Raw genomic sequence first — 118,555 nt, forward strand, 5'->3', positions numbered from 1 at the left:
CTCTCTAAAATCAATAAAAACATATCCTCCGGTGAGGATTTTAAAAAAAGGAAAAAGAAAAAGGAGTAAGTTTAAGAAAGTGGATAATAATTTAAGGATAATTATTAAGTGAAAAGATGCAGATTCAATTTTTAAAAATCTATTCTGTTTATAAGAATGTACCCTGTTTATAAGAATGTACCCTCTCACTGCTCTGTTAACCATCATTCTGGAAGTCCTAGTAAGTCAAGAAAATAAACTCTAAGTATACAGATTGGGAAGGAAGGAATAAAACTTTCTATGATTGCAGATGACATGATGACTGTGTAGCAAATCCCAAAGAATTAAGGACAACAAAAAACTAGAAGTAATAAGTGATTATAGCAAGGTTTCAAGGTACAACACTGGTATACAAAATTGAATTTCTTTCCTATATCCTAGCAATGAAAAATTGAAATTAAATCACAATACTGTTTACATTAGCACCAAAAAGTGAAGTACTTAGGAATAAATCTAACAAATATACATATTATCTATATGAGGAAAACTACAAAATCTGATGAAAGAAACCAAAGATCTAAATAAATGGAGAGATGCCCCACTTCATGGCTAAGAATCAGTACTGTTAAGATGTCTGGTCTCTCTAACCAAGTATCTTAACATCTTATTATCTTCCCAGCCAAACAGTCCCAACCTGGTCTATAGATTCAATACAATTCCAATAAAAATTCCAGCAAGTTATTTTGTGGATATCAACAAACTCAAGTTTACATGGAAAGTCAAAAGACCTAAAATAGTCAACAAAATGCTGAAGAGGAAAATAACATAAGACGACTGACACAACCTGACTTCAAGACTTACTATGAAGGCACAATCACCGAGACAGTGTAGTATTGGTAAAAGGATTACTCAGCAAAGCTATCACTTAGAATGGAAGGACAGATAAAGAGCTTCTCAGACAAGAAAAATTTAAAGGAGTTCATCACTACTGAACCAATATTATGTGAAATGTTAAAGAGTCTTCTTAAAAAGAAGGAAAAAAAAGATAAAATATATGAACAATGAAATGGCAATAAATACTGACCTATCAGCAGTTGAATCTAAAAGACAAAATAAACAGACAGCAGAACAGAAATAGACTCATAAATACAGAGAATATTTTAACAGTTACTAGATGTGGAGGGGGTTTGGGGGAAATAGGTTAAAAAGGTAAAGGGATTAAGAGATCCAAATTAGTTGTTACACAATAATCATGAGGATATAAAGTACAGCATAGGGAATATAGTCAATAATATTCTAATAACTATGTATGGTGTCAGATGAGTACAAGACTTACCGGGATGATCACTTAGTTATGTAATGTCTAATCACTGGAGTGTACACATGAAACTAATATAATGATGTACGTCAACTGTAATTAAAAAATAAAAAATAAAAAAATTCAAAAGATCAGCAATATTAGTGACAAATGGCTTTTCAGTGGAATCAAGGAAGTCAGAAAGCAGTAGATGAACATCTTTAAATTGTTGAAAGAAACTATTCATAAAGCTAGAATTCTATAACCAGGAAAAATGTCTTTCAAAAGTAAAGAAAAATAAAAAATTAAAGCAAAATAAGGACATTTTTAGACAATAAAAGCTGAGAGAATGTATTTCCAGCAGACTTTCACTAAAAGAAACAATAAAGGAAGTTGTTCAGAGAGTAGATGTACTTCCAGATGGAAGTACAGAAATGCAGTAAGGAATAAATATTTATATAGTTTCTTGCCACATTGAATACAGTTGGTCTCTGTTACCAGTAGGATATTGTGGAAATGAGGGAGTGTGACTTCTGAAACTATGTCATAAAAGACAATGGGCTTCCATCTTGTGTGCTTTTGGACTACTTGCTTTTGTGGAAGCCAGCTGCTGTGCCAGGAGGGCATTTAACCAGCCCTATGGGTAGGTCCACGTGACACTGCATTGAATTCACCTGCTAATAATTAGCTCTGTTTACTCACCAGGCATGTGAGGAAGACACCCTGGTGGTACTTTTTTTAACCCTTGTCAAGCCTTCGAATGACTGCAGTATCAGTAAGCATGTTGACTGCTATCTCATGAGACTGTATGGCAGAAACACACAGCTAAGCTGCTCCTAAATCCCTCACTCACACAAACCGTGTGAGATACTAAATATTTATTGATTTCACCTGCCACTCTTTGGGGTAATTTTTAATGCACCTATAAATAGCTAAGACATGAAAAATTTCCAAAACTCAAGTATTTTTATTAAAAAAACACACAAGCAGGGTACATACAAGAACATTATACTAAGCATATAAGAACCAAACTGCTAAAGTCAAGGACAAAAGAGAAAATTTTAAAGCAAAATTATCTTCTTACAAAACCTTTTTAAAGACATATTACCTTCAACTGAACAAAAATTGGATAGCTGTGACTTCTCAATAGAAACACTGGAAGCCAGAGATGACGTAAAGATATCTCCAACGTGGTTCAAGAAAATAACCACCAACCTAAAATGTCATACTAAACAAAAATATTCTTCAGTAATGAAGGTGAAACAAACATATCTCCAATCCAGCACAAATTGAAAAAAATTTATTACCAGCATATCCATACTAAAGGACATAATAAAGCGTATTTCTTTTAGGCAGAAGAAAAAGGATTCCAGATGGAAGCTTGAAGAACATTATGAAAGCGAGCAAATAGGAATCAGGTATGTCTGTATAGAACAGTGGTGACAGTGTCTTCTCGCACTTACAAGGTAAAGAGAATCAGAATGCACGAAGGACAGCAGCACAGGGGTCAGGAGTGATGGCACTGCACCGAGCTGGTCCTTTTTTCCCCTTGTCCAGGAGAAACATAAAACACTAATATATATTAGGCATTAAGTCAGAGGTGAGTAAGATAAACTCTAGGTAAAGCACTTACGAGTAAGGAATAAATAAACAAATACCAAGCTGATAAAAGATGGAAAGGAGTAGCAGAACACCCCATCAACTCAAAAGAAGACAAGAGGGAGAAAATGGAGCCCAGAAAAGGTGGGACGAACAAACCCAAGTGGCAGGGCGGGAGGTTTGTTCACAAGGGGCTGAGAGCTTGTGTGCACAGCAATTTGAAAGAATTAAGGAAAAGGTGGGAAGAATTTCTCATCATATGTCAAGACTTATATAAAATCACAGTACCTAAGACTTTTATTGATGCAAGTTTATAGAAATAGAACAACTGGCCAGAAGAGACAGTCTGGAAATACATTGCATTCATACAGACATTCGATTTATGAAAAAGATGGTTCTGTAGGACAGTAATGAAAGGACTGTCTTTCCAATAAATAATGCTGGGAAAACTGAGTATCTCCATGTCAAACGAATGAAGGAACTCCTACTTCTAAATTTAAAAAGTGAGCAACAGCATTTCTTCTGGAAGGTAACATATGAAAAGATCTTCCTTGGTGTGGGAACATAATTCTTAATGTAAAAAGACACTAACTCTAAAGGAAATATATCTATAAAGTTTTAGAATAAGGTTTTTTCCCCCCTTCTTTGTATTTAATTCTTTCCTCTCTAACAAGCTATGCTCTTCCCATTGGTGTATTATATTCTTTTTTTACTTGATAATTTTTTAATTGAAAATTTTAACGTTGACATTATTGCAGGTGTCCCCTTTTTCTCTCCCTTTGCCCATATCCATCCATCTTGCCTCCCCCTCCCTCTGCCTTCACCAAACTATTGCCCACGTCCATAGGGTATGCATACATGTTCTGTAGCTAATCCCTTCACCTTCTTTATCCAGTCACACCCACCCCTCCCCCTCAGGCACCCGCCAGTCTGTTCCCTGTTGCATCTTCCAGTTGCATTTTGTTCATCAGTTTATTTCTCTGAGGGCAAGGGAAACTCAGGAAAAGATAAACAAATGGGACTACATCAAGCTAAAAAGCTTCTGCACAGCAAAAGAAACCACCAACAAAATGAAAAGAGAACCCGCTGTAGGGGAGAACATATTCACCAATGATATATCCAATACGGGGTTAATATCCAAAATTTATAAAGAAATTATACAACTCTACACCAGGAAGACAATCCGATTTAAAAACGGGCTAAGGACCTGAAGAGACAATTTTCCAAAGAGGACATACAGATGGCTAATAGACATATGAAAAAATGCCCAAGGTCACTAATCATCAGAGAGATGCAAATAAAAACTACAATGAGGTATCACTTCACACCTGTCAGAATGGCACCATCAATAAACCAACAAGTGCTGGCGAGGGTGTGGAGAAAAGGAAACCCTTGTGCAGTGTTGGGGGGAATACAGACTGGTGCAGCCAGTGGAAAACAGGATGGAGTTTCCTCAAAAAATTAAAAATGGAACCGCCTTTTGAACCAGTAGATACCACTTCTGGGAATATATCCGAATAGTCCCAAAACACCGATCAGCAAGAATATATGCACCCCTATGTTTACAGCAGCATTGTTTACAATAGGCAAGATCTGGAAACTGCCCGAGTGCCCATCAGCAGGTGTATTATACACTTAAACCCTTTTCTATCGTAGATCTCCAGGGTTGCCTCACTGCCTTGAAGTTTCCCAATGTTAACAGGACCAAGGCATGTAAAACCAAATGAAATGTGTTATTGGTTCTTTTTCATTTCATAATTGTCATTTATTCTATCAGGCATTCTAAGATATCTGTCAAGTACCTAGCTTCTCCCATCCCTCACTTCCTCAACAAACAATATTAACAAAACAAAACATGAACATCAACATTAATACAACTTCAAGACTTCTGAGACATTATATATAGCAGTATTAAGGTATATGCTTATTTAAACTAAGAAAATAATCTGTTTTTTTAAAGGGAAGTGTTAGAGAAAATTGCAGGTGGATGTAACTTGGAAATTTTAGAGTAATAAGCCATAATAATCTTCTCTTACAAGTTCTTAAGTGTAATTTACTTAAATTAACATGGCCCAATGTCACTTACCCTTTTAAAAAACTTTCCACAGAAAAATCAAATTAATTTAGATAGTATTTAATCTTCACCACCACCACCACCAACAATGCACACAAAAAATAAAAACCCTATACTTTAAAATTTTTTTTAAACTTTAAATAATGAAATGCACTATATATAAAAAAGAATATACAAAGGAGTATATATAGCATATATATGTTCTTAAAATATATATAATTAACAAGCACTCAATTTCCTCTTTTAATTTTTCTAAGGACTTAAATTATCTGTGCCATCTGTTCTCTTGTCCTCAGGTTACAGAGATCTTAGCAAGAATCTGATGTAATTGGGGACAAGGAGAGGTACCCAAAACTATTTCAGTAAGGCCAATATAGTTTATATAGTGTAATGTTTTTCACAGTTGACTATAGTATCTGTTGACAGAGCTAAGAATAACTATATATTTAATAAAAGCTTAATAAATATAGCAGCATATCCAAAGGCTTGGTCATCTAGGAAGTATGAGCTGTGAGGAAACTGGCGAGGTTGCCTATCCTAAAAAGATCTTTCCTGTCACCTAATGTAGTGTCTGAAATCCCACCTTTGGAATTGCTCTGTTGAATTATTAAATCTTTTAGATGTTTAAAATTCTCCCATTGAACTGGTGACTCCTTTAGGGATCATGCCTTATTTCTTATGGCACAGTTTCTGGCACATGACGACATTCAAAAAAGTGTCTGCTGAATAGATATTAAATTAAAAAAAAACACACACTTTTGCATAGGACATTGGGAAGGATAATACTTGAAGGTTATGTTCAACTGATAGGTTGGAGAGAGTAATCAACCTATAATATTCTTAACCAAGCAGTGTGACCACTTTAAGCTACATCTCCCAGGCTCTTTGTATCTCTATTTTTCTAATTCTGGTTGCACTTGATTATATTCTTGGAGGTAGGGAGTCTGGACTTAAGTTGAGTGATCAGCAAAAAGGAGAGAGCCATGTTTAAAAGACTCTTGCTGTTCAAGTTAATATCATTTCATTCTTTAATTATGATTGTAACAGTTACCATTTATATAGTGTTTGTGATATACCAAGCTATCTATGACTAAAAACATGCTTACATTTTAAAAATGCATATGTTTGTTGTAACTTTATTATGGTATGGTGTTTTCTATAATTCAGAGGTATGAATCCCTAAAGTGAAATGCAATTTCCACCTATATATTATTTTTAGGAGAAAATTTCACTGTCTTGAAGTGATCTGCTTTACAACACAATGTCCAAGAATTATATATTGAAAAAGCAGATAAAGGTTTGTAATCAAGATGGAATGTTTGTGACCACCACCACCACTGTTACTTCTGCCATTTGCACTGTAGGTGCAATGGAGTTGATTACTCTCTCTAGTCTGTCAACTGTACTAGTTATGCATTGTATAACTCTGTGAAGCTCAGAGCTTAAATGCCTTCAGCTAGTAAATAGTATAATCAGGTCTTCTCTGGAGGGATCAACTATTTAAAGCATTAAGTTAGATGCCCTATCCCCATTAACTATCTTTCTCAAATACAAAATGTTCCAGAATCCTTTCTTAAGCTATGATTTTACTTTCCTTTGTATTTTCTCTCTTTTAATCATCTTTCCTTCCTTTCTGTTTTACTCTGTCTACTTGTGCTAACCTCAATGTTTAAAATCTAAAAGGAGGGGAAGAGAGTGGGTGGAGGTTGTATGATGCAGACAGAGGAAGAAAAGAGGGGAGAGATGTGGTTGGCACCGAATAACTTCACGTACTTAAAAAAACACACTCCAAATCTTCCATAACATATATGCAGGTTTGCAAGGTTTTGTAGGTGAATATATATAAGAATGAAGTTATAACATGAATACTGCAGAGAAGGGCACAATTTCTTAATCTGAAGAACAAAAATTACATCAAAACACAAAACAGAACACTGTCCACGTCCCCAGCAACCATCTTTTCTGTGATGTGCGTGTATCTTTGACTCGTATGGACATGAAGACCGGAGCCCGGGGTGGGGGTGGGGGGTGATGTTTAATGCAAAATAAACCCCATTCCATGTTTCCCACTGCATAAGGGCATTCCTTTCGGCACCAACTGTAGGTTTCTCCTGGTGTAAAGGCGTGCGCACACGAGATTCAGGAGCACATCGACTGTGGATAGCCTCTCACGTGCGTTTTCTAGGACGACAAAGTGAGGTCACTTCAGTCTACTTCTTATTAAAGTACAGAGCTTTTTGTTAAAGCTCCGGGTTTCTCTCTTGGAGCGCTTCTAAAATCCAATTTGTGTATAGCTACAGGTTGATATTTTGAAAAGCATACTCTAAGACGAAAAATGCTTATGATAAACAACTTTTTTCAATTATAAACTCCATGTATACTTACAAAAAAAAAAGACATTAAAAAATAGACAACTCTATCATAGTTTCACTTTTAACATTTTAGTATACTTCTCCACTCCAGCTATCAGCTATCTATCTATCATCTATCTATCTATCTATCTATCTGCCATTTTTTAAGTAAAACAATTTGTTTAAAAGTGAGGTGAATAAGTTGGATTTCAGAAATGCACCAAAAGAGAAACCGGGAGCCATACTGGTGTTTGGGGGGAACCCAGGCATAATATTAATTGACCTCCTTGTCTGGCCCCGTCCTGTGACGCGGAAGGCTTCCTTCGATGGGGATGAGAGCCTCCCTCGCTGTAATGATAGTTTTCTTATCAGTTATTAAACATGTACTTGTTTGGAGTTCACTGTCTTCTACAGCTGCTTGTGGCATCTTCCTTCATTGACATGGGCTGCAAAGGCCACAAAACCCAGCGTCTCAAAAGCAAGGGGAGGGGAGACGCCATTTGCAAAGCCGGAAATGATTAAAATCTCAGGATTGACACCATTCCCAGGCAGCAGGGGCTTGCCAATAGCACGGCTCCTGCTTCTGGTGTCTACTCTGGAGAGCACTGAGTGGATGCTTAGCTGCCATCCCACTGGGAGTAGGATCCCTCCAGCTACTGGTGAGCCAAAGGGGAAAGTCAGTCACTGCCGTGGCCGGCGCCGGGCAACAGCGCTAATTGGAGAGGTCAGCGGCCAGCCCAGCTAATGGCCTCGTCTCGCAGGGGGAGACGCGGGCCCTGCCGGCCTCCGTCCTCTTCCGCTTGCTCCAGGTGCAGCGCGGATCCATCCGCCGCAGCAGGCGCTTTGGGTAGCGCGGCGGGCGGCTTTCGGCAATACCCGGATGGAAGTGTAATGGCCGCCATCAGGGACTCGCAGGCAATGGGGACCACGACAGGTATTCCCTGTGAGCGGGGCCGCCCAGACCGGTTAGGATGCCGAGACTTCTAGAGGGCCAGCCCGGGGGCAAACGGCGAGTTTGCGGGGCGTCAGGGTCCCCCGAACCGGCTCAGGGATCCGCCTCAAGATAGGAAGCGCCTGTTAAAATAGTCCCGGCCATTCAGTGCTTTCGCCTAACTTGCCCCAAAGTTTTTGTAGGGAAGTTGGTTCTCTCGCCGGCTGCAGGAGTTAACCGTAGGCTGTGCTTGTTTTGCGTGCGGGCGTCTACAACTCTCCCCCGCCTCGCAGCGCAGCAGCCGGCGCGGGCGGGTGCCGTGTGCCTCCGCGCGCCCGAGGGGAGCGGAACCCGGAGGAAGGGGCGGGTCGCGCGGTGTTCGGGACGGAGCGGGGCGCGCGGCGCTCGAAGCACCCGCTCGGCGCGTTCCGGGGCTGGTGGAGACGGCACGGGCACCCTCAGGCCGCACCCCTCGAGCTTTAGGTTCGCGGTCCCGCGGCACCCCAACTCGACGGCGTCCCCATTGTGGGTCCAGCCTGTGGTTTCTGAGGTCTTGCCTTGCAGATAAGCTCAGGTCTCCGGCGCGTGTTCTTCCTCCGAGTTGACCAAGGGCGCCCTTCCCTGCAAGCCTCAGTCACACCGGCGGCAGATGCGTTTCTTTGTAACTGGCTTGCTCACGTGTAGGGTCCATTTTGAGTCTCTTCCGAACATGGTGTCTTCATTGTCAAGTAGATGGTCTCTTCCTAGATGCCTGTGGTAATTGAAAATATAGGCTGAATGCAGATGAAGTAGAATGTTGTAACTCTTAATTAGACTAACGGAACAGACATGGTAGCTTTGAAGTTAAAAATGCAAAAGTTAAGGTTCACTTTTCATTTCGGTATAAAGTTGGTGGCGTTTAGTGTTTGTGAGGTATTTATCAGAAGTTTAAAAATCCCTAGAGAAATAGAGTTAATAGTTAAGGAATTCTTAAGAATGTTGAACTTTGTACGATTGCCACAATGGTTAAACATGAAAACGCCAAGCTGTACATTAGGGTAGGAATTTCGTGAACTTGAGCAGCTGTGTGTTAGGCCTAGTTTACTGATATTGTTGAATTGGTTTTTATGCAGCCGGAAATCTGATTACTTTGACATTAATATTCTCAGGTTGAATAGATAGAAACCATTAAAATCGATTCAGTGAAATACCCTAACATTTTTCAGGGTTTAATTGCTAATCAAGAGAAGTGGATTCATTATCTTTCAGCAAAACTGTATTCTTCTGAAACTCATAAACACGTTGCATTGTGTTAACATTTTGGGGATGTTACTTTTCATAGGGAGGGTAAGCGTAGAAGACCGCGTTAATTTTTGTTAAAATTCTCGTAAATAATATGATCCCCTACTCTAGAAAATTGTTAAGAAAAGGGGAGCAAGGGATAAAATATAGATATCTAACAACCTGTTTTGCACAATCAAATTTTTCCTTATTGTTGCCATCAAAGTAAATACAAATATCAATTCAAAGCACTTTATATCTGCTTTTATGGAAGAATTGAAGGACAGCAACCACAAGGAATACCTGCTGTGCACATTGATAACATATGAGCTCTTTAAATGCTTGAGGTTTTTATCATTATTACACTTCAGATCCTATCCTATCCTCTCTGGTAACAATATACTGTGATCTCAAAAGTTTTTATATTTTAAAACATACCAGAGGGAATATATTTTAACATAAATGTACAGTTTTACTTTAAAACCTATTTTACACATGCCCTTTAAAATACTTTTACTGCTTACTTTTCTGTTTGGAACTGTTGTTACTGAAGCATTCTGTTCTTTAGATCACTTACTACAACTTTTTTTTTTTTAATGATAAGAGACTTGAATGTTGCTCATTTCCTTCAGGTATCCTGCTAAAAGTTTTTTGGCAGAGCACTATGCACAGACGAAAAAATTTATAATAAAGTTGAAATTTTTATTATCTGATCCCAGGTGTGTAGGCTGTGAATTTATCAGTTCTGTATGGGGTATTGGCTTCAAATGGTGAGCATTTTTCATGGGATGTTACATATCAGAAGTGTGTATTAAGAGGGAGCATTGTGGTAGGATGGCTGGGTTGGAATTAGGTCCAGATTTTAGTTCTAGCTTTGCTACTTTGTGCAAGACTCATTTTCCCTGTCTTGTAATAAATGAGGATATTGAATTAGTTTGAATCTAAGCTCCCTTCTAAACTTTGAGTTTTCTGACTTTGTAAATTCATGATGTTGTCAGTGGGCATCAATGATAGGTTGTTTATATAAGTGCAGAGAGGTTTGTTTTTCTGCTAAATTTGTACACATAAGTTGAATATGAAGCATAACTGAATTGAGAGCATAAAAATATTTTACTAATAGGTTTTGCAGTCAAAGTTTTAAAATCTTGGTCTTCATTTCCAGATATCATCTCTTCTTTTGATCACTGTTCCTGATTGTGGCTTTGTCCAGGCATTAAATTGTGTGCCTTTTGTTCCTTGAAGAAAGAGGTATGGTAAAGATTGAAGTACTATATTATATAGTCTATTAAGTAGTAAGTTAATATGTTTTAATCTTGGACAAAATAATATAGTTATGTATATATGAGTTTTCATAGGTTATTTTTGGCTTAAATAAAATAAAATATACATGGTTTTTCATTTTAATATGAGCAGGAAAAAGTAGTTTTTGTTGTTATTGTTTATTATTTAATATTTCATTAGCGATCTAAAGATGATTTTTAACTATATTATCCTTTTAAATATAAAGATGGCATTGAGGGCTTTTGGGTAATAAACGATGGAGATAAATTGGTAGGAAGATGTTTTGAAGCTATATAGATGGCCAGAAGAATGTTTGTGGTTTTCTGTAGTGAGCACAAAGTAATGTACCTGAAGAAAAATTGTCTAGTATGATTAATGGCATCTATGTTATGAGTCAGAAAGGGGACTTGGGAATCACTATAGAGTTGTGACTGCTTTCCTAGAGACAATCATCTGAATATCTTTGGGTGGACCAAGAAAAAAAAACAAACCAGAAAAGAATTTGCCAACAAATCCGTGTTATTTTAAGGAAAGCTTTTTAAACTCAGTGGAAAATATTGTACCCTTGTAAAAGAAATACAACAACAACACAAAAACCTGAAACACAAGTGTCTTTAAACATGAGTCTCTTGCTGTTTGTTCCTGTGATACCACAGTGTCATTAAAAAAAAAAAAAAAAATTACCCCTCACCAAATGCAGTAAGTATACATATAAGTATAACACTAAATTAGGATTAAAATATATGTATGGAACTACTGAAATAGCTGAAGTAGACAATACTCTCTAAAAATCTTTTAAAAATACTAAGATTATTAAAATGGCAAAATGTTGGTTCTGCCTATTCTTCCTTGCTTTATATTTTTCCATAGCACTTGTCACCTTTGAATATATTATATAATTTACTTTGTTTATTATCTAAATAACCAGTAAAATGTTAGCTCTGTGAGGAGAGGGATCTTTGTCTGTTTTGTTCACTGCTGTCTTCCCAATGCTTAGAACAAAGATTGGCACAGATTTGCTGCTAGCTGCAAGCCCAGCACTATGCTGGATGCTGGTGATAGAGCAAAGAACATGACAGATGTGGGCCTTATACCTACACAGCTTTTGTTCCAGTGGTAGAGCAGTTAGAAAATAAATGGGCAAATAAATAAAATATTGCCAGAGAAAAAAGTATTACAAAAAAGAAATACAAGGAGCTAAAATACAGAACATTTTTTTTCTGTTTGAGGAGGGGTTGGTTTATAGGTTGGAGAAGGCCTTTCTGAGGTGGTAACATTTGAGCTGAGACCTAAAAGATGAGAAGGATCTAGCCTTATGAAGAATGGGAAAAAGGCTATTTCAAGCGAGGAGCAGCAGGTGCAAAGGCCGGAGACAAGAAAGATAGGAAAGGAGCATTTGAGGAAGTGAAAGACTATCTTTGGTAGTTTTCTGGAATATGTTTACAGATGGGGAGAGTGGTGTGAGATGAAATTGAAGAGAAAGGTCCCAGACCAGATGTCACTGTTCCTTGCAGGCCTTGACAAAGAGATTACATTTTATTTGAAGTGCCTTGGGAAGCCACTAAGGAGTTTTAAGCAGGGGAAACTCCGATCTATTTATATTAAGATTACTTTTGCCCCTGTGTGGAGAGTGGAGCCCCAGAATGATGGTGAGCAAGGGGAAAGCATGGAATGCCACTTAGCAAGACTAGTACTTTAGTCGAAATTAGAGATGATAGTGGGCTAAAATAATGACAGTGGAGATGTAATTTGGAGATAGAATTGACAAGACTTGCTTGTGGATTTATGTGGGAAATAAGAGAAAGAGATATATCAAGAATACTTGCTTGATTTCTGGGTTTGGTAACTGGGTGGATTGTGGTGCCATATACTACGATGGTGAAGCCTGCAGAGTGGAATTTGTTTTATCCATAGAGACTGGGTAATTATAGAGCCAGAGAAAAATTAAACAGAAAACTGAGAGGAAATGCATTACATGTTCTTCCAATCAGGGAGCAATAAATCTTTTGACCCCCCTCCACTGAGCATGTGTTCAAAATCTTAAGTAAATCTGCCTGTCTCCTAAATCACTGCCACAGCAAAATGACAAACAGAAGAAGAAATGAGAGTTAATCTTTTCCCTTCCCATATTGAATTCAGTGGCCTTTATTTCACTTTGGACACATTATTTCTGATTTCTTTCCTAATGCCTACAAAATAAAAATTTGATTTCTAACTGTGTGTTTGTGTGTGTTTTAAATCAAACTTCATTACAGCAAGAAAAGTTTACATGATCAGTGGTATTTGCTGTAAGGTGACTTAATCTGAAATCACAGGAAGTGAGATATTTGAATTGAAAATAAAGGAATAAATGAATTAAGAATGTCTTAGGTTCCTATGTATCCATCTTGGTTTTTGTGAGGGATAAATGAAAAATATCACATAGAACTTGTCTTTAAGAAGCTTATAAAAGAAGCTTATAAATTATCTTGGGAGGCAACACTTAAAAAAATGAAATGATTTAACTATTAAACAGTGTAAGAAATTGGTGAGCGATGGCTATCCTTTAAATGAGTATTCAGAGAAGGGAGAGATTGGTGTGCTTTATAGAAGGTTTCATATCCCTAAAGGAGGTAGAGTTAGAAAGGAAGTTTGACTAGTATTGAATTAATATAGAGAGAAGGGACAAAAGGAAACAGTATGAACAAAGGTAAACAAAGGTATGTGAGTGGGGGGAGCAGAAAGCATCTTATGTTGGGGAATATACATATATACATATAGAGAGGGAGGGAGGGAGGGAGAGAGGGGGGAAGCGCAAAGTTACAGAGTGATAAGAAATAAGATTCACCTGAACCAGGAACTGCTTCTGTATTTTAATTTTTAATTTTCTGTATAATTCTCTTTATAATACTCTTTCATAATTGAACTCCTTCATAATTGTATACTAGTGCCACCTGCATACCTGAATGGTATGTGGCTCGTATGTACATTAGCATTTTGAACATTTCTAGATCTGTACTTATTATATTTGCATAATTAGCTCTTCCTTTCTCTTTCCTGTGTTTAAGTTGCTCATTAGGCTACAATGATTTGAATGGAGCTGGCTTCCACTGTATATATAAGTTCTATAAAATTTATTCGTTCACTTGTTTAAAATATGGTAGGCATTATGCCCTCAAGTCAACTTTGAAGAAACTTCAAACAGTTACATTAAAAAAAAAGCCCAAATGTTTGTACCAAATCATGAAAAGATAATGGTTATCTTGAAAGCACTAAAATAGGTTCTGCTTTGAAAATAAGAGTTTTAGGTTTTTTGTGCGTTTTAGATTCCTTTTAGGCAGAACCTTATATTTTTCATTAAGCTTTTCCTGCTGCATGCTGCTCTTGTTCTGTATCCATTTATATATTCATATGACCATTTTTCATTCAGTTATCTCTGCAGAAAAAATTGATGACTCAAGGAATGCAATAGTTATAAAAATAATGACTAATTATATTAGTTTTCCTATATATGTATTGTGACTAGTTAAATTACAGAGCTACTATGCTGAGTCACAAATAGGGCTAAGCTAAAATCAGAGTTTTTAGTTCTTTGTGTAGTGTTTAAGCAACTAAAATGTAGTGAATAGGCCATAGCTTCCTTTTAATACCATTTCACTAAAACTAAAGAATATGTTTGCTTTTTAATCTGTTGTAGGAAGCAAACAAAACTCTAGGAATTGTACTTTGTTATTTACTTATTCAAGGCTTCCTTATCCTTGCATTTTACTTTGAGAATTGTCTTTTTAAAATTATGGGTACTTACTGTGCACTCCCAATCTACGCTAACACTGCAGTTCTCTGGAGCCTCAGTCTTTATTTGGATTGTCACTTAGTCCTCCAGTTTTTTCGCTTTCATTTTTACTCTCTCCATTGTACCTTACTTGCTTTTATAACTTCTCTCTGCTTGAGAACTAACAGTGGTTCCTGGTTTTTTATTTCAAGTTCTGATCTGCCCTCTATAGTCTGTTCGCACTTAAGTCCTCATTATACATTCTCTCTTTAATCTAGATCCTGCACTGCCATAGGAGAAAACTGCTTTTCTTCCAGCTTTTTTTGGTTCTGTTTTTCTGGTCTAGGTAGCCTTTGCTCATTACATGTTTAAGTCCCACTGCTCTTTAAAGGATCATCTACTTTTATGTGAAGTAAACACAGTTAACATCGATCTATCAACTTAATGTCTTAAGTAAGAGCCTTTGGTTACAAGTAATAGAATTAGTTAAGCTAGTTTAAGATAGTGTAAGCTGAAAAGGGGGAATTATCTAAAGAATACAGGATTTCCTAGAATTCAGAGGCAGGAATACACAGGCAGGCCTCAGTAAAGACTTGTGGTAGTGCCATTACCCTCTTGGTTTCAGTTAGGGTAGCTAGAAGAGCTGATGATTCCCTGTTGCTGTTTTGGTTTGTTTGATTTTTGCTGTGCCATGGTGTCATTCCTTTAAAAAAATTAACGTGTTTTCAGTAGTTTGGAGAATATCTTTCTATAGATTTGTGTTTGTTTATATAAAAATACACTCATGGACCTTTCCTTCTGATATAAAAATGAGGAACTTTTCTCCTAATTTAAAAATGTGTTACTTGCCTTAAATTTTTTAAAAACAAAAAAATTCACAATAAATATCTTTCTAAGTAATTTCAATACATGTACTTCTTTATAATGTTTTCATGTGGATGTTCTATAATCATTTTCCTATTCATGGACATTTAAGTGATACTGATATATATCTATATATTATGCTTTATCTGTAGGTTATAATGTAAAACGTGATTATGGGAGTATACTTAGAAAATGTGAAGGAAATTGATTATTTTGAAGGAAAATATAAATTGCCAAAAGTGACTCAAGCAAACTCGAAGAGCCCAGAAACCATAGAAGAACTTGCAAAGTTGTAAGGCCTAAAATCCACAGAAGTACCAGGCCCATATGGTTTTGTTGGTATAGTCTATGCAGTTTTAAAGAGTGGGCAATTCTCATGTTTAGTGAACTATTCCAGGGCAGAAGAAATAGCAAAACTGTTAAAGCATCAAAAAAGAAAATTCTAAATAAAATTCTGTCAGAATACAACCAGAACTTTATTGAAAAATGATATGCTTTAGCCATGACCAGGTGGCTCAGTTGGAGCCTTGACCTGTACACTAAATAGGCTGCAGGATCAATTCCCTGTCAGGGCACATACCTAGATTGCAGGTTTGATCCCTGGTCGGGGTCTGTATGGGAGGCAACCTGTTGATGTTTCTCTTTCACATTGATGTTTTTCTCTCTCCCTCTCTCCCTCAAAAATCAATGAACATATCCTTGGGTAAAGATTAAAAAAAAAAAGAATGATACACTTAATGCAAAAATTGTTGAACATCATACTTGCTATTCGTTTGTGTAGTATATAGAAAAAATGGATTGATGTTATAATTTTTACTACTTATTCTTTTAACAATGTACCAAGATCATGAACATATTATTAATTGAATATCATTTATTTTCTATATAAAATACATATAACTTTTTATTTGTATAACAATACTGCATACATAGCTGCTATTCGGTGCCAGTTCACTTGTTTTTAGATAACATCGTGGCTCACAGATTAATTGTTAAATAAACAGAAAATCACTTCTTATAGCTTGAATTTATAAAGCATGAGTAACATCTAATAGCATAATTCTTCATTCTCTAAGTGTTATGTATGCTATTACCTTTGTTAAAAGCTTTTTTGTAGTGGTGTGATTGGGTACCTGTGTGTTGATATGAGGAGTATGACGTTGAGTATTATCTGTTTTATTTTGGTTTCTTCACCTTTAGTATCAACATTCATCAGTTTTGAAATTGGCTCAAGTTTACTCTTGAGTCTGTTCAGGAAAAGCTCAGTTTACCACAGAAGTCACTTGCTTTGTTTAAGAATTTCAAAATTTTCATGGCTTCATGCCATTTTTTATAAAGTTTCATAATAGTGTGGTCTAGTACAAGGAGATTGTCATTCTTGTTATATCCAAATGTAAGCTATTTGCTTATGCTCTGATAAGGAAGTACAGTATGACAATGTGGAGGCCATAGTGATCCAAGGACGTTTTAAGAAACACTGACCTAAAGATAACCAGTAATCACTGTAAACATTTTTATGTGTGTATGATTCACTTTTTACGTGAGTTTCTATTGGTCCGTGTGTCTGTCTGTTTATCCATCTCTTCTCTGCTTACAGCAGTAGTTGTAGCCTGATATATCTACTGTTTGTTTTCTGGTTTTTCACTTAATGGTTCTTGGAGATATCTTCCTGTTAATAAGTATATGTTTATAATATATTGTAAAAATTGAATAATAATCCTTGAATGAAAATACTATATTTTTTGATGGACATTTAGTTATTTTTAATTTTGTGATTTTTGTAAACAGTGCTGCAATGAACACCTCTGATTGTTACCCTTAGGAACCTACCTCTCAGCTGTGTCTGTTACCCCTATTTTAGAGATTTTGTTTTACCCTCTGCAGAGAATAAACCTCCAGACTTCTACTGTGGTGGGGGAACAGCAGTTACCTAGCATGGAATAGGGAGGGGAATCTTAGCATCTAACCAACTCAAGCAGCATTCTCCAAATTTCTCTTTATTTTAGCTTCCTACTCATTCCCATTTTAGAGTCACTTGGTGCTGCCCCTTCGTAATCCTTTTGAAGATTCAAAGTGTAGAATGGGTTGGTTCTTAGCTTTACCCATTGTCTGCCCGGGATTGTTTTCTTGGGTATACAAAGTCCTCTACTACTAATTTATCTTTTTTCCAGTGTCTAGAATTTTGTTGCTGTTGTTACCTCTTCTGTTTCCCTTTGTTAACTTTTCTTTAAGGACTTGTTATATTTGTTATGTTGCAAATGTTCTCCTTCTTCAGTCTTTTCTGCTTTTTTTTTTTTAATTTAGTCAAGCTGAGGAAATTTTTTTTTTTTAAATATATCTTCATTGATTTCAGAGAGAGGAAGGGAGAGGGAGAGAGAGAGATAGAAATGTCAATGATGAGAGTCATTGATCAGCTGCCTCCTGCACTCCCCCGACTGGGGATCAGGTCTGCAATCCGGGCATGTGCCCTGACCGGGAATCGAACCACAATCTCCTGGATCCCAGGTCGATGCTCAACCGCTGAGCCACATCCGGCTGGGCTTTTCTGCTTTCTTAATTATATTAACAAAATACATTTATTTCTATTTTCTAGGTTTTATTGCTGACAGATTTCTCTGAATTATTTTTTTTTAGGTTTTTCTAATTAAAATTCAATTTTGTTCAGTTACTTTTTTTCAGAAAGAGTATATATGTAGTTTATTCTCTGAATCCTTGCATATCTAAATTTGTATTTTTCCCTCACATATGAGAGTTTACCTGGGTATAGGGTTAATTTTGGTGTTAATTCTTTTCTCTGAGAACTCTGTAAATGTTATTTCATTGTTTCTAGCATATAGAATTGTGAGTAAAATGTCTGGTTAATGTCTGATTAAGGTTGGCATTGCGGATGAAACTTCGAATACCTTTTTAGGTAACTGTTCCTTTCCACCATTTTTAAAATATATAACATTTCATTTTTATCTTTTAAACTCAAAAATTTTACTAGCATAAGTTGTAGATACTGAGTTTTATATTCTCTTCCCATAATAACCCTGCCAGGCATTTGGGGAGCCTTTGGTTTTGAGAATTCAAGTTTTAAGAAAAACCTCAATATAATTTTTTCCTCTTTTTTCAAAATCATTATTTCTCCCCCATTTACTTTGCTCTCTCCTTCATGGCAGTATCTCCCCCCTCGTGTATTTTCTCAGGTTTTAATGAGATTCCCAATTATTACTTGATTTAAAAAGCAATTTTTTAAAATCTTTGTCCTTTTTCCTTTGTTAACTGCCTGTAGTTAACTGCTCACTGCCGGGTGGGAGGACGGAAGGTGGGCTTAGTGAGCGGTCAGGTTATTTGCACTTTGTTGAGCAACTGCATCCAGAGATGTTTCTGCCTACTTATCTTTTTTGATGGCGTTGGTAGTTGAGATGAATTCTTAGAGAATAAACCAAGATACTCCTTTTTTTTTTTTTTTTTTTTTTTAGTTGGATGGAGGGTGGAGGAAAGTTAATGTAATGATTTTCTAACAGTTTAGGGATAATTATTTACTTATGTAGAGAAAGGACAGAAGCCTTAAGCAGAAGGTGATAGCCAGGGATATAGGAAGATGTATCTTCGTTCAGAAATGATTTCTTCTTCACATCTCTCCTAACAGCTGGTGCTGGCAACCCCCAACTCCACTTGGCCTCTGGCCCCAGATCAGGGCTCTGGATTCACCCTCCTCCCCATACCTCAGCTGGAGACTTCCGTTGTTCCGGGGGCCTCCAAGCCCTTTCTTTCAAGCCCTTGCTTTCTCTCTCAAGGTATGTTTAGGGGAGGGAGTGGATGGAACTGTGTTAACTCATTTCCTTACGAAGGGTGTAATAGATAGATACTCATTAAATATTGGTTGAATGTCCCCTAATAGGCCTCTTCTTTAAAAGTGGTGCTTGACAGTTAGTCAACATTTGTTTTCACTCTACTTTCTCTGGACCGTTTCCTACCCAAAAACCTTGCAGTATGTGTATGGAATGTTCTCTAGTTTCTAGCCATTTTGTAGGATTTTCTTATTTGTTTTTGGTTTGTGTTTCAGTGGGTAATTGGGAAAGGAAGGAAATCAAATTGCTTAAGATTCCATCTTTGTGCAGGAAACTTCAGATTGCTTTAAAGGGCCAGTCATACTTTATACAAACTGTGTTGTTTCAAGGCTTGATGAGATAGATGTTGGTCAAATCTTATGAGGAAACAGTGCATATATAGAAGGCAATAGTTTTAAGTAGAAGATTTAAAATCAGTAATCCTTATTGGTGGAGTAGAGATTAGACTGTAGTGAAAGACCATTAGCTAATAAATTGGAAGATTAAAATTATAGTGAATTTCTCTTTCCTTTTATTATGTAATCTGAAATGTCCCTGACTTTCAGTACGTTTCCCCCCATAGGTGGCAACCCTAGTATAATTTGCTACCAGGGTATTATCTTTGATTTCTTCCATATACTACTATAGGATGAACATAGTTGAAGACAGAATAGATTCTCCAGATTTAAAATTTGAGGGCAAATAACAAATGCAGAACTACCTAAAATACACAAACTCCCCTAGTACTGTATTGTATATCCCATACATTAACTATAAAAAATAATGACATTCAACATTAATTATTTAGCAGTTATCAAATAAGTAAAAGCTAAGTAGATTTCTTAATAACTTGGTTCCTTTTATCAGCTTTGTTTTGCCTGTGAGACAAGAGCATGTGCTTTAATAGGTAACCTTTGTGGCATCTCATTTGGCTGCCATGTATCCTACTTAATTATTTTCTATTCTTTGTGTACTGAAAAGGTGAGGTTCCTGGATCATCAACTCTGAATAAGCAATGTATTAATGTATATATCCTGTCTCCACCCTTAGATTGTAAGCTGCAGTAGGGTAAGGACCAAGTTTTTGAATCTCTCCATGACACTAATCAAAATGCCTCACATTCATAGTAGGTTTTTGTTAGTAAGTGTTAGTTGCTTGAGTTATTTAAAATCATATTTTTACACTGGTTGTCAGACTTTGCGATATGTGTTTTTTTATAAGAAAAATTTTAAGTTGTGTAGATATTTTGAAATGGAATTAATGGTATTTAGAAATATCAAGATCTGTTCATTTTTAGCATTACACATAGTTTTGGACACATGAAATATTGCCGTAAAAACAATTTACCTTTTGTAATGAAACTCATGATATGGTCTCCTCTTAATAATACGTAATAGTAGAAAAGCTTGGGTATGGATAATCCAGAATGACCACAATATGATATTACGGCAAATGGAGAAGAACCATTACTAGGTGTGTTTAAATTTCATATGTTTAACCCCACCCTCAGATTCTGGTATGGTGAAAACTCCATATGTGATTATGATACTTGTCACTGTTGAGAATGTGATAATCTTTAGAGAATCTTCTCAGTTGGTGCGTAGTAACCACTAGATATCATTGAACTTTTTTCCTAGCCATTTATTATATTTCTTTTTAAATTTTCTTTTTATTATTTTTTAAATTCTCACCGAGGATATATTTTCATTGATTCTAGAGAGAGGAAGGGGTGGGAGGGAGAGAGAGAAAGAGAGACACATCAATCGGTTACTTCATGCAGGTGCCCCAACTTAGGGGGATTGAACCCACAACCTGGGTATGTTCCTTGACTGGGAATCGAACCTGGATTGAACCTGGGACCCTTCAGTGCATGGGGTGGTGCTCCAACCAACGGAGCCACACCAGCCAGGGTTCTTTTTCTTTTGAAGAAAAAGCTTTTCATTTCGTAGTTTTAAATAATATAGTAAAAAATTTACAGTAAAAATTTTAATATTTTACTGTATTAGGTATAGTATAAATTCAGTTAACTGGTACCTTTCTAATGAGTTTATTATCAGTTTAGCATATTTATATATATTTGAAGAATATTGAAGAATGTGTTTTTAGATCCAACCAAAAGTATTGTTTGAGAAATATTAAAAGTAACTTTTACTGTTTAAACCAAAGTGACTTCCAATTAGAAGGATTATAAAGGATTTCTAAAACAGTAAAGTTCCTACTTATTTAAATTAACTGAAATTTAAAGCTGAGACCTTTGGATAGACATAGATGAAGCTTAATGTGATTTTTACTTTATTTTCTTCAGCTTACCTAATTTTATCTATTATTTATATATACTTAAGACTACAAAAGTAAGAAAATGTAAATTTTCTAATACACAATTTGATATTTTACCTACTGAACCTTCAGTACTCAGATTCTGATCTCAGCAATAAATTATTGTCATATCTTTTATTACTTTTTTTTTTTTATTCTTCTGAAATTTGAATCATTTTCTCATACATGGTAATTACTTTCAGTAATGATGGTAACTGCAATTTATTTAGCACTTGGCAGGATACTGTTACACATGTTTTCTCATTTAATCTTACAATAATTTCATGAAAGAGGGGAAGTACTAATTTTTTCATTTTTTATTTTATAGATGAAGAAACTAAGACACAGAAATTGACACTTGTCTAGAATAACATAAACCAGTAAGTGTTTGAATTAATGGAGGCAGATAGTAATGGGTACATTCTGATCTGCCAAGGGCTTTCCTTGCTGCTGTCTGAGTTCTAGGGACAAAAAGCCAAATAGCCACAATGTTAGGCAACCTGAAAGGTAGTAGGTAGACTCTAGGAATACCTCAGGGGAATGTTCTATTCCTTTTCATTTCTTCTGTTTTGTTCTTTTTTTACATGTTAGTAATAATAACTTGAGAAAGCAGATAATGTCATTCTGTTGTAAGATGAATGAAACTTTTATTTTAAACATAAATTATCCCTGAGACACTTAAGAAAGTAGGAAATATGGAGAGAAGTTTGTTGAAATTTTTACATGCTATTAATAGCTATAGGGTCAACTAATAAGCAAGTGAGAAAATTAATGGTACATGTGTGTAATTGGAATGTAAAGTTTTAGGGCTCTCTTTTTAAGATTTAAAAAATCCTGTTTAAAAACTATAGCATCAACTTAATGTAAAAGTCTTAGAGCTTAAGGGTACTTTTCCAATTGTGGTTTTCTTTAGATGAGGAAACTGAAGTGCAGAGAAGTTGAAGCAAAGCTTGACCAGTGTGACAGAGCAAAGCTGGAAGTAAAGCTTGTATTCCCTGACTTCCGTGTTAGAGTTGTTTCTACTTCAAACTATTGCTTCTTGGTAAGCTGTTCTTAAAGTAATTAACAGAGCCTTTATTTTTTAATTTATGTATTTGAGCAACATTCCTACCTTGTGTCAGAATGAACTTAAAATATGAAGTTTACTGATAACTTTTGTGATGAAAATTTCAACTCTTTGTTTGGTTTTAGGTGAGTTAATGTGGGAAAAATCCTGGTATTTTGAAGATGTCTCAGCATAATATTGTTTCCTGTTTAAATTACAAGTAATTTCAAGAGTTTTCAGGAAAAAAAAATTGGGATTTTGTTGTTAAATCATGCCATCTGAACAGAAACAGTTATTTTTTGATGAAAAACAAGCTACTTTAAAAAAAGATTATGATGTGAAAAATGACATAGTTGATACTGTCAGATCAGTAATTAAACCAAAAATTTTGGAAAGTAATTTTCATTATAAACTGAAAAATGTAAAAATTGATTTGCCGAAGATAAATATTCCAAATGAAGTCCTGTTGAAACATGAAGTTGACAAATACAGAAAATTATTTCAGCATAAACCACAGACTGCAAGGAAATCTATCAATATAAAGACTGTAAGCCGTGTAGAGGAGTGTATGTTGCTCCATAAGTCTGAGAGTGTTGAAGAAGCAGGTATAAAAATGTCTGCAAAAATACTCAGTTTCAACTGTTTAAAATGCCGAGATAGCACTCGATACAGCCCAAATGATTTGCAGAAACACTTTCAAATGTGGCACCATGGTGAATTACCTTCCTATCCTTGTGAAATGTGCAGTTTTTCAGCAAATGACTTCCAGATATTTAAACTACACAGACGAATCCATAGAGGCACTTTAGTAAAATGTGACATTTGTAATGATGAGAATATATATACTTTATTAGACTTGACAAAACATTTTGTATCCACTCATTGTGTAAATGGTAGTTTTCAATGTGAAAAGTGCACATTCTCCACTCTGGATGTTGGCACGTTTGTTCAGCACATTCATAGACACAATGAAATCCATTATAAAAGTGATAAATACCATCATATATATTTTACCAGAGGAGAGATTCAGAAACACCTTCATGTTACATTTCCCTTCACTTGTCAGTATTGTAGCTATGGTGCCACAAGGAGAGAGCACCTTGTAAGACACGTTTTAACTTTACACAAAGAACATTTATATGCGAAAGAAAAACTGGAAAAAGACAAATATGATAAAAGGATGGCACAGACTTCAGTAGGACTTAAGCTAATACTGAAAAGATACAAAATAGGTGCATCTAGGAAGATATTCTGGAAACGTAAGAAAATCAACAATGGAAGTGATCAAAGTATAGAACAAAACACTGAAGTACTTAAAAAAGTGAACAAAACACAGGCTAAATCTGAAGAGCAGAGCCATCTTATTCAAGAACATTTGCATGAAGAAAAGGAAAAACGACTACACTGTGAGAGTAATGATAAGCCTGCTAAGTCAGAGTCTGAAAAGCCAACTCTTCCGTCCACTAGACAGTATAACAGAGCTGAAGAGCTATCAAATTCTACTTCAGGTGTCTCAAAAAATGCTGTACAAGGACCTACAGTGTTAATGGTGAAAAATAATAGAATAACAGTTCCAGCTAACTATAGTGCTAAGTTTATGGGCTTCAAGATGGTGGATGGTAAACAACATATTGTAATCAAATTGTTGCCTACCATTAAGCAGAATTTATATTCACCATGCTCACAGTCAGCTGTTGCAAAGGACAGAACTGCTAATTTGCAGCTGCAGACTTTGGACACCACTGGGTTTTTAACAAGAGTAACAACTGAGTTAAGTGACACAGTTTACATGAAAGCAGCTACATTTTCATGTTCATCTCCTGTACTTGCAGGGAAAGTAACTTCAGAAAAAGAAATAGCTTTGCTGTCTCAAATGAGTAATACGCTTCAAACAGGGAATGATGAAAAAAGGGTATCTTCTTTGCCAACATCATCAGAATTAGTTACGTCATCGGTGAATTTGACCACAAAAGTTGGAACAAGAGATAATGTTGACTTATTGGGAAGTCGTATTACTCACAGTCTCTCTGAGGTACCAGGTACCATGAAAAGTTCAGATAAAGTCAACTCTACTGCCAAGCCAAATGCATACAACAGTGGAGATATGCATAACTATTGCATTAATTATGTCAACTCTGAAATACCTGTTGAATCTTCCAACCAAGGGTCATTACCTTTTCATAATTACTCAAAAGTGAATAATTCTAATAAGCGTCGTAGGTTTTCAGGAACGATGTGTGAAAGCCCTCAAAGGGAACCATCAAGCAAGACAGTTGTTCAACAACCAATAAGTGAGTCCGTTTTATCACTAGTGAAAAAGGAGAGCGCAAACCCAGATAGCATGTTAGCATCTGTTAGCCTTTTAAATACTAAAGATGAAACTTTAAAACCTCAAGCTGAAATCGAAGAACAGTGTGTCTTAGAAAAAGGGCAGAACACTGATGAACAGAACCTGTACATTAATGAGTATCAGGACTTGGAGAGCGTGACTGAAAAGCCTAATGACGACATTCCCAGTGTCGAGTCACCTTTGATGCCCAGAATCACATCTGTGTTCTCTCTCCAGAGTGAACAGGCATCAGAATTTTTGCCACCTGAAGTAAACCAGTTACTTCAAGATGTATTAAAAACAAAATCTGGTATAAAAAAAGACTCTAGTAACACTCCAGATAAAGCCCTGTCACTTCACTGTGACCAGTCATTTCAGAAACATGAGGGAGAAGGCAGAATTATTGAATCTTCAAAAGACTTCCAAGTACAAGGCTTCCCAGTTCCATCTGGTAGTATGGGGATTAATGTGCCTACAAGTGATCTGAATTTAAAATGTAATGGAAAAGAAACACAAATGCTGTCAGTGTCACAAGACATGCGAGATTCAGAGAAGACACCTAGAATTTCAAGTATTGGTACATTACTTAAGACTCAGTCAGATGCAATAATAACACAGCAGCTTGTAAAAGACAAACTACGAGCCACTACACAAAATTTAGGTTCTTTGTATGTGCAGAGTCCACTTGTAAATTCAGAACCAAAAAAAGCTATATTTGTTCAGACTGCAAATGGCTTTATTGTACCATTGCACATCGCTAACAAGCCTGGATTACATCTTGTTTCAGGAAAACCACAGGTTAATACACAAGGTGCACCTGCTACTCTTCTTTTAAACAAGAAACCTGGGATGATTTTAACACTTAATAATGGGAAATTTGAAGGTGTTAACACTGTCAAAAGTGAGAGTGCTCAAGCTTGTGGAACTACAACAAAAGAGCCTTGCAGAACACCTCTTTTAAAGGTAGAACCGAACAGTAATTGTCTGACACCTACACTTTGTTCCAGCATTGGCAGTTGTTTGAGCATGAAAAGTAGCTCAGAAAATCCTTTGCCCTTAAAAGGCCCTTACATTATTAAAACACCAGCAAGTTCTTCAGTGAAAGCTGTTCCTACTCCTAATATAATAATATCTGAGCATCAGGGCACTAAGTCAAATAGATTGGATTCAGTAAAACAGCAGAATGAGACTTTTCCAAAACCACCTCTTTTTACCCTTTTGCCTGATGGCAAACAGGCTGTTTTTTTAAAATGTGTGATGCCAAATAAAACTGAGCTGCTTAAGCCTAAATTCGTCCAAAATAATACTTACTATCAAAATATACAGCCAAAGAACCCTGAAGGAACACCACAAAAAATATTGCTGAAAATTTTTAACCCTGTTTTAAATGTGACTGCTGCTAATAATCTCTCAGTAAGCAACTCTGCATCCTCATTGCAGAAAGACAATGTATCATCTAATCAGACTGCAGGAAGAGAGCAGAAAGAGCCTGAATCTTCTAGAGATGCCTTACCCTACTTACTAGATGATATGATGCCAGCAAATGAAATTGTGATAACTTCTACTGCAACATGCCCAGAATCTTCTGAGGAACCAATACGTACCACTGACCGTTCAGAGGGCAGGACATTGAGGTATAAAACAAATTGTACAATTGAGAGGAGCTTTAATAGAAGAAAGACTTCCAAAAAAAATTTTTCAAGAATAAAAACGCGTTTAAGAAGTAAAGATTCTGAAACTGCCAGTGTATCTAGAAACAGAAATTGTAAACGAAAGTGTAGGGATAGTTACCAAGAACCTCCAAGAAAAAAAGCAACATTACATAGAAAGTGTAAAGAAAAGGTTAAGCCTGAAGATGTCCATGAATCATTTGCATTTAGCAGACCTAGGCTTTCAAAAGATTCAGTCAGAACTTTGCGACTTTTCCCCTTTAGTTCCAAACAGCTTGTGAAATGTCCCAGGAGAAACCAACCAGTTGTGGTGTTGAATCATCCGGATGCAGATGTACCAGAAGTAGTAAATGTAATGAAAACGATTTCCAAATTTAATGGACGTGTGCTCAAGGTTTCATTGTCAAAGAGAACTATCAATGCTTTACTGAAACCAGTTTGTTGTAACCCTTCTAAAACAACTTATGGTGATTTTTCCAAGAGGCACAAAACATTTAAACCTATTAGTTCTGTGAAAGAAAGATTTGTGCTAAAACTAACACTCAAAAAGACAAGCAAAAACAATTATCAGATTGTGAAAACTACCTCTGAAAATGTTCTGCAGGCTAAATTTAACTGTTGGTTTTGTGGTAGAGTATTTGACAATCAGGATGCTTGGGCTGGTCATGGGCAGAGACATTTAATGGAAGCTACTCGTGATTGGAATATGTTAGAATAATTTAGTGTAGTTACCAAGGGAAAAAAAAGTAAAATTATCTCAGAAGAAAACAGTAGGTTTAATCACCTTAATGCAGACATTTTCTATTTCAGTATTGTACCTGAAATTAAACATTTAAAAATTGGTTATATTCCATAGAGGAGAAAAAGTTTTGTGTGTGATGTTTGAAAAGGCTTTCACTGCACACATAAGTTTTGAAAGAAATTCATCATAGCACAGATATACCTTGATTTGACTTTTAAAAACTGTGTTCTTGGGAAGTTAAGGCTAAAGAAAATTTTGATAAAAATGTTTTCCCAATTTAGTTCTTCAGTGACTTGGTAATGGCTGACAGCCCCATCCATTCCTTCTCTTCTTCCACCAGCCTTATGAATCTGATAAGTGTAGTTCCTCTGAAGTTGGAGAGCTCTTTCACCATGGAACTGAAGGAGTTTCACATCATTTGTGAGGATATACTAAGAGCTTGGGTAAAGAACTTACTGTACAGCTGCTAAATATAGTTCTTTTGAAGGGTATAGGTTCTTTTGAGAGTACATTTACTTCACTACAGTTACAATTCATAATGCTCAAAAAGAGTTTTTGACAATTTTTTTTTCTCATAAGCTGTGTCCCATATCAGATTGTAATACCCTTGCAAGGTGATTTTCTAAATGGCTATCTCAAACATTGCAGTAGATGGGCGGTCTTGAAAGAAGAATTAAACTCTCTTACTCTAGGATGAAGTCCAGTTAAAGAACTTGAACACTTCTGTTGATTGATTATATTCTCCAGTGATCCCCTTCTATAGAACTATGCTTATTTCATTTAAACTGTCCCCCACGAACCAAATTTTCATTTTTTCTTTATTGCCATCCCTTTAAAAAGAGTGGTACATAGAAACACTTTCAAGGAAATAGCTTTTCTCAAAAACTAAAAAATTCTACAGAAACAATTATTTTGAAGCGAGATTAGCAAAACGAGTCATATTTTTGTCTCTGTTTAATTACAGTTAGTGTCTCAACATCTCCACATTGGGACAAACCATTTTTTGTTAGCAACTTTTCAGTATGACATACCCAAAGCATATTATTTACTGATTGTTGGCAGTTGAAAGTAAGCATTAATGATGGATCCAATGACGGTGCATAAAACTTCAGGACAGATTCCTATGGGACATGCCCAACAGAGGTAGAGTTTTAAAATGGATATTTTCATGGCAGCGACAGAATCATCAAACTTTTCACCTTGTAAGTTTGGGTCAAGTTTTGTTGGATCATTGGAAAATGGAGTTCTGTTATTGCAAAATTATAGACTATATAATTTTTTGTTACATTGTTACTAAAAGTATTATGACATTTTCATTGATTGAATGAAAACTTCAGGGCTTTTTTTCTGTATATAACAAAGAATTTAAACCTGTACATATTTTTGTAATTTTCAGTCTTGTAAATTTGCACAGAAAGTTTTTGACATAAAAAGTTTATTTTATTTTTTTCAATTTAGTTCTATGCATGCATTAATAAAACTGGTTGTTTAATTTAAAAGGAATATATAAGACTTTACCCATGTTATTTTCTTGGTTTTTATTTCAGATGTAGAATTTTTTGGGGGGGTAAATTCATTTTTCAGGGATTGAACACTATTGTGCCTAAAAGATGTGAAACAGTTTACATATATCAACTGTAACAGTAGGTCCCAAATGGGCCTGTTCCCCAAATAGTTTTATTTTAAAGAAAGCCATACATAGATGCTTCAAGCTAATCTTGCTATGCACATTATACATGTACTGTTTTTGTGCATTTTGTCTACTTTCTTAGTGAAGTATTTTTTGTATAAAACCTGTTAAAATTGTGTTTCTTAAATTGAGCCTAAGAATGGAGTTGATTGGAAATATACAGTATATATTAATAATGTATATGGTGTTTAAAGAATGGTAAGCATTGTTAATTTCTGTAATGAACGTTTTCAATTAAATTTAAGTTTGCGTTTACACAATTTTTCTGCTGTGCTAAAATTGAATGGGAATTTTATTCTATTGGGAAATAATTTAGATTTTAAAGTTTTTTTATCTTTATTCTAGTGGACTATGCAAAATAAAATGTGGGATTTTTTCCCCCCAAATCACAGGTGAAATTTGAAATTTTGTTTGAGAAGGGTAACACCATAATTTTACTATGGTTGTGCTGGTAAGGATACCAATAGGGAGGCTTATGCCATTCAGTAACCTAACAGCAATAAAATTGAAATGCTCTTTTGTGGATAGATCTATTAGGGTGCATCACTTTCTGTTAATAGAGAAGAGAAAGAATTATCTCACCAATGTTTGCAGCACTGTAAAAGTACATTTCAAATACCGTATGATTGCCCTGGCCGGTTTGGCTCAGTGGTTAGAGTGTTGGCCCGTGGACTGAAGGGTCCCGGGTTTTCTGGCCAGGGACACATACGTTGGTTGCAGGCTCTGGTCCCCAGGCCGAATGTGGGAGGCAACCAATCGATGTGTCTTTCTCACATCGGTGTTTCTCCTCCCTTCCACTCTCTGAAAAGCAATGGAAAAAAAGCAACCGCCATATGATCTCACTTACATGTGGAATCTAATGAGCAGCATAAATTGACAAAATAGAAACAGAGGCATGGTTACATAGAACAGACTGACAGCTGTCAGAGGAGAGGTTGTTGGGGGTCTGGATGAAAGAAGGTGAAGGATTAAGCAAAACCCCAAAAAACCCTCATAGACACAGATAACAGTGGTGACAGCCAGAGCTGGAAAAGGGGGTAGGTGGAGGTGGGCACAGGGGGAATAAATGGTGATGGACAGAGACTTTGATTTGGGCAGTGTGCACACAATGCAGTTGTGCAGATGTTTTGTTGAGTTTTACACTTGAAACTTGTGTGGTATTGTGAACCAGTGTCACCCCAATAAATTTAATTAAAAATACATTTCAGAACAGCCAAACCAGTATAAAAAAATTTAATGTTGAGATACATACTTTTTGCCTTAAAAGTTTTAGAAGCCGTTTAAAAACACTTCATGCCCCAGATACTCTAGTTACTATTTTTTTTGACTTTGTTAACTTAGGTTATTCTGAAGGAGACAAACCTACTTGGAGCTACTTTATTGCCACAGCAGAAAATTAAAAAACAAAACCCTTTATCCTTTCTTTTCTCTCTGCTGAAACAGCTAAAGATGCCTTTACAAAACATGATATTCAGTAGTTTGAAGTACTTATTACAACTAGAAGAGTACATTTTATTATTGCAATCTAACTTCTGAGTCAGGAATTTGTTTCATTTCCCCCCTATTTGTCCATTGAAATATGTGCCTCACTATTTGGCATTAACTTAAAAATAAGTTTAATTTTTAAAGAGTTTACCATTTTATCTTAACTAAGCATTCAGTATCACAGAATCAATGTAATAGTTTTTTTTTTGTTTTTTTAAAATATATCTTTATTGATTTCAGAGAGAGGAAAGGGGAGAGAGAGAGAGAGAGAGAGAGAGAGAGAGATAAAAACATCAATGATGAGAGAGTCATTGATCGAGCCCGCTACCCGGGCATGTGCCCTGACCGGAAATCGAACCCCGATCGCCTGGATCCTAGGTCGACACTCAACCGCTGAGCCACTCCCGGCCAGGCAATGTAATAGTTTTTTAATGAAAAATTTTGATTTTGTTAAGGGGTCAGTGAGGTTTTTCAGTAAAGGGTCAGATAGTAAGTAACTATAGGCTTTTGTAGGCTCTCTGGTCTCTGTCATAACTACTTAATTCTGTCATAATGCAGAAGCAGCCATAGACAATACATTAGTAAATTAATGTGCCTGTGTTTTAATATTTTTTAAAAAATAGGCAGTGGACCAGCTTTAGCCCACCAAGTAGTTTACCAACCTTTGCTGTCTGTCAAAATTTCGCTATTAAGGTGGGATTTTTATTAAAAACAGGCATTTGATACAGTTCTTGTGATGTACACCACTTGTATATAAAGTTACTAATGTCGATGTGTCTTTAAAAGTGAATGAAATGAGATGAATGAATTTAAATGTAATGAAAATGATGACTGGGTAAAGTGGCTGTGAAACTCAGAGGGTACTGGCCAGCTAGAGCTAGTCTGCTGTAAACAGCCTGCTGAGTATTAAACTCACTGGAAGCTGTGGGCAGCCTGGAGCCGGTGGGCAGAAAGTTGCCCCACTGAGTGCCAAAGAAACTCACTAGAGGTGTGACCAAGCCGGAGCCTACTGGGTGGCTGAAGGAAATTCAGCATTGGTGAGCGTTGGTGGGCTAGAGCCAGTGAGCAGAAATAGGCCTGAGAGATGGCAGGAAAGCTCAGTGGAGAATGCCCCAGGCCAGAAGACAAGTGACCTGCTAGGTGGCTGAGAAACTCACTAGTGATTGTCACCTGGCTTCCCTAATCCACTGATAGGATAAAAACACACTGGAACCAGGAAGGGATATATATATATATATATATATATATATTAAACAGCACCCTTATTGGCTGCTCATAGTCTGCCTCAGTGGTTAACCTCATCTACAAGTCTGTGAGTCAAGCCCCCTTGACCGACACCCAGATTTTGTCAGTTGTTATAATTGAGACTCCTGGCTTCTGATAATTGAAGTGCTGCTATCAGTGTGCCAGTGTTTATGAAAATTAGCCCTGGCCAGCAGAGCAGAACCCCCAGGGAACATTTTTTTCTATTGATTGTTTTCAGAAAGAGTAGGAGGGAGGTTGGGGGCGGGAGGGAGAGAGAGATGTGAGAGAGAGACATCGATTGGTTGCCTCCTGCATGCACCCTGAGGGAGCCAGAGATCGAAACTACATGCCCTTGACTGGGAATTGAACCCGTGACCCTTCAGTGAGCAGTCCGATGCTCTAACCACTGAGCAACTCTGGCCAGGGCCCACCAGTGGATTTCTCCGTGATGCTCATTCTCCTCTTACCAGTGCATTTTGGATGGCCTTGGTGAACACTCTTGTCCTTTGGAAAATAATTCTTTACATAACAAAAATCATAACCAAGACATCATTGTCAAGCACTGTCACTAGATGTCCTAGTTACGTTAGCGCACCAGTGAGCAGTGTAGTGGCCTAAATTTCCAGCTGCTTTGTTTTATCCAAGATTATGATTATTTTTAAAATAAAGTGTTATTTTCTTACATGACTGAAAATACTTTACACCTGTTTCTTTTAAATAAAAACATTTATTTGGAGAATATTAATAGCATGATTAACTCAGCCTCACCAGATATTAACAGTTCATCAGGTCAGGCAATAGAACAAGTCCATGTGAGTTTCTGGTAAGGAAACGGATGACCACCTCAATAGCTGCCTCCGTCTTGTATCTTAATACTGGATGATTCATAATCCAAAATATGAAGCTTCGGGACTTTGTCTTAAAAGTAGAAATAGAGCAAATGTCTGAAGTAATGATGTTGAGCTCCTTTTTAAAAATTTATGAAACTTTAACTGCATATTTCAGTCTTGTGGAATCCTTTGTGTTATTCTGACTGTCGATAAGAACCAGGGGACTATGTTGATGATTCTTGATAATTTCAGCAACACTTCCAAAGTACTAGAGCAAGAAAACATAAATGAATTATTCATTGGCATTTATGTTAACTGAGCTTCACTCCTTCCATCTTCTTCCATTTTCTCAAGTTAGTCAAAGTTATTAGGTCCCAGCTGACAGTCTACCAAAAAATAACTAATTTAACAAAGTCTAACCTTCAAGGTGGCAGACCTTGGCCTTCTCTGTATTCAGTAAGACTAAAAACACAGCTGACAGCTTTAATTAGTATACGTACTTAGAGAAATTGCTTCAATGAGTTATGATGTAATATATTAGTATTGTCTTTTTATTTAGTGTAAAACTGTCACACAGTGAATTTCTCTACATTATTGTTAGGTTGCACAGTCTTAAATACAAGGACTGATGTAATAAATTAACCTTGGAATTTAGTGTCAGGAAAGAGTTATTTCCCAGATTCATGTGTTTATTTTCTTTTTTGAATAAATAAGGAATTTTTTTATACACCCTTATATTTCCACTTTTGCTTCAGCACCCAGTAAGTTTAGAAGTAAATTAGTACCTAATGGATAATGGAATTTCATGCTGGACTCTTACCATACATATTTATTTTTCCATATATTAATTCCTATTCTCTAGATTTCAAGGTTATATTTTTTCTCCCCTGAAAAATCAGTGTTTTAAATGAAAGGTAAAATAAATGTAATACAGACCATGAAGTCAAGTGCATTAATTATACAAAAGTGCTATAAGCTCACAATCATCAAGTAAATGCAATTAGAATCACTTTTTAAAAAGTGATGATTGCTTTGCAACAGTGCCATGTATTTAACAATTATCACCAATTGATTTTATTGTCTTAATTTTTTAGACAAAGACAAACATCTGGAATAAAAGTTTTAAAAAGCCTTACTCTGTGGATAGCTTCCAAATATCTATATATTGAATAAAGTATTCAGAATACTGGTCAACTTTTTAAAATGAAATACCAGTTTTCTTTTAGATAATTGGGTGGAGAGGTAAGAAATAGGGACCTTTGAGTATCTTCAGTCTTTATTTCTTACTTTCCCTTTAATTGTTCAGTTCTCTTGCAATTGCCAATGATACTCATAAAGACATTCATTCTGTTTGTTTGGTATAGCATGTTAAACTGATGCAGTTGGAAGTTAAATTGATGGACTAAAGAACTGGAAACGAAATAGCACAACCTCTTTGAAGTGGATTCCAAGGGAAAAGGTGTGTTCTGAACCCAGGAAGCCTAAGAGAGAGTTGCTATACTTACACAAACAAACATCCTTTCCTAGTCCTTGAATATTTCTGCGTATTGCTTGGGGATTTAATGCTTGAAGAAAGGAGCTGAGTTGAAATGTTTGAAGAAGAGAGTGCTCTTGACATATTTTTTTATTTAATTGCATGAAGAATTGAGCATAACTTAGTTGCATTTTCCCTCAGTGCCCTTGTTTTTCCTGTCTAGACTAATCCAGTGTATTCAAGATAGTCGTATATGGACAAACATCTCATTCGATAACTGAAAATCATGATAAATAAAGCAAACAGATATCAGAGCTGTAAACTACTTAATACTGTATATACACAATGCCAAAACAGTTGCATAAAAACATTAAACAGCCTGGCCTGGTGTGGCTCAGTGGTTGAGCATCGGCCTAGGATCCAGGAGATCACAGTTCGAGTCCCGGTCAGGGCTCATGCCCAGTTTGTGGGCTTGATCCCCAGTGGGGGGGGCGGTGCAGGAGGCAGCCAATCAATGACAACATCACTGATGATTCTGTCTACCCCTCCCTTCCTCTCTCTCAAATCAATAAAGATATATGTTAAAAAAATTCTTAAAAAAAAAAAGTTAAACAGTTAATTGCTTACTTTTTCTACCTATATACACCCACAGACACAGACTTTTCAAAATATCCTCATGGTTGACATCATGTAACTAAAGTTCTCATTTTCCATTCAGATGTTCAGTACATGGAAGAAATAATATTTTTGTTACGGATAATTTAAGTAAGGATTTTAATGGATTCTGTCAGTACTTTCAGATGCCATTATAATAATATACTATTTATTTTGGTATCCATAGGCTGGATATATGGAGAGAGAGATAAAGCTCTGATCTATCCATTCTGAGGTAGGGATGAAGATTCTTTAGGCCAAGAGGAATCCTTGTTTACCAGAGTTTCCTAGCAGAACAAGGAAGTCCAGAGCCCCTTAGAGCTCAGTATTTATAGGAGAGAATTTCAGGACCTCTAACGAGGACAGCTCCCTCACCCACCCTTAAGCCTTACAGAAGTACTGGGGAGGCTTTAGAATGAAACCACCTGTCCAGAGTCACTCTGTCCTACCAGGATTATCACCATCTCCTACCACTGATTACTACTATTAGGAGCACTTATTTAAAAAGATTTGTAAGGTTGCAGTAAGAATGAAGGTTTTTGTGAGTAGGGAAAAGCAGACCTGCTAAAGTTTAACTGCTGTTAAATGATAATGCAATCTATATTTTAAAACTCAAGTTTAACCTTGATCAGTGTTTGTGTTTTCAGATTCAAGACTTTTGCATTTTCTAATTATCTGAGACTTTATTAAAAGCAAAATAAAACCCCAAACTATAAAAACTCCTAGAAGAAAACATAGGAGAAAATCTTCATGAGATTGTATTTGACAATGATTTCTTGGATATGACACCAAAAACATAGGCAACAAAAACAAAAATACACAAATAGGTCTACATCAAACTTAAAAACTTCTGTTCATCAAAGGTCACAGTCAACAGAGTGAAAGGTAACCTATGGAATGGGGGGAAATATTTGCAAATTGTGTGTCTGATAAGGGGTTAATATCCAGAATAATGAAGAAGAACTCCAACTCAACAACAGAAGATCAAATAACCTGATTTAAAAATTGGAAAAGAGCTTGAATAGGTGTTTCTTTCAGAGATGATATACAAATGGCCAACAAACATGAGAAGATGCTCAACATCACCAACCATCAGACAAATGCAAATCAAAACCACAATGAAATATCACCCAATAGGATAGCTACTATTTAAAAAAAAAAAAGTGTTGGCAGGGATGTTGAAAAGTTGGATCCCTTGTGCACTGCTGGTAGGATTATAAAATGATGCAATCTCTACGGAAAACAACATGGTGGTCCACCTCTCCCCCAAATTAAAAATAGAACTACCATATGATCCAGCAATCCCACTTCTGGATATATGTCCAGAGGAATGGAAAGCAGAGTCTTGAAGAGATATCTGCACACCCATTTTCACAGCAGCACTATTTACAATAGCCAAGAGGTAGAAGTAACCCAAGTGTCTATTAACAGATGGGTGAATAAGCAGAATGTCATATATAATACAATGAAATACTATGTAGCCTCAAAAGGGAATTTTGAGAAATCCTGTCACATGCTACAACATGGGTGAACCTTGAGGATATTATGCTATGTGAAATAAGGCAGTCACCAAAGAACAAACATTGTACGATCCCATTTATATGAGATATCTAATGTCAAATTCATAGAAATAAAAAGTGAAATGGTGGTTGCCAGGGACTGTGGAGTGGGGAAGGAGAGTTTTCAATGAGTATAGAGTTTCATATGTGTAAGATAAAAAAACTCTGGAGATCTGTTTCACAACACCGTAAGTATACTTAACACTACTAGGCTGTATACTTAAAATCGTTAATATGGTAAATTTTATTATATGTGTTTTTTCCCACATTTTTAAAAAAGCAAAATAAAGAGTATCCTAATTGGCATATGACCCTCTCAGTTCATTTTACAAATGCTGTTCTCCTGCCTGTAACCACTCAATCAACAAATCGATTCATTCATTAAATAAGCACTTATCCAGCATCCACTGAAGCCAGCCATTGTGCTCTGGTTCTAGAAATACAAAGATGAACAAGACGTAGTCTAGTTCCTGGCCTCATCTAGCGGAGGAGACATACACTTCAGAAATTATGACACTTTCTAACAATTCACTGACAAATGCTGGGTTTGGAACGGGTGTAGTTATTTCTGAAGGAATACTGAAAATAAACATTTTTGAACTTTTAAAATTCTATTTTCTTTGCTTAGATTGTTCTATTTTCTTTCTCATACGTTTCAACTTTCATTCTATCTATTCAAATTCAACTTATCTTTCAAGACCAGAACAAGTATCACCCCCTTTCTGACCATTTTCAGGGCTCACTTATAGGAACAAGCTGGGTAAACGGAGATGTGGTAAGCATTGAGTTTGGTCCAGATTAAAGAGTTGAAATCACGGTTGGTTAGTATTCGAGACCTACTGCAATGCTTTTTTCTTGCTTCTTTTTTCATTCTGGCCCAACGGTGTAGCCTAATGCTTCAACTCGGGTTATTGCATTTCTTCTAATCCTTCCTTGACCATCCACCTTGGGATTTGAGTTGAGATCCTAGTTCTCGACTTAGGAGCTCTGGACACTGACCTTGATTTTTACAACATTAATTCTAGTTGACATTTCAATCTTGATTTTTATGTGTCCCTGGACTAAAATACTGAATCAGACTGACTCCACTAAGTAACAGGGTAAAAGGACTAAAATGTAGCCTTTACCTCATGCCAGTCTTTCCTCCTGTCTGTTCTCTCGTAGGATACTCTGCCCAAACATAGTACTTTATCTGTTTATAACGTGTGCAAGCCTTCGACCAAGTGCTCTTGTATCCCCTTTTCTCATCTACAGCATCTAATATGGTACGATGCCATTGTGTTCAATACATAGTAATAGAGTTGGATTAAAAGAGAAATTACTGACCTCTTCGCCGTTTTTTTTTCTGCCCAAAGCATACTGTTTTGTTGCTTCAATAAATCGCACAGGGATATTATATACTCGCTTATTAAAAAATACAACTAATGTATATGGCTGTTTGGAATCATGGCCAGAGCTTTTCCGAATGAGAAATGATCCATCCTGTTTATTAAACAAAAAACATAATTATGGTTAGTATTACTTATATTTCCAAGGGTTGGACATCAGTTTATGAAAAATGCCTATATTCAAAATATAATTCTTTATATAATTTTTATTATTGATGTTTGTTTTATTTTCCAAAAAAAATACTTCAGTAAACTACATACTTATACAAAATATAACATTTTATATTTACATGTTTATATATACTTACAGAAAATCCTGAGTGAGATCAATGTACTTTTTGATGCACTAAATAAGGTAATTATGTTTATAGGATTTAGAAATGTGTGAAGGGACACATTAAGGTCAAACCCAGAGGGCCCTCTTGAACTAGGAACCATGTCCACAAGTAGTATATGAATAAAAAAAGTTATCAAACATTTTGTTCAAAAACACTTAAGAAAGTAGAAGTTGGGGATAAAAATATTTTAGCTGATAATTCTTTCCCCCAAAACTTATATTGAAGCAGATAAGAACTGTAACACAACATTACAAATTTAAATATTTTATAAAATATTCTAGAATCATAAATTCAAAAATGATGAACAAAAAAAAGGACAGAAAGCAGGAAGAAAAATCCAACCACAGTTGATCAAACTGCAAAGAAAATAAAAACAAACCTGTCTCAGAAATGAAGAAGAAATTACAAGATGCCCAAAGGACAATTGCCTCAAATGAAGATTTAAATAAATCTCTGAAGGAAGACATGGAAACCACCAAGATAGAGGGAGTGGGGTGGAGATTTAAAAAAAGGATAGCAACAGGGTCAGAGTGGTTGGAATCAAGACAAAAAAGGTCCAAGATGCATGTGATTTGAGTCCTTAAGGGAGAAAAACAGAACAATGAAACAAGTACTCTTTAAGATTGTAATTTAAGACAACATATTGGAAATAAGAGAAAACTTAAATCTATTTACTGAAAGGGCTTCCATCTACCTGAAAAAATTTGACCTAGAAATCAACTCAGAGGTATATTCTGGTAAAACTATTAAACTTTAAAAACAAAAAGTCTGCAGAGTTTTAGACTAAAATATCAAATTACATATAAGGGCAAGAAAATAACAGTTTTGAATGTGCATGCAAGAACTCAGGGAATGTAAACACAGTTCTTCCTAAGAATCTAGTACAAAGTGAGCTTCATCAAACAAAAAGATAACGGGAAGCCAGCAAAGGAAATGATGGAAAGCATTTAATATGTTTAATTCTAAAGTTAGGACTAAAACAAGGGTGGCAAAAATAGTATGTAAATATATATTCTGACAAAGGGTGCAACTGAAAAAAATGGGAGGGGGGAGAAGAGTAAGAAAGGGAAAATTGGCACTTTAATCTTAGATTGTCCAAACTGTCCCTAGTGTTCCTACATGACTGGGCTTAGATGCTCCAAAAATCTCTCTTCAGGTACTTTGTGCCATCTTGACCTCAATCTTTTACTGCATGCATTGATCCAAAATAGCCCGTTACTTTTCACTCCTGGATGGATCTCACATAGCACGAAGCCTTTCAGAGCTCTGCCCCTGGATTCTCTTCTCTTCCACTGTTTGTTGAGATGAAAGGACAAGTAGCGGTGAGATGGAGGAACAAAGAGGGAGATGCTTGAAAGAGAGGAAGGAATGGCAGATCCTCTTGAGTAAGTAAAGAAAAAAGATCCCTGCATCCATAATTGTTGCAGTTATTTAATTAGCATATTATTAGGATAACAACTAGGCCTACTATAGGCTGAGGTCAGGATATGAGATTTAAAAGTGGCCGAACCTTGTTTGATTTGTATAATGCCTCTTCAGCAGACTTTCGGTCGCAGGCACCAGCGTACCACGGCTTACAGTGAACATCAGCTTCCTGTGAAGTAGAGGGAGGTGTTAAGCATGAGATGGGCCTTCAATGACACCGTACCTTCTTCTGTGCATGAAAAAGAGCCCGATTTTGCGTTACCAAGACAGGCCGACTACATGCGGATCAGTGATTTGTCCGGAGTTTATGCTTCCTTTGATCAATCATGGGGTTCTGTGATTGACTTTTCCTCCATCTGGCCTTAGCTGCTAACCTTAGTCATTGAACATAAGAACCAAATCCTGCTTCCTGAACTTCATTCCTTCCTCCTAAGTAAGTTACAACCTCGCTTTCCATTGTGATCTCATTGATTTTGCTTTGTGGAGTGCTTTACAATTTCCAAAGTGTTTTCACAAATGTTCTCTTATTCGATTCTTGTAACTAGTTTGAAGGCAAGGAGAATAAATGCTGTCATCCCTATTTTCACTTGAGAAAACTTAGACTTGCCCAAGGGCACAGGGAGTCCTTTCTCTTTGTGGACTGTGCTGTTTCATGTGTGTGAATATCATATGCCCCCACAGATCTGTTCTGAAAAAATTACGTAGTTATAAAAGAAGCTATGTGAGAGGAAGAACAGTAAAAAGCAACACACTTTTTTTCTAGTTTTGAAGAACCGCAAGTTGTTATTTAGGGCATCTAGGAACAAAGGGAGCAAGGTCTTAATACCTGAAAACAACCAATGTATTCTGTACCCATCAGCAAATGGGTACCCATAAGCCAACTTAAAATATAGTCTGTTCTCGAGCTTCACTCCAAACTCTCTCATAAGAAGATAATGCCCTTTCCTGCAGTTAACTGGTAATGATAAGAGTTCATTTCATACCTGTTCTGACACATTGGAATTAGATGTAAAGCTGGGTAATGGGCCATCCACAGTTGGGCTGCTCCCTTCCGGAAATCCTGAAAGGGATTTGAAAAATCGATGGGTCTTCAGTATTTCTTGAGCAGTTACTATGACCTTACCTCAACACTATGGTAGGTGCTGCAGGGGACATACACACTGAAAAGTCACACACACCAAAAAATCCTTAAGAGCAATGGTTCTCAAAGCATGGTCTGCGGATGCGGGGAATCCCCAAGATCCTTTCAGGGGGTTTGCCATGTCTTTTCCAAATACATGGCTCTGTGAAGCCCGGTTTTCTTCATATACTTCAACCAGAAAAGCATATTGCAACAGGTTGAATGTGAGGTAGGTAGGAGAATCCAGTTGTCTCTGTATTTCCAGGCATTAGATTTTTAAAAAATGTAAAACAGTGCCACTCTCCCCACTAATTATTTTTGTTTGGAAGATATAGTTATTTTTCATAAAAATATTTATGTTCACATGCAATGAGTTTAATATTTTAATGGGTTACTAAATATGTTTGAAATGTCTGTTGTAATGAATACATTCAGTATCAATAGAAAGATGTAAACCAAAGTTTTTGGGGTCTGATTTTAAGAGTGTTAAATGGTCCCAAGGCCAAAATGTTTGAGAATTGCTTCCTTAAGGCATAAGCTCAGTATAAGAGTGAAAACACATGAAATAGAGAAAATACTTAGCTGTGTTCATTCATTCGTTCGTTCGTTCATTCATTCATGATTATGTGCCTGCCATGGATCAAGGCACTGGGAATATACAAGTTAACAAAACAGCAAAATGCCCTTTCCTCCTGGAGCTTAAATTTTAATGGAGTGAGAGACAATAAAGACATAAGTAAAAAAAAATTTTAAAAATATATATAATATTAGAGTCATAAATGCTATGGAGAAAAGTAAGAGGGAAGGGGGCTGGAGATAGCCTTGGACAAGAAGAATTTAAACATGCTCGAACTGGCCGGGCGTGGCTCAGTGGCTGAACGTCGACCTAGTATCCAGGCGATCGGGGTTCGATTCCCGGTCAGGGCACATGCCAGGGTTTCGGACTCGATCCCCAGGTGGGGGCATGCAGGAGGCAGCCGATCAATGACTCTCATCATTGATGTTTCTATCTCTCTCTCTCCTTCTCCTTTCCTCTCTCTGAAATCAATAAAGATATATTTTTAAAAATAAATAAATTTAAAAAATGCTCTTCTGGGAAGGAAGGCCTCACTGAGGTGACCCTTGGGTAAGATAAGCGAATGGAGAGGTAGGAGGCATGTGCTATCCCAGGAAAGACTGTCCCAGGGAGAAGGAGCAGTGAATGCAAAGCCTGGCATTTGAGGAACAGAGAGGGGGCACTGTGCCTGGAGCACAGTGAGGAAAGGAGAGAGCAATAAGGGGTAAAGTCAGACAGGAGGTAATGAAGGAACCAGATTTGTAGGACCTGGTGGACCCCTTGACATGACTTGAGCTTTAACAAGCTTTTGGAGGGTTTTGAACAGAGTAGTAATGTTATCTGCTTGTCTTTTAACAAGGTCACTGTGGCTGCAGGGCTGGAAATAGATAGAAGGGGGCAAGAGCCGAGAGAGGAGGCCAGTCCAGTGTTCTGCAAGCCCAGGCAGGAGACAATGGTGGCTTGGAACAAATCGCATCAATGGAAGTAGTGAGCGTTGTTAGATTCCAGATATAATTTGAAGAAATAGTTGGAATGTGTTTGAAGAAAGCAAGTGAGGAGGTCAAGGGTGACCAGAGCAACCAGAGTTGTCCTTTTTAAAAAGGTGAAATCTGTGGGAGAAATGGGTTTAGACAAACTGAGTGCTTCAGATGAAAGTGTCTCGGAGTTCACAGGAGTCAGCAGAAGTTCAAAGCAGCAGGAGGGAGCAGGAAGGATCTGGCAGGCCCAGCAAGGTTGGGCGGTTCTGGGGGTGTGGGAGCAGCAGAAGACGGAGGGTGCTTGGCTCCCCCAAGGCACGCACTACAAGATGGTTGATGGCTTCTGCAGTTTGGGCAGTTGGGGGATCTTTTACGAGCTATAAAGGCGCGCCAGTCCTGTCCTGTTCTCCACATCTTAGCTCATTCTGTCCTTGCGTCAGCCTTTGCGGGAGGAGCCATTAGACCCATTGCACAGGAGGCCTTCCCGAGGCCCGTCTGAAACAGCAGCTCTCACTGCCGCCTTGACTCGCCTTGACTCGCCTTGACATCCTCTGCTACCTTGCTTTCTCTTTCTTTATAGCACTTGAGCATTTACTTGATGTTGTATAATTTACGTGGTTGTTTATTTTTTCTGCCTCTCTCCTCCAGTAGAATAGATGCTCCGTAAGGGCAGGGCCTCTGTTTTACTCACTGCTGTTAGTCCCTGAGTCTAGGCTATGGCAGGTGGTCAATAGATAGTTATCAATTGGGTTGCAAACAATAAAAGGTATAATAAAGCTTTACACAGTGCAACATAAAACTGCTATAGCCCAACCATTTTTACTTTGTATTCAGAATTTTAAAAAATTTGTATTTAAGTTTCACTTATTTAAGATGCATGAAAACTCAAACTAAAACCTAAAAATCTGATTTATATTTAGTGTAAATGTGCAAAAACTTTTTGGTATATAACAACTATTCTCTGTATTTAAATTTTTTGAATCTTGATTATTTTGGAATGGTTTCCAAATTACCCATGTAAAGTAGGGTTTGTTTTATTTTATTATTTCCCTACATTAAACAGAAAGCAAATCAAAGTTTGGGCAGCTAAGTTCTGCAAGCCTGACTTATCTGATTCATATATTTTTAGGGGGAGGTAATGTTGGCCTTGGGAAAATTATCCAGGTATTTTTCAAATTTTTTCAGGGTACCTTTTGTAGATCTATTTATGATTATTAAAATGTATTTTAGATTTAACTTAAATAGCTATCATTTATTGAGGAATTTCTATGTGCCAAGCATTATACCAGGTACTCTCTGTAAACTGTTTGACTTAACTTTTGAAAACAGTTGTATTGGTTTTGTAAAAAATAAAATAAAAAAAATAAAATGACTAGCATGACTAGTAAAATATTCAATCAATACTAAAAATGAAAAAGTAAAAATTATCTCAAATCCATGTACTTTTCAAAACAACTCTATGAAAAATATTCTTGGCCCCATTTTACAGATGAAACAAGCTAGAAGGATACCAAGACCCTCCAGGTGGAAGTGACAGTGTTGTGTTAGAAGCCAGGTGACTCAGACAGGACGATCCAGCCTTAACCACTACCCGATATTATTCTTCATGACTTCGTAGTACTTACTTGGCAGAGGTATGGGTTTCTGGTGGACTTGTCTGAAAGGAAGAATTTCAGATTAATTAAAGGGCAAAGCACAAGATGAATAAGTTTGACTTTCTGTTTCCAGTGAAGACTCTGAACACACCCATCACCAGGGAATCAACAGGAATGGCCAGCGACCCAGCTCTAAAGGTAGGAGAGACGCTGAAACCTTCAAGATAAGAAAAATTATTCCCTTTGCTTTTGTAAAAGGGGGAGCCTCGATGAACGGGTTACATTTTAGTTAAGTCCAATAGTATTAGGTCTCTGAGATTCTAAGCAGTTCTTTTAAAGTTGTTACCTACTTAAAAACTGAACACCCTTTAAAATTTAATTGCAAAGCAATGAAATGTCAGATCTTTACCATGTACCACAAGCCCGTGCCCCTGTGTGGTGTAGCGATGCAGGCATCAATGCCTGTAGCAACCAGAGGAAACTCATTTTTAAAGGAAAGGATTCTTACTTCTGAGCCAGAGGAAGCACTGGTGACTGCGCAGCTTCTTGTCTGTGACTAGACCCTCGGTGGCGTTCAGCAGGTATGGGTTTTTCTGTATCAAGAAAATTTGCATATTAGAATTAGAGTGAAATGTCTGTCCTCATGCCAAAGCCCAGCAATACCAACCGAGAAGCACTGGATTTGGCCAGATGTCTTCCTATGAAGATATCTTTCACCAGGATGTCATCTGTTTGTGCACCTGTCTGTCTGGTGATGTGTTTCTGTCTGTCTGGTGATGTGTTTGTGCTATTAGGACCAGGACACCCACTCCCCAGTGTTACACGCATACCCTCTTGCCTCTGCTTTCATCTCTTGGTAAAGTACATGGGGACTGAGCCCTTGGGATCTGGACCTTTAAGTGCGTGAGTTCAGGTGGGAACCAGAGATGAGCAAGTTTTAGCACCTCCTGCTTTCTATGGCGTCCACACAGGTGTCACCACACCCGGCTAACATCTTAGTCATAAGATGTGACCACAAGAAATTTCTTACTGATAAGCTATGATATTTTTTGAATGATCTCTTTTTTTAAAAATTGATTTCAGAGAGAGAAAGGGAGAGGGAGAGAGAGAGAGAAACATCAATGATAAGAGAGTCCTCATTGATCGGCTGCCTCCTGCACGTCCCCTGCTGGGGATCAAGCCCGAAATCCGGGCATGTTCCCTGACGGAGAATCGAACCTTGATCTCCTAGATCCTAGGTCAATGCTCAACCACTAAGCCAGCCAGGCGACTCACCAAGCTTTTAACATTAGTTATCTTCAAGTGTGGAATCAGATGGGCACAGACATTTGACTTTTAACTTTTATATAGTATTTTAAGTGTTGAGATTATGGATGCTTCTTACTTCTTTGTTTCCTCCCCCAGGATTTTTCAAATACTAATATTTTTTAAAATGGGAACATTCTAATAAAAAAATTTATGTAACGATTTAGGGTTTTGATAAAACAAAGAAAGCATTTGAAGATGTGCTAAGACATTTGAACTCTGAAAAAATTATTTTGAAAACTTAGCAAAAGAACTGGTTTACATCAACAGGTTTTGAAAAGTTTCATTCCTTAATTAAACCATTAGTGTAAGGTACATGAGTGGCTCTGAATCAGCCCACCAGTGGAAGTCCATGGTGCTGCTTGCGGCGAGCCACGCCTGTCCCAAGCAGACAGGTTGGGCCAGTGGATTGTAACCCACTCCAGACATGCTGTCCAGGCAAGCTAGGTCCTGACCAGCTCTGCCACTCATTACTCACTGCAATGAGAAGGCTACTTGGCTTAGAAATTGAGTTTTATATTTACAATTACCTTATAAATAATGAAAGAACTTAGAAGACATTTACATGCAAATCCTTAATTAAAATAACATTTAGAAGACGTGCTCCACCTTTAAAATAATATCGATTTACCTTCACAAACACTTGAGGCATTCTGTTGAGAAGCAAGTGGAGTCTATTAAAAAAACAAAAACAAAGATATTCAATACAGTTCAATGTGGAAATAAAAGTCAAAGCAATATTATTAAAATAAGTATTTGGGGCGAACATTTCTCTCATGCATAGCCATTGTTTACATCACAGGAACAATTTAAAGCGCGCAGTCTCCAGGCTGGCCTGGCATGAAGTGACAATGACTGGCGGTGTCTCGGGAGGAGCAGTGTGGGCTTGGTGTTGGGGCCCCCGCTCTGTCAGCAGGGTTGGTGGATGCCATGCCCGCAGCAGCTGCAGGGCAGTAACGTTTGCACAGTGGGAATCCGGCGCATGGCTCTTGTCTCAGGCCCACCGCCTCGTTTCAGGGCTTTGCTGGGTGATTATAAATGTCAGGCCACAGAGTAGGTACCAGGTCAAGGTGGGCTTCCTTGAATAGTGGGCTGGTCCAGGTGGTCTTTGTTCTGGCCAGAACCTGAGTTTAGTCAGGCCTGAGTGTGCCTGATACGCAACGGTCAGGTCTGGACACAGGGGATCCCCGAGGGGAAGACAGATGTCGTGGGAGGCAGAGAGCCTGGCCGCTGGTCTGCCTCCCAGTGAAGCCGCCGGGGTCGCTTGAGGATGACCTCCTCCAGGCAGCATTTTCCCAGGCTAAACGAGGATTCCAAGTTTTTCTTGGACGGTCCAGGCAACACCTTCAGTTGCTAAGATTGCTGTGTTCACCTTTGCTGGAAGCGTTGTCGACGTTAAATAAATGGCCAATAAACACTGCAGGAAATATGAAGAGTGTTTAAGCGCAAAATTAACCTACCGTCTTCAGTGGGGTAGCTGGCTTCTTCCTGAGGGGATAAAAAAAGATTGGCTTTGTTAAAACTCGAAAAGAGAAAGTGGAGCCAACTGCTTATCATTTTCTCCTCAAATTTAAACTGGAGCAATGAAAGTGATACAAGTGTGTAGGAAGACTCCTGGAAGGGCGGGGGGGGGGGAAGCAGGATTTAGTTGTGACCACCCCCACCTCAGACAGGGTCCACTGCAGATGGCAGACGGGTTAATTGGGGATCAACAGGAGCGCCAGTTGCCGGGGAGTTGGCATAACTGAGCTCTTGTTCCAATTCTCTTACTAATTACTCTGTGATCTCAGGCCTTTTTCTCTCGGCTGTGAGGTCAGTCAGAGCGTTAGTTTCCTCATCTGTAAAGTGAGGACAAGAACATGTGTTTCAATGTGGACACAGAGCCCCCCTCCTCCAACAGCACCCCTAGGCTACCGCCTGGAGACATGAGTGTGGCCCTGCAGGGGAGTTGCAGCTGGCACCTCCTCATGCCAGCTTCTGCTGCTTCTAGGTGGCTGTTCTCTACTAGGCTTCTGCCTGGGGTTTCATTCCGAACAGAAAAATCCGAGACCAACAGAAGTTTGAAAATCACTGTGATCTGTGGTCCTGAAGGCGTTTGCCTAAGCTAACATTCTGGTTTGTTTTACTTCCAGTAGAGATTGGAATCTAAAATTGCTCAAGTTTAAAGCTTCTCTTCGGTGTTTATTTTAAATACCGTCTGTTTGTCTCTCTTGCTTTGTTTTTGGCTGACTGCTGGAAATATTGGGGAAGACTACTAACAATTCCCAAGTACCTCTAAGATGCCTGGCACTGGGTTAGGCTCTTCACATGTTACTTAAACTTCACAGTGGATATTATTGCTACATTTTAGAGATGAGGCGCCATGTGGGAAATGTGCAGTTTTGGTTAATAAATACCCCTGAAATTAAGAATTTTTTTGCTTTACACAGGCCAGCTGAGACATATTTAAAAGGGCTTTTATGACAACCCACTGAGCCAATAGAAAATTGTGAGGTCACTGTAATATTAGCACATTACAATCCTCACCTGACAGTCTACAAAGCCCTTTGAAGTTCAACAAGACAGAGTGATTTTCTCATCTCACTTTTGAAAGAAACCTTGGCCATGTTGCTTTGATTGAACACCCCAGTGAATGCTGCACAAACTACGTTCACTTAGAAATCATTAACTGCTTGAAAGGAGTAGAGAGTAAAGATGAAACCTCCTAGTGGGCCTCAAAATTATTCAGGTGCTGGAACTTCTGTCTTATGGAACATTGAAGGTCAAAGAACTCAAGATTCAACTAAAAGTTTATGGGAGGAAAGACTGCTATTTTTTTTATTTCATTATTTATTTCACCAAAGATTACTAGTGTTTTATTTCAAACCCCTAGGACAACTTGAAGCATGCTGTGGGGGTGGAGGAGAACAGGGCAGCAGGCTTCCATTTCCACACTCTTCAGGATCACATCTATTGTGATGTGAGGTGCACCTGCCTGAGCTTGGGCGGCTGTGCTCTTCTGGATGGGTCAGTGGAGAGGAGCCCTCCTCCTCATTCTCGGCAGGACCCCACTCACAGCAGCGGCGAGGCTGCAGCCTAACAGAGCTGCTTCTCGGCTAAAGGTACTCACCCGGCCCTGGGCAGTGGGGATGGCGCAGCAGGTAAAGATGACTTAGAGTCCCAGGCCCCGCTGCTTCGACCTGCACAGAAAGATGCACGGGTCAGTCTCCAGGTCCTGAATCTGGGGCTGACGGTCACAGTGAGGCTGGCCTTTTTGGCAGGCTCAGAAATACATGCACATTTTTTGTTACTTTCAGTTAAGCGTGTATAGGTGGTTACATTGAGGTTCTTGGGGAAAACCTGTCATCTTAGTATGTAGTATGAGTCCCGCTATGTTTCGTTAGCTACTATATCAAATTGATACTCTTCTTCTAAGTCTTCATACCTGAGATTGACTTAAAATACAGTTGGCTAGGCCCTGGCGGAGTAGCTCAGCTGGTTGGAGTGTCATCCTGATATGCCAAGGTTGTGCGTTCGATGAATCAAGCAATGAATGTATAAATAATGGGACAACAAATAGATCTCTCTCTCTCTGCCTCTCTCTCTTCCTTTCTCTCAAAATCAATCAATAACTAAGAACTGCGCTTGGCTATTCATAGATTTATTTAAAATTTTTTTATTTCACTGAGTCATCTAGATGATTTGGCTGAGTCATCATAAATGATTATTTTTTTCCCTCACTGAGTCATAAGTGATTTTGCTAAGTCATGGTAAGTGCTACTCATAGGTTTTAATGAAGATTTTAGGAAAGAGGAACAAAAACCTTGTCTGAAAAATAAGGAAGTGTAAAGAATGGCTAAGTCAGAATTTCCTCCCAGAAGTTTTCCCCCTCCTTAAATACGAAGGGCTCATTTGGCCTGGGTTTATTATCATTGTCACATCTACTGCCTGGCTTTTCCACTAAGCTTCCCTTTCCTTCATATCTCCAAACAGTCTGCCAACGCCTTCCTTCCCCTTCCCTCCTTATAAACAACTTCTGTGATCAGATCAGGGGGCAGGCCCATTCTCCATTCTCCTCTGGTGGTGGTGGGGGGAGACAGAGCTGGTGGAAACCTATGGTCTTGCATCAGGAAGACACGGTTCTAGTTATTTCTCTGCCAGAAAACTGGCTGGGAGACCTCTTCCAAGCCACTGTGTCTCAGTTTCCTCCTCTGTGAAACAGGGACACCACCACCTACCTTACCTAACTCAGGGTGACTGTGGTAAGATAACAGGGCAGCTTTAAAAATGTACAGAATTAGCCAGATAGAAAGTAATATTGATGGAAAGAGATTAAAAGTATTTGAGGTTTAAAAACATTATGCTAAGTAAAAGGAGCCAGATGGAAAAGACTACATATTTTATAACTCCATCTACATGAAATGTTCAGAAAAGGCAAATCTATAGCAACAAGAAACAGACTGGTGGTTGCCTGGGGCTGGGGGTGGGAACAGCATTGACCACAAATGGGCAGAAGGGATCTTTTAGAGTTGAGGTGGGCATGGACATTTTCTAAAACTGGATTGCAGTGATGGTTACAAAACTCTGTAAATGTAATAACGGTTTACAAAAATAATTGAATTGTACATGAAAAATGAGTGAAAAGTTATAACTCATAAAGGAACTCAGTGAATGTGATTATTGCTGTTTTTGTTTTATCACCTTGTTATGAACCACCGCAGCACCTGAGCCCTGTGCCAGGCACTTTAAATGGGCCATCTCTAAGCCTCACTTAGCATCGGTTGGAGCACAGCAAGTCTCAGCGAGGCTCAGTGGCAGGGCTGGGTTGAAAACCAAGACCATTTGAGTTTAAGGCCCCCGCAGGCACCTTCCTCTCCAGCCAGGACCTCAGAACATTACTTTGGGGCATGATTTGGCGTGCGGATCCACTCTGTCTCTTCCTCATTTGGGGAAAGACTAGTGCGGATCCACTCGGTCTCTTCCTCATTTGGGGAAAGACTAGTGAAGCAGAGGTCTGCTTTTGCGGGTGCTCTTGGAGGATGGAGCATGACTCTTCTGTTTCATGGGCCAGCGACCCTTTCTGCTGTCTGGGCCTGAAGCTGGCCCCAAGGCCATGGCTGGGTGGGAGAACCTGGTGCGCCCTCACTGCCAGGATCCTCGCTTCCTAGCAAAGCCAAGTTCTTGGCTGAAATGCTCCAAGGGCAACCTGGGGCATGTGATAGAGGGAGATGTGGCCAAAAGCATAATGATAAAAACGAAAAGTAAGATTTGTTTTAATTGTATTGAACAAAAAAGTATGTTACTGTTTGGTATAACAGTGCAGGCTTTAGACAAGCTGGTGCTTACCAAAGCTCCTCGAACATGTACTTTATGCATCGTTCCCTTTTTAGTTTTACATACAGTGTGTTGTTTCCTTAATTATTTTTTAAAAAAGATTCTTTAATTGAATTTATTGGAGTGACATTGGTTATATAGGTTTCAGGGGTCCAGTTCTTTAAGGTATCGTCTGGGTTTCCTTATTTCATAATGATCCCAGTGTTGGCATTCTAAGCCCGGGGGATTTAACTGCCTTTTAGCTGTTGTAGAAACCCCATTATCATTAGGGGCTTGCACAGCAGCTGGAGCCGCCCTCGCCCTCAGGCATTGCATGAACTCTTACAAAAGAAAGAGATTTAGTTCAAGAATTTCAGAACAGTTTGGGCTACAGCTGGTAACTGGGATCCCAACCCAGATCTGTCTGGCTCAAAACCCAAGCTCTTAACCACCCGATATTCTGAAAGAAGAGCGAGGGCTGAGGACTGAATGATGCAGACACCCTCAGTCAGGGGTGGGGAGGGCCCCTTCAACATTGGTGCCACCACACAGTGAGCGAGGGCGAGGTCTTCTGTTACCATTTATCAAGACATTTTAAGATACAAGTGATTATTTCTTAATATCAGATCTCAGTTGTTTATCTTATGTGTAATAGATTAAAAACTAAACTCCCAAATGTAATCATTCTGAGATTTAAAAAACACACCAAATGACACATATACTTTACCTGAAGCTGCCACTGGAGGAGGCGCTGGCTTGGAGCTGTTGTTTGGCTTGGTTGACCTGTTCACCATGGGAGCTTAAACACACAAATGTGCAGATAAGGGTCACAGATACGGCCTGCTGGAGGGGTTCGCACTTATGGGAAAATGCACTGTGGAAATGACGGAGCAGACCAGAGAATTTGCAGAGAATGGAAGCACACGGATCAAACACATAGGCCATTAAAGAAAGTCTCCTCACGCCTGGCCAGCATGGCTCAGCGGTTGAGCATTGACCTAGGACACGGGAGATCACGGTTCGATTCCTGGTCAGGCCTTGATCCCTGTTGGGGGCGTGCAGGAGGCAGCTGGTCAATGGCTCTCTCATCATTGATGTTTCTATCTCTCTCTCTCTGAAATCAATAAAGATATATTAAAAAAAAAAAAAAAGAAATCTTCCTCAGAAGAAAAACCTTTAGAATGCATATATCAATGATTAAAGGGTTAAGTAAAATATTTTATGACAGGGATTTTGTTAAAGTCAATACTGGCTTGGAATTTCCTTTCACAAACTGAAGTCTAGGAGATGAAAGAGGGTTTTTTGTTTTGTTTTGTTTTTTTAATTAGGAGAAGTGTATTGAACCTAATAGTGAAGGGGCCAAATTAATAGCCCCACCCTCCCTTCCAAAAGCAACACACACCATTGCTTTTGTATTTTACAGGGTTTGTTGGGGAGGGGATGTTTAATGTGTATTTCTTTTCATGGTGATGGGTGGCTCAGGAATTCAGGTGGGTCCTGAAGCCATTGGTGATGTTTAGGGAATGCAGGAGAGGGTTGCGACATAATGGCAGAGAAAAACTGAATACTGCTACTTTAGGGTCGAGCTTATTAGATGAATAATGTAACTTGAAGAGGTATCACTTACGCAGGAATATATTCTTCATAGTGACCATATCCAGAGCGACCAGGCACTGTTCCGCAGAGGGTGTGCTGCACTGGCTTTTTAAGATAATTTGTTCATAATTGCATTTGTAATTCTGTGAAGCATTTACAAACAAAATGTTTCTGAAATAGCACTAAATTTAAAGAAGCAGGACACAGAGCATATTTTACTCTTTCGAATTTTTCAGTCCTCTGCAGAAGTTGTTCCTGGTGCAATATTTGTAAGGCCAACATAGTGGTTTGCGACTTTGTGAGTATTAGGTTTTATGAGAAATCCATCCCAGCTGAGGACAGCTAATGATGAGGGCCTAAGTGCTTCATAATTTAAGATAGGATATTAGTCATGGGAGAGGACAGAGGAAGAAGGTAAAGACCAAGAAACACAGAGATGGCTCACTCAACCTCCCAAAGCAGGCAAACGCTGTGGCCACAGAGGAGAGAGGCCTGGGCACCATCATTTGAGCCCCTGGGTGCTTCCTACCGAACAGCCTTGTGCACCCCCATCAACTGGTAGACCTCAAACACTTGCCTGTTTCAGATGGGAGCGAGCTGCTCTCCGTGGGATGAATATAGTTCTCATCTTCATCTTCCACAGGGACCACGTAGTCGGCCTAAAGGAAACGCAGAAATGAATGGGAAGAACGCTGCACACTCATAGGATATTGCTTGGGAAAGAGTGATTTAAAAAAAAATCTTTGCTGAGATATAATTCACATGCAATTAAATTTCCCTATGTGAAGTGCACAGTTTACTGGGTTTTAGTATAGTTACAGAGTGTGAAACCATCACTGTAACCTAATTTTAAAACATTTCCATCACCCGAGAAAGGAATGCTATGCCCATTAGTCACTCGCCATCTCTCCCTTCCCTAGATAACCAATAATGCACTTTCTGCCTTTAATATTTGCCCATTCTGGACATTGCGTGTAAATGGAATCATATAATGTGTGGTCCTTTGTGACTGCTTTCACTTAGCATAACAATTTCAAGGCTCAAACGTGGTAGGACATATCACTACTTCGTTCCCTTTTATGGCCAAAGAACATGCCGCTGTGTGAATATGCTGTATTGTGTTTACTCATTCAACAATTGATGGCCATTCGAGTTGTCTGTCCTTTTGACCTATTATGAATGATGTTGCTAGGAACATTCATGTACAAGTTTTTGTGTAGAGGCACATCTCTCTTGGGAACGTGCCTGGTGGTAGAACCGCTGGGTTACGTTGCAGCCCTACGTTAAACAGCGTGTGGAGCCGCCACACTGTTTCCCACGAGCAGTTTCTCCATGTGCTCCTCAACACTTGTTGTCTGTCTTTTTTATTATAACTATCATCATGGATGTGAAGTGGTATTAATTATGGTTTCAATATGCATTTCCCTGATGGTTAATGATGTTGGGCATCTTTTTGTGTGCTCATTGGCTATGTGCTTATACATATATTTTTTAGAGAAGTCTATTCAATGCCTTTGCCCATTTTGAATTGGGTTGATTGTCTTTTTATTATTGGGTTGTAATGTTCTGAATGTAAGTTTCTTATCAGATATATAATTTGCAAAAATGTTCTCCCACCCTATAGGTTGTCTTTTTACTTTCTGGGTTGTATCATTTGCAGCACAAAAGTTTTAAATTTTGAAGTTCATGTGATGTATTTTTCTTCTGTTGCTTGTGCTTTGGGTGATGTATCTAAGAAACCATTGCCTAACCCAAGGTCACAGGGATTTATACCTATGCTTTCTTGTAAAAGTTTTATAGTTTTAGCTCTTGCATTTAGGTCTAAGGTCCATTTTTAGTTAATTCTTGTGTATGGTGTGAGGCAGACCTCCACTTTTATTCTCCTGCATGTGGCTACACAGTTATCCTAGCGTAATTTGTTTTAAAAACTATTCTTTTCCTATTGAACTGTCCTGGCACCTTTTCTATTAATCAATTGATCTGAAATATAGGGAGGGAGTGATTTTTATATCGATATGAGGCAAATGAGGTAATCCAATCTCAAAAGTGATTTTACCACCTGCGTTAGTGGGTAGCCAAGATGTGTATGGAGAGAAACAGACACCAAACATCTGTTGAGTACCTGTTGCCAGGTGCTCACCTGAGTACTTCATATGTGTTGTGTCCCTTAATTGTTACAATGGCTTAATAAGGTAGGTACTACTCTCAGTTCTCTCTACAGAGTAGGGGCTTCCTCTATGCATCCCACCCCTCTGCATCTTAGAGGAGGAGCAGGGAGAAGCAGAGAGGAAAGAGGTGGAGGAGAGAAAGCTTGGTGGGCAGGGCAGAGAAGCCAAAGAGAGTAAAGGTAGGAAACTGTCCTGTGGGGGAAAGAGAAGATTCACAGGAAACCAGGGGAAGAGAAAGGGCACGGGGGGCACAGACCCAGTATTGATATTATACCATATGCCTCTAGTGGTCAAAAATGCTTACAATAAGGTCATATATGCCATTTTTAGAGAAAAAAGAACACCCTTTCAGCATAATATTGGAGAGTTGGGGGGGGGGCAGTGAAGACCCAAAGTGGTTAGTGCTGACCTGAGAGCAGGGATGGAGGAAGGAAGACATGCCTGAGTCCAGACTGCTGGTGCCTTCCCCCTCCCCTACGCTGCGTCCTGCCTTCCACTAGGTCTGGGAAGCCATTGGCACAGATTTACTTTACCTCATCCTCAAGATCCTTGGGTTTGGGTGGGACTTGAGGTTTTTGCAGAGAAGTCGAGGAGGGCATGGTGGAGGCTAGTCTCGCCTTAGCTGAAGGCCAGCTGGGTTTACTGGGAAGGGTCTTGCTGAAGGGTGGTGGAGACTGCCTCTGGCTTGATCGGTTGTCTTGAAAACAACAACAAACAACAACAACAAAGCGTGAGATGAAAGGGGCTCTGGGTCATTCCCTGGAGGGAAACTACTGGGTTCTAGAAAGTATAGAACCTCTAGCACCTAAGTAGCCACAAATGATTAACTGGGACATTCCTTAAGAGTAAAATGACATGTTAGGTAAAAAATTTCAACTGCCCATTGACTTACATCATAAAAACTAGAAGAAGGGCCTCATCAAAAAACATCCTCCCAGGGGAGAGATGGAGACCCACAGGCTCAGTAGAGCTGACAGCCCAGGGCTCTGCCCAACAGGTGCATGATGACCTTGGCTGTGTAAGGGTTTAACAGGGATGCTCCTCCATGGGTTCACTTGCTCTATGAACCTTAAGGGCAGATATTCTCAATCCCACTTACACGTCAGAACCACCTGGGAGCTTTACAAAATGTCAAGGAGCTCTGGCTGGTGTGACTCAGTTGGTCGAGCATCATCCTATGCACCAAAAGGTAGCCAGTTCGATGCCTGGTCAGGGCACATGCCTGGGTTGCTGGCTTGATCCCCAGGAGGGGGCATGCAGGAGGCAGCTGATCGATATTTCTCTCTCATCTATGTTTCTCTCTCTCTCTCCCTCTCCCTTCCTTCCTCTCTCTCCAAAATCAATAAAAACATATTAAAAAAAAAAAAGTCAAGGCCCAGACCCCACCCCAGACATAACTAGTAGGGAAAGATTATAGATTTAAAAGTTCCCCCAGGTTATTCTAACATGTATTCAGGGTTGTGACTGCTCATCTGGGTGAACAGCTCCTGTCCTCAATGATTTGCCTCAAGTCATGGAGAATCCATGAGTTCCCCTGCATAGGACTGTACTCAAGCAGGTATCAGGAAGGGAGTCCAGGCTCTGAAGCTAAATGGCCCTGAGTTTGGTCCCCTGCTCTGCTACCCACTAACTGCACTCCTTTGGGCTAGTTATTCAACCTCTCTGGGGCTCACATTCCTCATTTTTAAAATGAGGATCGTCATATCCACCTCAGGGGGATGTTGTAGGGATCAGGAAGAGAGCAGCGAAAGCAGGAGGAGCAGTGTGTCTGGCAGAGTTGACACCTAACAAACGGAGCCAGTATTACCCACAGAAGGTGGCGGAAGGCTCAGGCAACATGATGTCGGCCCGGCTGGTTCTGTGAGCGTGGATCTCGACTGATCCATCGTGGGAAAGTCCTAGCGCAGGAATAAGCTGCTGTGCTCCCATCCTGGGGACAGACGGGCTTACACTGACTTGCTGCCGCTTGCTCCTGCCATAGCCCGCCCCCAGCCCGCCGCAGCTGCACTGCCTGCGTGCCCCCAGCTCTGCTCTCCTGCCGGTGTCTCTCCTGCCCCAGCCCACACGCCTGCTGAAGGTATGGGGCTAACTTCACACTCAGTGCCTCCGCGGCAGCCTCCTCCCGGACGGGGCAGCTGTGCTCGGCCACTAGGGCATCTGCTTTGCTGTGCCAGCCAGTGTGGGCGTGGGCGTGGGAGGAGGGGCATAACCCACTGGGGTCCTTGGTGGTCAGACTGGTTCTGTATAGACCGTTCAGGAGAAATTCGGAACCTTGTACATGGGAGGCGGGAAGAGAAGCAGGGCTTAGTCTCGGGGCTGATTTCTCAGACCGTCGGGAGCTGAGAGCAACCATCAGGGCGTGATCGTTTATCTTTTGCCCATTTCCAATATTCTTGATTCAGGAAGGATCATTTTCCCCCTCAAACGGGCAAGTTTGCCAGCCGGGGCTCCACTGCCTGTGAGTGGCCAGGTGGCCCCCTTGGAGGCGGTAGGAATGGAGGTCCCTGCCGCCCTCGGCCTGCCCCCGCCTCCCCGCCGAGCACCCAGGCTCGGGGTGCCTCACCTGCGTACTCGCCCCTGGTAAAGGGCAGGGCTGGGTGGACTGTCCTCGTCTCCTGCTCCACGGGCGGCGGCTCATAGCTGTCATCCCCCGTCTCCTCGACGGGCAGCACGTACATCTCGGAGTCGGAGTGCTCGTCGGGGTTTTCATAGTCACTGTCCTGCAAGTGCAGACACCATGCTCAGGGCCCGGCTGTGCCTCGTCATCAGGACAGACTGACTTAGGGGCCCGACCTGCTCCCTCCATGTCAGGACGGGGAAGCAAGGCCTGGATGGGCCGTCACCAAGGCCAGGCAGCCGGTCATGGTGAAGCCCGGGTGGGAGCCGGGGGGACCAGGGGGACCTTTAACCTGCAGGGTGCCTAAAACTCTATGTGGGCAAGAACCATCAGAGAGAAAATATATTTTAAGAAGGCAAGAAAATAAAATAACCGGTAGGTTTTATTTATCCTGCATGCTGACAGTTGAGGAAAAAGTAAGTTTAATAAGGAGAGAGAAGGGTGCACAGGAAAACAGGAGATGAAGTTAAAAGTTAAAAAACAAAACAAGACCCAGAGCTGGTAAGCCAGAGGGACTGGGCTTCAAATGGACTCGAGTCCTCTCTCTTTCTTTTATTAAATATAAATTGTATTTAAGTAACTATTGAAAAATGCATTGACATGTTCTAAAGTTCAAACAGGTCAGAGGGATGTACCGAAGTCTCCTTCCCTGCCACTCAGTTCCTCTCCGCAGAGGCAAACGGCATTGCCCGCTTCTCTTGCATTTTGGCCAGAGAGAGTGTGTAACAGCGTGCGTGCACATGTTCTTGTGGAAGAAATATCTGGTTCAGGAGTTAAGAGGTCCTCTGGCCTCTGTGTCCATTGCCCCCAGGGCCCCCACACCGCTGACACAATGCACGGTCCACACGTGGTTTCCCCCGCGCGGGCGGGGCGCTGCCCTCTGGCCCGTCTCCTTGCAGCTGTGGACCACTCACGCGGGTACACCTGATGCGGGCACAGTGCTCGTCACCGCTGCATCCTCGGGGCCCGCAACGGCAGGCACAGGAGAGGAGCTCGGTGCGCTTGGAATGAGTGAGCGAATGAATGAATGAATGAATGAATGAATGCATGAATGAATGCATGCATGAGCAGGTCTGCTGCCCTCCTCCGTCTGTACAGAGATGGGAGGGGAGAGGCATGGGGTGAACAGTGACACGAGGGATGAGACAGGAGGCTGAAAAGAGTGTGGGTGTCATTGTCCCAGAGTGGGAGAGAAGGTGGTTAGGGTGACATAAGAAAAGTCCTGTGGGGGGATTTTCCCAAACCCCAGTCCTGGTAATAGCAGGGGGGCTCAATAATCCTTCCTGAACGTGACCATGAACTTAGGCTGAATAGAGAAATGACAGTGATGATAGTTTTCTTATAACTGACATTTCTATGAGCCGCATGCCTCATTTACTCCACCACAATCATGTATTAGTGTTTTAAAAATCCCACTTTATAGTGGAGAAAGCTGAGGCACAGAGGAGTTGAGTAATTGAGTCTGCAATCTGTGTTCTGGAGAAGCAATGACTCTTCTCAGGCAGGGCTCCTAGGAGGTGAAATGGGGGTGAAAGGGTGGCCAGGGGAGGCTCAAAAGGGCGAGAGCCTGGCTTCCCAAGGCCAGTCCAGTCCAGCATGAGGTGGTGGGAACCCTCCTCATCCAAGCCAAGGACCCAATCACTGCTGTGGCGGCCTCTCAGGGAGACATCAGTAAAAGTGCTGAGAAGCAGCTGCTTTAATGCACATCTGGAAGGTGAATCAGCAGGGACCCAGACACGCGTGCCTAAAAGGGAGACGGTTTGGGCATCCCTCTTTGTTTCTGTTTTCATGCAGCAGGGATGGGACTCTTGAGACTTAATAACCTGGAGGCTGAGGAGTGTGTGCATCCTGGGGAGGGCTCTGGGGTCCTTGCAGCCCCTCAGGCTGGGCAGCCTGAATGAGGGACCACATTGGCAGAGGTGGCAGAGAGATAGAGGAAGAGAGACTCCATGTCAGCTGTTCCTGGCAGCTGCTCCTCTGACACTGGGCTGCCTACCAGGTGGTAACCCTCATGAGGACAGGACTGAGACTGTATATACAGGACCCAGCATAGGACCTGCGATAGGGCAGGTGCCCACTACCCCGCTGTGGAATGAGTGAATGAATTGAGCTGCTGCCCTGGGCTCTGAAGGGACTGAGGAGGAAGGAATGGGCTCTCAGGAGAAGTGCTGGGCTGCTGGCCCTTCATTTGGAAAATCTATTTAGTGGGAGACACACCGTGAGCCCCTCCTGCTTCAAACACAGTGGAATGCATTTTATTCTTTTTATCAACAGAATAAAAAAGGAATATGTTCAAACGTGTGAGAGTTAAAAAGAAAATTCCTCTTCTCTCAAATTATTCTAAGTTCTGGCAAACAAAATTCAATCATTCATTCAATATTCAACAAGTATAATATGTTGGACAATCTGATGGAAACTTTGAAGAAGTGAATGTGTAATAAGACAAAATTTCAAATTGTCCATTTATTCATTTAATCAATTATTAATTATTGAGTACCTGATATGTGCCAGGCATCGTGCTTGACTCTGAGCACAGTCCCTGCGCTCATAGAAATTATATTCTAGCAAGGGAACCCACAACACACAAATAGCGAATGGTAAATAATAAGTAGGCCTTTAAACAGACAAAATAGCAATCACTAGTGATAGATGCTCTGATGGGAATGATCAAGGTCCTGAGACAGACAGCCGTAGGAGGAGCGGTTCTACCTTGGATGGGGTACTTGAAAGGCCTTCCTGAGAAGGAGACGTTGAGACCACACCTGGAGGACAAGAAGGAGCTGACCAAGTGGGGAAGAACAGAAGAATGTTCTTTGGTTTTTCCTCTTTTGCTTTCTCGCTTTTCCTGCCCAAGGACCACAAGTCTGAAGTTGCTGAGGCAGGCAGGACCTTGGCATGTTGTAGGAACCATGGGCAGGCCTGTGAGCCTGGGCTGTGGTGGGCAAAGCCCTGCTGGAAGGGGGTGGGGGTGGGGAGGCTGGACAGGTCCACAGGGGCCAGATTTCATCAAGCCTGGAGGTATTAGCAACAAGTCTGGATTTCATCCAATAAGGTCAAAATAATTGTGAGCGAATGTTTCTCAATCCTTACTATAGTTGGTACCTTGATTTTGGTTGGTTGAGACACAAGTCATTTCCTCCTCTCCGGAGAGATTTTATTTTGTGCTTCCGAAGTCCCCACTGTGTGCTCTTTTTATCCAGCCAGCAAGTTAAATTTTCTTGGCTTCCCTCAGCATGGGGACCAGCTTCTTAACTTTACTTAAGATGTGGCTTGGTGCCTGCAGCCAGCAGGGGGCACAGCTGCCGTGCTTCTGAGGGATCAGTGGCTGCTGGGTTCTGGGAAATAAGTCCATGCCCCAGTTACCCACAGAGAGGCCATCTAGTCCCCTCTTTTAAAAAAATCATTTCCCTGCAGTTGAAAAGAGAGGAACTCCTGTCTCCTCATACTCTGAGTAAACTCCAGGTGGCATACACAACATGGAGCCCAGGCTCAATGCTGGGCACCTCCCAGGAGTCCTGGGTTCTCATTCTCGGTGGCTAAGTAAATGAGAGAGAATCATTTTGATTCTCTTGGCCTCAGTCTCCTTATATGGTGTGTTGTTGTGTGGAGACCCTCTTGGATCCATTCCAGATATAAAAGTCACAGATCGGGGCAGACTAATATTCTGCATGAATTTGCTATGTGAGGAATAATTGTTGTGAAGAAAAGTTTTAGGATGTCTTGTAAGACTCGACCTAAGAGAAAATGGCTTCGGGGTTTTGTGGGTCATAAAGACACCTCGAAGAGGTTTACAGTTAATTTGGACATACAACCAACGTCGTCATGGCCAGGTCCCTCTCTCTCTGGCCTCCGATGCTTTGCTAATAATACCTGCTCCATCGCAGCAAGCACCTTGGAGTTTAAAAGCTTGAGTCTGAGATCTCAGTGAGAATTTTGGAACTGCAAGTTAAACTCTCCATGCCTTGGTTTCTTTACCTGTAAAATGGGTGGGGCCGATATTCAAAATGTCTTACAATACAGCGCAGATACTGACTATTGACCCTAAGAATGTGCCGAGGCCCCCTGATGTGCCAGGCATTTACTCTTTGGTTGTTGGTTTCTTTGAGCTTCTGTGCAGGGGCCAGGAGGTGATGGGCACTGGCGAATTCAGGACAGAGGCTTTTGCCAACTAAAATGGAAATATTTAAACATTCTAACATCTGTTTTGGCTGTGCTGGTGAGTACTCTGAATAGACTAGCAGAAAATGGCGATAAGAATGCCTACGGAGGGCTGCAGTGAGGGTTAGGTGAGGTAACGCGGATGAAGCTCTCGGCCTGGCACGGTGCTGGCTCAGAGCAGCCATTCATTTTGAGGTCATTGCTGCCTTGTCTGCAGGTGCCCTGCTAGCTCCCCATCTCCTCTGTGATGCACAGCTGACCACCAGCGTGCAATTCAGAAACAAACCCTTAGAAAAGCCTCCCACAGGCCCTGGTGGAAACGGCACCCTCCTGGTCCCAGGAGCAAATACTTACAAAGTCATCTGACCACTGCTCCTCTTCATCAGCAGGGCTCTCTGAAACGGCATGAGGAGGCAGAATTCACACACAGGAATTTCAGCTGGCAGCCCCACCCTGCCTTTCCTGCCCTCGGGCTTCCATTTCCCCTGTACTTGCCTTCCCTGCCCTTGGGCTCTGTTTCCCCTGTACTTGCCTTCCCTGCCCTTGGGCTTCCGTTTCCCCTGTACTTGACCTTGAACTGTTATTACAGTCATCTGATATTCATTCACTTTCGAATGCTTTTTTTTTGGTTTGTTTTGTTAAAGTCAATTCTCAAAGCATTAAGAGAAGTCTCACTGGGAGCAGAGAAATGGTGCATCTGACCCATGTCTGTCTTTGTCAAGGGACATTTGGGGACCTTAGAGTAACCCAGTAGGACCATCGGGCAGCAAAGAGACAAAAGCATAATGTGGTAGAGGTTACTTGATGGTGGCCCACTCTTCTGGTTCCACAAGCAACTCACAGCATCATCTGATAGAGTCACAACCTTGCAGGCCATTGCCCAGACTGAAAAGCGTGACAAGCCAAAGCACTAGATCTAAAGAAGCGGGTGGCTTTGCAGCATCTCAGGGAGCCTCCGACGGTGTGCAGATAGTAGTTTTAGAACCAGGCTCCCTGGGCTCCAGTCCTGGCTCTGATTTTTGCTACATGCTTGGCAGTGGACCAGTGCTTTAGTTGTTTAAAGCTCCATTTCCTCACCTGTGAAACAAGGGTAAGAATAGTGCCTGCCCCTTGTTTTTATGAGAGTCAAGTAATACACACAGGAAATGCTTTGCAAAGCCTGGCACACAGTAAGTGCCGTATTAATGTTACTTATTGTTGTCTTGGGTATTGACAGTTCCCAATAAACCCTCAAAACAATATTAATTCTATTTCCACTCTAAGGGCAACCATGAGGTATGCTTACCACAAGAACATGGATTCAGGACAGCCTCCAATGTAGTGGGTGACATTTTTAGCAGGGTAAATTCAAGTTAAATATGGGCCAGATGGTGTAATTTGGGGTGTGGGATTTCAAGCCCCTGCCAGGAAGCTGAGATGCTGGTTGGGCGTGCTTGTCGGGAAAAGTCTCTCCTATTGTGTCATGTACCTGGTTTGGGGTTTATGCTCCATTGACTGTCAGAATTTCATGCCACACAATAGAGGGGCTCCTCCACTTGCCTGGCCCAGGCTCTGTGATTCAGGTGGCCCTCCCAGGCCTCTACACACAGCACCTGGCACTATAAGACACGTGCTAATGGCTAGGATGGCACCCATCTCTGCATCTGTTCCAGGCCAAGACACACAGGGTCAAGCTGTGTTGCTTAAAATCTTGATTTGCCACTTGCTAGCAGTGTGACCTTGGGTGAATTGCTTCACCTCTCGGCTTCAGTTTTCTCATCACTAAAATGGACATTAGTAGTACCTATGCCATAAGGTTTTGAGAGAATGAAAGAACACACGGAAAGTGTTTAGTAGAGTCTCTGACTTAGAGTAAGGGCCCAGTGAATGATAGTTATTACTATTAATTGACTTTCTCCTTAATTCTCACAATAACCAGAAGGAGAGGTAATCTTATCTCTAGATCAGGGATCTGAGGCTTGGGAAAGTTACAAAACTTTTCTTGGTTCACACAGTGCTTAAGGGATTCCACCCCAGGCCAAAAGGGGCATCCATGAGGCACAGATGTGCACAGAATGAGTAAGCTTCCCAGTGACAAGCTGGAGATGGGGTGGCTGAAGAGGATGGGTTTGAGTAACTCAACCATGAAGAGACAAAGGCTGAACCAGACTGGGGGGCTCGGGAAAGGGAAGGGATGGCTGGAAGGATGGCAAAGGGTTCTGTGGAGTGATCTTGATTGAATCTCCCCACGTGAACTTTGCTGGTACCACCAGTTAGAGTGTAAATGGGGAGACAGAACGCCAAGTGAAAGCTGGCTTCATAGAGGACCAGGACAGGGGCAAAAGCAGTGTTATATTTCACTTCCTTTGTGGACAAAGGGTTGTTATGTGTGTATTCTACTTCTGTGGTGGACATTTACTCAAGAAACCCTGTCCAGGTAACTTCCTCTGCCCCACCCTGTCATTGCTCTGATCTCCTCCCTGCATGACCTCAGTGGTGGGAAGACAAGGTGGACCTCCTGGGGACATCACAGCAGCCCCTGGATAGTAGAGCCCAAGTGTACCAAGAAAAAGGCCTCATTCAGCTCTGACCTCTCAGGGCTTTGTGGAGTGATCAGTGGAGCTTCTACAATGACCCCAGTAGACTCTGGGGCCACCACAACTGCTCTGCCCTCCCCACCTTCCCAAGCTAGACCTCAGACTTGAAAGATACAGGAGGCTGCTCAACCATGAAAGTGCAGGAACTGGAAAGCAAGTTCTGGTGTTAATGTCAGAGGCTCTGGGCCTTCAGAATAGTAAGAAATTCCCTAGTAAAGTGTAACCACCTCTGTTTGGCTCACAGGGAGGAACAGTGGGATGGGAGCCCAGGGTGGGTTTCCTGTAGTGGCCGCAGTAACCTTGGGCATGTTACTTAATGTTCCTGAGATGCATTTTCTTCACCTGGGAAACTGAGGTAGTCATTTCTATCTAATGATGCTGATGGGAAAGTAAATGAGCTAATGTCTGAAAAGAGCTTCGATTAATGCCCAGAAGACAGTAAATACAACATGTTTTGGATATCTTCCTTTCCCAAATACCAGCTACTTGGGCTTAATATACTCTGCTCAGAGGACCACGAGGTCCCTGCAGGCAATGGCCCTCCTCAGAGGCAGAGCAGGGTTGCCAGGTCTGAACTGAAAGCAGCAGGCTCCATCCTGGCCTGGTCTGCATGTGTAGGAGGTCCAGGCCTCCATTGTTTGTATAATTCAAACTTTGTCCTTCTATTCTAGTCTAAGGAGAGGAGGGACTGTGATGCTTCTTAAGCTGACCACTGGGGGGCGCTGGCCCTTTCCATGCTCTACTTTCTGAAGGTGAACATTGCCAAGGTCAACACACTTCCCTGGCTAGAAGGTGGGGAAGCCATTTGCTTCCAGGATTGGAAAAAGGGCATAATTCCAGCATCTCAGGGAGACAGGTGGGCTGTTACAGGAGTCTTTGGTGGACCAGAGGCCTCTAGGGAGTGCTTGCCTGGCCTCTGGGCCTCCGGAGGTCTGGTGGGCTAAGATCTCCAAGTACTGGCACCTTTGAGGACCTTGCAAACTCCCTGGGTTCCGGAGAAGCTGTCAGGGCTGGTTTCTGAGGCCCTGGGCTTGCAACTGCTCAGAGTCCCCAAGGCTCAGAGGAAGCAGCTGGAAATGCTTCTAGGACATGAGTTGGGGGTGGGGAGGGGAAGGCAAGGAAGGTACTAAGTGCAGGTGGTGATGGTGGTTTAGCCAAAAGGACCCTTTCTGGCGACTGGGTGTCAGAGCAGAGGACAGTAGGGAAGGCTCTATTGGTTTGGTGAAACAATAGGATGTATTTCTGAGATCCTAGAACTTCAGCGGATTTGTCTCTCAGTGCAGGAACAGCGGTGAGGACAGTTGGTGGTTTATAGCAGGGTTTCTCAAATTTAATATACATGCATTCAGATCTCCTGGAGCTGTAGTTGAAATGCCAAATTCTGATCCCTTAGTTCTAGGGCAGGGCAGAGGTTCTGCATTTCTAACAAGCTCCTAGGTAGAGCTGATGCTGCACACTAGGGATTGCACTTTAGGAAGCAGAGGGTTAGAAGACCCAGCTGAGACCCAAGAGAGGTCAAGTACAAATTGGAAGATGCAACTTCCTGAAGCCAGAGAAGTTTAGGAGAAGCTTGCTTCATCCCTAGGCTCTGGGCTCCAAAGATCTGTGTTTCTGTGAGTGTAAAGTATTAACATTGGCAGGAACCTGTCAGAGCTTCTAGTTCAGTCTCTGCGTGGTATAGATGAGGAGAGAGGGGTGCGCTGTCCAGGATTACAGAGCCTTGTGGGTAGACATTGAAGGACCTTATATGCAGGGGCCATGTTCGGTAACTTATATTTTTACCTGTTGGCATTCTTGCTTATTACCTGCCTCCCTACTAGTTAATGAGCACCTTAAGGTCAGGGACTATATTTTGTTCCCGCTGTGCTGGGTAGCACAGTGAGTATACGCAGGACACATGTGTGTAATATTGGCTGAATGAATCATAAAATGTGTAGAACAGCTGAGGCACCTGGAAATGTTTATTCTAGAGAAGAAAACATTCAAATGACCTAACTTCTTAATTCTAGCCTTGAAGTTACACAGAACAACTATTTCTACTTTCTTTAATATTTAAAGGCTTGTACTGTGTGGCCATCAGGACAGACTCTGGAAGCCACAAGGAAATGGATCACATCCATATCCCGCCAGGGATGCCTGTTCCTGAGTGGGCAGTCACTGCAGATGTCCCCGCAGAAAGTGGGCCTTGCTTGTGGTACATGCTGGTGGGGTAGGTTTAAGCGTTGGATTGGATACTAGACTGTATGACCTCTGGGGCTCCTTTTAAACCTGGCACTCCATGATTTTATAATTTTCCCATCAAAACTTTGGGTGCCTAACAGGTATAGTCTGCTTTGTTTTCTTTCTTTTTTTAGAACTTGGAGAAAAGAATGAGTTTTTTGGGTGTTTATTTGTTTGTTTTGTGTGTGTGTTTTCACTGAGGGCTATATAGATCTGTCCATGTCCAAGCAATCTTTATGTTTAAGCCATTAGAAACATATTTTAGACTTGCCCTTCTAAGGCATCTGTTCTAGAAAAGGGAAGTATATTAGATAATTGACTTTGTTCACCACTGCCATAAAAACTATCAACTTCAAGACTAACTATTCTTCCCTGACAAGGTTGATCCCAGTTGGAATGGGAGAGGACTGAGTAACCGTGTGCCCTCAATAAGTTATCTCCCCCCCCCAAATATCCATTTGAACAGCTCTTTATCCAGGAAGCCTTCCCTTCCCCGATACCTCCACACCCTCCGCCTTAGATTAGATTAGATTAGATTAGATTAGAGTAGATTAGATTAGATTAGATTAGATACTGGTGTAGAACTTTGTGCTTCCCGATCACACTGAGTTGTAATTGTTTTTAACACCATCTGTGTTCCCTTCTTGACTGTAAATTCTGTGAGTGTGGGGCTATATCTATCTTGATTATTACTGTATTTCTACCTAAGAACTTCTATGTGCCTGGCACATGGAAGGTGCTTAATAAATGTTCAATAAATAGATGAGTGCATGGATGGATGGATGGATGGATGGCTGGATGGATGGATGGATGGATGGATGGATAGGATTTGGTCATTCTTAAAATTAGGATGGGCACCTTTTGTTTTCATGTCAGTAGAACATAGTTCCCTTTTCAGGAAGTAAATATAAACATTAAATTAATCAAGAATGTAAGTATTTTAGAAATACTCTTACCAGAGGCATAGTCCCTTCGAGGAACACTTGGAGGTGCTTTGACTTTCAGCCTGTAGATAACAATCATTAGACAAAAGGTCAGTGGGTAAGACAACTGTAGTCAATACCTATGATATAAGCAGATATAGAGTTAATAGATAGAAAACAAATTTAATAAATGCTTTAATAGGAAACAGTTATAATGAGTACTTTAATTGTAGGTTGGACTGAAATTATTTTTGCTCTATTAAAAAACTGAAAAATAAGTGAGCAGTGAGTATTTCTAGGTTGGGGATAGTGATATTTTGCTTATTTAGTAGTTGACTGCTTCAAGCACTTTCAAAATGACTGTGGTATCTTTATACACATATAAAATGTTCTGAATATTCACAATACTTCCCCACTCATTAAGAGAAGAAAATTAAAATTACATTTTAAAAATGTATCCCAGTCTTAAGGCTTTTTATAAGTACTGGCAACACGCCCCTTCCATTATTTGAAATGGGTAAGGTTTATAGTAAATTGTTATTTTTAATAATAGTTACCCATTTTATTTGAGAATGATTTACTTAATTAAAAATTTAAAATATATAAATGAAACCTATATCCAGTAGACTTTATTTACTAAAATATCAAATCCTTTAGAAGCAGCATATAAGCTAATGATTACATACAAAACACATTTCAGTCCTTGAGGAAAACCAAAGCAGATCAGAAATTCATGTTTGATTACAAAAAACAAGGCTTATAAACCAGAACAGTAATGTTACAAAAATAACAATATTTATATTTGTGTAGAAATTCTGCACTCCCCCCCCCAAAGGCTTTCATATCTATTATTTCATTTGATTCTCATAACAAGCCTGCCAGAAGGGTGTGCTGGGGAAGATACAACCATCAGACCTGTGATGAGGTCCAGAAAGGAAGATTACCAAAGGTGTAGGAAGGAAAAACAAAAACTAAACTGGGTCTGGGCCAGGTCTATTCATGGGCCAGTAATATTTCAAAAAACACAAACTATTACCCATCTTTGTAATCATTTCATAAAAGAAAAGAAAGGGTATTTCAATACCCCCCGACTATGTGAAGGTCATCATCTGAGAATAAAGGACAGACTCAAGAAAGGACTGGGTCGCTTGGTGGGTTTAGCCCAGTGGTTAGAGCGTCTGCCTGTGGACTGAAGTGTCCGGGTTTGATTCCAGTTGCAGGCTCGATCCCTGGCCCTGGTCAGGACACGTGTGGGAGGCAACCAATCAATGTTTCTCTCTCACACCGATGTTTCTCTCTCTCTCTCTCTCTCTCTCTCTCTCCCCCCCCTTCCACTCTCTGATAAGCAACAGAAAAAATATCCTCTGGTGAGGATTAAAAAATAATAGTAATAAAAAAAGAAAGGACTGGGTCACTGAGTACCGACCAGGAATAAAAGCTGTGGCTCGGGCCCACTTAGCAGCCGCAGCTGCACACCAACCCCCAGCCCTGCGAGGTCCTTATTTTCCCATCCGACCATGACCAGTGACGGCTCTGTCACGGTCTTGGCTTAGGAAACCAGTGTGCTCAACCGTGCTTCCTCCTTTCAAGGTGGCACCTGTTGCCTGGCAACGAGTGAGAGCTAAGAACTGCATGTCACTCCGAACCGAAGGGCCACTGACTCCCCCAGGGCCAGTGACTACGGCGGCCGCATTTTCCAAGCTGAGAGGAAACATGGTTTGCCAAGAAAAAGTCATTTGGGGACAACGGGTATAACGCGATGGAAACTCTGGAAAAATTTGATCCCCATGGCTGCTGCAAGTATGACTGACCGCGGAATAGACATTTTATGCAGAAGCTGCATGCTATTGAGAAAACTGGTGTATTGTAAACTGGCAGCTGCCTGGGGGGTTCTCTCATTTCAATGAGATTCTGAAATCACAAGTGGAAATAATCACACACCTCTCCCAGTCACAGGACAGACCATGAAAACAAATTCTCCTCCTCCATGAGACAACTGTTGCCCCACAAGCAGAAGGTTATTTTCTTTCTTTTATGATGATCACTTATACCCGTTGAGACTCATTTACATTTTATAGTCTGAAACACCACAAAAAGCGATTTCTTACTTTTGAGTTTAGCAAAGACCAAAAAGAATGAAGACAGTACTCCGTTCTGAAGGCATAAAGAAACGTACTTTCGTACATTATTGGTGAAACAAAATTTTAGGAAAGCAATTTGCTAATATCGATAAAAACTTCAAGGGCACAAATCCTTCCACCCAGAAATTTCATTTCAGGAATTTAGCTTTCTGGTATACTCAAAGTCTGCAAAGGATATTTATTGAAATGTTATTTGTGACAGTTAAACTGAAAGAAATGCCCACAAAATTTTGATTTTTATCTGAATTGATATTATCAAATTGCCCTTTAAAAATGTTGTTCCAGTTTAACACCCCCTTTAAAAATGTCCAACAATATATAGTTGGTTAAATGAACAATAATACATTTATAGTAGATTATTAATCAGCTGTTTAGAAGGGAATATGGTTTATTTTCACACACCAACAAAAAAAGGCATCCATGATATAGCGTTAAGTAAGATGACCAGACAAAGCAAGTTGGTAGAATGGTTTATGAAGTGTGATGCCATTCATGATGAAATCTATGTGTACAGGTGTGCATCATAACTATGCCAATGTATGTATGCGTGTGTGTACAAGTTCATTCACATAGATTTATATACCAAACTCACACAGGACTATGTCTGTTTCTGGGGAGCAGTGGGTGAAAGTGGGGACATGAAGAAGTATATTTATCTCTGATCCCCCCCAATGAATCTGTGTTACTTTTTTTAAAAAACCCCAACAGCTTAAAAACTTAATAACATTTCCCCTTTCCTCTTGATTTAGATTTTGAGTGTCAAATGTAAATATGTGCACTTCATGTACAATTTCTCTTCTCTTAGAAAAAGCTTAAGAGTTTTGGGTGTGGGGGAAGATGTAGAATTCTAGCTTTCCCTTTCCAGGTGCCAGGTGAAAACACCTTTTAAGGCAATAACTGTAAGAGCAGAAATCCAAGTATGGAAGACAGATATGCACCCTAAAGAAGCTGGGGCCGGTTCTTACAACTTCTCCTTTGGGTGTCCCCAGCCGTGCCCCCGAGCCCTTAGCTAAATGGCTTTGGAAGCTGACTTTGCTGCTTCCGTAAGCGTCATTTTGACATCTGCCCAGCACCTCCAATGTCATCGCTCGCCTTTTGGTCCGTGAGAGGGAAAAGCCAAGGGTCCTGAGAATCACCCCGTGCACTCGCCCTGGTCCTGAGTGTGGGTCTGAGTGCCGGGGACTCTAGGCCACAGGTGAGAAAGGGCTGCGGGCTGGAGAGGTCGCCACCCCTCACTGGGGCAGCAGAGGACTTTGTCCCCCCCCCCATGGCTGGCGACACGTTGCTCATGTCATAGCTCATGTCGGAGTCTAACTTACTTTTTTATTTTGTTCATTATTCCACCCTCGTTGTGCTTAATATCATGGACCATCTTTTGAAACTGCCTGTAAGAGACAAAATTAAACAATATTAATGACTAGGTTGATTTTTTAAAAGTCTTCTATCCTTCTTGAAGAGAGAGAGAGAATCCTACAATAAAACCCCAAATAGCATGAATGACATTGTATTTAGGTTTAATTAATTATATTAACTAAGCTGACCATCTGCTGCCTGAGTAGAGGGAGAGGGTGACTGATTCCAAGGCCCTATAAGGAGGGTGGTCACTGGGTGCCTGGGCCCGTCTCCGGAGGCAGTGAAGGGGAACACTCATGCCCAGGTCTGCCCGCTCCGAGGAGACGGGAGGCCAAAGCCCTCTGACCCCCCAGAAGCCTCACTGCCATCACTTCCTGTCCGTCAGGCACCTATATTGCAAGGATGGGACTACCTTGAAGCACACATTATAAGCCGAAATCAGACCCAAGGTTTTTTTGGTTAATTTTAGGAGGTAGCATCTGGAAAAATTGTCATTTAAAAGCTGCACATATAGAGAATCCATAAAAAAATGATTAGTGAATCTGACTGCACAGATATTTAAAACTTGTGCAGAACAAAAACATGCACAAAATCGAAAGATAAATGACGTGCGGAAGAAATATCTGCAATACATAACAATGATAACAATAACAATGGTAACGACAACAATGACTGTAATTTTTGATTTACAGAGGGATCTCACAACTCAGTTAAAAAAAAGGTTAACAATTCAGTAGAAAAATAAGCAAAGGACGTGAACACACAGCTAACAGAAAAGAAATACAAGTGGCCAACAGATGGAGAAAAAGATATTTAACATCACTTATATTTAAAGAAATCTAAATCAAACAACAACGAGAGAGGTCCTGCTCCTCAGACTGGCACAGCTTAACGATTGTGGTAATACCCATGGTTACCGAGGGTATGAGAGTACACATATGCTTGGGAATGTAAATTGTTACAGTATGTATCTGTCAAAATTGAAAATGTTCATGCCTTTTTACTCAAAAATTCCACTGCTAGGAATTGTCCTATGAACATGGTCATAAAACTATACCATTCTATAGATATCCGCATTATACACATGCGAGCATTGTATGTAATAACCCTAATCCTTTCTGCCTTCCCCCTGAGAAACCTGGAAACAACCTAAACACCCGTAAATCACTAAAAGGGAACTTCTTAAATAAACTTTGATAAAGCTATACAATGGAATACCACAAACCCTTAAAAAACACACAAACATTTGTATTGCTGATGTATAAAATCCCCAAGAAATATTAAGTTAAACAAAAATGGAAAAGAAAGAAAGAACGAATGAAAGGAAGGAAGGAAGGAAGGAAGGAAGGAAGAAAGAAAGAAAGAAAGAAAGAAAGAAAGAAAGAAAGAAAGAAAGAAAGAAAGAAAGAAAGAAAGAAAGGAAAGAAAAAAGAAGGAAGGGTGGCCGTTCAGAATGGTGTGTAGCAGGTGCCTTTTTGTGGAGGGAAAAGGTCTGTATACACGCACATATGTGCTGGTATTTACAAAACTTTTTAGAAAGATATGCAAGAGGTCCTTAAAAGGTTGTTTCTGAGCCAACAGAGCGCGTTCACACACATTAGAAAAAGGTGCCCCTTTTCTCTGCGTGGGCACTGCTCAGTGGCGGGGACACAGCTTGGCAGACAAAGGGATTTCGGCCCCTACCAGTCCTTAGAGCCGGAGAGTGAGGGTGAGTGGCTCGGGTGGGAGAGGGGGCTTCTATTTATAAAAAGGAGACTTTATGATGAAAATTTTTCTGTATTATTTGGCTCTTCATTCCAGGACCTTACTATATCCCTTTTCCTATCTGTTTTACATACATACCTGCAGAAACATGTGAACAGCGTTGGAGTATAGGGCCATGTTTCATTTTCTTCCTAATAACATGGCTCTGCCCTGAGAGAGTAGGATATTTGAATTCACCTTTCAGACAAGCCTTTCCTGTGTTCTGAGAAAACCATTTGATTGGGCTCTTTGGTTAACAAAATGTAAAGATTGTACACAGCTATTGTACCCAGAGAAAATTGTGATTTCCCATAAACCTGAATGCAGAGTCTCTGGTTCTGGACGCTAGGCCTTTTGTTGGAAAATGTGGATAGTGGTGCACAGTTAGGCTTAACATAGGTCTATGAAACCCTGTGGGTTGGGGGGAGCCTGGGGGAAATATTCTCTGGCTCTGTAAGGATTTAGAAGGCCTACACTGCAAAGCTTTTCAGTGAGGATGGAGCAGTTCAGAGGATGAGAGGACAGCTTGTCAGTTCAGGAGGAGGGAGGGAGGGGTGAATAGGTGAAATGGGACATTTAGGGCACTGAAACTATTTCGTATGATACTGCATTGGTGGCTACAGGTAAGAGATGCTCACTGTATCAAAATTTGGAAATAAAACTTAAGATATCAGTCTCCCTCATTATTAACATTTAGTTGGAGCCTTCCCATTTTTACCACAATGTATAAATGCATAGATTTTACATGATTAAGCTCATCCTTGACATTTTGTAATCTGCATTTTCCACTCATATCTTCAACATTTTCATAAGTGAGCACCACCCTTAGGCTTTGACTGCTTAGCCAATTAGTCTTTTTTTTTTTTTTTTCTTCCCCACTTTGGAAGATCTTTTATTTTTAGGTTAACAGTGGGAAGAATTTTTTAAAAATTAAAAACTTATTTTTAGTTGCAGTTGACACATGATACTGTATTAGTTTCAGGTGTTCAACATAGTGATTAACCTTGTGACGTGATCACTCTGATAAGCCTAGTGCCCACCTGGCACCACGCATTGTTATTACGATATTATAGCCATCTAGTTTTTATCTGCACCTTTCTCCCTCTGCACACTGAAGGGCCTTGACTGGCTGAAACTCTAAGCCAGGTGGGCATGACAATAGTGAAATGTCGGGACCCTGTGCTGGAGGGAGGCGAGAGACCAGGCCAGACTTGAGGAACCCAGGAGGAGCAAATGCTGTTGAGAATAAGAGAATGCCTTGATTCTGGGAGCCTTGGATCAGGGGGTTTAGGCCTGAGGGACAGGAGAGAGCAGACAATCTCAGGTTCCCTCCTGTGCCTTTGAACCCAGACCACCCTCCGAAACAGTTCCCTGCACTATGATCTGAAGACTCCCTAATGTTGCCATCTGTAAAATGAAGACAGTAGTGTGTACCTTGCAGGGTTGGTGTGAAAACGACAGGTAGGAGATGTGAAGTGCCTACCCACACTGGCATTTTCAGCCAGGGTAATGGCTTTTCTAAGACCCCGGGGACTGGATTTACCAGGAACAAAACTCAAGTCAGGGCTGCCTGCTGGAGATGTGAAGTGAAAGCATTTCCACTTGGGTAGATTTCCTCCAGGCCAGAAGGTGCTACCGAACTGGGTTTGGTTGTGGTTTTGTTGTTGCTGTCACTGGGTTTTGTGGGGTGGAGGGGGATGGGTGATAGCAGGAAGAGCTGGCTGATAACCCTCCCCGACCTGGCATGGCTGATTGACACCAACCTGTGGGAATGGTCTACAGACCTCAGTTCTGCATGAAACTATGGGTATTCGTGTTCCCTGACATGGAGTGGCATTTTGACCTCTAACCTACAGTAATGCCATTTGCAAATAGATGAATTTTGGAGGTTCTTAGTGTGTACTAAGAATTAATATTAACAAATGCTTCCATGTAGTCATCTATATCCAAGTGTAAGAAGAAAGCATTTTAATCAACACTAAGTTTAGTACAAATAAAAATGATGTGCTTGCTAAAAATAAAATTAAATGAAAAATTCAGATCATTGGGCCCTGAACCATACCAATGGAATAAAAGTCCCAGGTGGGGCCCAGCAATCTGCATTCTAACAACCTTACTGGGACTGGTGACTCTTATGCACACGGAAGGCTGAGAACCTGTTTTTCTTAAAGGACCAGGTCAGGTTTATCTCATTCTAGGCCAGACTTAATTGCCAAGAGCCGAAGAGAAGGCTTGCCAACCTCCAGAATATCTTCCCACCTGCCTGCTGTTGCCTGAAATACCTTTAGTGGCAAATCTTATTCTTTCTCCGTAATGGGGTGCCAAAGGCCTATCCAGACACTGTCCCCAAGAAAGGCACGCACTGACACGCAGGAGTTCTGGTCAAGGGTATGACGTCTGCTTTCAACAGGGAAAAAGAGCAGAAAGAGTCATCTGTGGGTGCTGACCAGCTTGTACCTTCACCTGTGCTCAGATCAATACAAGTAGGCCCAGAGACGCTTCTCGTCGGCAGATCCTTCTGTTCCTAGGCTGGCACCAGGTTAGGGACTCTGACCCCAGGAGCCTAGCCTTCGGTGAGTGTTGGCTTCCAGGCGATACCAGTGTGTGGGCCAGGTTGAGAACCACTGGCAGTGTTATCAGAATAGGAAGGAGTTCTTTGTAGATCCCCAGGGAAGTCCCACTGGCTAAGGGCACACAAGTTGGACATGAATCCGTAGATGGTGACTGCCCTTCAGAAGGTGGCCTAGAGGCTGAGACCAGTCCCAGGTACATGGGGTGGGAGGAGGGGAGACAGAACAAGTCCAGGAAGGATGGGCGGGTGGGACGCAGAGCTCCACCAGGGCCACGGGGCACGGGGAGGGCAGCTGTGCTTGGATATTTTGGCCGGATCCCCAAAGAATAATCTGAGAAAATTCGCAGTATTTTATAATACCTTTCCAATATTTTATTCAATACAGGAGATGATTCAAAAGATGGTATCAGCTGCAAGGAGTATCATTTTAAAAATTTAGTAAAAAACAACAACAGAGGATCAGAAAATATCGTTTCCTTTTAGCTCCTTAGTGCATCTGCGGAGGACCATGAAAAGGCAGGTTATAGCATATTTTTTTCGTTCTGTCTTTCCAGAAAAGGTGGAATGCAGAGTAATGTTAATCAGAGAAAAATCCCTGCATATTTCTTCATTTATTTTTTATTTTTTAAAGAAAAAGCCCTTAAAATTATAATTATTGTAGGCATATTTCTTTTTCCCATTCAATATTATTTTGTATTAGTTTCAGATGTATAGCATAGTGGTTAGACAATCATAGTCCCACCCCTTCTGGAAGTATCGGGTGACAGTACATATGAAGTTATTGCAGTAAGAAAATCCCTGTTTAACCTGGATTTGGGGGTGGATTAAAGAAGGTCTCATATTAAAGCAACTCTTTGCAAATGAAAAGATCAGGGCACCCCTTCCTCCGCCTTCATCCCCACATTTTAACCTCGGCTCCAGTTCAGGAGCTTCATCCTTTTAGTGTCTGGAGGGCCAGCCCTTCTCTCGCTGCCAAGACCAAGCCTCCACCTGCCCCTTCACACCAGGAAAACGCTGTGCCCGGCAGCATGCCCGCCCAGGCCACGCTTTGAAGGTTTGTCAGGGCCCTATTGGCTGATGTTTTCAAAACCCAGTTTTCAGCAGGCCACTTCCTCCTTCCAAGCCTGCAGCAGTTCCCCAGTGTCCCCTGAACCAAGCCGGACTTTTTGTCTTGGCCGAGAGTTATTAGTCTCACCCTGAGCGCCTAGAACTGACCGGTGGCTGCCTGTGAATTATCTACACCGACTTGGTTGGGTCCCTTAGAACATCTTCTCACAGCTCGCCCAGTACCTCCAACTTGCGTGCTTGTGAGCTCCAGTCAGAGAAGGAATATTTTCTTTGGTTTAATACAGAGGCGGAGGCAACATCTAGTCCCTCAACTACTTTGTGCTGTGAATGGATTTTTGAAATGTAATGATCATTACTAGGCCTGCTGATTCTTTGGTTGACTTTCTTCTTTTTCAAATGTTTACATGATCTCACATTTTTGACTCTGGGTTGGTTTCTTTTTAAGATGCTGCTCATAATTTTTATAGTGTATTTTATTTTTGTTAGTAAATTTTAATATTAGTCTGTTATAGAAAAATGAAAATGTCTGATAAGAAAAAAGAAATAGACCTTGTAATCTGGTGTTTTTGGATCTTCAGACTAAACTTCTGATTTTTCTTTGACTCTCTCTCTCTTTGGCTCTTCATGTCCCAATACCGGTCAATTCATCTTTAGACGAATCTTATCTGTCTCAGTCCCCTCCTGTCCCTTCCTTCAGCAACAGCCATTGTGACCCTTTGGACAATGGACTATGCCAGTGGCCTCCCATTTGAACTCCCTACCTTCAGTCTCTCCCCTGCCCCCAATTAATTTTCTTAAATTGCCCCTTTCATCATGTAACTCTACTCCTGGATAGTCTTTGATGTCTCCCTATTTCCTGCAGGATAAACTACAAACTCATTAGCTTGACATTCAAAGGCCTTTACAATCTGGACCCAAGCAAACATTTTAAACATAATTAACCCACTGTAATAAACCCACAATTGTTCTCATTCTATCCCCTCAGCCCAAGACCCAGCTTAAGTCATCCCTTCTCCTTCCAGATGATTTCTTGGGCACAGGAAGGGAGTCCCCTTAGGAAAAGAGCACTGCATGAGAGTTCTGAGATTCTAATCTCTGCTGCTTCTTGGCTGTGCAAACCTAAGCAATTCTCCTCATCATTCAATGCTTCATGGTCTCCTATAAGATGACAAGATTGGATTATATGGACACTCAGGTCTTTGCAGCTTTAAGTTTTATTTTTATGTATCCTGAATTAGTAGCACTTCAGGTCATTAAATCTCCAGTCTAATAGCAATTTTTGAGCTGTTATTTGATTCATGTGACATCTTTTGTATCTTATATCTGAAACAGTTTTGGGGGGGTACTAAACTGAAAATAGTTTTGTTTCTTTAATTTATGATAGGAATGCAAGCTAATTTTTTAAAATTCATATGATCCAGATAGGTAACAAGTGAAAACTACTCATAATTCTTTTCTGGGAACAGGGAAGATCGGAGAGCTGGGAGGATCCTGAGAAGGGGTGACTGATTTAAGGTTTTAAGATGAAGAGACCTGGGAGCTGGATCCTCTTGCAAAATAGAAATTCATGAGGCAGAAGAGTGAGGAACAGCAGCCTGGTAGTACAACAGCAAGTGCAAAGGCTCAGAGGTGAAATTGTCTGGGATGTTGGGGTGTAGTGAGAAACTGAGAGTGGCAAAAATTGGGGGTATTGGAAGGAGGGGGATAGTAAGAAATTAAGCATGGGGTGCAAGGAGTCAAGGGCTATGTTAGGCCCAGGAAATGGGGTTCATAGGCTGTGGGAAGCCTTTGGAGACCTTTGCTCAGTGGTGTATCCTGATTAGGGGAGAATAATGGAGGATTAGGGGGGAGGCCTGAGCACTGGGACTCTGCTGGCTGTGAGATCAGTATGAAGACAACTGTCCTGAGCCCCAGCCCGAGCCAAGGCCGAGGAACACCAAAAGCCCTGGGATAATGTTAGGAGTGTCATTTCGGTCCTTATCTGTGCAGGGGAAAGAATTGATGGCTGCAATGCCAATAGCTCTCAAAGAGAACTTTGCCTGGACACAATTCCCTACCTACCATATTGGGGCCTGAGGCAAAATAAATCAGCAGCACTAGTCCTGTCTTCATTTTTGTTCTTTTAATCGTCACCGAGGATATATTTTTATTGATTTTGAGAGAGAGACAGAGAGCAAGAGAGAGAGAGAGAGAGAGAGACATCTATTTGTTGTTCCACTTATTTATGTATTCATTGGTTAATTTTGGTTGCTTCTTATATGTGCCCTGATCAGGGATCAAGCCTGTAACCTTGGCTTATCAGGATGATGCTCTAACAAACTGAGCTACCCAGCCAGGACTAGTCCTGTCTTCATTTAAAATATCAATATTTTGTTCATCAGGAATTTTTTTTGCATTAATTTTGATTTTTAAAATATTACACTAAATATTATTTATCTTGATTTACTGATTTGAGAGGCTCCCCCCCTTAAAGTTTAATGTTATTATTTGTTTTACACATGTATTCATTTTATTTATTCTGCCAATATCCAGTGAATGCACACTGAGCAAGGCACATGCAGACCCAGAGCTAAGCTCCACACAAATCTGCCCTTTGGTAATGCAGGGAAGAGGTCCCTTCAGCCACCGTCTGGTGTGACAAAAGCCTTCTGACCCATGTGAAATCAGAGGACAGGTATAGACAGGGATGAGTGATTCACACAAAATAGCTTCCTTTTGGATAATATCTGTTTCAAAGCTGAGGTCTCTGGCCACCATTGTCATTTTGAAACAGAACTGCACTTTTTAGTGACAAGGCTGTTATTTGCATGCAGCAGAACTAGTCTGGTCCTCAGCTTCCCCCTCTGCCCTTTATATAGCCTCTCCTAGTCCTGGCCCAGCTTCCTCATGCCCCACTTCCTTCAACCTGGCCTTGCTGTGGCTTTATTGATATTATATTTAGATTTTCAAAGTAAGCAGCCAAGTCTGCTTCCATGTGGGGCTCGCACAGAAATTTCAAGATGTGATAACCTTAGGAAGCTTCCCAAGGCTGAGTTAGCACCCCCAATGCCATTCACAGATGCAGTGACTGAGGCCCAGAGAGGTCATGATGCTTGTCTCAGACCACACAGCTTTGATATCCCAGCTCCTGATTTCGCCTGTCGTTAAGGTAGTCACAAGAATTTGGCAGTGCAACAGACTTAAGGAACGTCCTGAGTCAACCTCCTTTTTTGTAAGGAAGGAGACTACTCTGCAGGGCAATGTTGCCGTTGCCCCAAGATGAATCAGCCGAGGATTCCTCCAGCTCTTTCCATTGTACCCTGTTCTTTCCTTTTCCACGCATGGCTGGAGTCTCCTGCTAGAGGCTCAGCTTTTCCGTGGCAGGGACTGTGTCTTCGCAGCCCAGAGCCGCAGTCACAGTCAGAGCCCAACAGGCCACACCAGCGGTCAGACTCAGCGGCAACAACCGTGAATGCCGGCACTTCCTGAGCATGTATTATGTGCCAGGTACTTTGCAGGCATTATCTCATTTAACCCTCGCAATTACAGGTAGGTCCTATAATTATCCCCATTTTAAAAATTGTGATAAAAATAACCACATAACATAAGATTTACCACCTTAGCTATTTCTACGTGTACAGTTCAGTAGAGTATTCATATACATATTGTGTATTCACATTGCTGTGATTGCCCCAGTTTTATAGATGAGAAAATTTTGCTCTAGGAAGTTAAGTAATTTCCCCCCAGTCCTTCAACTAGCAAATGACAGAGATGCGATTAAAAATTGGGCCCTCTAACTCCAGGACCTGTGCTCTCAACCACCCCTGGGTGTCACCTGCTAACTTGTTTCTACTTGGCCCCTCACCAGGGCAGGTGACCAGCTTTACTATGTGCCTCTTCGGGCACCTTCCTTTTTGCCCCTGCAGAAGGCATCTAGTCCCTCTGCCAGCCAAGTAGTTTTTACTGGGGACACATGTCCCCAACACTGCCCTGCTACTGGCCGCCAAGGTCAGACTTCTTGCTAGAGGGAAGCATGTGGTCTTAGGGGCATGCTGCAGGCTTTAGGGAGGGGCAGAGAAAAGAGGAAGGGACAGATGGCAGGAGGAAGGGGAAAGAGAGAGGGCAGTGCACACAGGTGGCAGGAGAGAATGTGGCATGAGTTCTCTGGGGTCCGGAACATACTCAGAAGTGGAATGGCTGGACTCAGCTGGAAGGAGGCCTGAGCACCAAAGCCTCACATGTCCTTTTTCGATACACTAGTGAGAAAGACAACCTAGGAGCCCTGGGGTGGAGAGAACGTGTGCATGTTCCACGTGAGCATCTCACAGCCTGGCTTGTCTTACTAACCACGTATTAACTGGAGAAAGCAATTTGCAAGTTTTTCCAGACACTCTACCATTTCTTTTTTTGTCCTACTGAGATTTGCAAATATTTTGTGGTAGTCTTTGGCATGTCTGAACTGCTGATCTGGGTTTTAAGCAGACAGAATTTGGCCTGACTTGGCATAACTATGAGTAGAGATGATCCTATTAAAACCCTGAATGTTTAAAAAGAAAAATCCTGGCATGCTTTACCCTATCAGAGGCAGTTCGGTCTGAGACACAGCTCCCTAAACTGATGAGATGACAAGGAAACCATACTATATTAGCTCTTAAAAGTTCTTAGAAGATTTCTGTCACTTGATGTGACGAAATTGTCACTGCTCTCCCTGTCCCTGATTTTATGGACAAGAGCCCTTGGGTCCTGAAAGGCTGGAGTACTTTCCTTCCTCTTTGCATTGAGAAAACCTTTCTGCTTCTTGCTCTTACCCACCCACACTGCAGGGAGGGGCCTGGGAAAGGGCATACATTATTGTATGAAACTGATGAGTCTCAGATTTGTAATACCAAATGACAATTCTAATCAGGTTTCAGACAATTCTGAAATAGAATCCTATGTACTTCTAGAAAATGAATGTCTTTGAAGACTTTGAGCATGTTCTTTTAAAAATTAGCCTTAAGTGGGGGAATGAGTCTTAGCTGTGTGTACATGGTACACTAGAATATTGACACCCACTTGTCCAAGCATCCATTTGCACAGCTGAAGTATTTTCAGGGAGTAAAGAGTGTGGAATGGTCTTTGAGGAATGGTATTTCCCATATACTGGAAAAAAAATGGACTCAATTAAGCTCATTTCACTGGGCTCTGAGTAAAGGATATCAGGGAACATGATGTGTAGGGATTGAAGTAGAGGGAAGCTTTGTCATCCTTAAAAACCATTCAGAAACATTTATGAATAATACATTTTTTAAAACTTTGAAACAATGTCTAATCAGTCAAATAAGAACATGATCATGGGTCCCCCAAATATACTATTTTATGCTAAGTATGGGAAATAATTTCATTATTGGTTTTTTTTTATTGTGGTAGAATACCCATAAAATTCACCATTTCAACCACTGCAAAGTGTACAGCTCGGGGGCATTTAGCCCATTCACATGCTGCACAGTCTCCTCCGCTATCTGGTCACAAAACACTCTCATCACCCGAAGGGAACCTCGTACATGTAAAGCAGTCTTTAGCAATTTCAAAGCAGATTTTTTTTCTAATTAACTTTTGAGGCATTTATATGAATAGCTTTTGTTTTAATTATGTTAAGAGGTTGTCTTCAGAATTCATCAGGCCCAATCATGGGATTGATTTGGCAACTGTGATGATCTTTGAATGTGGAGACGAAATGGAATCATCTTTCCACTGTAAAAAGAGAACTTTGACCCTGGATGGGCTATTGAGACCTTTTAAAGGGCAAAGTAGTCAAAGACAGGTAGAGGGTTCAGTTTCCAATGATTTATTATTACGTTTTCCATCTTGTTTTTTGGAAGTGGTTTCTCATGTTTGTATTTGATTCTCCAGTGTTTATTTGCACTAAAATAAAATGACTCTTTCCTTCCTGTTCAGTGTTGAATATGGACGTTAACACGCTTTATGTACTAAAAAGATTATTTTTCCTTCTGCCACTTTTTATACTTTGAACCAAGTAAAGTTATCAAGTAAACAACAACAATGAAGAATTGAACATGGGAGGACATTTCTTCTAACTTTGAACTCAACTCGAACCCTCTAGTCCAAGTCCCCTTAGTCTGGCCTCCCCTGGGAATTCCTTCACTTAGGCGTGGCCTCCCTCCCCTGACCTTTCCCTATTTCTTATCACCACTCTCCTGAACAATGTTCCATTCTTTCAGCTAACAGCTGTGGATGGAGCCACCTTGGTCTGAGCTGGCCTTAGACCAATGATTCCTGCCTGGGTGTTCTTGACAGATAGTGACTAATGCCTGAGCCCACGACACTTGGTGGTGTTTCATTCTGATCCAAGAATTGGAGACATTGCCTTGTCCCATGTGGCTGCCTCTCTAAATGACACAGTTTAGGGCATCAAGAAAGCCCAGACCAGGAGGATTTGGGGGGAGACACTCACTGAACTCTTCCTCTCTAGTCAACACAGTTACTGTTACAACACCCCTATTATGGTCTATGTTATCCATTTTCCAGTTGAGGCTAAAAGCTAAGGCTAAAAATGATTAAGTGACCTTTTCAAAGACCATGAGCTAGTAAGTGCAGAGCAAGTATCCAAACCTAGGTCTGCCTGATTCCAAAGTTCACATTCTTTCCAGTACAGCAAAAACATCTTTCTGGGGCACTTCTTAAATTATACCACATTCAGCCTGTACACTCAGTCTACACATAAGACCAACTCTGCTCTTTATAATTATAACTCATTTCCAGATTGCACGAACTACTGTGGGAGCATTCTTTATTTTATGTAGATATTAATTCAGATGGAACAATGCTTTACTCACATAGAGAAGAGAGAAGCAAAATCAAAATCAGTGGTGTGCAGTGGTCCCTTGTGGCTAACTGCCCCCCGCCCCCACAGCCATTTGGCCTGCAGTACTCCTCTCTCTTGCAGCAGAAGGACCCCGACCTGAAAGGTGGTGATATGCCTCAGGGCCATTGACATACACGCTTAAGCAGAACAGAGGAATAGGAACACTCCTTGAGCCTAAAACAGGGAAAGGTATTCCCAAACCAGGTAATAAGCCTGACAGCCTGCATGAACCCCTTATCCCTCGGTAAGGAAGTATTCCAGGCCCAAGGCCCATTCTTCTGTGGTTGAGTGGGTCTTTGAAACCCTGCATGCAAGAGACTGCCTTTCCCAACAATTCTTTATTGGAATTACTTGGTTAAATGTCTTTCTCCCCAGTGGACTTGCATTCCTCAAGGCCAGTGATCAGATCAGTGCCTACTGAATAGTAAATGCTCAGTGAATGTCTCTTGACTGAAGAAAGGAAAGAATGAGGAATGAATGAATGAAGCAGTGAATCACTGATCAGACATCCGTCAGAGGGGAGGGGAGTTGGGGGGTGAATGAAAGAAGGTGAAGGGATTAAGAAAAAAACACCATATATATATATGTGTGTGTGTGTGTGTGTGTGTAAATACAGAAACACAGACAACAGTGTAGTGTTAGCCAGAGAGGAAGCAGGGTAGGGGGTAGGTGGAGGGGGGCAAAGGGGGGGAAAAGGGCATGGGTGCACAATGCGCTTTGCAGATGATGTTTTTGTTGAGTTGTACTCTTGCAACCTGTATGGTTTTGTGAACCAATGTCACCCAAATAAATTCAATTTAAAAATTAAAAAAAAAGAAAGAAGAGGTAAGAAAGAGGAGGCAGCTGTAGAGGTGCTAAGTCTCCACATGGTAAGATACCTAGGAGAGACGTAAATTTAGCGCCTGGCCGGTGGGAGTGTTCTTTAAAATTGTGCATGGGTAGGGTATCAAACACATCTGAGTAAGCGTGGAATTCAAGTTTGGACCTGGAAACATGTAAGAGCCTGAAACACTGTCAGCTTGATTCAGTAGGGCTTCACTGGGGATTCTGACTAGTAAATTAGTTGCCTCTTAATTTTAAAAAATGTCTAGGATAAATTTAGAATACAGGCTAAGCTAAAATGTTTTATTGGCTGGTAAATGACACAGGAAAAAAAGGAGGGTGTGGCCTACTCATCTCCTGGCTGGCAGACATTGAGGTGGAGTTCTGGAACAGGCTGGTGTGAGTGTGAGCAGGTAACTTCACCTCTCTGGGCCTTTACTTTCTCACCTGAGAAATAAAGGGGCTGAAGAGATGGCCTCTCAGTCCTTGGCAGGTAAACCTCTATGACCTGGGTGGGGGCTCCTCCACTGATGCTTATGTCCCTACACTAAGCCTTGCAGGGGGAGCAGGCTTAGCTCATGGCTCATGGAACTTGTGGCCAGCACTGGCTACCTCATTTCTGGGGCGCAGTATACTGTGAAAACCCAGGGCCCCTTGTTGAAAGTTATTAGAATTTTAAGACTGCAACAGCAGAGAATTAACCCAAGCATGGGGCTCTCAGGACACCGGGTCCTGAGTGAGTGCATGGCCACACTACTGGGGAGCTCAGCTGTTTGTTCCCTGCACTACGGAGAGGGATGAGATCTGGGTGGAGTAGGTATAGGCCCCAGCTAGTCTGGGGGAGGCAGGGACACCTCTGGGGTTATGAGTTCCTTTCTCAGGAAATCGGCTAATGGAGAAGCATGACTCACCAAAGAGGCATAGCATGTCCCTGAGGGTGGCTTTCATGGCTTGCTTTTGTTTTGTTTGTTTGTTTTTTTAAATTTCACATCAAACCTTATGTAGTTAGAACCTTTTTAAAAAATATATTTTTCTTGATATCAGAGAGAGGAAGGGAGAGGGAGAGAGAGAAACATCAATGATGAGAGAGTCATTGATCAGCTGCCTCCTGCACGCCCTTGCTGAGGATTGAGCCCGGAATCTGGGCATGAGCCATGACTGGAATCGAACCTCAGTCTCTTGGATCCTAGGTTGATGCCCAACTGCTGAGCTAAGCCGGCCGGGCCTTGCCTTGCTTTTGAAATGAGCACTGAAACAGCCATGCAGGACTGAAGGAAAATGGCTTGTTTGGGGGCCTAGACCATAAAGGGTTGTAAAAACATCCAAGTTAAAAATAAGCCTGCCTGTGTAGCTGCAGACTGATGCCTTTTCAGAAGGGAGGTGAAGTGGGGCAGGTAGGAGAAGGTGGGTCGGACCAGGAGAGCAGGGGCCTGTGGGAGGAGCTCTTTGGGAGCAGACAGCCCTCAGCTGTCTGGTTAAGTGAACTTAAAAGGTTTCCTTGGCAAGGCCAATTCTATAGTTGTGAAGGGCACTGAAGCCCCTTTAGCTTGGAGGCAGAATCTAGGATCAGCCAGGAGCCTTGAGCATCTGACATTACATTAGACAGCAGCTCTGCACCAGCCTGCATCCCTCACATACACATCCTCTCATCATTCCAGATAGCATAAGAGAATTGGGCAAACTGTTTTCTAACATCTGGAAAGGATCAATACCAACTTAAAAAGTCATGGGGGATGGCATGATGGGGGGTGGGGGAGATAAAAGATTGCTTTATAATATTACTGGAATACACTTTTTTTTTTTTTTTTTAAGTTGCACCCTCAAATTCCATCCACAAAATATACATCACTGACCACAGGGAGGCCAGGCAGGAGAGGGTGAATACTGTAGTGGAAACTATCCCAGCTGATGGAAGAGTTATTCCAAATCCATGCCTCCAGACAGAGCTGCAGAATCTTCATGTGTGACGGAGAAGACATTAAAGGATGGACAAACAAATACATATCATCTCCCCTCCACCCTTCAATTTGTCTTTATCAGGAGGTGTTCCACCCATGGACCTCAGGGCAATGCAAGCTGGCTCCAGGAAAGAACAGCATGTCCACCTCTGTCTGGAATTTGGCCACTGGGTCAGATCCATAAGCCCTTCTTAATAGCCATGTTATCACTTAATTTGCTTTTTATCCCAACTCTAAGAGTTTCCACTCGAGGTTCACCAAGTCTACTTACAGAGGTAGAAACAGAGACTATTCTAAGATGACCTTATGTCTGGAAATTTTTTCCTACTTCCCATTTCTCTACCAAGGAGAGAGCAACATATACTCAATGGTGCATGTAGTTCATGGAATCTAGTTTTGTTGAACACAATTTTTTTTTTTTTTTTTTTAAAACAACTCATTGAAATATAAGCCCAAGTACTTCCAGCCCTTCCCGTTGGCAACTCCTTACTCAAACCATCCCCGATGGAGGAAAATCAGTCCAGAGAGCAGAGGCTACATCAATTGCAAAGTTATATATATTATATTTTAAACTTTAAATACACACTGTCACTATAAAAACATACAAATAGATATGTGCTTCTTGGTCTGAATCAGAGTCTTTCAACAGTAGTGCTATTGACATTTTGGGCCAGATAATCCTTTGCTGTGAGGACTGCTCTGTACAATGTAAGGTGGTTAGAAGCACCCCTGGCATCTACTACTAGGTGCCTATAGCACCCCCTTCCCCAACTGTGACAACCCAATGTCCCCTCGAGGGCAAAATTGTCCCTGGTAGAGAACCACTCATCTAAATGATGTGACTATGTCTTGGGGAACGGCAGGGGTAGGATACCTCTCTAGGGTTTATTGAAAAGCCAAGGAAAGCCACTCAGTGTTTCAATTTCCCTATAACAAGCTATCATTTAATTCCTCTTTTTTTTTCTCAGCCATATTCTTTAACAAGCCTGGATCCTTTGATGTCATTGCGTAAGGGCAATACTTAGATCCTCTTTGAAAAGGAACAAAACTAGTAAATTCTACATAGAACAGAAGAGATTAGTCATCTGTGGGGAAAAGCAAGAGATTGTCTGTAAATGTGTGCCTGAAGCATTTGGTACCAGCCCAGTCTCCTCCAATCCAGTGATGTAGGAGGCAGGGCTGGAATGTAATTGTGGTTCAGTTCTTGGAAACCTAATTAACTGCATCATTACCCATTTGGAGACCAGTTGCATAAGCAAGGAGTTGTTCAGACATGGAACACAGGCGATCATTGGATTCAGGGGAGGGCATGCCTTGGATATGTGGACTCTGGCTTAGGGTTTTCCTGGCATAGCCATGGATGAGAAAGGGTGCTTTGAGTTTTCTTAGCTGATTATCCTGAGATCCACACATATGTAGCAAACTTCTAAAAATGTGGCTCCCGAGTAGCTTGTCCATAGGACAAAGAGGCTTTGTCATCCATCAGTGTGACACAAGATGGCCCAGCTGAGTGGATTCTCAGATGACATAATGCAGTGTGAAGAGAATGGGAAGCCACACTTCCCAAAAAGTCTATCTAATCTCTACCATCAGATGCTGTGCCTCCTGTTTGCCTTCCCACATCAGCACTGGCCTCTAACCTAAGCTTATACAAAACTAGAGGAGAGATGCCCCCAGACACGTGTGTATTCAAGAGTTGCTCTGGGTTGAAGTAGTGATTGTTGGGTTTTCTTGGTTATACTGACCATGGGCAAATATTATTCAGTGCACTTGAGCCCATGTTATCTTATTTGGTCTTCACAACAAGCCTGTGAGGAAGGCATCTCTAGTTTTACTTGACGGTTGAAGAAACTGAAGCTTAGAAAACTTGAGTGACTTCTTCAAGACCCAGCCCTTTTGGGCTCCAATTACCTTCTCCTTCTAAATATCAGAGCTACCTTCTAGATAATCTCATCTGGATGCTGTCTAGAACCATTCTCTGACCCTAGTGTTCAGAGGTGGGCAGCTTTCAAAGCAATAAGAAAAGAGTTTGAAACTATTTTGAAAACTGTCTCAAATACATTGATAATTCAATCAGGAAATAGTTCCTGAGGGTCATGGGGATAAAATGATAGTGTCATGGGATGTAATATATGTTAAGCATGGTCTCCATGCCTAAAGGATCATACAGCATCAGAGTTGAGAGGGACTGAGAAACTCCTTTCTGGTGGACACAAGAGAGATGCGAGTCTATCCAGGTAGAAAAGGAAAGACAGGGGCATATACGGAAGCATCATAAAGGAAAGACTACAGGATATAGTATGCGAGTGGAGGTGCAGAGAGAAGAACGTATCAGACTTTGGGCTGATGATGATAGTACTGACAGAAACAAGGGGGACCAGAGAGGGCGCTAGTGGCAGAGAGGTGAAAAGAAGGTGAGTTTGTCTCTGAAGAACTGAAATTGGTGTCAAGAAACTGGAAACTCCAATTGAGAATTCCAAGAGCTGAGAAGAGAAGTTATATCCCCGAATCTTTTAAATAAGATCTCCAAGGGAGAGTCTTAGCATTAAGACCTGAACACCCATGACAGGGGTCTGTCACGCTCAACAGTTTTATTAGCCACTGAAATTAAGGTGGAGAAGGGACGTTTCTCACATCTACAGTCCATGCAAAGCTTAATGCCACAGATGGCAGAATCAACAGGTAAAATAACCAAAATAGCCAGAAAGAAGAACTGAAACTAACATGAAATTTATCAAGGATCAATGTAAAGTCCCATGTTTATGTTCAGGAAATCAACTGCACACCTATGGAATTAATAATAATATTGATATTAATAACTGCCATTTTAAAATTCAATAGTTACTGTGTGCCAGGATCACTATGTGTCAGTGCTTCACAAATTATTTAACCCTTTCAACAGCCATATGAGATCGATACCATTATTATCTCTGTCTTACTAGCTGAAGAAAAGAAACCGGAACCAGGGAGATTAAATAAATGTTCCTAAAGTTACACATATGTTAGTTTTACTCAAAAATACCATACTCTTTAACCAATAAGATAAGGATTGGAGAGGCTTGGCTTAACCACACTCATGCCCAACACTCTTTGCATTTGTAAAAATAAGTGATATGTGTGGGTGCTACAAAGAAAAACCCACAAGCACAGATGATGAGTTTCTGGGAGGTTATTAAAAGTATAAAAGTATAAAATTTCCTTTTCAAACGAGTTTCACTAAATTGAAAAGAACATAGTCAATATGATCAGAACAGAATTGTAAATTTTGAAATGTTTACCTAGAAGTGTAAACTTTTTATGATCATGGGAATGTTTACTGTGGAAGGATTGAGAACCCAGGTCTTAGCTGGATTTCTGATGGTATCATTATCTTATAAAATCCAGGAGAAATCATGGCTAAACATCAACTAAAAGATCTTAAGAGTTTATGAATTCCTACTAACAGAGGAACCTACTTCATGTAGTGTTCGATGGGAGAAAAAAAAGAGAGAATCTGTGCTCACACATTTCTGTGGTCACATGTAACTTAGCCGCCTTGCCTTCCTCAATTCTTCCACAGCACAAAGTCTCAGGGTGAATACTTATCCCCAACAGTGTTCAACTAGGAACCTTTGCTTTCTCCTTCATTTTGAGAATCCCTTGTCTCCTTCTAATCCTGTCTGCTCTCCTTCCTTGGTTAATTCTTCTTTTCTCTCCTCCTGGTCACTCCTTCTGCCTCCAGTTTCATTTCAGCCCTCGGAATATACCCCCTAGATCAGGGGCATCCCTTTTAGCCACCCGTGATGGATTCTCACTATCTTTCTATTTCTGTGGCTAAGAATTTAAGCAAAGTCTCATATAAACTTTGATAATCCTAAGAGTATAAATATAACTCTTCACTAATATTGTCATCCAGTGCCAAATAATTGCACAGCTAGGCAACCTTTTGAATTGGTGTTAACCAGTCGGGACAGAGGATATAAACCATAGGGATCAAGTATCTCATTTACCTATTTCTCACTCTCCCACATAATTACAGAAAAAGATTTAAGACTGTGCTTTAAGTTTATTGTGCTTACAATTTCATTTTTTTGAAAAGTTCCACGTTGACAGTGCACATTTTACCAAAACAGGCCAATTCTGTAAAAACAACAGAGTAAACAAGTGGAAGAAAGCATTATTTCTGCCTAAGCAGATGAGTGTAGTGTATGATTATCCACAATATAATTTTGTTTTTCTACCCCATAATCTCTGGTTGTAGATTACCTATGATTGCTCTGTGATCAAGCTGGACTTTGTCCCAGAGGGAGGGATCAACAAGAGATTTAGGTTCTTTGCTTTTCTTTATTTAAATTCCCATCTGAATTTCCTGAAAGAAGTTCTAAGACTTAGTATAGCTCCAGGTTATGGAATATCTCTGAGAAAGACCTTTAAAAACCCTCCTGTTCATTTGAGAGAAGCCCTACTAGCCATTCTTTGTTAGTTTCTTTAGCAGGTCTTTCCTACCCCTCCTTCCCTTTCCTTTCTCACTGCTGTGCCCCAAATCCAGGCCTGCAACACTAGATGGTTGGGTTACTCTGCGGCCCCCACCTACTGAGTATCCCTCCTCCAGTGTCCCTCCCCCTCCAGTGCTTCCTGACAGCCTCCCATAAGCTTGCTGGCATGACACCTCTGACACTGTAACTCATTCTCAACCTTGTGCTTAGAGGCCTCACTGTCCTTGGTAATCTGGCCACACCTCATGTATCCAACCTTATCAGGAACTTCTAGTCCCACACGCCCTACTCTGTAGTTTCTGTTCGGCAGAAAACTCTCATCATCCCACAATGGACCATCCTCAAGTCCAGCTCCAAGTGTCAGCTTCTGTATTTCCTCCCTCCCAGCACAATGCTTTCCCCCTACTTTTATCTTACCTGCCTCTCAAAGCCCAGCTCTTTTTAAAAAAAATTAAATTTATTGGGGTGACATTGGTGAATTAGATTATGTAGGTTTGAAGTGTACAAGTCTGTGGTTCATGATCTGTACATCAAACTACAAGGCTTCTGTGCAGCAAGAGAAACCACCAACAAAACAAAAAGGCAACCAACCGAACAGAAGATATTTTCAAACCCTAGCTCTTGAAGCAAGCATCTTCTCCGCGAAACCTTCTCCAGCGACTCTAATTCCTTTCTTACATTCAGTTGCTTGTTACTTCCATTGTTTTACCTGTGCCCCTCCCATGAGGGTGTAGAAACTGGAGACCAAGGACTAGAATGAGGTACCTTCTTGTCCCCTGTGTGTGCAGATCAGACAGAAACACTCAACAACATGCCCTCAAAATGGCTGGCCTGGCGATGCTGCCTACCGATTCCAGATGAGGTCCATTTCAAATTCTCGTTTACCAGGCACCTTCAAGGCATAAGACCCACATTCTAACTATGAAGGGCTGTCCTTCTGCCAATGGCAGACTGAATTCTCTTAAATTTAGTCTCAAAAGCTCTAGTTCTCTAGCTCTTTGATATCTGTGATAACTTGCTACACATGTCACATCACCAGTGAAAAATTGAAATTCAAATGGTAGTTGGAATATAAAACAGTCATTGAACATTTAAAAGTTTCAGTCTCCAAAAATCATGGCACCCTTGCAATGAAACAAAAAGAAGGCTTTCAAACTCAAAATCTGGGAAATTACCATTTCCATAGATCAAAGAAGCTTCTTGATTCTTGCCCTGTGTCATTCTGGTTTATTCTTTCTAAGTGGGCTTTTATAGATAATTGTTACACTGACATGAGGACATGAGAAAAACAGACCTGATCTTCCCAAAACACTTGTGATATATACCCACAGAATAAATAGGAGACAGTCAAACTGTAATGACTACAAATGATCACAACCCTTAACATTACATAGCAATCCACGATGAAATTGTGGAGAATCAGATTAGGCTTTTCTTTAGAAAAAGCTGGTTGTATTCAGACTCTGAAAGCTGACCTTTTGTAGAATCTAAACCTTTGGCATTTCTTTTTATTGTCTCTCTCTCTCCAGAGTTTTACACTTAATTATTGGCAGAAGCCAGCTAGAATAAGCCCGCTTATTCCTACATACTTCTTTAAAAATTCTGTCACTTCCCTATAGCAGTTGCCACCCACTGCCCTAGAATGAGCAAAGTATTCCAGGATTTCAGTTTTTCTGAGATGCCGTAAGATCATTGGAAAAAACATGAGGAGGAGAAAAAGAGGCATTGAAGGGGGAAAATCTTACCTCAACTTCTGACTGGCAGGGACAGTTATTTTATTAAGCTTGTCCATTCTTTTTGGTAATGATAACAGGCACAAATAACCGTCCAGTGGTAACGTCAGCAGTCCCCGGCCTTCCTAGGGAGTAGCATGGTAGACCTTTGATCTCAAGGGCACCAGTCACTTGAGTCTGATTTCCGAGAGTGCAGGCGGCTGGCAAACACCCTTGCACCAGGGAGAAGTAAAACTTGCTTGAACACATAGCCAAGTTTCATGTTTCTACATAATCATGTGATCTGGGTAGCCAGCCAGCTTGGCTGACTACTCCACATTGTGTAAACTTTAATAGTGAAACCTATTGGGCATGCAAATTTCTTTCCAGCTGCTTTCTTTTATAACCAGGTTTGTAACCAGGTCAGGGCAAGCTCTGGCTGGTCACTACTTCCTGTTGTCTCGAACACATCTAGTCCTGTTTTCAGCAGGTGTCACGCTGTCCCCAGCAGCTTCCCGGGCTCAAGCAAAAGCAGAATAATTAACTCCATCTGAAGGCTTCTTTGAAACTTTATGCTCATTTGCATAAAGTCATGGGTAAACTTTTCCACTTGAAGAGCCATGATATGAAAATGGCATTTTTATATTGTTCTGCTCGCCCCTTCCACCTCCCACATATTTCTAAAATAAATATCAGGGTTGGCAGAGACATAATGTACTCAGATAATAGTCTACTCAGAGCATTAGCGTTTTCCTTTCCTGCAGATCCATCTAGAATGGGATGGACAATTCTCTAGGCAAGGTGGGAACAGACAGGTGACCTGGAAAGAGGAGAGGCTCTCCATCGGAAGATGTGTGTCTTCCTTACAGGGTTGGTGGAGGCAGGAGTTATACTGGTTGCCAGATGCTTTCGAACAAAACCAGGATGTACCCACAAGTCAGCTGAGAACAGATCTAACAGTCTCCCAGCAGCGCAATTCTGACAGCAGGCCATTTGGAAGTCCCCTGAAACGGGGTGCCACTCTCCTCACTGCCTTTGTCCCTTTCTGGCGTCATCCACTGCTTGCTTTCATCCCCTCACCAGACCGAGTGATATGCAGACCGGGGAGCAGTAAGGGCACCCCAAGCACAGCAGGTGGGGCGGGGAGCAGGGAGGGGGGGAGCACAGCTGCGGGAGCTGACCCATCCGGACGGAGAGGCTCGCTTTCCTTCTGGAAGACCTGCCTGTCCCTTTGACCTATTCTGAAAGCCTCCAATTTGTCTGTTATTTAGAAAGTAGAAGGCAGTTCAGGGTCAGGGAGGAAGGAAATGAGAGCTACCGTTCCTTTTAGACCTGGGAACGCTTCCCTATAGCCAGCAGGAATGCCCTGCTCACCTTTGTAAGGTAGGTGCGCATTTCCCACATTTATCCAGGTGACCAGTCCTCTCCCGAGTCTGAAGATTACACAGAAGGGACGAAGTAGAGGGCTTCCAGGTACCTCTGCTGTTACAGTCCCAAGATAGAGCGCAAGAGACAAAAGAGAGGCGATTGGGGGGGGGGGGGGGAGAGGAAGCAGCGGCAATGGCACAGGTGGGAGCAGCAGATGGATTTTGTCCCTCCTGTGCCTCTCCTTTGCACAGAGATTCTGCATTTCTCCAGGTACATCTTGATTAGTCACATTCGTGTACTGCATCTGCATTTCTCGTTCAACCAGATGTTCAAGAGCTGAAGCCTCAGAGCTGTTGAAGGGTGGGGCCCCTCTGCTTGGCCAAGCCACTGAATTGGCCAGGCCAGCAAGAGGGCAGACAATTTTCGGGAGAAAAATGTGAACTCTTGCCAACTCCCATCATTTATTTTCCCCAAACTAGGAGCTCAGGTTTTTTGCAACGTATCCTGAAGGAGCTCTAGACCTCAACCCACCCTCTTCCCACAGTTGCTGGCTGAAACCAGTAGTCTAGGGTGATTAAGGCACGTGTAATGTCATCAAGGGCCAGAGAAGCCAAGCTCCACTGAACGGGGTGATGGTCATCAGCCTGACCCTGCTGCGTTACTGGGAAGTGCACCCCATCGGCCGCTTGACTTTTCTCTCAGCCAACAACTCTGCTCAGCACCTGGACGGGCAACTTCTTATTTCCCCAGAGAAAAAGACCAAGGGCAAGAGTTACACTTCTGCTTTTTCTTTTTACAGCCACTTGCCTTTCTTCTTTTTACTGTATTTAGTCTGACATGATGAAAATGAGAGTCTGCTTTTCCAGGCTGGACATTTTGCCCCATGCGGTGTGTAGCGTGACAGCCACAGTGTTCCAGCCTGCCCCGACCACTCGGCAGGTGTCGCCGGCTTCCCAAGAAGGCCAGCCGCAAGCACGGAAGCTGAAGACCCCAAGTCTTAGCTGATACTTTCAAGAGGAATGAAGTCACGAAACATGGTTTCCACACCACATGGGGAGCAACATACCGTGGTAAACAGCTCAGTCTCTATCTACGCGGCACAGTGTAGAAATTAGTTAAGCACTAGATTCACAGATGAAAAATGGATAATTCCAACCTTAAAGAAAACTGAGAACTTCTGTACACTGCCAATAACTATAAGTAGGTGCAATGACATACATACCTGTGACACAGCATGGGTCATAGACATAACTGAGCACGAAGAGTATTCCTTGTACACCAATGTTGTGTGCAAGAATTGTCATTGAGGCACCATTTCTAATAGAAAATAAAACAACACTGGAAATAACCCAATTTCCCATCAACAAGAGAATGAATGCATTCTTTGTGGCATATCCACACAATGGAGTACTATTCAACAGTGAAAAAGAGTGAACTACAATCGCATTAGTATGGATAAATAACAAAAATAATTTAAGCTATAAAGACAAGTTAAAGAAGATCATATAGCATGATTCCAGTTATATTAAGATTAAAGACATGTAAAACTAACTAATATATAATTTAGGATGCATGCATATATGGTCAAACCAAGGGAGGGAACAATAAATATAAAATTCAGGAGAATGGTTACCAGGGAATAGGATTGGCGTGACGGGGCGTAAAGGTAATGCCAGTGTCCTATTTCTTAAGTTGAGTGGTGGGTATATAGGTCCCTACTGTAGGTATTAAATATTTAACAAAAACAAATGAAAAAAGATCTGGACTAGAATCATGGTGCAAAGCCAGGACAGCCTGCCTCAACCTTAGCTGGCTTTGCAAGATGGTGAAGCTTGAGAACAAGACAGATTATAGTGGAGCTTGGAGTTAAGCCCCAACCAGCCCTGATTGCTCTTGGGCTCTTTTTCTTGCACCTATTAATGATAACAAAAAGCAGCATGCTTATTGAATGCTTTTGTGTCCATGTGTTATGATGACATTCATTTTACAGGTGAAGAAACTGATTTGTAGAGCCCAAAGTTGTGCAACTCATCAAAGGAAGAGCTGGGATTCAAACCCAAGCCTGTTTCCATAGTCTAAGCTGCTGATCACAGGGTTTTACCACTGCAAGAGAGATTTGTGATTCAGTATCCTGGCATCAAGGAACCAACTTAACCACATGACCTTAAGTCTCCCTGACCTCAGTTTCTCACCATTAAGGACAGAAAAGGAGATTCAAGGAAGCCTCAAGCTCCTTCTGACTTGGCATCTGGACACTGGGCCATGTGCACCAGAAATTGAATTCCACCAGTGGAAACACTCTCAGTTTCTAGAAGAGAAGGCTCTGATTATCCACACTAGATTGCTTCCCAAAGTGGGGCTAGGTATGTGGCAGTTTACAGAGCCTTGGAAGTAGTCTGAGTCCTCACTGGAATTGGGAAATAAGCCATGGTTTACCCTCTGTGCCCTGCCACCCACCTGCTGATGGCTTTTCTCTTGCCAGGTCTGGTTTAGCAAACTGCTAAAAAAAGTAGGCAAGGTGAGGCACTGGTGCTAATGCAGTGTGGCAGTAAGCTTCACAACCCTATGAGGGGGTATTATCATCCGCATATTATGATGTGAAGCCTGAACCTCAGAAAGGTGACATAACTTACCAGAGGCCATTTGTCTTCCTGACCACTAAGCCAGGGCTCGTAACCCCCATACCATCATTCACTCTATCTCTCTTGTGCTGGTCCCCTTTCTTGGGGTGTGGGTGTGGGTGGAAGGTGCATCCTGCAGGTACAGTGGCCCTGGCAGCTTTCTGACACATGCAGGCCAAAGTAGCAGTAGCTGGCTGTTTGTCAGACCCGGCCTGGTTAACTGGCCAGTGCCAGCTAAAGGCGCAGATGGAGGAGGGAGCCTGGGTAAGCCAGTGAAAAAAACAGCAGAAGAGGCCAAGGGAAGGCAGAGAGAGAGAAAAGGAAGTGTGGCAGATGTTGGTAGCAGTCCGTCTGTTCTCCTTTGTGGCGAGCTGGGGGACAGGAAGGGAGTAAGAAGGAAGAAGGGCGCACATCTGTGACTCGAGCAAACGGGCAAAGGCTAGAGCTCAAGACTTCACTTTCTGTGAGACAAATCAGTTCCCTGTTTTATCTATTCAGTAAACTCAATATTTTACATATCAAATTAGCCTGGAGTGTAGCCTCTGTATTATTAGGAGAATAGCTTAGAAGAAAACAGCCTCTTTGTATTAGTCCAAGTCCCTGGTCGGTGAGAACATTACAATAGCCAGTAGTCAGGAGGGACAATTCCTGGCCTGTGTGTCATCTTCACCTTCTCCCTTCTCTTCTGTCCTCAGAGTCAATCTGCCAACAAAATTCTCCTTTGTAATATTTCCACCTTCGCCCTGCTCTCACTCCAGCCTCGGCCCTCACCTGGATCACTGTTCAGCCTCCTGCTACTTTTCTGTAGCCAGATCCACCCCCGTTCTCATTCCCAGGCCTCGTTCACAGCTACTGACTCTTCTTAAGGATTTCGGAGGCTTTTTCTTTCTTCTAGAGTCAAGCATGAATGTCATTCATGTACCTATGTGACTGTGTCTCACCTTGAGGATACATCATATTCCTCACTGTTGTCTGTGTCTGTGAGTTTTTCTTTTCTTAATCCTTTCACCTTTTTCACCCAGCCCCCCAACCCCCTCCCCTCTGACAGCTGTCAGTCTGTTCTCTGGATCTATGAGTCTGCTTCTATTTTGTTTGTTGGTTTATACTGTTCATTAGATTCCACATATAGGTGAAATCATATATACTTGTCTTTCTCTGACTGGTTTATTTCACTTAGCATAATGCTCTCCAGGTCAACCCGTGCTGTCACAAAACCTAAGATTTCCTTTTTTTTTTTATGGCTGAGTAGTAATCCATTGTGACTGTACCAAGGCTTTTTTATCCACTCATGCACTGATGGGCACTTGGGCTGCTTCCAAATCTGGACTATTGTAAATAACACTGCAATGAACATAGGGATGCATATATTCTTTCGAATTAGTGTTTTGGATTTCTTTAGGTATAGCCTCAGAAGTGAAATATATATTCCCACAGTGGCTGCACCAATATGCAATTCCACCAACAGTGCATGAGGGTTCCCTTTACTCCACATCTTCACCAGCACTTATTTTTGTTGATTTATTGATGACAGCCATTCTGACAGGTGTGAGGTGATATCTCATTGTGGTTTTAATTTGCATTTCTCAGGTGATTAAATTGAGTATCTTTTCATATGTCTATTGCCCATTTGCATGTCCTCTTTGGAGAAGTGTCTGTTCAGGTCCTTTGCCCATTTTAAAATTTGATTGTTTGGTTTTTTGGTGTTGAGTTGTACATGTTCTTTTTAAATTTTTGATATTAACCCCCTCTCCGATGTATCATTGGTGAATATGTTCTCCCATTCAATGGGTTGTGTTTTCATTTTGTTGATGGTTTCCTTTGCTGTGCAACACCTTTTTAGTTTGATGTAGTCTCATTTGTTTATTTTTTCCTTTGTTTCCCCTTGCATGAGGAGATATATCAGAAAAAAATATAGCTATGAAAAATGTTTGATGCCTGGCAGGTATGGCTCAGTGGTTGAGCCTTGACCCATGCACCAGGAGGTTGCTGGTTCGATTTCCTGTCAGGGCACATGCCCAGGTTTTGGGCTCCATCCCCAGCAGGGGGCATGCAGGAAGCAGACTGATGTTGATGTTTCTCTCTCATCCAGGTTTCCATCTCTCTCTCTCCCTCTCCCTTCCTCACTCTCTAAAATCAATAAAAACGTATTTTTAAAAAATGTTTGAAATTTTACTGCTTATATTTTCTTCTAGGAGTTTTATGGTTTTAAAAACAGCAAAAAAAAAAAATTAACTCTAGTACTTAAGTAACTTTACAATTCAATTCCATTTTTATTTTTTACTTTTATATAAATGCTATGTTAGATGTAAAAGTTCTTTAAAAGATTATTTTAAAGTCCATCTACCTACTCCTAAGTGTTCCTTAAAAAAAATCCATAGTAATATTGATAAATAGGGGCCAAGTAAGTGCAAACTATGTGGAACGGAGATTTTGAATTTTTTAAAAATCTGGTGAGGTTTAAAAACTTTTCAAAACATCTATATAATTCCCTTAACACCTGTTTTGGCAAAACTCTAATTCTGTTTGAAAGGGTGCTTTTTAAAAAAATGTTATCTTTGAAGAATGCGTAAGTGTGTGTGGGATGGGGGAGAACCCATATCCAAATACCTTTATAAAGCAAATTGTTAAGATTTGCAAAGCTACTGACCATTGAATATGCTGCCCCTAATAGAATGCTGCCTTTAAGTATGCTAGAAAACGGAGAATGGAAATGAGGTAGCAAGAAGCGATGAAAGACTGAAGATAATGAAGGTAGGTCAGTAGGGAATATTTTTAAATCCCCCTCCTCTTGTCCTGTAATAGTTCAGAAAACTCAGCCAGTATCATCTGTAAGGAAAATACCTTGGAAAAAGCAAGGACTCGGAAATAGAAGAATGTAAGGGGAATACAAGAAGATGGGCAGGGAAGATTGTGGGGGAAGTATCCCAAGGGAGGAAGAACTACAAATGAATGAAATCAGGCCTCCTTTATGTGGATCTTCTTTCCATGTTTTCTATGAGGTCGTTAGAATTAAATTTGATTTATAAATAGGCCTGAAGGGATATGGAGCTAGATAATTGAGTTGTTTCATCATTGACTAGGCTTTATGCCCTTTAGGATTTTGATAAGAAAATCTCACATAAGGTAAAGTTTGCTTCTTTACCTGTGCATCTGAGACTCATACACCACTGAAGCGAAGCTCAACTTACTTGATCTGTATTAAGGGCTATATGTGGATTTTGAAAGGTTATTCATTTAACTGACCCTTTTCCAATCAACTTTACTTAGACTCAATCTTGAGAATTATCTGCAGGGCTCACAATCCTGGTAGTGAACAAGGAAGGGTCAAGGGGCTGGAGGAAGGGCATTTATTTTAAGGATATCCCAGACACTCCAATTACTTTTGGATTGAGGATGACCTTGGTTTAGGTTACGGTGCCAAATCTATGTACCCTACAAGTGAGAACTGGATCTCTTTTCTCTTCACAAAGCAAAGTAACCTCAACGGTGAAACTCAAGTTACTTGGAGTACACAGAGCTTAAATTGGATAGCCACTGAACACCGAAGATGCCTTTGTCAATATCCATCTCCAAAGCAGTTCACAGTTAAGCCACAGTGACTAACGAAATAGGCTAGATTTGCCTGTGGAACGTTATCCTAAATGTTTAGCGCAGAGAGACAGAAAGATGGCAATAAAGTTTAACAAATGCTAAAGGCTGGCCCATAAAGGAAGGTGTGTGGGCTCAAGTAATGTCCCTGGAAAAGTTGAAGGTGGCAGAGCCTGTTGTAGTAATTATGCCCTTGAAGTAATAACATACACCCAATTTGAGTAGGTAGAATTTGTTAATGTAAGAAAAATGAGAGGAAATTTATATAGTTTGTAATGAGTCGGAAGTATTGGAATAAAGATAAGGCTACACTGAAACAACAGTCCACACAGACACACATGCTCCTCTGTACACACTATTTTTCAGTTTAATTTCTTCCATCTTCCTCTCCTGACTCCCCAGTGGCACATGGGTGACAGAGTTCCAGTAGACACAGCTATGGAATTCTATGCTACTCAGAAAATATATGGCAAGCAAGACAGCATCCCTGCCTTCTCCTACATGGTTTATGCATCCATGAACAGTAAAAACTTTAGAAGCAAACCGATGTCAGGTACTGTTACCAGACGGGATCTGGGCCTGGAGCAGGTCTCCTCAAGCAGGCTGGTAGTGTGTGGGGTCTTGACTTTGTGCCGGAAAGATTTTACAATACGAGTCCCGGTGATTTTGAGAGTCTGTTTATTAAAGCTGGGACAGTGAAACAAAGGAAGGGCTTAAGGTAGAAGAGGCAACAAGAGAGAGCCTAGGTGGGATTGCTTTGGCTCACTGAGAAATAGAAATCACAGTAATAGAAGTGAGCCAAGGTGGGGCTGTTGTTAGCTCACTGGAAAGTCAGAGAAAAGGGGACCTTGGAGACAGGTTCAGGGGGTAAGCCCGGGACGAGCTGCTGCTGCCTGCTGCTCCCCTGGTTGCAAGCCTTTTGGGGACCCTTAGAGTTTAGGAGAAAGAGAGCAGAGATACAAGGCAAGGATGTGCTCTAGTGAGAGTGCACTGTGGGTCCTTTGTCTTGAGGCTTTTTATCTTTCTTTGGCAGGTGGGACTTCTAGGGGAGGTCTCAGGTGAGGGTCTTAACAGAATATTCATTAGTTTTCCAGGTGTGTCCTTCAATAGGTTGATTCATCAAAATGTTCATATAGGGGGTCAGGGATATTTTCTGGTTAGTTTTATTTTTAAAGAATGTCATTGAGGAGGGACAGGGGCGGAGTCTGGTCTGTCCTAGGATGGTCTGGAATGTATAAACAGTTTGCTCCTAAGTGTCCTTGGCTAGGGAAGTTAAAACCTTGTGATTCATCAGCTGGCTGTAAATTGCTCAAATTGTTTGGCCTTGTTTAATTATCTTGTCTTAGTTTCCCTTATTCCACTTGTCAAGGAATTTCCATAGCTTCTTACTATCCTGCCACAGTACCAATGATCATAACAGGAAATGGTACAGGAGATGTTCACAGACTTGATTCTAAACCTAATCCTAACTGGTTATGTGGTGGTTTTCATCACCTTCATATACACCCTCCTGCATCCAAGGCAGTCCAGTTCAGCTGCATCACAGAGTCTAATGTGGTAATATGTCCAGGAAATTTCACAGAAAGAAGTGGCTGGAGGCCGTGAGAGTCCAAGCACCACGGTCTTTTGGGACTGTGTCTCTGTGAAGGAAGGCCTTCCATTGTTAGGTTTAGTTGGAAACTCATTCACTGGACAAGGTGGTGCGACTTGTCAGAACTGGGGTGGGGGGGAGAGGTTGTTGGAAAGCCACTTTCCTCTCATCGAAGCCTTTTATGCATCATTCAAGCGGATGTCCCCACGGGGAATTTCTGTTGGTTTTTCTGGAGTGATACTTTTAACAATACGCTGTTGGGAAGAAAATATGATGTTATAAACATTCTTGTAACTTAATATTGAAAAAATATTTCAACATTAATATTAAAACAAAGTTTGAAAGCAGTTTAATGGCATTTAATAGTAAGTTGGAATAGTCTCATTGACTTCCCTTAAGAAAGGAATTTCCACCTTATTCATTCTCAAGTGTGAATTAAAATGGAATATTTAGGAACTATAAGCATCTGTAAACTAATTATGAAAGTCGTTATATCACTAATGGGAGAAAATGATGAGCCTTCAATAGAACCTCTTCTGGCCTATAACATGCCTCTGACCACCTGGGAAAATGCATCTTTTTCTCTGGAACGGGTGGAGGTGGGGGCTTTGTGTGGCCACACAGGGCTTGGGGAGCAGGGTGTGTGCTGGATTCTGGCCCCCTCCCCTGCTCTCAGCCCTGCACACACACTACAGGCACAATCCACATGGGCATCAGCCAGGATATTACTGATTTAAGGAATCCACCATACAAGGGTGCAAATCATCACGTAATTAAAAAGATGTGACCACTGAAATCACTCCTAAAGTAACCTCATGCTGATGCTGTACTCATACAGGGAAAAGGCTGAGAATTTTTACATCAGGGACAGCTGAGGCACACGGGAGCTTCAAGGCAGATCTGAAGTATGCTTGGGCTTGTGTGTGACATACACAGCCCACCTTGTAAAAGCATCAGGGTGACATGAAGCAGCTCGGGGATGCGGAGCAGGGGAAACAGCAGCACTGCAGAGGCTTAGGAGAATCCTTGCTAAGTCACTTAGTAAAACCATTGATGGCAAAAGTCTGTCTGTGTGGTAAGCAGGCAAAATTAGATCTGAAAGCATCTTTAGATTCATTGACTTCAGGTGAAGCTCTACTACTTGTTCTTTTTATTTTGGGTTGAAAAAGTACGTCGTCCCCTTCAATCTTTTTTATTTCCTGGTTCTGGGAGTTTGTTTTTCTTTAAGGAGCAGGGCCTATGGAATTCAGAAAGTTCCATTCTCATAGTTAATGAAATGCACAGAATTGTACATGTTGTGTTCCTAATGGCCATCATATTCAAATACTGAAATCTCACACTGGAGACCCATTTAAAAATGACTTGCTGCAGTGCTCAGCAGCTACCTGGACATGTGAAGTCACAGGAAACAAAATTTTACAAACCATCCATCCCCACAGATGAGTATGTAACTGATCGAAGATGTAACCTGATTACACAGAATTATGTCTTGCTTATTGGGAACTGGACACAGATCACTCTAACTGGTCGCAAGTGTTGTGCAGAAAGAGAAGAGCACTAAGGTGTATGGTGGAGGCAAGGCCCACGATGAACCACATTGTAAAGTAGAATATCTGGCTTTTGTGCCCTGGCCCCCACTCACCCAGTCTGCTGCCTTTCTGGCTGCTGATCCCCCAAATGCCAGGCCCACCTTCGTTTTTCATATTTTGGCAGCATTTCAGTTGCCAAACTACTATTGCTCTCAAAATTGGCCAGCCCTGCAAGGTGATTATCTAAGAAATGGATCACCTTTGGACGCTTACTTCTTAAGGACCAGTATCTTTGTGCAGAGTACCAGGGACTTCTGAGAATGACCTAATCAAGCTGATAAGTCCAATCTTGAGACTCCCAGGCTGCAGGTGCATGGGACATCCTCCAAATTACAGCTAAGCAAGTCGTGGCTCACTCCACAAATTCCAACCTCGTGTATGGCCAGGGCCAAAAGAGTTAAGAAATTTACCTTTCTCTTAGTCTTTTTTTTTTTTACTCACACCAAAATTTCATGTGAAGTCTTCCTCCCTCATAGATAGAATGTTACAGACCATCAAGTATGCTATTCACGAAGAATTATAGTCCTTTGGTGTTCTTGGCAAAAAACATGGCATGCTTTACCCCTCTCAGAGATCAAACATGCACATGGGTATATAAGGCTTTTGCAAAGTCTTGCAATAAAGAAACCTATTTAATTTGTCCTAATGCAGCATTCTCCAGAACTGTTTCCCCCAGCAGTAATGCCAATGATGTCCCATGGAACTACTGCTCCTTCAAATACATTAACATTTGGGAAATGTTAATCCAATGAGCACATTTTAAAGATGAAGAAACTAAGGCCCAGAGAAGGTGAACAACTTGCTATGGCTGACTAGTCTTTCCCTCTCGATCTTCTTTGACTGGCTGTATGCTTCTTGGCAACCCACTGTTCCCTATCTGGTGGCCTATGGCAATCAGCCTTACCTCTATTACTAATGGCCCTACAATCAGCTTTACCTCTATTGCTAATGGCCCTATAATCAGCCTTGCCTCTATTACTAACGGCCCTATAATCAGCCTTGCCTCTATTACTAACAGCCCTACAATCAGCCTTACCTCTATTACGAATGGGTGACATTTCCTTGTGGCCAACAGGGACTATTTGCAAGAAAAATGACAAAGATTCGAGGTGCAGTCTTTGACCAAAGAATACTGACATTTATTAACCCGAGTTCCCACCCCTGACCTTGGCCTCCAGGTTTGAGTTAATAGAGCCAGTGGACCATTGTGACTGCTGTAAAGGACAACCCGAAGAAACAGATTCAGCGACTCTAGGTCTGAGCATGTGCTTCAAGCAACACAAGAGTCCAAGGCCCTTTGGGAGGAACAAGGTGGTGGCAGGACTGGTTTGGGTGTAGGGAATTACTAACTCCTTGCAGAGTTCTGTTCACCTAGCATTCAGCTTTCCCATCTGGAAAAAAAAATGAGCTCAGTGCTCAGAGAGAGCTGATGTTTAACTGCCTCATGTTCCCTTGCTTCATGTTTCTTTTTAAATGTTTTAGGAAGATGAGTGAGTTGGTCTCATGCTTGAGTTTTGCTTCTGAAGGCCCACAGGCCAGCCCATCCCAGTTCTCAGTTCATTGTAAAGTACCGTCCCTTCCAGCTTTCCCCAAATATCACTCTCCCCCTTGGAGCCTATCCCACCCACAGACTTGTAAGTGACTCAGGTTACTAACTCTAGCAACATAGGATCAAAAATGGCAGCTCATCTCTCCCTAACCTCTAGCACCAATTTCTACATTTAGCAAACTGTTGATGGCAAATTGAGGACAAAGGGGAAACTGCACCTAAAGTGAAAGCACTGGACCAGGAACCAGAAGACCTAGATTCTGAGCCTTCCTGTACTGTGTGTCCTTGGACAAGTCACTGAAATAGGACATTTTGAGCAGTATTATTCTTAGCCTCCATATCATTGTCTGCTACTAATACCTGCCCATCCACCTCACAAGGTATTTTGATAACAAAATGGGATAATCTACACGAAGATGCTTTGAAAAATACACAATCTTATACAAATTGTCAGGTTTTGTGATTAAAATTTTTACAGCCCATTATTAATTACTGAAATGAATCTTGCTATAATGGCAACTTTTTGTTTTTTAAACTCCAATGGCTTGAGCTAAAGCTACGATGTTATTGCAATATCCTTATTTAGTGATGACTTTTAAAATAGCCCTTATTATACTGCTGTTAGACATTTCCCACCATAATTTCCGTTTAAATCAAAATTTATGTATTGCCCCAAACACTACTGATTTCATGTCCGTGCCAATGGCAAGCAGGAGGCAAAGTAGTTATCTGGTAAGTTTAGGACGCTACACCCCCCCACACTATGTGCCCAAGTGATCGGCTTGCTCCTTCCCTGTTGTATTTGAGATTTATGGGAAATGCCTGACAGTGGCAGCCATTAGAGTCTGCTGGTGTATGTTATATAAATATATAAGGTGAATTTCATGGGATGGACTTATCTCCTGAGAATAGAGCATAACTCAAAAACTCCTTTCTCCCAATTACCAGTCTGAACACACACACACACCCCAGCACACACCTCCTTCAGTGTCCCTGGAGTGACGATCAGCCGGTAAGTCATATACGTGGGGATGCAGATGAAAGACGAGGTTCCTATGCAGTAACCCAGGATGACACTCCAGTAAGGATAATTATACTGGAAAAGTCGTAGCTGTGGTGGGGTCATCAAAAAACTGAAAATGACAAACTAAAACAGAAATTCCAAGAAACATTAAAAATAATATCTGTGCAGCTAGAGACAATTCTGACACCATGAACACCAAATTTAAAGTTAAGATACTTTAGGGAAATTCTTAAAATGTGACATATCTTAGGTTGAGCTCTGACACAAAATTCATTGATTTTTGTGCCTAATTTTCTGCAAAAATAAAACAGCAGGTGCTTACACTGATTTTTCCTCCCCACCATCTACCCCTACCTCAGCCTCCTCAGTGGGGATGCTAAGGCCTCAGAATGTTATTTAAGGGAATCACAGCACCCTCTTTAGGGCAAAGGGGAAGAGATTGGCATCCAACAGAAGTGGTTTGGGCCCCTCTTATCAGAAGGTGCAGCAATAAGGTGGGTGACTTCTCCATGGCCACTGCCAATCCTAAGGCTTCCTACTCCTCTCTGCTTTGCTTTCATTTCCTCCTGCATCCCTTGGCTGCGGCTGGTTTTGGCCAGATGGAAGGTACCTGTGTCCAGGAGAGATAATAAGGCTCCTGGGTACGTGTTCCTTCTGCCCCCTTCCCGCAAGCTCTCTGCTGGCTGCGTGAAGCGCCTTAGCCTGCGGTTTCAATGAGGCCTGCTGTGCCATGAGACATCTCAACAATGAATGCCTGCCTGCCACAGGCCCTCGTCATGAAAGAAATAATGGAAGGAAAAAACAGTATAATGCACATTTTACTTGAAAATTCAGTGAAAATTTTGACCAAGAAAAATTCCATGGTGTGCTCCCGACACCCAGTTTCTGAGTTTTCTTATTTCAGTTTGGTTTCCAGAGAGAGTGTAAATATCGGTTTTTACCTAGTAACCACTGTGCTGAAATTGTTAATGCTCTTGATTTAATTTTATTATTTCATAGTCATAAACAAGGCAGTACTATAAATTATTTGTGTGGTTAAACATCTATTCATATCTTTTTTCTATGTCTGCAGGTAATAAAGTGGGAAACTGTCAAATACACATCCATTTTCTGAACAGTGTTAGTCTAAGTCCAGGAGGAAGCTTTCAAAACAGGAGCCCGGACAATAGCAAAACCTTCCCCTGACTTACTCTCCTCACTCCTAGACTCGGCCAGTAAGGAAGATAGTTCTGGAACAGGGAAAGGGGGGTCTGGTTAGGAGCCATCCCTGCTGTAAGTGGTCTCATTCTGATGAAATCCAGCGCAGTTCAGGGGGACCTCAGGCTCCCGCTGCAGCCAGGACGTGTGCCTTCAGATACCCTTTGCATGTCCCAGCTTCTCCTTGCTCGTATACAATATACATTTTTTTGTTACTTGGCTTCAGTGAAAAATAATATTTTTAGTAAGCTACTCATCATTTACCTAAAGCAGCCTTAAAAAGCCCAGAGCAGGGGCCCTGGCCGGTGTGGCCCAGTAGGTTGGGCACCGTCCCATGCACCAGGAGGTTGCTGGTTTGCTTCCTGGTAGGGGGCATGCAGGAGGCAGCAGGTCAATGTTGTGCTCTCTCGTTTCTCTTTGCCTCTCCTTCTCCCTTCCTCTCTCTCTGAAAATCAAAAACTATTGTTTAAAAAGCCCAGAGCAGGGGATCTAAAGTAAATCCAGAAGTGGGAGGCAGAATGGCCTCCTTTTCCCCGTGCCCTGGAGCACTCGCCTTCAGGGGAAGTGAGTACAGCAAACATCGCAGGAATTATGAGTAATGCGTCTGAATCCAGATCTGTACGTGGGTTTTGCTGGGCCCCGAAACTCACAGGCAGCACACCAAGAGTTCACCCGGTCTGCTAGGCAGCCAGCAGTGCACAGAAATGAAAACAGCAGAAGCCTGCAGCCAGGATCAGGGTGACACACGTGAGGTATTCGCCTTTGGCCCAGCTCTTAAGGTGGTGCCAAAACAGCAATCAAGGTAAATAATTTTTGAGTGTGGTATGTTAAAAAGACAGGATCCGACTTGTCCAGATTAGGGTCCTGGGAGTAAGGTCGGATCCTGTCTATTTAAAATGTTGATATTTTGTTCATCAGGGGTTTTTTTTGGTGCATTAATTTTGATTCCTTAAAAATATTGCTTTAAAATAGCATTTATCTTGATTACTGAGAGTTTTGGTGCCTCAGTTGCCTCTCCCAAATTTTAGCCCTTGACATCATTTCCTCGCTGTCTGGGGAATGCTAATGTAAACAAACGAGCACAACTTTTCCCCTCAGGAACCAATCCAGTGTCTCCCCTTCCTTTGAAAAACAAATGAAAGGATTTAAGTAAATTATGGAGAAGCACTGGTAATAATATAAATTAATAACCCATCTATGTCAGGACTTCGGCTTCTAGTAACCGCAGGTGAGGTGATTCAGACCAACCCTCTCACTGAAAACAGTTAAAATTTCTGCTCATGTGACATCGGACCCTTTACTTACTGTCTCTAAGATTCAGTTTCCTTAAATGTAAAATGGTATTATAACTATACTACTTCATAGATTTGTTGTGAGGATTTAAAAAGAGTGATGGGTGTAAGTTTTGCTCCAAGTCTGGCCTGGTGCTTCATGTTCTGTAAATGTTACCTATCATTATCACTGAGCAGGGGAGGGAAGCAATGGGGTGACTGAGGCCTAGATGACTCTGTGGTGTTAGAATCAGAAGAGTGGTTAACCATGGGGGGCACAGTGACTGGGAGGGGACGCAGAGGGTCTTCCCATCTTCTCTTTGTTTCTTGGTATGGTTTTGGTTACAAAAGTGTGCCTAACTTATAAAATCTCATTGAGATGTACACTTAGGCTTTGCACCCTTTTCTGAATATATGTTACACCTCAATAAAATTTATTTCTTGTAAGTGTTTGAGTGGATCTTTCTCCAGGGCCAGAAGGAGGAGGGAAATGACAACTCACCAGGAGAAACACAGGGCTGATCACCACCCAGCAGATCCTCCAAAACCATCCAGGGCTGAAGCCCAGCATCTCCTTCACATCACTGCAGAACTGAGTGATGCCTACAATCAGCCGAAGGAGAAAGAGGTTGGTTGACTGTGAGAGGACATGGACTGTCCGATCCCTTGATTCTCAGAGAGAGAAGCAGCTCTGAAATTTCTCATGGGAGGGCCTCAGGGCACCAATCTGGCTTAGAAGTGGGACAGGGCGACTTGTCACAGAACTTCATTTCATAGCAAGCACTGTTCTTTCTACAGAGTGAAAGGATACGTGGACATTTGAGGAGAAACCTAAAGCCTCTTGGTGCCCACAGTGCCTTTCTAAGATCTCGGCATCTATTTTATTTTATTGTTACTATAGGAAAGGGAGTTAAATTTTGTCTAGGAACGATGAGCCTGCTTGACAGAGACTGACTTTGACCATGTAACCATGTACTGGAAACTTCCAAGAGAAAATTTTAACCACAGTATGGCCCATTCATGCGCCAGATCACAATCAAGGCTCTTCTATAAAAGTAACTGGCATGGTGGTGAGAAGTGAGATTCTGACTGGTGGGAAATTGAGAATCAATACCTTGGGCAGGTCTATAGTGATTCACACACTTGAACTTTGTCATCTGAATTGCTGAGGAGATGGGGGGGACGACTTCTTTTTAAAAACCTGGCCTCACATGCAACTTGAAATATGAGGACCCCTTCTTCATATTATGCATAATGACAAAGAGGCTAACGCTGCTTTATTATCATAGAAACTGGGAAAATAAATACATTTTCAGAATTAAGTAATCCCTTCTTGATTTTGAAGATGAAGAGTGGCATCTCTGAGCCTGGTTGTCTTCACTTCAATTTCCTGTGCCCTCCCCACCCCCACCCTGGGGCTCCTGGGACGTCTGCCAGTGGACCCACATCAGCTCGCTCTCTATGCTCCTGGTAGTTTCAACTGTATCGGATTCTGTCCCAGGACCAGAGGGGTTTTCTAGGGCCCATAATCCAAACTGGAACATTCTTCCCTCTTCCCTAGCAGATAAGCTCCTAAACTCTGCCTTGAGGCTCTACGGGGAGCTCTGGCTTTCAAATTTTAAATCAAGGGCCATTCTATATGACAGTGGGATATTGTCCACTCTGCAAATGCTTTCACTGTGCACTAGTTCTTTGTGTTCTGTCCAGTTCTTAGAGCCAGCTGGTATCTCAAGCATCCTTTGTGGACGAGCTCTTAGGGAAATGCTTCAGCCTATCTCCACTGGTAGACTTCTAAACTCAGAAGGAAAATACATCCTCCCAAGGGAAGGGGCAACCTGCTATAGAGAGTGCAGAGGAGATGAGGACCTGTTTCTGAGGAAGGTGCTCAGCTGAGCTTATCTTACAGATCCACTAGGAGGTGACATCTTGCACAGTGCCCTGGCCTTGCACGAAATCAGCCCTTCCCTATTCTATTCTGGGGGCTTTGGGCGGATGTAGAAAAGTGGAAGGAAGCGTCTTACCATAGAACCAATACACAGCAACCGCTTCTAGCAGGGCGACAGTGAGCACGGCGGGCCCCGTGGCGTACTCCTCCAGCAGCTTCACCACATAGGCCCCTCCCTGGAAGGGAGATCAGGACCCTGGTCAAAGGCCCTCTGAGGCATTGTCTCCTCTTTACTATAGGGGCCAAGAGAAGCTCCTTAACTAAGGCTAACTCTGGAAAATGCCCACCTTGGACTTAGTGTAAGCATCCCTTGGACTGGCCTTCTCAGAATGGGCCAGATTCCACCCATCAGACACCTCTTCCTCCCTATGGAACACTCTCCTCTTGTCTCCTCTCTCCACTAAGTTTTAAGAGACAAACTCATAAGTGCCTTGATCAACTTTCTTCAATTTCCCAAACACCTACTGTGTACTCTACCTTGGAGAATCCCGGTCCCTAAAGACTGAATCTGAGAGAGTCCACAATACCAGACCCATCAAGCACACTGGTCACAGTCTGTCCTAACTCACAACCTTTGGGTCCTGCTCAGGATCTCACCACCCCACCAAAGCTCCACAAACACTGGGGTCATAGCTTGAGGATGCCTGAGTCAGGACACAGGCCTGGGATACCTGTGGATACTATCTGATGCCTGTTTTACAGTGTTTGCTTCAGTTACCAAAAAACAAACAAACAAAAAAACCACTGGAGAGGTTCTGACTTCTTCACCATTGCAAGTTCTCTTCAGGAGACAAGGTGACATTACAAACATAAGATGCCAGCATCCAGATGTTCTGCGCATCAGGACATGAGGGCACCATTGCCATGAAAGCAGCCCTAAGGACTGGGAATAAACTGGAAAAGCAAATCTTAGTTTTTTTTCCAGATATTCTGCCAAGTCTGAAATCTAGTTGGATCTACTGTAAAATGCAAAGAGCCTCTAGATACCTTGCACAGATTCTACAACAGATGCCAGCAGAAACAACTTTTCTTTTTACCCTTGATGACAAATTTTTTATAAGCAGTCATGACTTTTTGTAAGCCCTCCCTTTGGCCTCACAGCCAGGGCACAGCATGGGACAGAAGGAAAGGGACGGCTTCATGTAGTGTTGCCCTTGGGGAAGCTGCCTCAAAACTGAGGCCGTGGTACTCACAAAAGTCAGGGTGGGCAGGGACCCGAAGAAGCAGGTAACGACCACACCGAGCACAAACAACTCCCGGCGCTTGGACCAGATGTGTGGAAACTCATCCAGCACAGCTGTGACCACTGCCTCCAAGCCTGCAAACTGAGAGGGACACACAGATGGTCACCGGGGAGCCTTTGGGACAAATCTGTTACCTTCTAGGACAGTGAACAGGAGGGAGGAGTTATGACTGCTGAGTGACCAGTCAAGCTGATCATGACCAGTTCCTCTACTCACCAGCCCTCCCTGGAAATATCTTTTTCTGTTTACACTGTCATTTAGAACCCATCCCTAAGGACATGAAGGGGGAAAAAATATAGCACGTGGACAGGACTTTTTAATGTGAGGTCTCTTGGGGAGACTTTGGTTGCACCAGAAAAGCCAACTCAAAGCCGGGACTCATTCCACGCTAAGTGAAAGGCACTGAGCTGAATGTGGGCTGCAGGGCACTGAGACACAGAGTGGCCTTGCCCCGGCCTTTAGCTACTGCCATCTGGTCAAAGGACAGTCTCAGTGCACGATAATAACAGCTCACATTTTCTGAGACGCCCCCCCGTGCTTGTGTATAAACACAGTCATCCCATTGATGAGTCTCTAAGGTACTAAAGGGTGGTAAGGGCAGTCAATGAGGAGTGGACAGGGGCTGGGGGAGCACCAGGGGGAGCAGCCAACACCACCTGGGGTGGCCAGGATGGGAGGGAATGGGTACAGGCTCCTCTTTCCCCTCCCCCTTCCTCCTCCCAGTTTGAGATTTTCCTCCACATTCACTCACGGTGCTATCCAAGCCCAGCGTGATTAACATCAAGAAGAAGATGATAGCGAAGAACGTGGACACCGGCATGTTGGCGATGGCTTCTGCATATGCGATGAAGAGGAGGCTGGGGCCTGAGGCAGAGCGGGAGAGGGGAGAGGGCCACAGTGCATTCAAGGTCCCGGTACTGGATGCCAAGGGAGCTGCCCCACCCACACATGGCCTGAACCCCTGGAAAAGGTTGAGCTCTCCAAGGCATTACATTTTTCTAAAATCTCTGAAAATTTTAAAAGAAACATTTATAAATCATTCAAAAGGATATTGAAAAGATCCAAAGAGCAGCAAAGCAATTCAGTGGGAGCAAGGGACCTAAACAGAACCAAGGTCCTACCTGCATCTTTGGCCACCTCGGACACATCTTCCTTCCTCATCTCAGCCATATATCCAAGCACCGTGAAAATGACAAATCCCGAAAGCAAGCTCGTCATGCAGTTCACCACGCTGGTCACCAGGGCGTCTCTGGAGCAGAAAACCCAAGGGGGCTGAGACATTTCCAAGTCAGGGGTCTAAGGAGCATTCGCCTCCAGCTGTGGCAAGGGTGAGCGGGCTGAGCTCACAGGGACTTCAAGGCTGTCCCGGTGTCTCCTAGCGCCCAGCCTCTCAGGCTGGTTGGATCAGCCTTGAAGCACAAGCTGCCATTATCATCATGCATGGCAGGGAGGAAGCAGGTCAGGGGTGGTTTTAAAATATGGTCCTGTTGTGATTCAGCACAGCACAGACCTCTCAGTATCAAAGAAAGCTTGCTGTGAAGCAGGGCCTGGTTTGGAATGGGAGCCAGAAGGGGACCTTGGCCTTACATTTGTGAAGTCCTCAGATTTAGACTTTTGACATTATGTACAAATGAGGTTACAAGACTGCCACAGTGATACCCTTTTAACAGAAGAGCTCATCATTGGACTCCCGGCTGGTGTCCCAATGCAAGGCCATGTTGCTTGGGGTGCATGTGAATTCTTTTTGTTAAAAAAATAATAAATTCTATAATTATAATTATCTTATGAAGAGCATAATTTGATTGCTGCACCTTGCCATTTGTGATAGAACATTAAAACCAAGTCAACTCTAAAGGTGAGTGATATTTAAGTCATAATTGGTGCAATGCTCTCTGTTTCATCAACATTTCTGAAGTGAGATTTTGCCACAAAAATTATGGTATTTTGTGTTGGTCAAAATAGTTCAATCATACTTTTTGTGTATATATACATAAACAAATTATCACATTATAATTGTGTTGTTAAGTACAATAAGTTAAATCTAAACATTTAATGTCTGTTGCAATTTTTGTAAACCTGCTTTACAATTTCTTAATTATTTTTTTTAGTATATAGAGACTCACAAAACAGAAGTGGCCTGGGGCCTCTCTCAACTCCAGAGTGGCCCGGGTGAGGCTCTGGCCATGGGTGAACTGGCCAGGGACCTGTGGCACCCCTGAGGGTCACAGTGTCAACATGGCCTGAGCCTAGCCAGGTTTGAGGCCATTGGTTCAATCACCTTCCTCCAGACCAGTTGACTTACACTCACCCCACCTTTAAGCTTTGCTTTGGGAGCCCTTGATACTCACTGATAACAGTTGTTGTTGAATTTGTTGTAGCTAGCAAAAGCCAGTAGGACCCCAAAGCCAGGACCAAGAGAAAAGAAGATCTGAGAGGCAGCAGCCACCCACACCTGGAACAAAGCAGAGGTAGGGTGAGGGCTGACACCTGGGCCAATGCCAGGTGCCAGCAGGGCCAGTGCCCTTGTGCCTCCATGTGGCTATGTACAGACACAAAGAAACAGGTCTCAAGGCTCGTTCCAGGGATGGCCACATACCAGGTGCAAAAAATGTGATTTCTTTTCCTATCACGAAATCATAAACCAACCCAGGGGCCTCAACTATACTTTTCATGCTTGTATTTCTGACTTAAAGCATCATTGCAGACTTGCCATTGAACCCGAATTTTAGTTGTTGCTCCTGCCCTGTTCAGAGGACTAGCTTCACTTAGTAAAATGGTGGATAGGTGAACACCATTTTTCTCATTGTCTTACCTCTGTCTCCAGGAGTTTCTGCCAGTTGGGTTTCAAGTAGAAGAGAACACCCCTCCAGGCTCCAGGGAGGGTGGCCCCCCTCACCAGCAGGACCAAAAGGATGACATAAGGGAAGGTGGCTGTCACCCATACCACCTGTGAGGAAGAAACACAGGTTATTACCACATGGATGTTGGTGTCTTTCATTCTTGAAAACCTCCAAGAAAGGAGATCTACCTTTCTTTCCTTCTTTCTTTTTTCCCTTTCTGTAATTGTAGGAGGCAGGGTGGTATGGCAGAAAGAACACATCCTTTGGAATCAGACAGGGATCTGGCCCACCACTTGCTGGCACTACCTACCTCTACACCCACTCCCCATCTGTAAGTGCGGAAGGGATCTCGCAGGAAACAATCAATAGCCAGTGTATATAAAGCACTGAACATGGTCCACAAGGGGTTTCAATAAGTTATTGCCACTATTATTGATGCGACACTACCAGCGGGTTAAAGATGTTTTTTTAAATCATGTAATGGTTCTTGAGATTGGTCCATTTCTAGAGCTTTCTAATATGTTTGGTGAAGAGAAATTGAGCATCATGGAATGTGTCTGGTGTAGAAGGAAACAATGTCCCCATGTCTGTGGCTGTCTGGGCTACTGAGTTCTGAGTTTGAGATCCTCTGGGGCCCCTTGGCAGGCCTGGATCAGAAGTCAGAGTCTTCCTCACCTTGCCAGATGTTTTGACTCCTTTCCAGATGCTAAAGTAGATAACAGCGAAGACCAGCATGATGCAGAGGACCAGCTGCCAGCTGATGCCCCCCAGGTCCTGGAGTCCTGTAGACCGGTGGATCTGCAGGATGTGCCGCCTGGAGTGAAAGAAAGAGAGGCCCAGGAGATAGTCCAAACAGTGACTTGAGCGCATGGCTGGTGATGCCCATAGGAGGTGCCAAGAGAAGACATGGACACTGCGCTGCAAGCACCAAGTGGTCACTAAGCCTCAGCAAGAGCTGGGATTGGCTCTGCCCATCCTGAAGGAGAGACCAGCACATTCAGCTGACCAGCCCCGGGAAACACACTCAGCCTAAAGGCAGCCTTCAGGTCTCTCCTTTCCTGGCTCAGCCTGAACAACTAGGAAATGTGACCGACATGACTGGATTTAGGGCACATGAGGATTCGTATGTGTGCTGGGCTCCTTCCCCACCCCAAATGAACACTCTCTTTGGGCTGCCATTGCCTGAAATCTCAGCATTAAAGAATACTCCCTGCTCCAGGCATCTTCTTCCAAAGGGTAGATCCCACTTATGAAGTGAACATATAAAACCAGACCCTATGTGAATAGTTTCAAACTACTGAAGTTGTCAGAGGCCTGGCTGCTAAGACACGGGCTGAGAGGAGGGCCTGGGAAGAAAGGTGGTTTTGGAGCAGGGAAGTAGTTTTAGAATGTGAAGGTGAGGATCATCCTGGGCACATTGGGACCACCTGGCATGGCACATCAGAAAGGACCGGATGGCAAGAGGGCCAGGTTATGGAGCACTCAAAATAGAGTCCCCCAACTCCAGACAAGCCTGGAGCCAAACCCCAGGGGTGTGTCCTGCCCTCAACAGACCACCACCCCCTCACTTCCAGGCACTTACGTGTAAAATTCCTCGGCAGGGGACGTGGAGTAGAGTGTCCAGGTGATGTTGTCCTCCGAGAAGTAGTTGGTGCAGTTGCCAGTGTTCCAGGAGTTCCTGCAGCTGGTCCAGGGCAGCGGGGCAGTGAAGGAGGAGATGAGGTAGTAGATGGCCCAGGCCATGATGGTGTTGTAGTAGAAGGCGGTGTATAAGGCAATGAGGCAGGTGGTGTAGCCCAGCCCTGTGGGAGGCCAGTGTAAAAGGAGCCCAACAGGGAGAGACTGAAACAGGGCAGTGGAGGGCACTGCAGCTGGGGAGGGGCAGTGTGGGGGCTGCCATTCAGTTCATTCCCCAAAGACTGCAGGTGGCAGTGGAAAAGTGGCAATGTGATCACTGACTTACATGGATTTGCAAGGTTACATGTTTCAGAAAATGTGTGTGTGTGCTGTAATGCTTTAAAGTTTTTCTATTTGGTTTACTTTTAATTGCCATTTATTCTGTTTCCCTTTAACAGTTTCTTACCCCTTGAGCAGTCAAAAACTTAATTATTGTATCATTTTCTCCCAGGGTTACCGAAGGCCTAACTGATTCCAGGAGGTCCCCAGCCCCATCTGCTGATGGAAATCATCCCTTCCTTGGAAAACCCACCCACTCATGCCTTTCAGTTACCTTTGAAAATTGGACAGATTTTCCTCCATATTGAAATACATCCATTTCGGTGGTACTGGCCCAGCGCAAGCTCCATGTAGAAGAGAGGGATCCCCCCAAAAATGGCCATGATGGTGTAGGGGATAAGGAATGCCCCTGAGGCAGATGAAAGACAGTTTTACTCCCTGCCCACATCTGTCCCAGGAAGGCCCAACTGATGGGCACCCCAGGGTCCACACCGGGATTTTCTGAGCCAACTGACGCTTGAATGTCATGGAGCCACCTTATGCTGAGTGACTTCACCCTGTGCTCCCTGCTCTTGGTGCTTTGTCAGGAGCAGTAGCAGACATAGCTGCACAGCGAGAGTGAGGTTTTGGAGGAGGCAGAGAGCAAACGGAAAGAAATCTGGGTTTGGGGGTCAATAGAACAGGCACTGAGACCAGCTCCACTTCTAACTGCCTGGAGGTCCTGGGGCCACTTCTCCTCTCTGAGTATTTCCTCCCCTATAAAATGACAGGGGTGAGGACAGCTGAGGTCCCCAAACCCATCTAACCACCATAATCCCTGGCGGGCTTATAAACAGGCACTGACCCAGACTTCCTGAAGCAGAAGCTCCAGGTATGGCTATAACAAAAAATTTTTAAGCTCCCCAGGTGATTTGCCAGGAGCAGCAGTAGACAGAGTACATGGAGCAGTGTTTGGGACCCTTGGAACAGATTTCCTGTGACAACCTGTACAACAGCTGCAACAATCTGACTCACTAAATTAGTATCTTTGTTCATCCGTATTATCCATGACTCCGGACGCTTGATTATTGATAGTGAACTGTTTTCCATAATCCCACTGAGCCAGAATGCTCCCTCCGGAGCCACTTTGGGAGGTGTGGCTAAACAGAGTAGTTTGTCACAGACTGAGAAAGGGTGGAGCTGCCGTGCTGGTCTCTCCTGGCTCTCCTGACTGAGGCAGACTGTGGAAATGCCAAGTTAAGAGTTGCTCACCTTCAGCCTGAGTCTTAGCCCAAAGGACGGGTGGCCTGTGATTTTCCCAGGCAACTTACCCTCCCATAAAGAGCTTTGAAGCTAGAAACCTGAAGTCAGTGCAGCTCAGAAAGGTCCCACCTAACTTACACTCTCTGGTAAGTCTGGATTGAGAATAAGAACCATGTTGTGTTCTCTTGGTGGCATTTGTCCAAAGAGTTTTCTTGCTTGGCTTCACCACAGGGAACAAGTGTAGGGGAAATGGCACTGGTGACCCAGCCCCTTAAGTAACACTCAGGCTAAAGGTGAGTCCTCCCAAGCTGGAGATAAGGTTCTTCCAACCTCTGCTCCTCCCAGGCAGGGAGTGCTGGGCTCCCCCTCCCCCACAGCAGGAACTGCCTCTGCAGCTACATGGACCATGGCCCTTAAAAGCAGCAAAGACAGGCAGCTTTGTGTCAGGCCATGGACACAAATGAATTACCCCTCCCCCAAAACTTCATTTTAGCTGCCCTCCCAAATCTGTTGCCAGAGCTCCTGTCAAAATAAATTCCGACTGATTGGACTCCCACCTCTGGTCTTTTCCCTATTCTGATAGCAAGTCCAATGTCGGCCCAGAGGCCCCATACCTATTCACTCCTCTCTCTGGGGCTCCCATATCCATGCCTGCAGTCGGCTACTGTTTCTCATAATCTACAAGTTCACTGCTGTGGAGGCCTTGAGGGTAGAAGGAGAAACAAGAAATAGTCTCTGGCCTCAAAAACCTAACCCTCTTGTTAGAGACACAAGACACATCCATGCATGGCTTGGGGTTGGCATTAATGTCATGCTGTGGCTGGGTTGAGCTCTGGATCATGCCCAGACTGTAACTTAAGACTCTGGACCTGAGCTGACTCCCTTCTTTGATCTCACACAGGTCCAAAGGCCCAGGAGGGTCTGGACTCTAGAACTGCCTCCCAATTCTTTCCTTACATAGATCTCCCCTCTCTGGGCTCCTCGTAGCAGAACCTGCCAGCAGGAGTGAAGAAGCTCAGCACAGCGCTGCTGGCCATCCCCGCATCTCACTGGGTGGAGATGTGGAGCTTGGATAACGCAGGGATGAGAAGCGAGCTTTCAATAAATGGAGCACTAATGATGATGAACGATGCTGCAGGTCTGCTAAGGTCAGGTTTGGGAGAGTTCATCCAACTTCATAGCCCAGAGAGCCTCAGACATGCCGACTTAGTGTTGGCTTCTTTTAGATAAGCTTCTAAGTCTAAGCAATCATGTTTCCAGACCCATATCAGATAAACAAGACAGAAACGATTGCTTGTGGCCCATGATACTGACCCCCTCCATTCTGGTAGCATACGTAGGGAAAGCGCCAGACATTGCCCAGGTCCACAGCGTAGCCAATGACTGACAGGAGAAAATCCACCTTCTTGCCCCAGGTCTCCCGTTCCCCTTGGTGCGCCTCAGCCACTAGGGCAGTGGTGGCAGCCGGGATGGAGTGCTGAGTGTCATCTCCCGCACTGGGGCTCGGAACCGCTGAGTACCCATTGGCGATCTGGCTGGACTCCACCTTTTCCCCAGGGGCGGGGACACCCTTCCGTAGAGCTCCATTTTCCTGACAGTCTTCTCCATCCTTACACACTGCCAGCTCCCCCTGGGAATTTAAGGACGTGCTGTCCATCCTCCTGGCTAATAGATGATACCGACACCCATCTGCCGAGGACCTGAACTGAATTCTTGTTGCACGATCTGTGGGGTCCTCAGAGCTTTATATCAATGGGATTGAGAGCTCTGTTGGAAAAGCACACAGGGAAAGGAGAACAGAATTAGGCATTTTACTTGGCTTTGTATTAACTCATCAGACATCTTAAACTACGCTGGTTAATGGGATTACAGGTGCATCTGTTAAATGTGAGACACCCTGTTTGCTAGGTGAGAGTCAATAAAGTCAACTGCACTTTTCAACCTATACAAGCTATCAAACCACAATCAAGTAATTTGAAAAGGAAAAACAAAGCACAAAAAAACATGCATCAGTTCCGGCTGTTGTCGCTCAGTTGGTTGACAGTCGTCCCATACACCAAAAGGTCGCTGGTTCGATTCCTGGTCAGGGCATATGCCTCGGTTTTGGGTTCGATCCCCAGTTGGGGTGCGTGTGGGAGGCAGCTCATCAATGTTTCTCTTACTCTCTCTCTTCCTTGTGCTCTCTCTAAAATCAACAAAAACCATATTTTTTTAAAAAGGGTTTTCTTTAAAACAAACAAACAAACAAAACCAGCAGCAAATCACCAAGGTACTACCCAGGCTCCATTTAAGAACAAAGTATTGGCTTCACTTTGGGACTGGAATCTCAAGCTCGATTTACCAGTAA

At 41.7% G+C, this 118,555-nt stretch overlaps 3 protein-coding genes across 3 annotated transcripts; 1 reads left to right on the forward strand and 2 right to left on the reverse strand.

The window, feature by feature from the left end:
* Nucleotides 1–8,128: 8,128 nt before the first annotated feature.
* Nucleotides 8,129–28,175, forward strand: ZNF518A (zinc finger protein 518A). The gene is made up of 6 exons (XM_081157902.1): nucleotides 8,129–8,234; nucleotides 10,654–10,739; nucleotides 19,022–19,169; nucleotides 21,847–21,898; nucleotides 22,432–22,560; nucleotides 22,710–28,175. Exon 6 carries the CDS (start codon nucleotides 22,835–22,837, stop codon nucleotides 27,278–27,280), a length of 4,446 nt encoding a protein of 1,481 aa, XP_081014028.1. The 5' UTR covers nucleotides 8,129–8,234; nucleotides 10,654–10,739; nucleotides 19,022–19,169; nucleotides 21,847–21,898; nucleotides 22,432–22,560; nucleotides 22,710–22,834; the 3' UTR covers nucleotides 27,281–28,175.
* A 4,264-nt stretch (nucleotides 28,176–32,439) lies between these two features.
* Nucleotides 32,440–91,434, reverse strand: BLNK (B cell linker). Its single transcript, XM_081157903.1, has 17 exons — nucleotides 91,217–91,434; nucleotides 69,956–70,021; nucleotides 66,529–66,578; nucleotides 61,131–61,171; nucleotides 56,565–56,721; nucleotides 54,535–54,698; nucleotides 52,411–52,492; nucleotides 50,965–51,036; nucleotides 48,055–48,124; nucleotides 46,406–46,433; nucleotides 45,577–45,619; nucleotides 44,149–44,233; nucleotides 43,671–43,702; nucleotides 40,376–40,452; nucleotides 39,478–39,561; nucleotides 37,568–37,723; nucleotides 32,440–32,822 (listed from the first exon to the last, which is right to left on the reverse strand). The coding sequence occupies exons 1-17, from the start codon at nucleotides 91,261–91,263 to the stop codon at nucleotides 32,703–32,705; spliced, it is 1,374 nt and encodes a 457-aa protein (XP_081014029.1). The 5' UTR covers nucleotides 91,264–91,434; the 3' UTR covers nucleotides 32,440–32,702.
* Nucleotides 91,435–100,530: 9,096 nt separating this feature from the next.
* Nucleotides 100,531–117,865, reverse strand: LOC308567179 (sodium-dependent serotonin transporter-like; the record flags this gene model as incomplete). Its single annotated transcript, XM_081158491.1, has 13 exons — nucleotides 100,531–100,605; nucleotides 104,469–104,636; nucleotides 107,484–107,584; nucleotides 109,003–109,102; nucleotides 110,120–110,251; nucleotides 110,922–111,034; nucleotides 111,292–111,419; nucleotides 112,519–112,622; nucleotides 112,983–113,117; nucleotides 113,686–113,824; nucleotides 114,593–114,812; nucleotides 115,241–115,375; nucleotides 117,523–117,865. The coding sequence occupies 13 exons, from the start codon at nucleotides 117,863–117,865 to the stop codon at nucleotides 100,531–100,533; spliced, it is 1,893 nt and encodes a 630-aa protein (XP_081014617.1).
* Between the last annotated feature and the right edge of the window lie 690 nt (nucleotides 117,866–118,555).

Source organism: Miniopterus schreibersii (assembly GCF_964146895.1).
Source record: "Miniopterus schreibersii genome assembly, chromosome: 14".
Taxonomy (NCBI): domain Eukaryota; kingdom Metazoa; phylum Chordata; class Mammalia; order Chiroptera; family Miniopteridae; genus Miniopterus; species Miniopterus schreibersii.

Coding starts and splice junctions, on each gene's coding strand:
- ZNF518A (XM_081157902.1), top strand. CDS start 22,835: ATGCCATCTGAACAGAAACAGTTATTTTTTGATGAAAAACAAGCTACT.
- BLNK (XM_081157903.1), bottom strand. CDS start 91,263: ATGGACAAGCTTAATAAAATAACTGTCCCTGCCAGTCAGAAGTTGAG. Junction 51,037..52,410: donor CTCGCTCCCATCTGAAACAG/GCAAGTGTTTGA, acceptor TGTGTGTTTAAG/CTCCCATGGTGAACAGGTCA. Junction 44,234..45,576: donor TGCCTCAAGTGTTTGTGAAG/GTAAATCGATAT, acceptor TTCTTGATACAG/AAAAACCCATACCTGCTGAA.